Source organism: Megascapheus bottae, chromosome 34 (genome assembly GCF_031878675.1).
Source record: "Megascapheus bottae isolate mThoBot1 chromosome 34, mThoBot2.hap1, whole genome shotgun sequence".
Taxonomy (NCBI): domain Eukaryota; kingdom Metazoa; phylum Chordata; class Mammalia; order Rodentia; family Geomyidae; genus Megascapheus; species Megascapheus bottae.
The window spans coordinates 1,985,541-2,129,719 of record NC_143542.1 but is presented as its reverse complement, the minus strand read 5'-3'; the positions used below and the strand labels follow the sequence as shown (position 1 = coordinate 2,129,719).

At 39.3% G+C, this 144,179-nt stretch overlaps 1 protein-coding gene across 1 annotated transcript; it reads left to right on the top strand.

Annotated features, from left to right (window-relative positions):
• The first annotated feature begins 28,966 nt into the window (after window positions 1-28,966).
• Window positions 28,967-134,719, top strand: Auh (AU RNA binding methylglutaconyl-CoA hydratase). Its single transcript, XM_090324030.1, has 10 exons — window positions 28,967-29,231; window positions 47,764-47,831; window positions 47,936-48,023; window positions 68,685-68,771; window positions 78,669-78,761; window positions 80,732-80,788; window positions 126,112-126,299; window positions 130,045-130,095; window positions 131,175-131,222; window positions 134,225-134,719. The coding sequence occupies exons 1-10, from the start codon at window positions 28,988-28,990 to the stop codon at window positions 134,300-134,302; spliced, it is 1,002 nt and encodes a 333-aa protein (XP_090180156.1). The 5' UTR covers window positions 28,967-28,987; the 3' UTR covers window positions 134,303-134,719.
• Window positions 134,720-144,179: the final 9,460 nt, after the last annotated feature.

Sequence of the window (144,179 nt, the reverse complement as noted above, 5' to 3'; positions counted from 1 at the left end):
CTAAATCATCGGGCATTTTGTTTGAAAATTGAAGCATAAAAATTCTAGCCAGGCATTAGTAGCCTAGCTACTTAGCCAGCAAAAAGCAGGGTCAGCAAGCAAGCCAAACAAGATCCTGAATTAAAACGCTAAAACCAGCAAAAATAAAGAAGTTCCAAAAGTATCATCACAGTTCGGTGGGGATTAAGACCACTCCTTAGCATGTGTGCCTGGAGCCACAAGCCTCATAAAGAGGGACTTTGTGTTAAAGAGTGCAAAACACATGCACACACATGCACCCCATCTTCTATATCTTCTGGCCTCTGTGACTACTGCTCTCCAAATCCTCCTGGCTCCTAGGGACATTTAGAGCTGTCTTCTAGTCCTTTATTAGCAGCAGGGACTATCCCAGACTTGTGACTTTCGTAAGGCAAAAAATATTGGTCAGATTCATGGAGTCCAGATCCAAAAGCTATTGACAACCTAGCCCTGCATTGAATCAATCAAACAGCATGAACTATCAAGGAAATACAATGTGTTGTTGGGTTCCTACATTTTTTAAAAAAAGACTGTATTGTACTCACACTCTGAATTGTTGAATTTAAACTACTTCGTACAGCTACTTAAAAATAATGAAAAATAGTAAAAAATAAAAAGACTGAAGACTAGTGGCTCATACCTATAATCCTAGCTTTATAGGGAGGTGAGATCTGAGGACCAAAGTTCAAAGCCAGCCTGGGAAGAAGAAAAGTCAGTGAGCCTCTTCCATTAACCAGCAAAAAGCTGGCCATACAGCTGCGATTCAAGTAGTAGAGTACCAGGCTAGAGTGGGAAAATGGAATAGTTCCCAGGCCATCAGTTCAAGCCCAGTACTGGTGGGAACAAGCTAGATCCTAACTAATGCCAGAGATTGACCAAAAAAAAAAATGAAAGTTCAAGTTTGCTCGGTGTGAAAGCAAACAAGAACCACAAAGACAGCTAGCCTCTGTTCTTGGGGAATGGGGGAGGCTGGATATGAAGAGAAGATACAATGGAAAACATTCCAAAGGAGATAAGTGATTTGGCAGGCAGAGTAGGTGAAAGTATGAAAACTGTTAGCAATGTGTCCAGAAGAGGAAAAACCTCATACTCTTAGTTACTGAAGGAAGACAAAGCATCAAGGTAAATGGCTGGAAATATAAAACAAAAACAAAATCCAGGTTAAAAGTGGGCCTTGTCCAGCAGAAGAGAGCACCTGTCTCACACCATACCCTGAGCCTTCCCATTCGAGAGAGGACATTCAAATCAGACTGGGTGGCCGCTGGCCAAACAATGTCCAGGGACAAAAGAGCTGCTGTTTGGCTGGGTGATGGGAGTGCTGCAGAGCCAGCCTCACGTCGAGACACGGGTCCCTGTTGCCTCGACACTTCAGTTTGGTTGCCATTACCCACTTTGCAGGAAGGAAGGGTAGAAGAAAGTCCAAGGTTAGTGCCCAGCATTCATGGCTCACACCTGTAGTCCTAGCTACTCAGGAGGCTGAGGTCCGAGGATCATGATGCAAAGCCATTGAAACAGATAAATCCAAGAGAGTCTTAACCTCCAATTAGCCAAGAAAAAGCCACAAGTGAAGGCTGGCTCGAGGGCTAGAGTGCCAATCCTGAGCAAGAAAGCCAAGTGGAGTGCGCTTGGCCCTGAGTTGAAGTCCCAGTATTGGAGCACTTGCACATGCGTGCACGCGCACATGCACACACACACACACACAAGCCCCAAGGTCTAAAGTTACTTTTGAAGTGAGGCTGAGGGAGAAAGTGGAAACAAGGCAAAACCAGTTCTATTTCCTCCTTAAATTTTCAGTAAGTCCTGCTAGACCCAGATGCTTTATCCAAGTAGATATCCACTTGTTAGCAGCATGCTGTATGTGTCTGGCTCTGTGTTTGTCCTGCGAAAAAAGGCAGTTTACCTGCATAGAAGTGCCAAAGACAGCTGGTACCCCAGAGGGACATGCAGAATCCAGAATCTGACAACCCATGCCACCAACACCACTCCTGGATCAACAACAAAGATGAATTTTCTCATGGACACCCAGTTTTGTGCCCGTTGCTATGGGAGAAAGGACAGTGAGGAGTTTCATATTCGCTTGTAGAAGAAAAACCGAAATACTAAAAGCAACAGCCAGCAGAGTACACATCCAAGAGCTAGGAGCTGTATAACAAGAGCATAGCCCCTGTGCAACCCAGAGGACAGAGCCAGAAAGTCAAAGCATGTCTGGTAACTGAAGAACCCAGATGATAGGAGAATATAACACTTTTCTGTCCAGCTAGAGGATACAGTCCTTCACAATGGATGGCTGCTCTATAAGACATAGCCTTTTTTTTTTTTTTTTTTTTTGGTCCATCATGGGGTTTGAACTCAGGGTTTGGGCACTGTCCCTGAGCTTTACTGCTCGAGACTAGTGCTCTACCATTTTGAGCCACAGCTCCACTTCTGGATTTTAGGTGGTTAATTGGCCTTGAGTCTCATGGCCTTTCCTGCCTGGACTGGCTTCAAACTGTGATTCTCAGATCTCAGGCTCCTAAATAGAGATTATAGGTGTGAGCCACCAGTGGCTAGCTGACATAGCCATCTTAATTTGTTATGTTGAGACAATGACCAAATCATCTGGCAATACATTTCTCAAACTGTGTCCTCATCAGTAAGAGATACATGCTATTCTGGAGAGAAGCAATTAAGGTATTTTATATCACTAGGGAAGTAAATATATGTGCAGAAATATTAAATAAGGTTTAGAGATAAACACAGAACCATTTGCCACTGTGCCTTGAATTCCATGCTTAAGAAGTTGGATTCCCTTAAGAGTGTCCATGGGAGCATCTTACAACTGTCACAAAAGACTTGTAAAGCGCTAAGCAAGAAAACAAATTTGGGCAAATAAAAAGTGGATTCGGGCATAAAGGTTAGGAAATGAGACAAGAATAAAAGCCAACAATCTGAAGAAGGCTCGGGATAATTTGGAGAGTGATTTATCAACAATCTGTGTCTCTATTTATTTTCTGTTGCTAATAAACCATGCCACAGGTCAGGTTAAGTTATAAAGAAGAAAGGTTTACTGGTTCCCAGCTCTGAAGGTTGAGAGGGCCACATCTATTGTTTGACTCCAGCCAACGAAGTGCCAAAGTGGGCTGAGGGTCTGCATCCTAATGACTCCGTCTTATCCTAACCACCTCCCCAAATCTCCATTCTAAACACTAAAGTGAGGTGAACTCTCCATCCTCTTAATACTTCAAACTGGGGATTAAAGTCTAGAATGTGTTTGAGGGAGACAGAGAGCCATCCTGAGACCACTGCAGCCCTTGATGGCTAACAGGAGAGAGTGGCATACGTGAGGCTGAGCCATCCCGTGCTTTGGTCTCCAAGTTCTTCAGAGAGGGCACCAGTCCCAAGTCCAGACACCTTCAGGGATCATGTCACAAGATCAAAATGCCACCCCTCCTAAATGCACTGAAGGGCCACCAGACGTTGCCTCTAAAGCTTAGGACTGCCACTTCTTTCTCTTTTGCACATGACTGGTTTATCCAAGATAGAATCCACCCAGGAGATTGCAGGGGAAAAGATGAAGTTGTGAAGTTAGGAAGAGAGTAGGAGTAGAGGGGGAAAGGGTTGTAGGGGAGGGAGCAGATCCGGTTCCTGGGGTGGGAGGGGAGCTTTCAGCAGGTGGGAGTTGAATGAAAGAGGGCAACTGAGCTAGGCTGCTGGAAAAGGAGTTGATGGTGGGTTCAGGGTTGAGTTGTGTCTCCTAGCCCTAGAATTTCCCAGCAAACTCTTTCATATGTAGACCGCTTTAAGGGAACTATGGTATACCCAGGTGTTAGTGGCTCATGCCTATAATCCTAGCTATTCATGAGGCTGAGCTCTGATAATCAGGATTTAAAGCCAACCACAGCCAGAAAGTCTGAGACTTTGATTTTCAATCAACCAGCAAATGGTCAGAAGAGGAGCTCAAGTAGTAAAGTATCAGCCTTGAACAAAAAATGCTGAGGGACAGCGGCTGGGTTCTGAGTGCAAGCTCCAAAATCCACAACCCCTCACCTTCCATGCCCCCCACACAATGTTAAAAACTGCATCAGAAGCAAACATGCAAAGAATTTTTTGGGCCAGGAGTTTGGCCTAGTGGTTGTGTGCTTGTCTAGCATGCACGAAGCCTTGAATTCAATTCCTCAGTACCATATACATAGAAAAAAAAAAGCCAGAAGTGGTGCTGTGGCTCAAGTGGTAGAGCTCTAGCCCTGAGAAAGTCCAGACCCTGACTCCAAGATCCAGGACTGGCCAAAAAAAATCTTTTTCATTAGTCCCTACATATATAGAAATTATTTTTTATAGCATTTGTATTGTACTAAGGGTTGTAATCAATCTAGAGCTAGTTTAAATAAGGCATTTGATGTGAATTAGTCATAGGAACACACTGAGTCGTTTTACATAAGAGTCTTTGCTCTCCTTAAGGGTCCTGTGACAGAGCCCATCGGTCCCGGCCATGACTTTACATATCTTTAAAATTCATCTGAATATCTCTTACTTCTCCAGACTAGCCAATGTTTTCTGAATGCTTTGACAACTACGATTATACCAAGCTAGGGTTACTGAGGAAGCTATATTATACTGAATCTTTCCCTCATCTTCTACAAAGTACAATACATATCATGGATTGCTTTTTGTTTTTGCAATCAGTAGCTGCTTTTGTATTGTCTACCTTGAGTGGCACCTCAAATCATAGATATTGTTACAAAACATAAGGAAAAATCACCTGGAAATTTCAGGTGAAGGGATCCTGGGGTTTTTTTTTGATACTGTAGATGAATGTGGCTTTAGAACATCTTGGTCTTTGTTTTCACCTCATTTGCACACATGTGGATTAGGGCTAAGGCTTGCAAAAGATGTTTTCTGGAAGTAAAGCTGTGCCTCAAGTGGTAGAGCACCAGCTTTGAGCAAAAAAAGCTAAGGTTAGAATCCAGGACAAGTTCAAGTTCCAGGACTAGAGCTATTTCAAAGACATATTCTGGCTGGGTGCTAGGGTCTTATGCCTGTAACCCTAGTTACTCAGGAGGCTAAGATCTGAAAACTATGATTCAAAGCCAGCCCAGGCAGAAAAGTCTGTGAAACTCTTTCATTCCAATTAAACACCAAAAAGTAGGAAGTGGAGCTTCCGTGTCCAGGCCCTGAGATCTAGCCCCAGGACCAGCATGCACATACACACCCCCACCCCCCTCCCCCACACACACGCATTCCCATTTACAGGGAATTATCTTCCCTGGGGAGTGAATACACATGCTCAAGGAAGTACAGGCAATGCCCCTTCAGACACAGAGGTTGTAAACGCAAACCCCACTGTATGCCTGAAACCAGCACACTATCTCTTCTGGATCTTCTTATCTGTAACATACAATCTGTGGTGCAGCAACAAAACTGGGGCTAGATCTCAGGACCTGGGCACTGTCCTTGGGCTTTTACCAAGGCTAGTACTCTACCACTTGAGCCACAGCACCATTTCTGGCTTTTTCTGTGTATGCTAGGCAAGCATTCTATCACTAGGCCACACTCCCAGCCCAGTACAAACATTTTTAAGGCAATCATTTTCTACATAATGCCAATTACTTTTTACTGATGCTACTAATGTTTCCATCTAAAAAGTAGTTCTCTCCAATTGTACTTCTTGAAGACAAATTAAGTATTGTGCCATGTTCTGGAAATGCAAAACAGAAATGTTTTGGCATTTTTATATCAGAGTTTTACCTTTTTTGCTGTTGATCTCTTACTGTTTCCTATCAAAAATTAAAATATATCTACATACCTAACTGTTCACTATTAATCTACTAATTTTAACTACCTTCCTATCTATAAATCTAACAATTGTCTATGCATCCATCTGAGAGAGAAATTATGGAATTCCACACCTATAATCCTAGATGCTCAGAAGGCTGGGACCAGAAATGTCTTGGTTCAAAACCAGCCCAAGCAGAAAATTTCTTTCTCGAGACTCTGTCTTTGAAATAATCAGCAGAACGTGAGAGTGGAATTGTGGCTCAAGTGATAGAGCATCAGCAGATAGCAAGCAAGGAAAACAAGTTTAAAGGCCTTGAATTCAAGCTCTAGTGGTGACAAAAAGAATTACAAGAGAGAAATTGTTTAAATAGTAAATGTTAAAAAAAAAAAAGCTTACTGTGCTGGGTTTTTTTTTGGGGGGGGGGGTGGTGAGGATGTACTGAACTTTGAACTTAGGGCCTCAGGCTCACAAGGCTGAAGCTGTTACCATTTAAGCCATACCACCAGTCCTAGCTTTTGCTAGTTCGTTTAAGGATGGAGTCTAATGAAATTTTGTGCCTGGGCTGGACTCCAGACCTCCGTCTTCTCAGTAGCTCGGTTTACAGCATGAGGCACTGGCCTCTGACAATTGTACTTTAGTTTTGGAGAGATAACCATCAAGTGAAATTCCAGTGTTCTTTCGGAGAACATCTCAGAGATCAGTCAGGGAAACACTGCAAGCATCAGTCTAGGAGGTGAGAGGTAAGAGGTAATGGATCACTTTGCTGGGAGAATTTTTCTTTCATTTTTTTTTTGGAGGTTTTACAGCATCTCATTCGAAGTGTGCAACTGTTTCCAGGTTTCAAATATTCATTTATCTCTATTTCTTCTACCCCTTTCCGGACTAGAACCTTAGAGAAAGCTAATAGCTCTGAAATCTTGGAAATCTGGACTATATTTTTAGAGTACTGCTATGTTGTTTCAGAAGGTGCCTAAGCCTGTTTGTTGCCTAAAAGTGCAGTATAATCTCAGTAAAATCTCCCTAGATTTTTCTCCCCTGACCAGTGAAACTAAAGGCATCGAGAAACTTCACAGAGTTAGTCACAGGCCCCACTAGGAATTGTGTTTATTCAAAATACTGGGTGTAGGGCCGGGAGTTTGGCCTAGTGGTTAAAGTGCTTGCCTAGCATGCATGAAGACCCGGGTTCGATTCCTCGGTACCACATACATAGAAAAAAGCCGGAAGTGGTGCTGAGACTCAAGTGGTAGAGCTCTAGCCTTGAGAAAGTCCAAGGACAGTGCTCAGGCCCTGAGCTCAAGCCCAGGACTGGCAAAAAAAAAAAAAATACTGGGTATAAGCCAAAGAATCAAATAGCCCCCTTTAGACACTGGTGTTGAAATATGCTTCAGGGAACACAATTATCAAGTAAATTTATTGTGATAAATCTCTGGATTGAATTGATAACTAATTTCACCTGCTCTTGATCAGTTTGGGCTTTTTTTCTTGTTTTAATTTTTACATCGTATTAATTAATAAATTAGGCTGGTACTGGGGCTTATGCTCATGAGCTGGGTGCTATATTTTAACTTTCTTTCCCTCAAGGCTTAGTGCTCCACCATTTGAGCCACACTTCTGGCTTTTTGGTAGTTAGTTGGAAGTAAAAGTCTCACAGAGTTTCCTGCCTGGGTTGTCTTTGAACTTCCATCCTTAGATGTCAGCTTCCCTGGAAGCTAGGATTACAGATGGGCACCACTGACACACAGCGTAGGGCTTTTTCTCGTTCCTGCAACTGAACCCAAATCATTCTGTTTTGCAATTTTCTTCTTCATTCCAGCAGCCTTTACAATATTTGTAAGATACTAAATTTGCCATCTGCCATTGCTCTCCATGGCTGAGTTGTCTGATGCAATGAAAGTATTATTTTAAGTAGAATATTTTTAAACTTTCCATTCCCATCCATGGATGTTCAAAAATGAATCCTCATTATGACAATGAAGGTAAGTATAATAATTTATTATTACATTTTTTTCTATTGAATGAGGACATTTGTCTGGATTTGGACCTATACTGGCAACAGAAGCTTCGAGAACATCTGCTTTGCTGTTAATTTCTAATGGGCCTTGCATGGAGCAATCTGTTCTCCCCGGATGGAACCCAGGCCCTCTTTGACTCCCTGAGAGAAGATGGCACCAAATCAACAATGGTTGGTTTTATTTACATTATTTTTTTTTCTTTTCTTTTTTTTTTTTTTTTTGCCAGTACTGGGCTTAAGCTCAGGGCCAGAGGACTGTCCTTGGATTTTTCTCAAGGCTAGAACTCTACCACTTGAGCCTCAGCACCACTTCTGGCTTTTTCTAAGTATGTGGTACCAAGGAATCGAACCCGTGTCTATGTGCATGCTAGGCAAGCACTCTACCACTAGGCTAAACTCCAGGCCCTATTTACATTATTTTTAACTCATTTTTGTTTTTTGCTGTAGGTATTGTTATTAAAATAAATTACTTGACATAAAAAGGGCTTTACTTAAAATCCCATTTCTACATTAAGACTCAGATATGAAATCAGGAAGACACATGCCTTGTAAATTCAAGCAATGTGTATTTTGGGAAGCTTTGGGGGTATTCTTGCCAGCTGAAGAATTCCTAAAATAAGCAAGCTAAGTTCAGACCATCTTTTGTCATGCCCACAGGACTTTTGTTGTGACATTGAGTCCAGTTGCAAGTCATTTTACATTTTACACACAGCTGTCTGATTTGACTTTGCTGCCTCTGCCCTTTCCTCTGCATCCTCATCTTCTCCCTCCTCATGTTCGACTTGTTCCCTCCTCCTCCCTCTCAGCTTTGCCCCTCTCCCTTCTCCTTCCCTTCTTTCTCCCATTCCTCCCCTACTTCCCTCTTTCCCTCTTCTCCCCTCCTCTACCCTTCCTCTCCCCCTCTTTTCCCCATTCCTCTATTAATTATGATTATTAAAGTAGTTGTACAGAAAAGTCACAATTCTGTAGTTCATGCTTCTTGATAAATGTCACCCTTTTCTTAATTCTCCCCCACCTTTCCCTCGCCCATTCCCACCCCCAAGTTCTATAGCTCATTTTTTACAGAATGTACATGGACTCTAATAACTGTATTTACTCACCCTTCCTCATTTCATTCCTGTACCCTTCCAGGGCCTCCCCACAACATGTTTCTACTTTCTGGTATTCATTTTGATAAACAGCTCATTTGTTGTGTCTTTGTGTGTAAACACATAGGGCTCTGTATATGTTATCATAAACAAAGTACTTGCATTTTTGTTTGTGTTTGAAGTACATAAAATTGAACTCAAGGGCTTGGGCTTGCTAGGCTGTCTACCACTTAATCCATGTCTTCAGGTATGTGTTGCATTGGGTTTTTTCAAGGTAGAGTCTCCATATATGCCGAAACTATGATCCTCCTACTTGCACTGCAAATCACTAGGGGTCACAGGCACATGCCATTGTGCCCAATCATTGGGTTTCCCTAGTAGCTGGAACAGCAGGTATGTACAACTGCATCCAGCCATTAGTTGAGATGGAATATCCCTAACTTATAGGTCAGCTGACCTTGAACTGTGATCCCCGATGTGGGCCATCCAGGAAAGTAGGAGTACAGGAGTGAGTTGCTATGCCTGGCTTCTGGTTTATCTTCTTAAAATACATATATGATCAAGCCAGTCTACTGGTTTCTTGCTGTACATTCTTGCTATAGAGATAAAACTTTACTCCTCAAAGCATGGTCTTGGCTCCAGTAGACAGAAGCTGGTGTGGAAACTGCTAGAAATGCAGAATCTCAGACCCCACCCAGTATGAGAATTTGCCTTCTCCAAGATCCCCAGGAGTGAATCATACATGTTCATTCAAGTTCAAAAAGGATAATCTACTGGAATGGCCCCAAAAATTTGTCTTGGTAAAATGAATGGAAATAGAGAACATCATGTTTCATGGAAGTTAAGAGACAATTGGAAGACAAAGCCCTAACAATTTGGCATTGTTTCTTGTATCAAATGATCTGAATTGTTAATACCAGTTTAGGATTATTTTGAACACACTTGGGCACTGTCCTTGAGTTTTCTCAAGGTTAATGCTCTATTTCTTGAACCCCAGCATCACTTTTGGCTTTTTCTGTGTATGTGGTACTGAGGAATCAAACCCAGGGCTTAGTGCATGCTAGACAAACACTCTACCACTAGGCCACACTCCCCACCTAAAAAGTCAATCTTATGTGAGCTTTATACTAAGATGTGTTCATTACTGATTTAAAAAGAGAGAGGGAGATGGAAGATTTGGGACCCACTGATATATGGGACAAAGGCCAGCCTCTCCATTGGAAAAGTCTCTGCAGCTGGGTGGAGGCATACAGTCTGTTCTCTGGCTATTGTGTCCTGGTCTCCATACACAACCCCTGGCGTTCACACACGAAGGCCTCTCTGCTGTATCCTTATGTTCTGACACCTCCTCCACATTCTATAAGGCTAAGCTTTAGTTCTATCACATATGAAGACATCATCAGAGTGTTATTGCAGCATTCTTCAGCTGTATTAAATACTGTTTGTTGATGTGTGCCAACTCACGTAAACTGTGTGCTCTTCAGAAGGGGGAGGCAGGTAAGTGGAGGAAGGAAGGGTGAGCAAATGAGAGGCAATATATGCATTGTAAATTGCGTAATAGTTGAATTGTGTTTGGTTTCTTATCTAGTAAAAATTCATTGGAAATGGAAAGGTGACAATATAACTTATGGAATGGAAATTCCTGTGTACAACTACTTAAAATCAATATAAATTGAGAAAAATATCTCCCTTTAAAAAATGTAGAGCACGCTGTCAATGACTCGTTCCTTTAATGCTAGCTACTTAAGAGGAAGAGGCTAACATCTGAGGACTACAGTTCAAAGCCAGCCCAGGCAGGAGAGTTCTGAGACTCTGACCTACAGTTTAAAAACCAGAAATGGAGGTGTGGTTCAAGTGGTAGATCATAGCCTTGAACAAAAAAGCTCAAGGACAGAGCCCAGACCCAGTTCAAACTCCAGGACTGGCATCTTTTAACATTGTCTCCACAGCTCCGGAGAGCTCTCAGTACATAATAGTTGCTTAGTATGTACTAGAGTTGATGAGTGAAGGTGCCATATCTGGAAAGAAGCACCATCAGCCTTTGTTACTACAAAGTGCTCCATCTGAGAGATTGAAAATGGTAAATGGAAGGGCTGAGGGTTCTGGGGATAACTCTCAATGAGACTCTGGAGGACCATTTAATCCATCTGTCCCTAAGTTTCCTTACTTGTGAAACAAGAGTATCTGATGTATATCATTGCACTGGATTGCACTGAGGGTAAAGTGAAGGATCAGTGAGCAATTTTTAAAAGCCAAAAACATTAAACAGTTAACTGTGGAGCAATAACTTGTGTTTTTTAAACATCCTACTAGAACCAATGCTTATTATGCTTGGGGTGCCTGTATTAGTTTTCTAGGGTAACTGTGACAGAAGTTCTACTGACAGTGACGGGGTGACTCAAGCTGCAGAAATTCATGTTCTCACAGTTTGAGAGGCAGAAGTCCAGTTTTGTTGAGAGGATTGGTTCCCCTGACGCCTCTCTCCAAGCTTAAAAGGGTGTCTTTTCCTAGGGTCTTCTTCTTCCATGTCTCCCTCTCTGTGTGTCTGTCCTTAAACCCCATTTCAGTAAGGACATTAGTCATGTTGGATTAGACCCCATCCTAACGACCTCATTTTTAACAGAATTACCTCTTGAGAGACTAATATTTTTCCAAATATGGTCACATTTTAAAGTGCTGGAGGGATTAGGAATTCAACTTAAGAATTTAGAGGAGACATGTAATTCAATTCCAAACAGTGACCAATTCGATGTTACATAGCAAGGATCTTGGTGGAACAATGTTTAAAAAACCCATTGATAAAAATCAAGGGTCATGCAATGCTTTCAAAACCACAAAAAAGAGAAGAAATATAATGTGGAAATATAGAAAAAATTAAGCCATTTCCTTCCCCTTCTGGTCCTCTTCAGATAACCAGTGTTAGTAGTGCATAGTTTTCCATATGAAAAATTGCTTATATCAGTAGATATATACTGAAACATATGTCCCTGCAGTGACTCCATGTGGTGGTGTTTTCACAGCTACTTTACTTTTCTCAGTGAAATGAGCTGTATTAGCTCATTTTCATAATATAACGTCTGTGCAATTGCATTTAACAGCACAAAATTATATACAATCAACACATTTCATGGGATGTGGAAGGGGACAAGAGAGGGACATGCGTTCTGTTTACTGGTAACAGTGGGAGGCCCTCATGCTGAAATCCTTGCATTATTCAGACTGTGTCCATCACCCTCTGTGATGGATAGTTTCCCAGGTCAATTTCACCAACCTAAGGAATGCCCAGATAGCCAGTTCAACATTATATCTGAGAGAATGTTCTGAATGCACAGATTCAACCCAATGTAGAATCAAAACTATTTGAAAAAATATCTAACAAGGTCTTATATTATATATTTATATTGTGTTAGACATTATAGTACTCTCGAGGAGATTTAAAGTGCACTGGAGGATATCCAGAGGTTATATGCAATTCTACGTTTGCACATCTGTGGATATGAGAATTTCCCAGGGGATCCTGAAACAAATCCTACCTGGATCACAAGGAAAAGATGGGGGAGGGAGAAGGGAGAAGGGAAAAAGGGGAGAGAGAGCCAAAGGAGCAAGAGAAATAGAATATAGAGAGCTACAGGTAATGTCTGTTGGTTTGGTTTCTCCAGAGAAGATAGCCATTTACCAACTATTTCTAATTTCTATCTCTCTTTCCACCCCTTAAAATACATTTGCTGGAACACACGGCCTTCTAATTCTATATCATCTCCACTTATTCTTATCCAGATTTCTCATATCTTTCCTATTTCCAACCTTTTCTTCTAAGTTGTATCCTACTTTAGATGAAATGGCGGAATCCCACAATCATATATCCAACTGTAACTGCTCCATTGCCTGATATCTTTTTTGTTTGTTTGCTTGTTTTCCAGCATTAAGGCTTGAACTCAAGCTTTTTCACTTAAGGCTGGCACCATATCACTTAAGCCACATCTCTTTCTTTGGCTTTTTGGTACTTGACTGGAGATAAGAGTCTCACAGATTTTATTGCCTAAGCTGTCAACAAATGGTGATCCTCAGATCTTGGTCTCCTGAGTTGCTAGAATTACAGGCATACGTCACTGATGCCTGGCCCCAATACCTTCTTTGTTTCCAAGAAGTCACTAATGAGGTTAACAAGTGTACCTTGGTGCATCCATGAGTGGAGTCTAGAAGGTTTATAGAAAAGAACATCACTATAGACAACAGCAGAGACCAGGGACTGGATCTCTCTTCCTTTAAGGGATACCACCCTGGGAGAGAAAAGGAGAGATTGTAACCCACGAGGCAGAATCTGTTCTTAGGAAGATGAACATTTAACTGATGATTCTCTTAGATATTGCATCTGGCTAAATTTAGTGAGGATTAAGTATTTCATTTGTTTTCTTTTTTGTTGGTTCTGCTTTGTTTTTGTGAAAGCAGAAGGCAGCTCGAGGGAAAGACCCTATCAATCATTAAAACACATAGGAGCTACACTTGGATAAATCTGTGTTGTAGAGTGAGTTCAGTTTTGCCATAGTACTAAATCAATGAATGAGGAAGAAGGCATCAGATTAGCCCAATGGTCAGGTAATTCATTTTCTGACTCAATTTTACTGAGTCGTGGATTCCCAAGCATTTGGTTACATGTTTCCTCTTGGTGCATTTGTGAGGATATTTCCTGATGAGATTTGTGTTCTAATTTGTGGTAAATCAGATCACTTCACTGATACCTGATCTAAGTGGGCATCAACCAAGCCACTGGTGACATAGTACCTTCTCATCCACTCAGGACATACCCCCAAGACCCTAGGAGATACCAGACCCTCAGGCACAAGCTAAATGCTATACACAAACTCTAGGATAACTAGATAGTCTCTCAGATATCTAAGAGGGCTACTGAGTGACTAACTGATGGATAGCATATACAGTGTGCATATATTGGACCCAGAAATGATTTATGTCCCCCGTGGGATGAGGATGGCAGAAGCTTTCCTCATGTCACTTGGAATAGCTTGCAAGTAAAAGCGTATGAATTCTTTATTTCTAGAATGATCTATGTCATACTTTACGGATTGCCATTAACTATGTAGATAAGGGGACACATTAAGAGATAGATGATGCAGAAAGGATCTGTTCATTTTTATTTTCTTTTCTGAGTAAGCCTGTCTTGGGGCTTGAACTAAGGGCCTACGCTCTGCCCTGACTTTTAGCTCAAGGCTAACACTCTACCATCTGAGCCACAGCTCCTCTTCTGGCTTTTTGGTAGTTTGGTAGATAAGCATCTCACAGACTTTCCTGATGGTCTTAACGTTGAACCAGTCCTCAGATGTCAGTCTCCTAAGTAGCTAAGATTACAAGCATGAACCACTGGTACCCAGCTCTGTCTGAATGGTTAATGTTTGAGCTTAGGTCTTCCTTTTGTGTTCTGGGTCAGGTCCTAAAAGCATCAGTTCTGGATTTCTCAAACTTTTGGATTTAAACCAGTCACATCTCCAACCATCCTCTTGAATATCCGGATTGTAGAGGGCAGATTGTGGGACTTCTCAGATTCTACAATCATGTAAGCCAATTCCCTGGAAACTTTCTGTGTGTCTCTTTCCCTCCTCCCATTTCCCTGTTTCTTTCTCTCTCCTCTCCTTGTGTATGTATATATATATATGTATATGTATATTTTAATGTATTATGTGTATATGCATGTGTATATATATATGTATGTAAATATTTATTTATATACAAGTGAGGATGAGGAAGCTAGCACAAGTGGCAAGGATACTTAGTGAAGTCATTAATACTATATTTCATCTTGGTTACCTAGATATTTAGATAAATGTTATTTTTGGATATATGTATGGAGAGTATGAATGTATAAACATATGTATGTATGCATGTATGTGCTATACATACATATAATCTATTAATTATAACCTCTTAATTATTGCTCTAGGAACTCTGGCAAATACACCCTGATTTGTGACACACCTGTTCATATGCTATGATGGAAGCCAGAGATGTGGATAAGGTAGAAAATGAAGAGGATAGTGCCTGGAAAAGGGTCCTGAAGAAGTCCATGTTCTGGATCAGGAAGAAACCTATAAACAATAGCCTGAAGGAGAAGGAAGAGAGGCTGGGAAACAATACCAAGAAGCTTGAGCATCACAAAAGCTCAAGGCCTAACCACAGGAGAAAAATGGAATGAGACAGGTCAGAAATAGGAATCCATGAAACATTCCTCAATATAATCTAGGATGTGTATGACAAACCTACAGCTAGCATTATACTTAATGGCAAAAAGTTAAAGCTGTTTCCTCTAAAATTAGGGGTGGGGGTAGGTATCATATATATAGATATAGATATAGATAGATAGATAGATAGATAGATGTAGGATTATTTTGAACACATTTACACACCATACACATATTGTATACAAATGTTTTAAAGTATCCGTCTATATTTTCTGGAATTCCAGTGGCAAGAGATATTTTTGCCCATAGGAATGTAAAGCCATGTGGTCAGTGTTAGAAAAAAAAAAGCTTAAAAATACTTTTTCCAACAAACAAGCACAATCTAAATGTTTAGGCAAACTTTGTTAGTAAGGCACATTAGCATACAAACTTAGAGCACTTTACATACTAATTTATACAGAGGCCAAATTATATTACACAGATTAGCTTGTCTCCCTTAGGGTTCCCTCAAAACCCCAATAAAAGTTCTTAGGCATACACTTGAGGACAGTGGACTTACTATAGGAAGAACCCTATTTCTGGAGACAGACTCAAGCTCAGTTAGTACAAGTACTATAAGAACAGAGTGAGACAAATAAAAGCTAGTGCTGCCAGAGAGCGAGAGAGAGCGAGAGAGAGAGAAAGAGAGAGACCACGCCAGAGAGAAGGCAAGGAATAATCCCAGTAGACTAGAATTAAATCTGAGTCCAGTCAAAACCAAATTCAGGAAGACGAACAACAGAGTACTACCAAGCCAAAAATCCCTCTGCATTATCACAGCCAGAGGTTCTTTGGGGGTTTGTGATTGTATCCAGTCACCAATTACAATATTTCAAGTAGGTGGATTCCAGAAAGTAGAAAGTCGCTTATCTCCAGAAGCCTCTTGAGTGACTTCAAAAAGATTTAGTGGCATGTCAATCCACAGTCTGGCTGTGGGAGTGGCAGAAAGTCTGTAGGGCCCTGGAACCTCCCCAATGGAGTTCCCATCCTTCAACTGTCAAGACCATCTGCTGATGACTTCAAGGCACCACAGTCCCCCTGGCACTGATATCTCGCTGGGGCCTCCAAAATGTTATATGGGAATTCAACCAGCGAGATACAGAGAAACCACAATTTGAGAAGTCGAATCAGGAATCTTTATTAGAAAACCAGGGACTGCAAGTGGACTAATGTCTCAAAGAATCTACATCCCCGATTGCAGTTATTACAAAGCTTATAAAGGCAACACACACACACACACACACACACACACACACACACACACACACACACAACTCAAGGCAGAAGTCACATGGTATGGAGGCTAACATAGCATATTCTAATGAAGTAAACTATCTAGAGGGAAAAAAATCAAAGATAACTAAGGGCAATTATTCTGAGGAACAAAACAACTCATGACATACTTGCAAATCAAAGAATAGAATCTCTATATTGTTTAACAACACACAGCACAGCTACAGATCAAAGGAAGTCCTATACCACCTCGAGAGTTCTTGGAACTGGGTGAAAATTCCCCATCATCTATTAAGATGACAAAATGGCAATGAGGACAAGATGACATTACTAGATTCAGTATCCATATTTCAGGTTCCTTTTTCCTGATATTTTTAGTCTATGTATTGAATTTTTTGTTAACAGAGCAGATTCTGTATATAATGCATCTTTATCTGTGTCATCCCTTCAACATTTTCAGACTCCTTTGACCCACCCCTTGTAGTACAGGGGTGTGAGGAACAAGACTTTGCTAGTTTAGCTGGTGTTCTACCACTTGAGCCATACCTCCAGTCCAGCTTTTTTCTAGTTAATTGTAGCCTGAATGGCTGCAAACTGAGATCCTCTAGATCTTAGCCTCTTGAGTAGCTAGGATTATATGGCACTTTGCTAAGTACTCTACTTCTGAGCTACATCTCTAGCCCAAGGAAAATTTAAGATTCAATAAGTAATATTCAGAAAGGACACACCTGATAGAAAAAGACTAGTAAATCTGACATCATTAATATAAAGCACCTATTCAATCAAAGGTAAAATAAAATGAAAGTAGAAGTCAAAAAACAAGAAAAGATCTCCAATCAGAGTTGATAGACAAATTAAAAGAACTATAAATCAATGAATGTAGGATATGGCACGTAGAAAAAAAACTTGGCAGAAGATAGGGGTAAAGAAAGAACCTATAGATGAAATAAAAACTCTGCATAATTACTTATAAAAATAGTCTCACGAGCAATCTGAAAAATGCAAATAAAACCACAGAAAGCAACTACCTTATAGCCAACAGTGGGGAAGAAAAGTACTTGTTTCCATTTCTTTGGAGAAATGGAAACTCATGCCTTGAGGTGTTAACTCATACCATTGCTTCAGAGGGTCATTCTAAAATTTCTTATGAAACCAAAACTACATAGCATTTGGAAAATATCATGTTTTAGCAATATTAGACATTTTTGGCAAGTAGTTGCAAGAAGACAGATAATGAACATCGTTCATTCTAATATTGTTAGTAATAGTGGAAAAAAACTCTTAAAATAACCCAAATGTTTGCCAATGGAGAATGAATGACAAGTGATACATTCATCATTCATCTAGTTAAATGCAAATAAACAGGAGTGAGCCAGAGTTTCATGTGCCAGAAAAAGAGAAGCATTTAAAATCCAACTGAGTTGGAAAGCATGGAGGAGAATGATGGCATCTTGACATTGGTAAAGATGCATTGTATTATCTTCATTAACTGTCATGGTGAATGAGAACCCCTTTGTACAACTACTTTTTTTTTGCCAGTCCAGGGCTTGAATTCAAGGCTGAGAACTGTTCTTGGGTTTTCTCAAAGCTAGAGCTCTACTACTTGAGCCACAGCAGCATTTCGAGCTTTTTCTATGTATGTGGTACCAAGGAATGGAACCCAGGTCTTGGTGCATGCTAGGCAAGCACACTACCACTAGGCCAAAATCAGCCCTGTACAACTACTTAAAGATCATTTTTCGAGCTAGGAACCAGTGGCTCACACTCATAATCTTAGCCACTGAGGAGGGTAAGATCTGCAAATCCAGGCTGGAAGTCAATATGGGAAGGAAAGTCTGTGAAACTACCTCCAATTAGTCAGCCAAAAATCACAAGTGAAGATGTAGGTCAAGTGGTAGAGCAGCAATCTTGAGTGAAAAAGCTAAGAGACAGCATCCAGACCCTTAGTTCAAGCCACCCGTTCTGGAACAAAAAAATAGTTACATAACTAATTAATTTAAAAAAATAAACCCAACTGAGTTGGGAAGAAAACATACCTATACCGAATTTGTAAAACTTGCAAGAAACAGAGCACACAAATTTCAAAAGTGATTATTTCAGAAATGGGTACAAGAGGGAAAGGAGAGATTTGTAGGAAATGGTAATTTCACTTCTGTATCATACCTTTACATTTTAACTAAGGGACGAAATCAGGCTTTGCAAGGACTGAGTTGTAGGTCCAGGAATGCCATGATGTCGTTCTGTGAAATTTTCTGTATTTCATCATGAATAAGTAATGAAGGATTTTAGCTGTCATGAGAATTTCAGTTGATTGGTATAGTTATTACTTCCTCAGGTTTTTTTTACTTTGACTGCATTGACAGGCTTCAGTCAATTGTGCCTGGCTTTGGAAAATGACTTCTTAATATTAGTGACATATTTTGGAAAACTATAAGAATAAAGATGCTATCACTAGTATTAACTTCTGAGAAAATGGAGTGAGAAGAAGATTCGACAAAAACCATAGGCCTCAAACAAAGGCCACCACAAACACACAAAAAAAATAACTTCCGCAAGGAGGTCATCTGTCCATGCTTGAACTGGCAAACACCATGTTATTCAACCCCAGATGCTCAGATCATTGATTAACGTGGCCAAAGACCATTCAACAAAATCCTGGCTACTCAGGAGGTTGAGATTTGAGGATCGCAGTTCAAAGCCAGGCAGGAGGATCCATGAGACTCTTATCCCCATTTAGCCACCAGAAAATTGGAAATGGAGCTATAGCTCAAATTAGTATAGTGCTAGCCTTGAGTAGAAGATCTCAGGGACAGTGTCTGGGCCTATAGCCGACAAAAAGCCACACACACACACACACACACACACACACACACACACACACACACACAAGCCAAAAGGGTGGGAGTGAGTACTTAGTATATAGAGCAGCTTTTTTCTTTTCTTTTTTTTTTCTATTCTGCAACTAACTCTTCATTGAAATAATTAGGATTTTTAAAATTTAACCACCTACTCAATGGCAAAAGTTTAACTGCTTTTTTTACATGCAATTAATGTAAATTGTTTTCTCCATAAGGAAATCCTGATCATAAAAAGATGACAGATCACATGAATTAAGTGCTTTTAATTGAAAAGCTAACCAGCTGTCTAAGTTACATTTCTCCAAAACAACAACAGAAAAAACAAAAACCCCCCCCAAAAAAACCCACACAAACTTGATAGTAACTGAATCTCCAGGCAACATAGTCAAAGTTGAGATTAAAAATTGGGGGGAGGGGGCGAAAAAAGAGTCTCAGATGCAATTAAGAACCATGCTTCATATGTATCAGTGGTCTTGGCTAGACTCTAGACAACATCCTAAAAACCCCATTAAGGACATTAATTTCAAGTAGCCTTTTTCAGGTTTCCAATTTGTGAATAAAGATGTATTTTGTCAATTCTGTCAGAAGTCTTGTTGCAACTTATTTACAAGGCCAGGTTCTAAAAGCTTAACTAAAGTGAACTAGATAATAAAGTAGGCAGAAACTGCCTTACAGAAAGGGAAATCCTAAAATGCCACTTTCCAGAGAACCCACAATTGTTTTATTCAGAGTAAAGAAAAGAGAAGCGTTTGCTGGGACTAGAAGAAACTCAGCCATAAGTTTGGGATGTGTATTCAAACTACACATGCAATGAGGACAATATTATGCTAATACAATTGATGTGCTGTTGCATTTGTCTACTGTTTGGCTCATATTAACAGTTATATAAACAGAGCAGTGCAGCTAGTATTTGGAAACAATCCTTATAGTGTTACAGTATCAGGCACATTTCACTTCTCTTCACACCACTGGTTTTCTTTGCCTACCTGGGCTTCCTCCTTTTCAGTAAAGTCATTCTTAATGTTGAAAGTTTTGTGAATCTCCTCAGGAGTTCCCAAATCTTCCAACACGGTCTTGATGGTCACAGATTGTTTGGCAATTTCTACATCAACTTCAAATATTTCTCCATCAGAACTCTGTTACTTAATTGAAGGCATGGTGTTTGGTCTTGAAAAGACGGTGGACAGGAGTCTGCCGGGAGGGGGACACTGTCTGTGCAAGGAGAAGAGAAAAACAAAGACAAGGGCACTCCAGAGCAGCTTTTAAATAGAGGTTTAAAACTAGATATCAGGTCTATATTCAGCTTGGCCACACAAACATTAGAATTTCTTGGTTTGGGGTCTTTCTTTCTTTTTTGGTTGTTGTTATTGTTTGCATTCGTGTGTGCCTGTGTCAGTACTGAGACTTGAACTCCAGGACTTTGTATTTGGGTTTTTTGCTCACTGGTGCTCTATCACTTGAGCCATGCCTCCAGTTCCAGCTTTGTGCTGGCTAATTAGTGAAAATGCGTCTTTATAGATTTGTCTACCGGGAACATTTGATCGTTGCTAGACATTGTAGTAGACACTGGGACACAATGGCCAATTCAAGGTCTATGAGTAAATTATTGCTAATCTGATGATCTGGCAGTAACACCAGGTTAACCCTGACAGTACACATGGAAACCAAATATTCTTCAACAGAATAGAGAAAGAAGTCAATGTTGGCCTGTAGACTCGACAAAGAAGAATCATCAAACCCAAATTCCAGAGCTGTACATGTGGCTCCAGATTGCAACTATATATCCTTCCTAAAAACTGATATGATTGACAGTTATTAAAAGCAACAGGCATTTTTCTAACCAAGATTGAAATCACACTGAACGTTCCACTTAGGCATAGTGTTCTCTACCAGTAGCGCCTCACTGATGGGCACGTTAGGGATACTGGTTCATGCTTTCAATGAAGTCTACTCTATTTTGAGGGCAGAAAGCATTCATGGGATAATATTAGTTGGCCATGGATGTTGACATGACTGTGTCCCCTGGTTGGTGGGCTCTACATCTCTATTATTTAAAGTAATTCACTTGGGAGTAGCGTGGCTGTGCTTGGATGTGTTTTGAGTGCCCACACTCCATGGTATGTGTTGAAATTTGTTCCCCATGGTTAAGAACTAAGATGATGCCAGAAAGACCAAAAAATTAAAATGATCGAAGGATGTTCTTGGCAAAATCATGTTCTTTAGATTTATATGAAGATCCAGCTGAAAGGCATTTGATTTTTATTTAATTGTCTGTGTATCTGACTGGCTAGGCAATTTTGTATAAAAGAAGGGCTGGGGTCATGTCTAAAATTTTTCTCCTCACCCACCCCCGCCAACAAAACAAAAAGAAAAGAAAAAGAGGGGGCCAGGCTGGTGGCTACTCAGGAGGCTGAGATCTGAGGATCTCGATTTGAAACTAGTTCAGAAAGAAGGAAAACACTATTAACTAGGAAAATACTAGAAATAGAGGGATGGAGCAAGTGGTAGAGTACGAGCATTGAGCAAAACAAGCTGAGTAAGAGAAGCCCTAAATTAGATCCCTAGTACTGGTACTGAAAAAAAATGATAAAGAGAGAAAAATCTTATTTAACCAGGGTGTTTAGAGGTGGGGGCCTTTGTGGGTGATTAGGGGTAACCTCATCAGACTGGAGTAAATCATGGTGGCGTTATAAGAGGGAGAGGTCAGAAGATACACAGATCTCCTATCTTTAACTAACAGATAAGAACCATGGATTCGAACTCTAGCACTTTTCTTTCTTTCTTTGTTTTTGTCAGTTGTGGGGCTTGAACTCTGGACCTGAGTGCTGGCCCTAAGCTCTTCAGCTCAAGTTACCACCCTACCCCTGGAGTCAATATGCCACTTCCTAGCCCTTTTCTTTATAAGAGCCATTTTAGCATAGAAAATGGATGGATGCAAGTATAGTCTTGAGATTGCTCTCTTTCTTTGAAAACAACTTATTTATTATTTCAAACAAAATGTTCACGTTCTTTATGTTCCAGTACTGGAGATAGCACTAGGGATGTTGTCCCTTAACTTTTTTGCTCAAGACGAGTGCTTTACCACTTGAGCCACAGCTCCACTTCTAGCGTTTGGCAGGTTAATTGGAGATCAGACTCATGGATTTGCCTTCCCAGGCTGACTTCAACTTGCATTCCAGAGTCTCTGCTTCCTGAGTAGCTACGATTATAGGTGTGTGCCACCAGAGCCTTTCTTGGCTTAAAATTTTGTCACTGTATCTTTTATTCCAAACTTCAACCATGCACTATCTTTGGCTCTTTTTCAAGTAAATGTGGACGCTCCCACATCATGCTTACTCTACATCAGTCTCTTGGGTGGTGGCCAATCGATCAGGTGGTGAGAAACTAACGGAGGAGGGAGCAGGCCCACTGCTATAGTTGAAGGAAAATTGCTATCAAGAGTTCTTCTTTTTATGTCTTTCCGGTCCCAGACTAACTGAATGAGGATTTCTAATTTGGAGATAGATCATCACCAACTGACTTCAGAGGAGGTAACATATCATGCAGGGTGTCTACTGGACCCATCTATGGAAATGTCGCTGATTAAAATAAAGTCTGACTCATTTCCTGGATTATTTATATATTTGGTTGCTTGACATAAACCAAGTATTCTAGACAAAACCCCGCTCTCAATCTGGTGATTCCATAAAGGAACTTTGAGTAAGTGCTGGTATTTGGGGTCTAAATGTGTCATATGAGCTTTTTGGTCTTTTTTTTTCTTTGTTTTTGGTCCTTACTCCAAATGGGAAATTTCACATGCTACATCACAATGGCTAACTCTGTGTGTGTGTGTGTGTGTGTGTGTGTGTGTGTGTGTGTGTGTGTGTGTGTGTGTCCATATCATGGCTTGAACTCAGGGGCTTATTCTCTTGTCTGGCTGCTTTTACATCTGGTTGGCACCCTAGCACTTGGGGCATGCCTTTGGCCTGGCATTTCTGCAGATTAACTGGAGACCAGAAGATCTTTCTGTGTAGAGCTGGTTTGGAGCTGTGATCCCGCAGGTCTCACCCTCTTGAGTAGCAAGGATTACAGACATGAGCCATTTACACCCAGATGAGTCAATGGCTTTTAAACATACGCTTGTATTCAGGCCTTACTAGTGAGATGAAAATAATAAGAACAAATGTGGTTATTAAGAATAGACAAAGGAGCTTCTAACAGATTGAAGAGTTGACCTTGAAAGCTGGTCACCAGCCTTCTCCCCCACAAACACATAGACAACCCCGGAAAGCAATGTACCTACCATGCCCCCAACCTTTCCCATCTCTCTGCTTCTCAGCAAGGTTCTCCATTGATGCTCCAGGGGGTTTCTTCTCCATGGTATAAATGGAAAACTACTTTCCTCAAAGGTATAATTATGACCCGGATACACGGGTACTAAGAAAACAACAGTCTTCCACTTGGCATGGTAGAGCATCCCTGTGATCCCAGCTTCATGGGAGGATTGTGGTGCAAGCCAGCTTAGACAAAACTCCAAGACCATATCTAAAAAATAACTAAAAAGCAAAAAGGGTTGAAGGTGTAGTTCAAATGGTAGAGCACCGGCTTAGCAACTACAAAGACCTGAATTCAAATCTTAGTGCTTTTCTTTTCTTTTTAAAGAACAACAATCTCTTAAAGTGGATTCTATTTCACTATTTTTTTTCAGGGGAAGTATATTTTTGTTGCTAGTCCCAGGGCTTGACCTCAGGGCCTGAACACTGTCCTTGGGCTTTCCTCCAGGCTAGCACTCTACCAGCTGAACCACAACACCACTTCAGGTTTTTTCTGTGTATGTGGTATGGAATAATTGAACCCTTGTCTTTGTGAAAGTTAGGCAAACACTCTACCACTAGGCCAAACTCCTGGCCCTGGGGGAAGTGTATTTTTGACTTCTAGATAGACACTACTGAAGAGATAGGCCAACTATACTATCATCTGTCATTTGTGTGCAAAGGACTGAAATTGCTGATATCAGTAGTGTCACCCAGGACTGTTCTTTAAAAGAAAGGAAGAATAACATTACCAACATTACACTTAAGTAGGACAAAGACCTTGACAAAAATAACTGAGATTTCCTGGGGGGAAAAGGAAACAGGAATAGTAGGGAATGATGACTAAATATCTTGCACAGATTTGCATAAGATTCTGCAGCTTATTGGCTTATTAGCATCTTGTTTGCCAAGATGCTTGATGCGTTGAAACAGGATACCTTTAAACCCAAGAATGGTTAGGGTTAAGGTTAGCACTCATCCACCCAGACACTGGTACAGGGATGGGGCTGGTTTAGGGGAGGGGATAGACATCAGCTGAGCTGGTTACTGGAAATCAAAGAATTCCTTTGTCGTGTCAGGTGTGGTGGCACATACCTGCAATCTCGGCACTTGGGGAATCAAGTCTGTAGGATTGTGACTTTGAGTCTAACCTATACTACAGTCTCAAAAAAAAAAAAAAAAACCAAAAACAGGAGCAAAACCAGGTGCTGGTGGCTCGCACTTGTAATCCAGCTGATATGTAAGGATCAAAATTTGGAGTCAGATTTGGCAGGGATCTGCGCACGCGTGTGTGTGTGTGTGTGTGTGTGTGTGTGTGTGTGTGTGTGTGTGTGAGGGGGGGGAGTTGGAAATGGGGCAGTGGCTCAAGTGACAGAGTATTAATCCTATAAAAAGATGGTAAAAATTTGAATTTGTGATAGGCAATTACTGGTTCTAATGTTCCACATGCCTTCACTTTTCCACTTGTGCCATTTTAATGCTGAGATGCACTGTAAAGTAGGAAAAGGAGCAGTTGAATGGAAATGCCTTGTACAACTACATAAAGATAATTGAAAAAAATAAGTAAATAAAAATAAAGCAAGGAAAGTAAGAAAACAACCAGAGAGAATTAAATTTCATCAAATGCCTTACTATTTATCAAAAGTCTATGAAAAACAATGATCACAGTATTAAAAACAACATTTAATAATTTGGACAGCTATGGGATCAGATATATTGGGATTTGAATCATAGCTCCCTGGCTTTCTAGCAGTAGGATTTGGCATGTAACATAACGTCAGTTTCCTTTTCTTAAAATTCAGGAAAATATTGCCAACTTCATAGCCATTAAATAAAAGAAGATGTCTTATTAGCTGGAAAAGAGTGAAAAGGGATTTAATATGTGGCAGAGAATACTATTCATTGTGTCCTCTTTTTCTGGTGCTGCATATGTCACATATTAATCTAGTCCACTCCATAAAGTGTCCAGAAGACACTTAAATGAAGAAATCAAACATAAAGAGTTCATGGGACAAATAGATCTTAGATACTCTATAACTGAAGCAATGGAAGCAGATAGCATTTAAATGTCTCACTGGTATGTCAATCTAAAACAATATTGGAGCTGAGATCCAAAGCCATGTCTGTTTGATTTGGAATGAATAAGTCTCTGATATTTGATAATTCTCTATGATTTGTCATTTTTTGACAGGCAGTAATGGTTATGTTACTATTCATACTTTAGCTTGTAAGAATTAACATCTGGGACCCAGATATAGCTCAGTGCTAAAGTCTGTGCTTTATATGAAAGGCTTGGGCTTCTACTGTCAGCCAAAACCTAAGAATCAAGTTTGTCCCAGACTTGACATACTAGCATGCCTGTTCTAAATAAGAACAAAGGCACTTTTTCCAACTGCCTTATGGACATTGGAAGAATGGAATTTCCTTCTTTTTGTGTATAACCCTAGCAATTTACGATTATTTTTGTTCAAAGCAATCACAAGTGTTGTCTGAAGGTTCATTATTCACTGACAAGTGCTCTGAATAATACCATGTTTTAAATGAGCCAATAGGAAAGTATAGAACAATTAAACAGCAACACAAGTGAACGGTACTGTAATGACATACTAGTGATAACTGCAATGGTAAAGCTGTATCTACATTTTTCAAGTTTCTGGTGGAGAAAGCCTATATCCGAGATACTTGGCAGAATGAGGCAGAAGACCTTTGGTGGCCAGCCATGGCAAAGAAGTAGGACACAGCTTTAAAAAATCAAAAAGTTTGGGTTTCTTTGTGGAAATGAATTCTTGCATCAGTGTCCATACTAAAGAAAATTCTCTCACTCAAGAAAGAGATTCAGTCAGGCCCATTTTCCAGCTCGTCCTAGCTCCTCGGGGTGCTTTATCCAGACACCTGCCTGCCTTACAGAACTGCCTCTTCGTGGTCACACTCCCGTGGACAGTGAATCTCTACACCTCAAATAGACTGCCAAGACAAGCCATAGTGACCCCTTCTTACTCACAGAAACCTCTGTGGGAAACCCTGGAACTCAATAAAAGCTATGTCTCTGTCTGTCTGTCTGTCTGTCTGTCTGTCTGTCTGTCTGTCTGTCTGTCATCTTTCTACTTTGTTCATTGGATAACCTCCAGTCATCTCTACACTGTCTACTATTCACCAATCGAGACCACAAAACCAGATAAGAGAAAAACATCTCAACACTGAGGTTGAGCACAAATGGCTCATGCCTGTAATCCTACCTATTCAGGAGGCTGAGATCTATGGATGACGCTTGGAAGTCAGGTTAGGCAGACTTATTGCCAATTAACAACAACAACAACAACAACAACAACAACAACAACAAAGCCAGGGGTGGTAGAGAGCCAGTCCTGAGTAAAAAAAGCTAAGCCTCGAGCTGAAGGCCCAGCTTCACACACAAAAAAGAAAAATATCTCAATGCCTAGCAGCTCAAGTGAACATCATTATTAGAAAAGAAGAAAGATAGACAAATGGATGCAAAGTTTTTCCCTTTACCCAATCTTCCAGATAAATTTCTCATGAAGCACTTTGCAAATGACACAAAGCCATTCCTACCACAGGACTTGTGGCAGAACTTCACTGGACTTTTTCCTTCTACTTTAGATAAGTGCTAAGCACCTATGTATAAAAGACTCAAAACATAATGTATAATAGAATTCCTGTAGCAATAGAATTATGCTCAAGTAGCATACGTGTGTGTGTGTGTGTGTGTGTGTGTGTGTGTGTATGTGTGTGTATTTCTGTTTTACTTGTTGTTTTACTTGTTGTTCTGTTTTACTTCAGAAACACTGTGGAACCAACATTGGTTAGGTTTATCAAGCATTTTTAACAATCAGTGCTTGTGACACAGTGCCCCACTGAGCTGCCAGTTTTCAGCCAAAGTTAAGGACACAGAATGTTTTGGTGTACTTTCTGTAGCTTATGTTCATTTATTTATTTTCTTTTTTTCAGAGAAATTTTTAATTATAATTAATAGAAGGGTTACATTATGTATGTCAGATAGAAGGCACATTACTTAATAATCATTGCTACTCCTTCTCATGTTTTTGTCCCCATTTCCCTCCCCCATCTTTATTCCCCCCCATCCCTATTCTATTTCAAATAAACAAATAAACATATATACAATATATCAGATAACAAGGTAAGATACTGTAACAACATGAGATAACCAGGGGACAACAAAAGAGATGAGAATAACATAGTACAATAAGAACAACAGTCACATCTTATATGGCTTTTGTTTCTATATCTTGGAGGTCCTTTCATTTAGCCTCATCCTATATGGCCTTATGTATCTAGGTTTTGCTCTATTGTAAATCTCTGCTAGGAGAGTACTAATTACGAGGGAAACCATGGAGCCTATGTTCCTTTGAGTCTGGCTTACTTCACTTACTATGATTTTTTTCTAAGTCTTTCCATTTCTTTACAAATGGCACGATGTCCTTCTTTCTGATGGCAGCATAGAATTCCATTGTGTATAAATACCACATCTTCGTGATTCAATCATCTACTGAGGGGTTCTTTGTTATGGTAAATAGCGCTGCAATGAACATTGTTGTACTAGTGGATTTAGTAAATCCTTGTTTCTGGATGATTGGGTAAATGCCAAGTAGTGGAATTGCTGGGTCATAGGGGAGCTCTATGTTTAGTCTTTTGAGGAATTGCCATACTGTTTTCCATAGTGGTTGAATGAGTTTACACTCCCACCAACAGTGTAGTAGTGATCCCTCCTGGCCACATCCGTTGTTATTAGATTTCTTGATTATGGATAGTCTAACTGGAGTGAGGTAGACTCTCAGAGTTGTTTTGATTTCCATTTTTTTTTTTTAATGACCAGAGATGTCGAGCATTTCTTCATGTGTCTATAGGTCATTCTTATTTCTTCTTCAGAGAAGACTCTCTTTAAGTCTTTGGCCCATCTTTTCATGGGATGGTTGTTTCTTTGGAGATTAGTTTTGAAGTGATTCAATTTTTTTTGAGCTGTTGATCTATTTTAGATATGAGGCCTATTATTTATTTTTAATTTATTTTCCTTGGTCATGGGGCTTAAACTCAGGGTCAGGACACTGTCTTCCAGCTTTTTACTCAAGGCTGGCACTGTACTACTTTGAGCCCCTGCTCCCCTTCCAGTGTTTGAGTGGATAATTGGAGATAAGAGTCTCACAGGGAGTTTTCTGCCCAGGCTGGCTTTGAACCGTGATCTCCAGGATCTCAGCCTGCTGAGTACTTAATAATATAAGCGAGAGCCAAGGATGCCTGGGCCCCATCTTGTCTGACCCTCTCACAGCAGTCAGGGTGGACTGAAATCCACTCTGCCCAGTGCAGGGGCCTGGGCGGGGCTAAGCCGCGACGGGGCGTGGCCAAGACGTGGGGGGGCGTGGCCACGGGCCGGGGAGGGCGTGGCCACGGGGCCGTGCGCAGGCGCGTCGGAGCGGGCGGCGCGGTGGGCGGAGCCGCCGTGGTGGACTCACGCTGTAAACAGACAATATGGCGGTCGCGGCAGCACCGGGGGCTTTCGGTGCCTTCCAGGCCAGCCGGGTTCGCTTCGTGGCCGCCGGCTGCATGCGGCTGTGTGCAGGGTGGAGGCTGTCAGGTTCGTGGACGGCTGGGCGCAAGGGCCCAGTGTGCTGGACCCACGCGGCCGGGGGTCCCGCCCCGAGGAGGGGCTACAGCTCTGAGGGGAAGATGGAGGACGAGCTGCGGGTGCGGCACCTGGAGGACGAGAACCGAGGTGAGCCGGGCGGGCCCTGCAGGCCCCGAGGGGTGTGTGTGTGTGTGGGGGGAGGGCTCTCCGGCCCGGGCCCCTCCCTCCCCTGCCCCCCCTCCGCCCTCCCCTCTCCCTCCTGCACCGGTCAGGGTGGCCCGGCCTGAGGATGCCAACACACTGGGTATTTAATTTCTCTCTCCCTCCTTCCCCCCCTCATCCCCCGCCCCATGGTTGATTCTCGCTATGGAATGGCCTTCTTTCAGCTCCAGGTATCACTGATGATGCTGCTTCAGGAAGAACCCCTCCCCCCCCTTGCCTCCCCCTCCCCCCTCCACTATCTTAATTCAATATAAAGCATTTTTCTCTCCCCCTCCCCCCCCCCCCCACCACCCCCTCCCACGTCTACTTTACCTTAGAAAGTTAGTTTTTGAGCGACTCCACTTCAGCCTTGCTTGTGTGGCACATGATGAGGAATGGGTCTTTGCCCTTGAGTTCCAGCAGGGAGGACACAACTGTATTCTCTGTGTGTGTGTGTGTGTCACTTAGGGTGGAAGCTTCAGGAAACAGGGCTGGATGCTCAGAGGCAGAGGGACTGCTGTGTGTGTGTGTACTGTCTCTGAGCTTGTTTGCTTGAGACTGGTACTCTACCACTTGAACCACAGCTCCACTTGAGGCATTTTGGTGGTTAACTGGAGAGAAGAGTCTCACAGAGTTTCTTGCCCTTGAACTGGGGTCCTAGATCTCAGCCTCCTGAGTAGCTAGGATTACAGGTGTGAGCTTCAGTGCCCAGCTTAGAATCACTTATTAGGCACTCAGCCTTGTGCTGGAATAGATATTTCATTTATTGAGTATCTGTAATCCGGTAAGCACAAATGCAAAAACGAGTCGGCCTCTGTAAGAAGCTCTTCCTTAGTAGTTGAAGTATGTCGGAGATTGATGATGTTTCCTTTCAAAACGTGTTAGAACAGTGTTTTTATTTAATTTTTGAAGGCTTTCTGCTGAATTTGTTTTTTTTTTTTTTTGCTGTTGGGTCCCCCTTCCCCCATTTTGGTAAGAACTCAGGGCCTGGCCACTGTCCTTTAGCTTTGTCACACAGAGCTGGGACTTCACCACTTGAGTCACAGCTCTGCTGTTTTCGAATCATGATCTTTAGAACTCAGCCTCCTGAGTAGGTAGGATTACAGGTGTGAGCTGCTTGCACCCTCCAGGCCCACGTTTCTCAAGCTGACCTGAAGATCCGGAACTTACAGCCCTCCCTCCTCAGCCTTGAGTGTTGGGATTACAGGCATGAAGTGCCACACCTTGCTTCACTAGATAGGCAATAGGGTTCTTGGAGAAAGTTCTTTGTGCATCAACCACTTCATGTACAAAGCAGGAATATCAACTTGATGAGCTTGCTTTGAAGACTAGATGGGTTGTTAATGTACGTTGCTCACTAAGTATCTAGCTCATGCTGAGTTCTTCTATTTCATATGTGTTTATTCTGAGACACAGGGGGAGAATATGGAGATATGAAGTTGTGTGGTATATTTGGGAAATAACATAAGGCATGACAGGACTGTAAGAGATTCTCCTGGAAGCTTAGCCTGGCTCCCAAGTCGTTAAGGCCATCTTTTAGGTAAGCATAGCTGTACTTGGATTTCAGGTGTGTTAGGTGTATCCAACACAAAGGTATAGTAAATACAAAGGGGTTACAACTATAGCTGGTAATTTGTACTGTCTTTTTTGTCTTAATGTGAGTTGAAAGCGAATTTGTACAAAATGTCTGGAAAGTCTCAAGTTTGAGTCTGAGTGGACTACAGAGGACAGTTAAAAAATTCTGAAATATGCTTGCTCTTTGTACATTCTGATTTCTTATAAACAGCAGTCAAGCCTCCTTTGAGGATTGGCAAAAAAAAAATGACAATGCAAGTTTGGCTAGCCATCAACTAGTAATGTAAAGAAAAATGTGATGCCAAGGATTTTGTAGAGGAAAGAGTCTCTTTGGTGCAATTTCCATAGAGCTCAAAGTTTGGTGCTCTCAATGACAAGAGGGAAGAAAAGGACTCTTCTGGGGTAGGGAGCCCCAAACTGTGCTTTCAGACCTTTAGGTAGGTGAGGGTGGGCATGAGCAGAAGACTTGAAGCTTCCTTTGCCATTAGGCTGCTTCTTTGCTATGTGTTGCAGAGTCAGTTACACAGCTGAATTTCTCTACTGCCTGCCTGCCTGCCTCCCTCTCTCCCTCCCTCCCTCCCTCCCTCCTGTCTCTCCCTTCCCCTCCTTTTGGTGTGAGAAGGGCTTGAAGTTAGGGTTTCTTTTCTTTTGCTCAGAATTCTTATTCAATGTTGGCACTCATCACATGAGCCATGCCTCTGGCCTAGCTGTTTGCTGGTTATATTGCTGGTTAGTTTCTGCTGGGGCGGTTTTGGAAGTGTGGTCTTCTAGTTCTCAGTATCTTGAGCAGCAAGGATTATTCGTGAACCACTGGTGCCCTGCTTTGGTGGTCATTTGTTGCACTGTTGTCTGTCCTGCACAGGGTTTTAGGTTGCAGGTTTTGTCATGGTTTGTAGACTTCTCTCCTGGTTGTTGTTGTGGTCTTTTTCACAGATCCTCTTACCCTCGTCCCTCCCCCTTCCTAATTTATTTTATATATTTTTTCCAAGGCTAAGACTGATTTCTGTACTCAGTAGAACAGCTTCTAATGCTTCCTTTGCCTGCAGTGTTATGTCATCATCAAGCCTGCACAGTTGGTCTCCCTGGTGCTGTCTCTAAGCTTTGCTTTTTCCTGCTCTTTTCTCTCTCTTGTACACCTCCAGGAGTGACACCTCTTTTTCTCCTACCCACCTTCCTTCCTCCAATGTGGTAAGCTTCTATTATATTTTTGCTCCATTTCAAAGATCGTCTTTGTGAGCCTGTTTCAACAGCTTTTGACAGAAATAGAGGCAATGAATAAATGAATACTGCAGAGTCATCCTTGATGCTTGATACTTCTTGGTACTCCATACCCAAGGATTGAAGATTTCTCTTCTTCCTTTTCTTTTACTTCTTTTTCCTGGTATAGGGTTTGAAGTCAGGGCCTGATATTTTGCTAAGTAGATGCACCTCATTACCTTTTGAGCCATGCCTACCAACCCTTTTTGGTTTGATCATTTTTGACAGTAGGGTTTGGTTTTTACCTACACTGGCCTGGACCACAATTCTCCTATTTAGTCTTTCTGTTTTAGCTGGGATTACACATGGTATAGCCTTCTATATTCACACTAGCCTTATCCATGTTAGTATACTGGATTGCTGCAGAAGTCTGCTAGTATATCTTTCATATTGTAAAAGTAATTATTTTTTGTATATTTGATAGTTACACTGGTTTTACCTTTTTTTTTTTTCCTTTTGGTGTGATGCTTGAACTCAGGGCCTGAGTGCTGTCTCTGAGCTTTATCACTCAAGGCTAAGTGATCTACTACTTTGAACCACAGCGCCACTTCTGGTTTTCTTGGAGTTAATTGGAGATAGACTTTCTTTCCCAGGTTGGATTTGAACTGTGATCCTCAGATCTTAGCCTCCTGAGTATCTAGGGTTAAGGTGTGAGCCACTGGCACCTGGTGAGATAGTAATTCGTATACCATAATGTAAATTGTTCAAAGTATAGAATTCGCTTTAACTTTTTTTTTTTTTTGAGTGATGGGGCTTGAACTCTGCCTGGGTGCTGTCCCTGAGCTTTTCAGCTCAAGGCTACTGCCCTATCTTTGAGCCAGGCCCCACTTCCCATTTTCTTGAGGTCAATTGGAGATAAGAGTCTCAGGTCCTTTTGCGTTTGAGCTGGCTTTGAACCTTGATTCTCAGATCTCCACCTCCTGAGTAGCCAGGATGCCTGGCTTGCTTTAATATTTTTAGTACTTTCAGTAGTAGCTATCAATATAATCCTATTTTAACACTTTTTTTTTTTTTTACCAACTTTGAAGTAAACCATATAGCCTTTGCCAGTGACTCCTCATCTACTTCCCCTTCAACTCTTTAAGAAATGGTATTTGTTTACTTTCTGTCTTAATAAGGGGATTTTTACTGCATAGATCTATTCTTGAATGTTTTATTCTTTTTGATGACATTCTAAATGAACTTTCCTACCATATTCATTTCCCTCTTTTCCTCTCCTCTCCTCTCTTCTCCCAGTAGCTAGGATTACAGGGATGAGCCACTGAGGCCGATTTAGCATAGTTTTTTCTTAATTTTAGATTGCTCATTGCTGATATAAAGAAATAGTTGATTTGTTAAAACATTTTTGTGCTGGTATTGGGGCTTAAATTCAAGGTCTTGTATTCTTCACTAGGCTTTCTTGTTTAATAAATGTACCTAATGCTTTAGTTTTTCTTCTAAGCACTGCTATACTATCCAAGTTTTCTATTTCTTTTATCTTTTTTCCTTAAGTGCTGATGCTTAAGCTTAGGACCTCATGCACATTAGGCAAGCACTCTGTCATTTGGCTGCACACCTATCATCATCCCACATTTTGATGTCCTCCCCCCCAAGGAAGTTGAGTTTTCAGTTGAATGCTTCATGTTTTTTTTTTACTTATTTGTTACTGTAAAGATTTATGTTACGTAAGTTAAAGAGTACATTTATTTTCTAACAACATCACCCCTTTTCTCTCTCCTGGTTTTCCCCACCCATTTCTACCCATGATTTGTATAGTTCATTTTCAGCATAATGTCTAGTGTATATTACTGCTGCATTTGTTTAACCTTTTTCTTTCCATTTCTGCGGTTCTACTTACCCTCCCAAAGACAGATGAATGAAGGAGCAAAACAAAAGGAAATGAAAACAAAAATATCAACAAATTAAAAACCTCTAAAACTAAACATAGAACTTCCCTGTGACCCAGCAATTCTACATCTGGGCATTTATTTATCCAATAGAACATGAGGCCCCACTAAAGCTACCAGCACAACTGTGTTCATTGCAGCTTTGTTTACCATAGCCAAGATACAGAATCAATTCAGATGCCACTCGGAATGAATGTGAGATACACACACACACACACACACACACACACACACATGCATACACACACATACAATGGAATTATACACACCCACCAGAGAAAGAATATACTATTTGTAAGTAAATGGAAAGACTTGGAAAAAAGGTATTCAGTGAAGTAAGCCAGACACAAAGAAACATAGGTTGCATGATTTCCCTCATTTGTTGTAACTAGAATGTGCCTATAAATCTACAAGTAAACACACTGAATGGTAAAGATAAAACAGTACACTGAGGCACGATACATTATATAGATCGCTAGGCATTGACACAGTGTGACTCCAAAAGAGGGTATTCTTAGGAAAGGATCACATAGGCTCAATAGCATCTATCTATATAAAATAGTATTTATTGAGTTCTTTATGTTTTAAAAATTTGCTCTGCCAGTTCACTCATGATTAAGTATTGTTGAGAAACATTTTAATCTACAAATATTTGGGGATTTTCCGGTTATATTTCTATTCTTTCTATTATCGTTTTCTAGTTTATTTCCATTATGGACTTAAGACTGTACTTTGTATGGTTCGTTTTTGTTCAAGTTGCTTAAGGTTTGTTTTTAGGCCATAATGTGGTCAGTCTCTGTGAATGTTTCCTGTGAGTTTGAGGTTGCATATTCTGCTGTTGTTGATTAAAGTATTCTATATTAAGTTAGCTCTTTTTTTCAGTTACATCTAGTTGATTGATGGTGGTAGAGTTCAGTTCTCCCTTTACTGTTATTCTGCCATTGATGGATGAAATGTTCTGTATTTATGTAGCTCTGCTATTCCATTAGGTTTAGTTGATTGATTAGTGTTCAGCTCTACTATCATGGTACTGATTTTCATCCTGTTCTGAATCTGTCAATTAGAATTGGAGGGAGTGGAATCTGTACCAGTAATAATGGATTTGTCTATTTCTCCGTGCAGTTCTATTGGTTTTAGCGCACATAATTTAATGCTCTGGTGTTAGGTGAAAACACATGGAGGATTATTATGTTTTAGGCATATTATATAATATGTCTCACTATCTTTGAAACTACTCCCTGTTCTGAGATCTACTTTTGATTTTAGTAGAGCAATTCCAGATTTTATTTATTAGGGTCAGCATGACTTATCTTTTAAAATCAGTCTGTGTTTTCTTTTTTTAAAGGAGGTTTCTCTTAGAAGTTTTTATCCATTCTGATCTTTGTAAATTATTGTATTCAGACTACTCACACTTGAAATGATTAATTGAATAGCTGAATTATTATAAGTATTTTCTGTTGTCCTTGTTCACTGGGTCATTTTTTTTAAATTTCCTTTTCTTGGTATTTGTTTCTTTTTCTGGTTTTAATCAAACATTTTCTATGATTCTATTTTCTCTTTTTCCTTAGCTTATTACTCATATTGTTTTGAACAAGTTTGAATAATTGTCTGAGTTTGCAGTATGCATTTATAACTAACTTATGTCTACTTTTAAATAGCACTACACTATTTCCTGGCAATAAAAATGTAAGAGTCATCTCAATTTCCCTTTCTATCTTTAGTGACATTTCTCTTATTAATTTTTCTTCTGTAAGCCTTCATCACTTAATACAATACTACTATTATTACTTTGAAGACATCATTATCCTTTAGGCAATTAAGAATGATAAATTGAAACAGAAGTTTAGTAATTTGTTAGTAGTAGTTGTATAGATATAATTCTTAGTATATGTTGCTTTTATTGTGGGACAGCAAATTAAAAAATCTATTGCTGGGGCTGGGAGTTTGGCCGAGTGGTAGAGTGCTTGCCTAGCATGCATGAAGACCCGGGTTCGATTCCTTGGTACCACATACATAGAAAAAGGCGGAAGTGGTGCTGTGGCTCAAGTGGTAGAGCTCTAGCCTTGAGAAAGCCCAAGGGCAGTCAGTGCTCAGGCCCTGAGTTCAAGCCCCAGGACTAGCAAAATCATAATATATTGCCATATATTCTACATATCTACATATTCATACGCTGAGGCCAGAGGAGGATATGCATAAGGAGTGTTTGACAAGGGTTCAATAGCTATGTGCATATGCTCATGTAAGATAGCATTTTATGAGATGAACACCAAGAAAAGGAAATGAGACCCATTTTTGTAGTTGCCATTGTTGCTGCTTTTGTTTTCTTTTCCTTTTGTCTTGTTAGTGTTTTTGTATTTGAGAGGGTAAGGGGAGCACAGAAAGATGGAACAAGGGTAAACAAAGACAGCAGTGATATTCACTAGGCACTGTAAAAGATGAGGTGTACATCCTGTGGGCAGAGACAGGAGGGAAAAACTGGGAGAGGAACGTAAGGGAGCCATGGTTCAAAAAGAACTAAGAACTGTATTCATTACTGTAACCTGTCTATCAGCTCTACAATAAGGTATAAGTAAAAAAAATTAGAAAACTAGTCCAAACCAACAAATATATATGTATATATACATATCTATATCTATATATAATATGTATACATATATTTCTTGGGAAACCAGAATTTTCATTATGATGGAAGGGGAAAGTACAGCTTTGGAGTAGGGAAAATGAGAAAGAATCCTGTTACGGTGTATTTTAATTGGAGCTCTGAGGATAATTTTATGTTTTCTAGTAAATCTTGGAACCATGTGCATACGTTTTTTTAGTTAAAAACAGTGATGCTGCATAGCAGTGAATGTACTAATGCCTCGTTTCTAAATTCTGCTCGGTGATTAAAGAAGCTATATATCCAGACACTTTATGTTGTTCTACTATCACTATCTGTTGTACTTGTAGTGTTATTTGAGTTATTAAACATTCCAGTCTAGGGGTGGGCTTGGTGGCTCACGCCTGTAATTCTAGCTGCTGAGATCTAAGGATCAAGGTTCAAAGCCAGCTTGGGCACAAAAGGACCTGAGACTCATCTCCAATTAACCTCTAGAAAACAAGAAGTGGGGCTTGGCGTGGCTCAAGGGTAGGGTGGTAGCCTTGAACTGAAGAGCTTAAGGACAGTTCCCAGGCCAGTGCCCAGGCTGAATGCAAGCCCTGTGACCCTTAAAAAAAAAAATTCAGTCTAGGATAGGTCTGATTCATTTTTCCTTCACTGTTTTTTTTTTTCCCCAGCACTTATTCTTCTTTATGAAAATAGCATTGTTATGTGAAGTTTCAGAATTGGGATTATGTTGAGTTATAAGTCTCTAGTAGCATTTGTACAGCTTTTGCAAAGTATATTCCTTAGTCATCTTTTTTTTTTTTTTGCCAGTCCTGGGCTTGGGCTCAGGGCCTGAGCATTGTCCTTGGACTTTCTCAAGGCTAGCGCTCTACCACTTGAGCCTCAGCACCACTTCCGGCTTTTTGCTATGTATGTGGTACTGAGGAATTGAACCTGGGTCTTCGTGCATGCTAGGCAAGCACTTTAACCACTAGGCCAAACTCCCAGCCCTCCTTAGTCACCTTTATGACCTCTTACCTGGTTAATAAAAATGGGGTGTTCGTGCTCTTTGGGGACTCTCTCTGTGTGGAGAATCCCCCTGATTTCTTTTCACTTTCAAGTAAAAAGAGATGTTACCTCTTAGGCCTTTTAAGTTTTTTTTTTTTTTTTAATATTGGGGATGTTACCACTGAGCTGCGTTGCAGCTTTCCCTGTGCTGTTAGGCATTTCTTTGGTAAGTATGTGAATTTCATATCTTCTAAAGTATGTTTTTTGTTTGTGGTATTTTTTTATTGGCTCTTCTAGATTCATAGGCATTATGGGCTAATGGATTTTTTTACATTGTTTCTAAGAGTTGATTACAAAGGGACAGCAGATCTTTTGTGTATTTGATTGCATTTATTTCAAGGAGTTCTGGACCTTGTCAGTGAGCTTTATTGTGGAGTATCATTACTTTGTTGTTGTTGTTATGGGGGGCTTTGAACTCTGGGTTGGGATGTTTTCCCTGAGCTCTTCAGCTACCACTTGAGCAACAGTACCACTTCCTGCAGTATCCTTACTTTTGTACTATTTCCAGAATATGGATTTTATATATGGCTATTACAAGTATTCTTTCTGTCAGTACTTTTCAGTGTTTTATTAAATATCATTTGCACTGGCTGCTGGTGTCTCATGCCTGTAATCCTACTAGCTATTCAGGAGGCTGAGATCTGAGGATCGTGGTTCAAAGCCAGCCTAGGCAGGAAAGTCTGTGAGACTCTTGACTCCAATTAGCCACTAGAAAACCAAAAGTGGTGATGTGGCTCAAAGTGGTAAGAGTATTAGCCTTAGCCAGAGAGCTCAGTGACAGTAACCTGGAGTTCAAGCACTGTGACTGATCAAAAATGAAAATTCTTTCTTGCTTGCTTGCTTGCTTGCTTTTTATACACATATATGCTTTGTTAGTAATACCTATTGAAGTTGGAAAAAACATATAAGAAAAAATGTATGTGATCCATTTTGAGTTAATTTCTACAGAAGGTTTGAGGAAAGGGCCAGTCTTTCACATAAATCTCTAGTTTTTTCATTACTGTTGAAAGAACTGTTCTTATGCCGTTCATTAAATGTGAAAAAGAATTGATTATAAATATATGGTGTAGTTTTGGACTGTGAATTTGATTCACTTGACCTGTATGTGTATCCTTATGCCAGTATTATAGTTTTATTACAGATTGTAATAAAATTTGATATAAGGAAATATTTCAACTTACTTTTAATTTTTCTTTTGATTGTTCTGGATTGCTTATAACTTGTCTATTTCTATAAAAAGGCAACTGAAGTTTTGATAGTACTTTGTCAACCAGTTTGAAGTTTCTTCTCATCCTAACAATATTAACTTTTCCATGAACATCTGATATCGTATAATGATAGTTTGTTGTTTTCAAGATAGTCTTTTTTTTTTCCTTTTGATGTCAGTGCTGGAACTTAAACTCAAGTCTTTGAGCCCTTACTTGGTTGTTCTACCACTTCAGTTATGCCTTTAGCCTGCAGTCTTCAATTTTCTTGATTAAATTTATATCTGAATATGTTTATTCTCAGGAAATTTATCTATTTTAATCATATAATGTTTCTCTTTATCTCGGGTAACTTTCTTTGGTTTTAGGTCTACTCTGTCTGAAGTTAATGTTGCAACTCTTATCTCCTTTGTTCTGTGTTGATGCATTTTTTTTTTTTTTTTTGCCAGTTCTGGAGCTTCAACTCAGGGCCTGAACATTGTCCTTGGACTTTCTCAAGGCTAGCGCTCTACCACTTGAGCCATAGCACTACTTCCAGCTTTTTTTTTTTCTATGTATGTGGTACTGAGGAATTGAATGCTAGGCAATCTCTCTACCACTAGACCAAACTCCCGGCCCGTTGATGCATTTTTATCTATCCATTTCCTTTTTTTTTTTTGCCAGTCCTGAGGCTTGCACTTAAGTCCTGAACCCTGTCCTTGGACTTTCTCAAGACTAGAGCTCTACCACTTGAGCCACAGCACCACTTCTGAGGAATTGAACTCGGGTCTTCATGCATGCTAAGCAAGCACTCTACCACCAGGCCAAACATCAGGCCCCTGTCCATTTACTTTTTAATCTATGTGCACTTAAATATTTAAAAGTATATTTCTTACAGACAACAAGAACGGTCTCGATTCTTAGTTCATGTTGCACCTCTGACACTTGACAGTTAGAGTGATACCGGTTCAGATTGATATGGTTGACTATTTAATAAGTAGTATGATTTATTTATTGTCCTTATGTTTATTTATTTATTTATTTATTTATTTTTTGGTACTTGTCCTAGGTATTGAACTCAGGGCCTAAGTGCTGTCCCTAAGTTTCTTTGGTTCAAGGCTAGTGCTATACTGCTTGAACCACAACATCTCTCTGGTCTTTTCTGAATAGTTTATTGGAGATAAGAGTCTTATGGACTTTCCTGCCCAGTTGGCTTTGATGACTCAGACCCGAGCCTCCTGAGTAAAGTAGGATTACATGTGTGAGCCACCAGTGCTTTTTTGTTTTTGTTTTTGTTTTTGTAGTATCATTTCTTTTTTCTTTTGTTTCATTTCTGGCAGTACTGGGGTTTAAATTCAGGGCCTTGAGCTTGCTAGGCAGGCACCTGTTAGCCATATTCCCCAGTCCTTTATGCTTTATTTTTCCAGTAGGAAGATTGCTTTGTAGGCCTTGCAATCTTATGTATATTTTAGTCTCTTTGAGTAGCTCGGATGATGGATTTGAGCCATAACACTCAGATTTTTTTTGCTGGCTCAGATGGAATCTTGGGGACTCTGCCTGGACTAGCATCAAACCTTGATCTTGATCTGTACTTCCTGTATAGTTAGATTACAGGCTAAACAACCATGCCTGCATTTTTTTTTTTCTTTCAATGTTGAGGTGGAACCTTGGGCCTCAAGCATACTGGTACTAGGTAGGTAAGTGCTCTACCACTAAGTTGTGGCCCAATTCTACCTTTTGTGTGTGTGTGTGTGGTGTGTGTGTGTGTGTGTGTGTGTGTGTGTAGCCTGGGCGCTGTTCCTGAGCTTTTTTTGCTTAAGGCTAGTGGTCTATAACTTGAGCCACAGCTTGCCTTCTAGCTTTCGGTGATTGGAAATAGGACTGCTGTATAATTTCCTGCCTAGGCTGGCTTTGAACCAAGCCCTCAAATCTCAGGGTTCTGGGTAGCTAGGGTTATAGGTGTGGGCCACCAGCACTCAGATCCATTCTGCCTTTTGTGGTTTTAGTTTATCAGTTTATATGATTTTTCTTTTCTCTCTATTTTTTATTTTTTTTAATTTTTGCCAGTCCCAGGGCTTGAACTCAGGGCCTAGGCACTGTCCTTGGGCTTTTTTTCTCAAAGCTAGAGCTTTACCACATGAGCCACAGTACCATTTCTGGCTTTTTTTTTTTTCCTTCTATGTATATGGTACCAAGTAATCGAACCTAGGTCTTCATGCATGTGAGGCAAGCACTCTTACCACTAGGTCAAACTCCCGACCCCTCTTTTTCTCTTTTTTTCTTTTGGTATGCCACCTACATGTTTACTCATTCCATTGGTTACTTCTGTTGGTCAGCTTGGTTTTTAGAATAACTAAATACCTTAAGCAATTTATAAAGAGCAAAGATTTGCTTTGGCTCAGAATTTTGAGGGTCTGTTGCTGAATAAATGATCAGTGGTCTTATTTCTTTGGGCTACTGGCAAGGCAACACATCATGGCATGTATGTGTGGTGGAGAAAACAGATTACCTCATATACCAGTAAGAAAAGAAGAGGGAAAGATTAGGGTTGTGCAGTCCCCCTTGAGGGCATTTATCCAGTAATAAAGTAACCACCCATAGGCCTCACATCTTAAAGCTTCATAGCATTTTTCAGAAGTATTTTGGGGTCTGGCCTTTAACACATGTGCCCTTGGGTCACTCGGTATCCAAACTATAGTATTGCTGTGTGGTTTACAGTGTGCATTTACAGTGGATCCAGATGAATGTCCAAATAGCAATCTTCCATTTGGCTGGTACTTTGAATACTCATAATAGTCTTTCTTCTGACTTCTATATAGGCACACTTAATTTTCTACAGGGCACTTATTACCTTTTTATACAAATTATCTTAGGCCAATTAAGAGTAATAAAAATGAGTTTTTACTTTTCACTTATCCCTACTGTAGCACTTCACTTTTTTTTATGTAAACCTGGATTACTGACCTATATTATTTTTCTCCTGAGGGCTATTTTTCTAAATCTGTAAAGACTTTCTTCAGCTTTCACTTCTGAGCAATAATTTTACAGTTTTTGGAATTGTAGGTTAGTGAGGTTTTTTTTCTTCTCAGTACTTCAAATACATTCATGTATTGCTTAAATTGATGTCCTGAGAACTAGGTCATTAGCTTATTTTGTCATTGTCTGATTGCAAAATACGTAAAATTGGATAGTATAGTCTACTCATCTTGGCAGTCTGATGTGTGTGTGTGTGTGTGTGTGTGTGTGTGTGTGTAGTGTGCTAAAGGGTTTATTCATCCCAAGGCTATGATGAACAAAGCAACACACAATCATACATAGGAGAAAAATTACGCAATCAAGAGAAGGTGAACGGGAGATAAATGAGGCTGCTGCAGCTGCAGGTGTAACAGCGTACTGTTTACAGTAAGTCTTTGTTAATAGGATAGTATAGTAATATATAAACAAGCAGCAGTCATTTATTATAGTTACTAAGAATTATGTGCAGTATCCAGTTATAGTACTGTGCTTTTACGTGACTGTCAGCACAGTAGTTTTGTTTCAGTATCATCACACATTCTCTTACATTAGTGAGTGAAAGAAAATTTTCATTCCATTGTAGTCTTACAGCCTTCTGCCTGCTGTCCTGACTCCTCTTATTCCCCTCTCCCCCCCCAGGAGAACTTGAATATAACTCTTTTCCTTTACTCTTTTTTAGGCTAAATATTTTTATGTCTTTGTTTTTCTTAAGGATTTTTTTTCTTTGTCTTTGGTCTTTTGCAATTTAAAAGTGATATGCTGCCAGGCACCAGTGGCTCACACCTTTAATCCTAGCTACTCAGGAGGCTGAGATATGAGGCTTGTGGTTCAAAGCCAGCCATGGCATGAAAGTCAGTGAGACTCTTATCTTCAATTAACCACCAGAAAACCGGAAGTGGTGCTGTGGCTCAAGTGGTAGAGCAATAGCCTTGAGCTGAAGAGCTCAGGGACAGCACCCAGGCCCAGAGTTCCAGCCCCATAGTCATAGGTGTAGTGTCCTCACCGTCATTTTTCTTGACCTCTGCCCTCTGTAGCTTTTTAGGTTAGTGTCTGACATTGATGTGAGGAAATTGTGATAATTAATTTTTTTCTTCTCAATTCTCATTATATATAGTACAGTTTTTGTAATTGTTCCACAGTTCTTGAGAGATTTCCCTCCCCCCAATCATTTTCTTAAGTTTTTTATTTTGTCTCTCTCTTCCAGTTTGGGAGATTTCTTTTCCTGAACTTAAGTGATTCTTTCCTTAGCCAGTGAGAACTCCCTCTAGAGTTTTTGTCTTTCTTACCTGTCCAAATGAACTCTCAGTCAGTTTCAATTAAGTTTTCTTTGTGCTGGTTGATTTCTGCTGGGACCAGCCGTGATTCTCTGTGTGTTCTTTTGTCAGTTTCTCTGGTTTTAGGGGCAGCCATTGTAACTGTTAGTCCTCATTTTTTTCTGATAAAGCCAAGAAGGGACTTTGAAATTTAGTGATTTCTAGCTTCTTACATTGGAATTTCCATTCTTTTTTTTTTAACATGCTATTGCAAATTGAATTCGTTTCTAATTTCATTTTAGAATATTCATTGTAGCTAAGTATCATCTACTTTGCTGAATTCATTTATTAGTTATGTAGCTCTTCTCCCATCCCCGTGAGATTTTTCTCTATATAGGTTTATGACATTTGTAAGTGGAAATAGTTTACTTCTTCCTTTCTCGTCAAAATGTCACTTGTTTCTTTTTCTTGCTCATGTTAACATGTTAAATAGCAGTGCTGAAACTAGGCTTTCTTTTTCTTCCTTATCTTTGGCTGAAGACTTTTAAGCCTTTTGTTAGTAATATGATGTAAATACAGTTTTTGCATGAGTAGTTTTTATCAGATTGCATTAAAGGTCTCATTTATTACTACTTTGTTATATATGTTATTTATAAAATAAGGCTGTTCCATATTGTCAAACTCTTTTCTTTATGAGTTGATGATCATATGATTTCAAGTCTTATTCCTTGATTCTCCCATGTGGTATATTACTTGATTTTTGTATGTTGAATTTCCCTTGCATTTCTGGTATAAACCATACCCAGTCCTGGTTGGATTTGTGCACTAGTGCAGGTTAAGCAGAACGGTTCTGAAAATGTAAAAACTGAAGTGCTTCAGAATCTGAAACTCCATGAGTGTGAACTTGAAGGAAGAAATAGAAAATTTCATGCCTTGTCTGACAAATGGCAGTCAATATATAGTGGCACTGAAAAATTTATAAAATTGCTGTAGCTTATGTATGTATGGTATATTTGAAACATAAGTGAATTTGTATTAAGCCTTGGGTCTCATTCTCAAGATATCTCCTTTGTATGTAAATATTCAAAAATATGAAAAAAGGTAAAATCTCTTCTGGTCTCAAGCTTTTCAGATAGGTATCCTCAATTCTCAATCATCACTGAGGAAGTTTACATCCATATCCTTAAGGAATAAATGTTGGTCTGTGTTTACTTAGAATATTGCATAGATAATGTGAGCTGCTCACATATAATTTAAACAAAAACCTGAATACAGTAAGAGGAATAATAGGGAGGTAATTTATAGTAAAATAGTCAATTTCAATATGTAAATTCCCAAATTGATGGAATTTACTATGGTAGAGGCCATTTTGATGTCATTTAATGGTTTAACAATGATGCTATTTAGCCTACATTATGATAGAACATTACTACTTATTTTATCAAAAATGTTTGTGCTAGAAAGAATGATAATAATTCAGTTCTTGTAAAATTTATATGTATCATACCATTTGGCCCTCAAACAGTCCTATATTGTTTGGAACTTGTAGCGTCTTAACAGAGGAAGAGACTAAGATGGAAGACGTAACTTGCCCACAGTCAAATAGTAAGTGGCAGTTTGGGATTTCATCATTCAGCAGTCAGACCTCAGTGTGCAACCCAAAGAGTTGATCTGAACCTGGATGCTTCAGAGCCTCTTCAGATTAACTTTCACCCCAAACCTTACTCTTTTGTGATCTTTGTTCCCTCCAGCCTTGCTCCCCTTGAAACATTGTTAATGGCTGGTGTGGTCTCATTAATAATCATCTTGGACCCAATTGCTGAAGACAGATACCACCTTCCAACTCTATCTTTAGTTGAGTCTCCACTAGCACATTTAAAATGTTTATCTCTTGAATCCTTTCACTTACCTTTCTTCCAATCACTACCAGTCTCAGCCAAGCTTTTTTTCTCCTGACTAGACTATACATGTCTTGAGTGCCTAACCTGTCTAGCTCAGTGTAGTTTTCTGATTTAGAAATGTTACCCCTTTGGCTTTACATGGGTGTTCATGCCAAAACTCCTTTCTCCTTTAGTGGTTGGTTACCCCATGTTCTTTTTTTTTTTTTTTTTTTTGGTTACCTCATGTTCTTAGGATGAAGACCAGACTTTTTGCAGGCAGTTTTCTGGTCTGTGCTGACTTTTCCACTCTTGTTGACTAGTCTTCTCATTCTGGATCATCCTTCTTTCTGCGGAATAAATGGGACCTTGTTGGTTTATGTTTTCTTCTGTGTTTCTTCTGCCTCCACTCCGTCTCCTTTCACCTCAGAAACCTGGTTGAGGAAGCTTTCCCTGACCTTCTTCCTTTACCCTAGGCCACATCAATTCTAGGCATAAGTTACTAGCGCGTTATTCGTTTTAGTCATTAATAATAGTTGTCTTTCTAAATGTTGTTTCCTTAAGTCATGAGCATTATTTGCATACTCAGTATGTTTGAATGACAAACATACTGCACTCTTCTGTTCATGAGGAACTAAAGCTTGAATAGTATATTGTAGTCATTCATGCTAGATCGCCACTTCTTAGTTGAAGGTACTTATTTCACCTGTGAATCTCAGTTCCTTATCTGTTGACTGAGTATAGAAATAGTGGCTATCTCTTGGGTTGTTGTGCGGATTATATAAGTTAATAATCTAAGGCACAGGATCACTGCTGGACTGAATTCAGTACTCAGCTTGTGGAAACTGTTGTTAGTTCCCAAGGCCATGAATGATGTTATCACAGATCTGTCATAGATACTTTTCTCATGCTTTTCCCCTACACTGAGTTTATCTAAAATTCTTACATATGCATCCTGCTGTGAGCCGGACATCATTGTACTTCCTTTTAAAAAAAAGTTCATATCAAGTACTGGTGGTGCAAGCTACTCAGGAGGCTGAGATCTGAAGATTGTGGTGTGAAGTTAGCCCAGGAAGGAAAATGAGACTATCTCCAGTTAACCATGTATGCACGTGCACATCAACACACGCAGACACACACACATACACACAGCGACAGAATGGAGCTGTGGCCTTACGCAAAAGCTCAGGGATAGCATACAAGCCCAGAGTTCAAGCCCTAAGACACACACACACACACACAAGTGGTGGGCACATTTTTTTGCACAGAGAATGATGTACACATTTTGTTTTCAGTTTGAGCCAGGTACTTTGGATATCCAGTTAAGAACTTTGAATTCAGACAGTTAAGAATAAATAGTTAAAGGGTTTTATGAAAGATATGAATTTAATTCTATACATAATTTTTTAAAAAGAAAATTGATATGAAGCTGGCGTGGTGGCTCACGCCTGTAATCCTGGCTATTCAGGAGGCTGAGATCTGAGGATCAGGGTTCAAAGCCAGCCTGGGCACAAAAGGACCTGAGACTCTTATCTCCAGTTAACTTCTAGAAGATGGGAAGTGGGGTTTGGCTTAAGGGTAAGGCAGTAGTCTTGAGCTGAAGAGCTCAGGGACAGTGCGCAGGCCCAGGGGTAGGGCAGTAGCATTGAGCTGAAGAGCTCAGAGACGGAGCCCAGGCTGAGTTCAAGCCCCATGACCCACAAAAAAAAAAAAGGAAATTGATACGACTGCTTCAATCAGAATGAAAGGCTAAAATGGTGTATCTAGTAAAGTAGAGGAGTTAGCACCTAGACAGGGTGGTAAGTGCCTGTCATCTCAGCACCCAGAATGTTGAGAAAGGAGCAACTTGAGTTTGAGGCCAGTCTGGGCTACATAGTGATATGTCAAAAAGAAAACAGAACACAAACAAAAATCAACTCAATAACAAACATTAGAGCAAAATTAGGAAGAACTGGATTTTGTGAAAGAGAAATGAGCTTTTTTGGGGGGGTGGGGGGTGTCATGGGGTTTGAACTCTGGGCCTGGGAGTTGTCCCTGAGCTCTTCAACTGTCCTACCCCTAGAGCCACTGACCCACTTCCCATTTCCTAGTAATTAATTGGAGATAAAGTCTCAAAGTGTTTTGTGCCTGGGCTGGCTTTGAACCTTGGTCCTCAGATCTCAGCCTCCTGAGTAGCTAGGATTTCAGGTGTGAGCCAGAGACTCCGGCTGAACTTTGTATTATGTAGATTGAGTTAGAATTGCTTGTAGGTCTTCTAAATTGAAGTGTCCTCAGGTCAGAAGTCAGGAGAGAATCTTAGATGTACTGAGAACTATATATCCTGTAACAATAAGAGAAAATGAGCGGTTCACAAGTGGTGTGTGACTTTAAAGTTATCCTCTATAGTATACTCTTGAAGTGAAAAAAAAATCCACACTTTTGAGTAGTATCCTTTAATTACGAGTTTTCACTAATAAGCATTTCCTTCTCTCAGGTTTGTCTGATTTAGTGATGTAAATGTCAGTAAAATGTTACAGTTACCTTGGTAGTGCTTAGGAAGAGCTAACGTGAATGGAAAGGCATCCAGTTCTTCACTTCATGTGAAATGAAAGTGATGAGCATGAAATACTAGTTTAATCTTAGGAATTTTAAAACCTATCATACTGGACAAGAAATATACATCTTGAAAACAATGCCACATAAGCAAGAAGTTGTTACTCATTAGGTAATATGGGCTGGAGTCTGTGTTCTCTGTTTAGTTCACTAATGTGTATGCTTTCTCCTCCTTTCTTTTAACTAGGAATTGTGGTTCTTGGAATAAACAGAGCTTATGGCAAAAATTCACTCAGTAAAAATCTTATAAAAATGGTAAGTATAAAGTTTTAGTGTTTGCTTCTAATATTAAGATATAATGTTAGTATCAATCTGAAAATGATTACTTTTTCTTCTCTCTTCTCCCTATTTTGGTTTAGTTATCAAAAGCTGTGGATGCTTTGAAGTCTGATAAGAAAGTTCGGACTATTATAATCAGAAGTGAAGTCCCAGGAATATTCTGTGCTGGTATGTGAATGAATTTTGTTATAAAGTTATCATTACCTATTGTTTCCTCAATAACTACCCCACTCTGTTAAAATGTTCTGTGGTTTGAACTCTTGTTACCATCAACTCTCCTTTGTCTATATTTTATTGTTTCATAAGGAAAACAATATGCATAGTCGGTAAACATGTGAAACTTCTGTAACATGTAGATTGTTTTGCAAGTTGAAAAATACTTTGCGCTATTAACATGTTTGTGGTAAATGAGTAATACTTATGAAACATTGTTTGGGAAGGAAAAATTAGGTCATCTACCACAGCATTCTGCTATCTATTTTTTGTTGCTTAAAAATAACATAATCTAGTGGCATTATCTATCCTACCACCATATTACATATAGGCATTTGCTTTGAAGATTGATGTTTACAGTAATACCCAATTGAGGTGGGTATGTGTCCATGGGGGTTTTCATAGTGGCCTTAGAATATGTAAGTGATAGCTAAGACATATGTTTTTGTTTGTGATGTCTTAGCCAGAGTTTATGATTAAGTTAATTTTCATTATTTCTTGGTATTTCTAAGTCGCAATGTTGACTGGAATTGTTACACATAGTTTTAAAAAAAAGATAGGTGATGAAAAAAAAGTGACATTGGTTCATAGGAGCTAAGATCTAGAAGATCAAGGTTCAGAGCCAGCCTGGATAGAAAAGTCCATGAGACAGTCTTCAGAAAACAACTTAGCCAAACATAGGACTGGAGGCATGGCTCAAAGCATGGCAGAGTGTTAGCTTAGCAAGTGTGAGACCCTGACTTCGAACCTCAGTATTGCCATAAAAAAGGTTGATAACATGTAGTGATTTTTCCAATAAGCAAATAAAGATAAATTTTGACTGGAGCATAAAAATACCTTTTCTAGTAAAATTATAAATGTGGTCAGCCAAGGGTACCACCTACAGTAAATACTGAACAAGTATTTACTAAATGCTTAGACAGTTAGGCCCGGAACAACTCTGAGAACATAAGGGAACATTTGTGGCCAAAGTACTTTTTTTTTTTTTTAAAGAGATATCTTCATTGTGGCTGTATTCTTTAGTGGATGAAACCTAAAACTTCAATTTCTGAGGCTTCAACTTTGAAACATTGTAGAATTTGTGATACTTAGGGGCATTCAGCGCAAATGAGTTTTAATTGCTTTCTTTAAATGTGATGTAACATTTGTAAAAGAATTAGCTTTTTACTCCAGTTATATAACCCAAGAATGGAGAATTACTCAAATTCTTGGCTTACGGTGTTAATTTTGTCAAAGGCAGTACTATCTGCTTAGGAAGGTTGTTGCCGACTTTGGTGTAGAGTTAGTATGGTACGCTATAGTTGACATTTGGTATTCCTGGGGGATTGGTTCTGGGTTTCTTCCGCTCCGTACCTTTCCCATGGATACTAAAATCCTTGGGTCCTTAGTCTCCTTACATAACATGATGTAGTGTTTGTGTGTAATCTACTCACATCTTCATATATGCTTTAAATCATCTTTAGATTATTTGTAATAACCAGTACAGTATAAATGCAGTTAAATTATGCTGTCTTGGGAACCCTGGCAAGAAAAAAGGTCTGCATGTATCTGGTACAAATGAAATTTCATTTTCCTCCAGGATTTTCTGCCTGTAGTTGGTTGATTCTGAGGATGTAGAATTCATGGCTGTAGAGGGATAACTGTCCAATAAATGATAGCTTTGCTTCCTTTATAAGGGTTTTGCATGTATTTCTGAATTCTTTTAGGCAGAATATATATCAACAGAATTAGGATTCTTATGACTGCTGTTTCAGTTTAACATGTCCATCAATGAGTACAGTGCATCTTTTTTTTTTTTTGGTGCCAGTCCTGGGCTTGGGCTCAGGGCATGAACACTGTCCTTGGGTTTTCTCAAGGCTGGAGCTCTACCACTTTGAGCCACAGCACTACTTCTGGCTTTTTTCTATGTATGTGGTACTGAGGAATTGAACCTGGGTCATTATGCATGCTAGGCAAGCACTCTACCACTGGGCCAAACTCCCAGCCCAGACAGTGCATCTTGATCAGAGTCATCTCCATCATTCTAGGATTCTTTAATTTTTTTTTTTTTTTGTAGGTCATGGGGCTTGAACTCTGGGCCTGGATGCTGTCCCTGAGTTGTTCAGCTCAAGGCTATCACCCTACCCTTTGAGCCACAGTCTCACTTCCCCTTTTCTAGTGATTAATTGGAGATAGGAGTCTCATGGTCTTTAATGCCCTAGCTGGGTTTGAACCACAATCCTCAGATCTCAGCCTCCTGACTAGCTAGGATTACAGGCGTGAGCCACTGTGCCTGACTCCAGTGTTTGATTTATAGAAAAACTAGAGCAAATCATAATAATTCAGTGTGTAACTTCTTCCAGATTTCTCTGAAGGGCTGTCTTTTCCTTACATGTATTTGAAGTAGAAAGTCTGGAAGACATCTTTTGTATTTGTAAAAGTGAAGTATAATTCCAGGTTAAAAAAATCTCTTCATCCAGTTCAAAGAATGTCTTATCATGAGGTAAGAAAAACGTATCATAGCCTGTACCAATATAAACATCTGATTTTTAATCAGTCCACACTTCTCAGCTATTAAAGAGTTCAGTATTTCATATAATAGAGTCTTTGATTTCTACTCTGAAGTAGGCTAGTCAAAAATAAAACCCTGAAAACCACTACAGCTATTTGATTGGTTATCCTTCTATACCTTACCCTCCAATGTCACAATTTTTTTCTCTTTCCTCTGTTTCCTCTATCTCTTTTTGTCTCATGTACACACATACATGGAAGGTAAAATAATTTTGCTATTTCAAAATATTTAAGATAGAATTTTAATAAGTATCTCTAATATTCTGGAAAAGCCTTTTGGTTAGGCTACACATTAATAGAAACGTGTAATCACTATTACCTTTTGGTTGTTATCCAATTATTCCCAGTAGCAGAATGCTTACTTTGCATTGTTTTTTATGATAATATTTTAAAGGAAATCTTAGGAGAAATTACAGAGATTATGTTTTTTTTTGAAATTCCTAAAATAGGCAATAAGCAGTTCTTGGTAATTGATTCATCTGTGTTGAACTCCAAATTGAGTGTTTAGTTGAATTATATCAGTGTGGGTTTTTTTTCCCCCCAAAAAGTAAAGGTCATCTTGCTTCTGCTTTTGAATTCTAGTAAATTGTGTTATGACTAAAGACTTCTCACTAAGATTGTCAACATCTGTTATTGAATATTTTGTGTATCATTCAGATGAATACAGATGTCATGACAGGAATAGATTTGTGGCAGTCTCTGACTAATCAAGTGATCTATTTAAGTTTGTTTCAGAATCTAGATTATTACATTTCCATATATGTTACTTCTGTGGAGAGAGAAATAAAAGGGGATTTTTTTTTGTTTTGTTATTTGTCTTTTTATTTTTATTTTTAAATTTTATTGTCAGGGGATGTATATAAGGTTCCAGTTACATTGGTCAGATAGTGAGTGTATTACTTCCTGAACATTGTTACCCCTTCCCATGTTATTCTCCCACTTTCACTTCCCCCACCCTCTCCCAAGTTGTAAAGTTCATTTCCAACATATCGTCTTGTGAATATTGCTGTTAATTTGGTTTACCCTTTGTCCTTTATCTCGTCATCTTACCCAATTTTACTTTATTTTTTCTTAGCATTTCAGCATGGATTCCTTTTGTTGTATATCATTTTAAATTTTTATTGTTATTATAAAGGTGAGGTACTAAGAGGGTACAGTTACATAAGTAAGGTAGAGTACATTTCTTTTTTGGACATTGTCACCCCTTCCCTTGCTTTCTCCAAGTTTTTCCCTTCCCTTACACATTATATAGTTCATTTTCAAGATAGTGTCTAGTGAATGCTACATTTGTTTACTTTTTGTCCCTCTACTTCTGTGCCTCCCAAAGACATATAACTGAACAAATGACAAAAAAGAAAAATGGAAACAACAGAGGAAAAAAAAAAAGCTCTTTTTTCCATTCCCGAAAGTTCATTTCAATAAATATTACTTTGTATGATCAAGGCAAATAGGCATTGGTATATAATTTTTAAGATTAAAATGTTTTGAGATATTAACTATAATGTAATTTACCAGCTTTAAGCATGTAATTAATGAGTTTTGGCAAATGTTTAAACTATGTTAGCAGTCATGATATGGAATATGTTCACTTAAACTATTTTTCTTGTGTTTATTCTTCATTAATCTCCTTCCCTTACTCTGTGACCCTCTTTTGCCTCTTGTAAATTTCTTCCCTCCTTCCTTTCTTTTAATTTTTTTATTTTGTCTCATTTTATTTCATTTTCAGTTTTCTTGAGAGATTAAGAAAGTGAGGAATTCTTTTCATAATTTCTGCTATCCATTTTTTAAAAAAAATTTCCTTAAAATACTGGTACAACCCTGTAAACATTCTTTGATCTCTTTTATGAGCTGGATTTGGTGTTATTACTGATAATTTTTTTCTTTTCCTTTTTGATTTTCTATTAGCTTGCTTTTTTTCCCTCTGTGTTTAATGTTTTCTTTAAAACTTCATATGTTAGAAACATAGGTGATTGATATGAAACCTTATTATTTTTTTTGACCTTTTATTACCATAATTAATTTAAGGTTAAGCTCTTCATTTGGGCATGCCATTAGCAGTGTCTTAGTGCTCAGCCCTGTCTCGGGACGAACTACTTGATTGGCTCTTTTTAACTTATTTCAGACTCCATTTCCATTTTCATAAAACCTATATAAATATTACATGAGGTTCTGTTGATACTATTTCCTTTCAACAAGTAGGAAAAATACTTTCATATAAAGCCCTGCTGACTCACCCTTTCTTCCATTCTTGTCTATGTATAGTTCTTTTCCTACAAGCAGCTCAAGTGATCTTAAAGAGCAAATGGCTCACTTCACTCTTCCATCTCAGATAGGTCTCTGAAGTGAAGTGTTTTAAAGTCAGAGTTGTGACCTCCAGAGTTGTTCATTTCTAAACCCTGGGTCCTGTGAGTCTAGGACTTTGCCTAACTTAGGGAACTGGCAGATGTAAGTTCCAGACTTTGAAGTGGGAGATTTTCCTTCGTTATCTAGGGGCCCAGTGAAAAATCATAGATCGGTGTAAGTTGGAGGCAGGAAGACTCTAAGAAGTCAAGATGAGAAGTTGAAGTGATGTGAGGAAGGGCCAGGAGCTAAGAAATGAGCATCCACCTTAACAAGCTGGAAGTAGCAAGGACATTCTTTTCACCCTGGTTCCTGCGTAGGATTGAGGGGCTGCTTGCCACTTTTAGACTTTTTTTTAGATTTCCAACCAGAACTAATAGGTACGACAGGCTGTACCTACTCTTCCAGCAGTGACTGGAAACTGACAGCTCCCAAGTATGTAAAGTATGTTCTGACCACACCACCTTGTGCCTGCTTTTCTGCTGTACTCCCTCTTGTTCACTGCAATCGGTCCATCAGACCCGCTTGCTTTCTCTAAGACAACACTTATTTTCCTGGAAGATTCTTTGCACTCTGTTTCTCTTGCTCAGAAAGACCTCACTCAAATGTCACTTCCATGGAGAACATGTCTTGGTCACTGAAGCCAAAGTGGTCCTCCCTTCCTTCCCCAGTTCTACCACATTTTCCTGCTTTGGCGCTTCATCTTAGAATTTTCCAATTTCTGAATTACTTTCTACTATATATTATCAACCTACTTACCCCCAGTTAAGCCTCCTTACTGGAATTAGGACAAGGGCCCGTTACCAGAACAGTGCTTGGCCCAAAGGGGTTACTTAGCAAATAGTTCATGAGAAGACTGTGAACAATTTTGAATGTTGAGGAAATAACCCTGGCATGATTAAACAAAGTAAGCTTTGCCTCAGGGCCTGTGTAGGTCATTTGTATGACTAAGAAATGACTTATTCTTAAGATACTGTCAGAGTTACATAGCAATTGTACATCGTATACCAGTAAATCCAACGACTTTCTTCCCCTCATGAGTTTGAAGCAAGGACCAATGTAGATGAAAACTTACTGTTAAAGTTGTTTGAAAATCCTCAGTCTCCTCTCTTCAGGTTGACCAGCTAGGTAGAGAGGAGGAAGGTTCAGATGCAGCAAGGGCCTTGAGGATTTTCCTTGTAGCAGTTCCCTCTTACTTGAGAAAGGCCAGTCAGTGGTGTGTGCATGCACGCACATATGTGATATGATTTGTCTCACTGACTGGATCAGGTTGGGTAGAACTCTGTCTGGAAAAGTAGTTAAACAGATTAGAAAAAGATAATCCACTTCTGGAAGTTGATCTTTAGCAGCAGAGTTTACTTTAATCTGTACTGGCATTTGTTAGCTTAGATTGGGTAAAGTTTTTCAGTTATGGGCCATGTATTTTAATCTTTTATATATTTCATAAATTTCTATAATATATATTCTTTTTTTGTTTGTTTGTTTCTGTTTTTGTTTGGTTTAAACTTAAGGCTTGGGCATTATCCCTTACCTCTTTTGCTCAAGGCTTAGTGTTCTACCACTTTGAGTTGTAGTGCCACTTATGCTTTTCTGGTGATTAATTGGAGATAGAGTCTCATGGAATTTCTGGTCAATGTTGGCTTTAAACCATGATCCTAACATCTTGTTTTTTTTCTTGTACAAGTGGTATTCTGTAACACTCTTTTTACTCTACTTTTTTGTGTGTGTGTGTGGGTTCTAGTCCTTAAACTCAGGTCCTGAGCACTGTCCTTGGGTTTTTCTCAAAGTTAGAGCTCTACCACTTGAGCCATGGCACCACTTCCAGCTTTTTTCTATGTGTATAGTACCAAGGAATCGAACCAAGGTCTTTGTGCATGCTAGGCAAGCTCTCTACCTCTAGACCAAACTCCTGGTCCTACTTTACTTTTACACTTTACCCTAGAAGTCATGTCATATTATTTCATAGAAATGTGATGATACCTGTGAATGTACAACAGTAGGGAGACTCATGATGACATATCACTAAGTTTGTGTAGATGAAATTGATCTGCTTATGGTAGAGAGGGGGAGATGATACCACTTTTAGTAGAGCTACCTTGAGGGAGCTGGAGGTGCCAGGGTACTGGACCGAGTGGAAGGTTTTGGTGTGGTTGGTAAAAGAATTTTTTTTTTTTTTAGTTCTCTTTGCTAGAGGCTTGACTAGAATCTTGTGCTAGAAAAGTCCTTTTCACCAAGTGGTGCATTGCTATAAAAATGTACTAGGTAACTTTATATTTTTAAATTTTTTTAACTTATTTGTAGGTCATGGGGCTTGAACTTGGCCTCTACTATCCTTGAACTCTTCAGTTCAAGGCTACTGCCCTTCCTTTGAGCCAAGCCCCGCTTCCCATTTTCTGGAGGTTAAATGGAGATAAGAGTCTCAGGTTCTTTTGTGCTCTGGCTAGCTTTGAACCTTGATCCTTAGATCTGTCTCCTGAGTGGCTAGGATGACAGGAGTGAGCCACCCTCCAGGCTCTCAGTAATTTTTTTTTAAGGATAAAACCTTTGTATTTAATTGGTGTCAGAGATGGTACATGTCCTGAGTAAGGTGAAAAGTACTTTAAGGACTGATTTGTTACCAGGATCTGATGCTCTAGAAATTATGAGGGTAGGGTAGTCATGTCAAGTGAGATTCAACTTCATTTGCTCATCTCCTCCAGACTTTGTATAGAATTTTCTTGTAACAATGAGGCAAATACTTAGGCTTCTCGTAATCAGGATCACATCTGTGGAGAACTGGTGTAGATTGTAGCAGAACCAATTTATCATTGTAAACCATCATGTAATAGATGATGGGCTCAATGTCATGTCATAGAAAGAAAATCATAAATTGATAAATTGCATGTCTCTTAAGAGATCTGATGGAGTTGTTCTGAGTTTTTTTGTATGCCAGCTCCCACCTCACCTCAGCAGTTCCTGGCCTCACCCCCTTGCAGGACTATTGACTGGAAGACAGAACTTCTTTTCCAATCCAGACTGGAGGTTGCGAGTTGACTTTAATTTGACCATCCTTTAACTTGATCATACTGGCTTATTTTTATGCATCCAAAAGTGAATTTTTTGTAATGCTAGGGGGAACAGTGAATATGGCTGCCTTCTCAACAGAGTCAAACTATATATATATTTTAAAAATTGCATTTCTATAATGCAGGTATAAGAAGAACCAGAAGTCATCTATGAGAAATGTAGTTGGAATCTTGAGTAAGATTTTATAAACCTGTGTGTTCCAAGTTCATGCGTGCCAGGTTCAGCAGTTCAAGTAATGTTTATGTGTATGTGTGCATATATATACACACAAATATGTATGCATATGTGTATTTTTAAGGTATCTGTGTGGGTTTGTACACATACATGCATATGACAGGAAATTATTATGTAACAAAAATATGGACTTGCTATTTTAAATTTGTGAAAATTATTAATCAGGTTATTTTTTCACTCCTTTTATTTTTCTTTAAATTATTTGTAAAATAATGTAAATATTGCATCACATATAGAGCTCTTTGGCTCTAGCTGAGCTTTTGCCTGCTGAGGTTTATGTGTGCCCCTGTGTGAACCATTACTTGCAGTGGTTGGTGGTGATAGTCCTTCTTTTCAAGTACATATGGAATATTTATGAAAATTAACCATCTGCTAGGTCATAAAACCTCTACTGATTTCAGAGGGCTGCTATTATTAGAGTACATTCTGTCTCTACATGCAAGTGAGGTAGAAGTCATTTAATAAAGGTAATTAGGAAAAGCCCCCTACATAGGGAAATTTAAGATTACTTGTAAATAATTTACAGCTCAGCAAAAGAAGCTTAATGGAAATTTGAAAATATTTCAAACCAGATGCTAACAGAAATGCTTTAAAAATTGTATATTTGCGTTTAAAAGCTGTCTAAAGTGTATATTTTAGGGAGGAAGAAAGTCTCACAGGGATAAACTAAGCATCAAGCTTCAGTGACAGAAATAGCTACAGGATAAACCCAAACAGAAGGAAGGAAATGAAGTGAGCATAAATTAATGGGAAATATATGTAGAATAGTTTGGAAAATAAAGCTTAGAGCTAATGTTCTGGAAAGTCAAATAGTCAAAACTTTTGGCAAGCTTCGTCAATGATGAGGGAACAAATACACAATAATCAGATTGAAAAGGGGAGTTGTTTTTGTCATGGTGGCTCGACCCTAGAATCCCAGCTGTTCAGGAGGTAGAGATAGGGAGGATCACCGTTCAAGGTTAGTTCACGAGAGCTCATTTCAGTCAATAAGATGGACATATTGTGTAGTTCCTGTTATCTCACATCCTTGGAAGGCACAAATAGGAAGGAAGGTTCAGGCAAGCCTGGGCTAAAATATGACCCTCCCTATCTGAAAAAACAGCAAAATCTGAAAGGGCTGAGGGCATAGATCAAGTAGAGTACCTGCCTAACATTTGCATAATTGCTCATTTAAAAGCTTACCACAACCCAAAAAGAAGGAGTGGTTGATGGCTTCAGATTTCACAAAGGCGGCAAGAGCAACTTAATTCCATTAAATTTAGGAACTTAAGAAGAATGAATACATTGCTGAGAAATAAAATAAGAAGTAGAAAATCTTAGTAATATTGGAACAGTATTCTATAGCTAAATCTCTTTTCATACAGAGAGCACCTGGTTATGATGCCTTTAAAGGAACATTTTACCTAGATACTCATGTAGCAGAAAAGTCTTGTCTTTTATACATTCTTTGAGAAAGTGGATAATGACCCTTTCCGGTTCAGCTGATGAGACTAGTGGTACAGCTACCCATGTGTAGTATAGGAAAAGACAACAGTGAGCTCGTTTGCTGACCTTTGATGGTGATGTCCCCGAACACAAAGGGAATCCATTTAGTGCTGTGGATAGCTGAAGATACAGATTCCTTTGTGTAGAAACACTGACCAAAGTGTTTGATTGGGTTGGGGCATGGTTCAGTTTGTGGAGTACTTTCTTAGCAAGGACAAGGCCCTGAGTTCAAGTCCCAGTACCAGAATAAAAATCCGAAACCCAAAAGACAAAGGTGCTTGAATTGATACCATGTGTATGAAAACAAATGATTTAGAAGCCATAGGTTTACTTGGCTGTACAAACTTTGGTTCATTTCATTTTTTTATTACTAGGGAAAACACAACTTTTCATCTACTAGATTGATCTAGTTCGTTAAGTACATTAGGGTTGAAGAGAAATAGAGCCAGTAGGATATATAAAAAGTTAAAAAAAATTTTAATGAGGAACTGGCTTATTATAATTGTTGAGAAATTCCACAGGGTACATCTGCATGCTGGAAACCCAGGAAGGCAGTGGTCCAAGTCAAAAGACTCAAGAGCCAGGGAGGCCATTGATGTAATCCCAGTGTGAGGCTAGGAAAGGATGAAATGAGGTGTTCCAGTTGGAACAGTGAGACAAAAACGGTGAATTGAGGCCCTCAGTGGATTGGATGGTGCTAGTCCAGAGTGAGAAGGCAGTCTGTTCAGTGCAGGGAGGAGATGCCACTCTAATCTAGGCCCCCTGTGGCTTAATCTAGTTAACACATAAATTACTATCAATCACAGTTCAGTATGCAAGTGCCACTTGCTGCACATAAGGTCATGGGAAACACACATGATCTGTGGATCATCACTTACATTTCACCTGTCTTGGCAAGTAGTCTTTGAAGGAAATGCCTTAAAACAATGATTTCCCCCAGATGGGATGGATGTGTTCAGTGACTCAGGAGAGATGAAGATAATTTTAAAGGAATTTATATGGCATACTGTTGAGGTTTATCGGTAGACTATAGTGTTTCAGCACGTTCATTTTATAGTTGCTCGTTTTCCAGCCTAGAGAGCCAATCCCGATCTTTGCTTCATTGATCCAAGGAGAAGGGCAGGTGTTTTAGTTGCCAGTGGAGACTTTGAAAGACATGAATGTTGAACATGTAAACAGGGAATCCTTATTCTGGTAGTTTCCAATTCTTTGCTTTCAACATAGAGTGTTAAGTAGAGTTGTTAGGGTTAATTGCTAAGTGTCTCTCCATCACTATGTGATTTGAGCAGTTAGTTGAAAAAGAGTGACAGTGTTGTAGGAAAATGAGTCTATGAAAAATTTCTCAGCATTAAGTCAGATGTACAATAAATCCTGTCTTGTTTTGGAAATAAATACCTTTCATTCATGGATATATGAAGTAATGGAAAAATAGGAGATGGTCTTGAATTGAGACACATTTTTTAATAAAAGTTTACTTTTAGTATTAAATAGGTAACAGATTTGCAATCTGTTTCTGCTTTCGTCTGCTCTGTGCTGACTTGAAATGAAAATTCAATCTGGAAAAAAGCTACTACTTCTTAGTTACAGGGATTTTTATTTTATTTTATTTTACCAGTACTTGGACTTAAACTCAGGACTTGAGCACTGTCCTTGGGCTTTCTCAAGGCTAGCACTCTACTACTTGAGCCACAGCACCAACTTTGGCTTTTTCTATGTGTGTGGTACTGAGGAATCGAATTCAGGGTTTGGTGCATTCAAGGCGAGCACTCTATCACTAGGCCACACTCCTAGCCCCATTTACAGGGAATTTAATAAGATGAATCAATTTACATATAAACTTGTTTACAAAGAAATGTAACAAGATTATCAGTAAAAGGCTTTAAAGCATAATCACCAATGATATCAGTGAATAAAAGTTATAGGAAAGTTACAGTTTGAATATAGTTTTCCAGAAATCACCTTGAAATGTGATTGTGATTGGACTGAAGTTGGAAAGTTAGGCCCTCAGGGGATCCATTGTGAGAGATTAATGTCTTTCTTAGTGTCCTGGGTTCATTCTCAAAGGCCTGCAGGAGCGGATTGAAGACTACTTCTTGCTGTTAAGCAGTGCTCTGCTCTTGGTGAAATAAGGGTACTGGATCTAACTGGCTCCATCTTGGTGGATGAAGATGAAGTCCTACCCCCAAGTGATAGGCATGGCACAATTCCTAGAGGCAGGGCCAGGGATTTGGACAATAGGTTACTGGACCTTCTAGACCTAGACCAGGAACTCAAGAGACTCTCTGAACTATTGAGCTTCCTGTGACCCTGCCTCCTGACCATGACCTACTTAGGCATCAACCAGCTCAGCTGCCGTTTTGTGCCATGCCTCCTATATCCTGAGTCTCCTTAGGTTACCATGCTTCCCTGTTCAGTTCTTCATTAGCATTGCTCTGGTTTGTTGAGATTGTTTTTCTCCTTTCTTTGCTTTACTACCTTCATGGCTCAATTTTCTAACAGTATTTAGTGTATTTGAGGCTGCAAGTTTTGGGGGGACATATGTCTGCCTGCATTTGTTGGCCTTGGACCTCTAAAAATATAGCTTCTCTATATATCTTGCAGTTGAAGTCCTGATTTCTCAGTTTTACTCTTGCCTTTCCACTTCTGTAACCCTGTTATTCCCTAGATAGAGATAATTGATATTTGCCTACTTGTATTGGGTATCAAGAGAGATCCACTGTAATTCTTATTTTTTTCCCGTATGATTCTGTCAGGTTTTGCTTTCTGTGTTCTAGGGCTGTCTTGCTGAAGGTATCGTCAATTTCGTATGACTTTTTAAGTAGATCATCTTATTACCCTCTAGTGACTCCGTAGCGTGAGTTATGTTTCTCATTTTTGATCTCTTGTTTGTCAAACATCTAAGTTCTCAAGTTTCCTTTCGATTTTGCTGTCTTTTCACATGGCCCTTTCACAATAGCCATTTAGTTCCCATTTTATTTGTTACAACTCTTTTTTTTTTTTTTTGTCAATCATCGGGCTTAAACTCTGGGCTTAAACTATTGACAGTTGATCTGATGAGAGGACTACTAACTGATTAGCAAGGGGAGAGCATAAACAGTATGCAGATAGGAGAGATAAAGGGTTTACAGGCTTGGCAAACGGAGTGGGTTGCTGTGGTATTTTGTCATGATGTTTAAAAGGATTGAAGTTTAAAATATTTTTTCCTGAAATTTCCTATTTAATATTTTTAGGTTGATGTTTCAGATAACAAACTGGAAAGTGAGACTGTAGATTAAGAAGTACTACTATTTCTCCCCCCCCCCTAAGAATTAAAGATGTCTTCTGTTTTCTGTTTAGATGCCACCTGTCAGACTTACAACTTGTTTTAGATATCTGTGCATCTCTTTGCCACTTTGAGTGTGTGTGTTCGATTTCAATATGGTACTTACCCTGTTTTTATTTAACCTTCAGATGTCCCGTGTTTATAGGTCTCCTTGGCAAGCTCTAAATTATTAAATTTTTCTTCCATTTTTATGAACCTGTTTAGAAACTGAGATTTGCCAGACATACTTGCATTATTGTTCAGTGGGCTGTCTTATCATGTGTGGGGAGTGGGTATTAAGTGCTTTTATTGTCACCTTGCTATGTAATAAATCTTTTGAACTTATTTCTGCGGTCCAGTAGTGTTCATCAACCCTAGTCTTGTAACCACGGTTCTGCTCTCTGTTTCTATGAGATCAGCTTTTCCAACTTTCAGATGAGTGAGATTATATTGCATTTTCCCTTCTGTGTATGCCTTTTTACTCAGTATAATGTGGTGTTCAGTGTTCATACATGTCATGAGTGACAGGATATCCTTTTTAAAGTTGAATGGAGTGTGTGTGTGTGTGTGTGTGTGTGTGTGTGTGTGTGTGTACAGTTTCTTTATCCATTTATCAGTTCATACTCACTTAGGTTGGTTCTGTATCTTGACTATTATGAATAATGCTATAATGCATGTGGGAGGCAAATTTCTTTTTGATGTATTGATTTTTTTTCTTTTTGAATAGTAGTCTTCCTTTATTATGCAGAGTATATTTCATAACCTTCTGTAGATATTTGAACTTTATGTAGGTACTCTAGTTGCGATCTCATATGTCCCCCAAGATCCATGTGTTAAAGGCTTGATTCCTAAAATATTGCTGTTTGGAGTTACTGGGTCTTTTAAAGGTCGGTAAAGTCCTTGGGGCATGTTCCTCAAGGGAATTGTAAGACCACTTCCTTCTTTTCCTTGACTTTCAGCTTATGAGATGAGTTGATTTTGCTCTGCTGCATGCTTCTGCTACCTCCTCCTAGGCCCAGTGAAAGTTCTAAAACAGTGACTCAGAATAAATTATTTCTTTTGATAAACTGATTATTTGTTATATAGACAAACAGTTCTGAGGCAGCCTGCATAGCTTCATGTGGGTTCCTTTTTACACTACTACTGTGAATTGAACATTGCAGTGAAATTGTCACATAAAGCAAGTGATTTGGGGTTTCTACTGCATATAAAAATGTTATACTGAAGCATAAGTTAGTAAATGTGTGGACTTTTCTGTTTAATATTTTAGATTGAGGATTCAGATAACAGAGTGGAAAATGAGACTATAGATGAACAAGTGCTACTGTATTGCCCCTTCCCCCTCTCAAGGATTAAAGGCGGAGAAGTCACCTGTCATACTTATAACTTGTTTTAGCTATCTGTGCATCTTTTTTCTTTGGCAATACTTTAGCGTTTAAAAAAAATGCTAGTGGCCGCCTGAGCTTTTAGCAAGTTGTAGGTTGTAATTTGTTTGCCAGTGGAGAGTCTTGTCTGAATATTGCTGGCTGCTGACTTATCAAGGTGGTGGCTGCTGAAGGGTGTGTTTCTTGCAGGAAGACATCCCTGAAGTATGCCATGTTGATTAGCTTTCCTTTCATAAAGATTTCTCTGTAGCATTTTTCTCTGCCTTGTTGTTTGAGTGTATTTTGCCCATAGTAGAATTTCTTTCCAAATTGGGTTTATCCTCAAACCCTACTTCTGCTTTATCCAGTAAGTTTATGTCATGCTGAATTTTTTTGTTGTCATTTCAACCATGTCACAATATCTTTGCCAAGAGTAGATTCCATCTCAAAGAACCATTCTCTTTTCTCATCCATAGGAATCAACTCCTCTGTTATCATGTGATTACAATTCAGTCACATTTTCTGGCTCTGTTTTGAATTCTACCTCTCATTCTCCCATATATACATTACTTTCTTCCCTAAAATTTTACCTCCCTAAAGTCTTTAACCCCTCAGAATCATCCATAAAGGTTGCAATGAACTTCTTCCAGACTCCTGATCATGTTGGTTTTTCAGCCTTTTCTTGTGAGTCACAAATGTACTTAGTAGCATTTAGAATGGAGGATGCTTTCCAGAAAGTGTTTAATTATCATTTTCCAGATTCATAAGAGGAGTTACTAATCAATGGCACCTGTGGTCTTACAACATGCATTCATTTATTTAATTTGTTTGTTGATAATATTTTTGTTATCTTTAGTTGTACAAAGGAGCTACCACTCGGCAAAGCAGTTTATGAATACAACTCATCTTGATCATGTTGTCCTTTTCAGCATTCTCACCCACCCTCCCCATTCTACCCCCTCCCCTTAGTTTTCTTAAATTTTTAGGGTATGTATTCAATTTTTTTTTTGCTATTTTACAAAGCAGTTGATGTATGCAATGAATCTTAATCTGTGTCATTCCTTCAACATTTTCACTTCCTTTGCCCACTCCTTCCCTTACTTTTCTTAGTTTTATGGTATATAAAATGAATTTGGCTACATTCTCTTTTTCCCCTTTGTTTTTCTACTCATTTCTCCTTGACCCCCTGACATGTATTACTTAAATGAGATACCTCAGAAGTTAAAAGTCTCTTTCATCCTTAGACTACAGAATAGACAGGTTGTATGTATTCTTCATCAGAACTCTTAGAAGACCAGTACCCTGTTGATAGGCAGTGATACTTTGACAGGAATTGTTTTCTGACAAGTAGTTCTCAACAGTGGATTTGAAAAAGTACACCATGTTACAAACAGTTGTGCTATCATCAGTTTTGTGCAGTTGTGTACAGGCTTTATTTCATTTACAGCATGTACAGAGCAGATTTGGTATAATTCTTGAGAGCTCCATGATTTTCTAGAATAGATCATTAGTAGTTGGGTTTTTGTTGTTGTTGTTGGTTCTGGGGCTTAGACTTGGGGCCTGGGCTCTGTCTTTGAGCTCTTTTAATCAAGATTAGAACTCTACCACTTTGAGCTACAGCACCACTTCCAGTTCCTTGGAGGTTAATTGGAGATGAGAGTCTTACAGATTTTTCTGCCTGGGCTGGCTGTGAACCATGATTCTAAGATCTCAGCATCCTGAGATATACACCTGTAGTTGGGACTACGGGTGTGAGCCACCAGCACCTGGCTAGGATCATTGGTTTTACTTAAAAGTCACCTCTGTACTAGCTTCCTACTGAGTCAAGCTTGTCCTTGGAAGCTTTGAAGCCAGGCATTTTCTTTTTTTTCTAGCTTTGAAAAAAAAACAAACCCTGACAGTTTCTTGTTCCATCTAAATTTGAATATCAATAGACACCTTCCTTGATGCTCCTAGCTAGATTTCCTGGGTAACTTGCTGCAGCTTTTGTATTAATTCTTACTGCTTTCCCTGCACTTTGATGTGACATCTTCTTTCCTATTCTCATCATGAATTTTTTTTTTTTTTTTGTCTAGTAGTGTTTGAACTCAGAACCTTATGCTTGCTCAACCTTCTTGCTTGGCTAGTGTTCTACCTACCACTCGAGTCACATTTCTACTCTGCTTTTTGCGGTTATTTTGAACTTAAGAGTATTAGACTTTCCTGACCCAGCTGGCTTTCACTGCAATCCTTTGGGTCTCAGCTTCCTGTATAAACTAGGATTATAGGTGTGAGTCACAGGCTCCTGGCAAAAATAACTTTTTGTCCCCTTCATTTAGTACTAGGAGTTGAATATCAGACTTTAAGCTGGCTAGGCAGGCAAGGCATGCCTTCAGCTGCTCTCTTTTTAAATGTGTTTTTAAAAAGTTTTTTTCATTAGTACATATTAGTGGTACAAGGGCTCTCATTGTGACATTTTCGTATATGCTTACAAAGTTGCTTGACCAAACTTACTACCAGCTGTCACTCTCATCATTCCTCCCTGCTTCTTAACCATTTCAGCAGGTTTCATTGTTCTATTTTCATACATAAATTTAAAGTCCTTGGGTCACATTCACACTCATTTATCTTCTCTGTTCACCCTTTTCCTTCCCTCTGGTACGCACACCCAAACAGGACCTGTCTTTACATTCCTGTCATTCTTTTGTTTTAATGTATGTAATTTATTACCTTTTTCACAGTACAGATATTTCACAAACTTTGCAGCTACTCTATTCTGTAAACACTCCATATCTCAGTTTAAGATTGTGCATGTTTTAAGTCCTTCAATCAAGATTTAAGTCTTCCACTTGCATATGGAATCAAGAACCTTTTTTTTAAAATTGTATTTTATTGTTGGGATAATATATAGAGGGGTTACAGTTACATTTGTCAGGTAGTAAGTAGATTACTTCTCTAACCTTGATACCCCTTCTTGTGTTTTTGTCCCCCTTTTCTCTTAAAGTTGTTTATATTTTATCATTCAGCCCGAAATGCAGTTAATCACAGGGGAAGCTCTAAGAAAACAAAACAAAACACGTACAGCAGACTTGAAACTTCATAATATTAAGTGCATTTGAAGAAGGCCATTTGATCTAAAAGTAAAACAACCTCCCATCTGTAGTCCTTTGATAAACTGTTATCAGTTTTACTTTCAGAGATTTATTTTTCCAACATGGAAAAATACCATTTTACATCTCTTAAAGTTACTTTGTGTTTGTTTGTTGTGTGGAAGTATGAAAAAATGCTTTTATAAACAAGACTTTTTTTTTGATAAGCTCATACTGGCTTACTAGTCCATTATAGCTTGTAAGTCCATAGTGGCCCTAACAAAATATTATATTTGCATCACTTTCAACAGTGCAGAAATCAGTTGGTAGAAATGACTGCTAACGGTCCCATCTTTGAATTATTTTTCACTAATGCTTGGCTTGATGAATTGATTATATAATCACTTAAATAAGTAGCATGCCATTCATTTCTTAGGTGTGTATTGTTTAAAGCACTGTCCCCATGGTAATTCACACATGCCTACATTGTATTTAAAATCAGATTAAACCTGTTTCCCTCTTTCTTCATCCCTCCTGTCACCCTATTATTAAACAACTTTCTCTGAGTTTTCTTATGCTGTTTATACATAGATGCGGTATAGTTCAATATTATTTACATTCCAACATTCTCTTTTCCTTCCCGATCCCTTCAAATAGTCATACAGTTACAGTTTTGTTCTTTGTGTTATGTTACATAGTCATGCAGGTGTGCAACAGTCTTTTAGGTGTAGTTTCTACATAGGGAAATCATAAATCATTGGACCTTGCTCTTCTGAATCAGGCTTTGTTTAGCTTGATGACCTCCATTCCTGCTGATAAGACTTTTTGATATGGGTTTCCATAAGCACTCAGTTGTAAAAAAGCAATATCTGTGAAGTATGAGAGTGAACTCAGTAAAATGACCTTTTTCTATTTGTTTTTGCTATAGATTGTAGTTTTCACTGTAGATCGCAGGATATGAATCTTATTATATCAAAATTATTTCTAAATTGTATCTAAATAATGATTCTTATTATATCTAGAACTTTTGTATTTTTTTTTCTTAAAGAGAAGAACTTCATGACTTTTTTTTTTTTTCCTGTAGCGTATCTGATTTGCCAGCATCATTACTCTTGGGCTGTCTGGTCATTATAAGGTAAAATAAGGGCTAAGCACTGCAGCACCATGGAAGGCTGATAACTGCTCACTAGCAGGGTGGGGAGCTTCTGGCCCTGCCAAGGCAACTGCACGTGGGACTCAAAATTCAATAAACCTAAGCCCTTGAATGGTTTTGTAAAGAGCTGATTGGCATTTGGCCAAAAGGAAAGGTTCCCTGTCCCTGGTTGTGAACACAGCATGGATAATCTAGGCAAACGGACAATGTATTACTTGGAATGAGAGGGATAGGGCAGCATGAAGTTTCATTGCACAGGTCAGAATAGCATATAATTAAAAATCAGTTTATTTATAGTTTCCATTTGGATTACAGGTGTGAGCTAGTGGTGCCCAGCTCATTTACTTTGTTTTTTTTTTTTACCTCAGTGGTACTTGGGTTTAAACTTGGTGCCTCCCATTTTGGAGGTGGGTGCCTTCAATCCTCATTCATCTTTCGAATTGTCACCCTTCTTAACTGGTGTGAGATGTCTTGTTCTAGTTTACTGATGGTTAATGATATTGAACACTGTTTCTTAGATACTTGTTGGCCATGTATTCTTTTGAGAAACTGCTATTCAAGTGATCATTTGCCTATTTTTTTTTTTTTTTTTTTTTTGCCAGTCCTGGGCTTGAGCTCAGGGCCTGAGCACTGTCCTTGGACTTTCTCAAGGCTAGAGCTCTACCACTTGAGCCTCAGCACCACTTCCAGATTTTTTCTGAGTATGTGGTACCGAGGAATGAAACCTGGGTCTTCATGCAAGGCAAACGCTCTACCACTAGGCCAAATTCCTGGCCCCATTTGCCTATTTTTTAATCAGACTATTTTCTTTCTAATGAATTGCGTAAAGTCTTTTTGTATTGTGGATATAAATGCCTGTCAGAGGAATAGCTGACAAATAATTTTCTTCCATTCTACAGGCTGTCCCTTTGCTGTGCAGAAGCCCATTAATTTGATGCAATCCGTTTTATATATTTTTGAATAAAGTGTTTTAAAATTTTATGTAAGTCGTTGTTATTCGGTTTGAATTTCTGTAATTATACTGCTTCCTCCGTTGACTTAATCTGTATTTATATTGTTAATTCTTTTGTTTGTGTGTTGTGCAGGTGGTACTGTCATATAAATTGGTCATAAATTTGTTAATTTTCTTGATGAATATTTAGGTTATTTTCAATGATTATTTTATATATGTAGCACAGAATGTGATTGTACATATTTTTGGTTACTTGAAATTTTCTATGATATGTACTCATAAGAACTGGTGAATTATACTATATAAACTTTGTCAGGTCTGTTTGACATTCCCCCCCTCACCCCCTAGAAAATACATGAGCTGGAAATACATCTCCCAGCCTTAGCCATGCTTGATATTATGCACAGTTACTATTCATTTATAATGAACTACTTAGAGTGTAAATAGCTATGCATATGCCTTGTCAACTATAATTTTGCTTTGTTGTTTGTTTAAATGGGGACTAGTTTTCAAATCTTTAGTTTTATTGAAATAGTGTCTTTGTTGAGCTTAGAGTTAATGATTGCTTAGGGAAGCCTGTAAAAGTTCTCTGTTCAAAAGTTAGGATTATTTCATAAAGCCATAAATATGAAGTTGTCCCTTGGTTCATAATTTAAAGCCAGTGCTTGTGAAATACTATTTGTAGTCACCAAGGTGGGCATCACCAAGTCAGAGCGGCTCCATACCCCTGATGCGTGACTTGCACTTTCTTTCACAGGCTTGGCCTTAGTGCTGATGAGGCCATTGTATGCGATGGGGATAGAACTGTCTGTAAATGTTAGAAACAGTTTCATAGTTTCAGCTTCTAGTAGTAAGCATTGTCTCTCCCGTGAGTGTGAAGGGTTCCTGAGACCAGAAAGCTTGAGAAGCAGTGAGGTAAAGACATTGTGGATGAATGAATTAGCTAATATTCTTGCTGATGGTCAACTTGAATAATACATTTTCCTTTATAGGGGAATTGTATTGACTCTCAGGCTACATATTATCCTTAAGTAAATGTTTTGTTCTTTGCCTTATGATTTTGTTTGTAACTAAATTGTATTTGTAAATGAAATATTTTGCAGGTGCTGACCTTAAAGAACGTGCCAAAATGCATTCCAGTGAGGTTGGTCCTTTTGTCTCCAAAATTAGAGCAGTGATTAATGATATTGGTAAGCATAATGATGTTATCCTTTCAACATGTTGAGATGCTCTTTAATGTTTGATTTTAAAAGTTCAATATTCTTTATATACTGTAAGTTTTAGTCAGATACCTTCATAATCAAAAAATAGTGATCTGAAAGAGCTGATTGCCATAGCATAGCACTTAATATATTTAATTTGAAAAATCACATGAAATACTTTCACTACAGATGCCTCCCAATATGATGGGATGGCATATAAAAAATACTGCAAGTGGCACAAACTTTTGTTCTAAACTGTATCTCTAAAGTAACTGCATATACACATTTATGGATTTTGTGATCTTTTGGTTTCTTACATAAATATCAGTTTGTTTTATTGTATCAGAAAAATCCAAGAGATTCTTATCTCTACTTAAAACTTACAAACAAAAACTCTTAACTGGAGAGCAAGAGATATGCCATATATGTGAAGGGGTAACCATGTTCAAGAAGTAATGTACTCACCACCTTAAAACCAAGAACCTACCAGCCTAATAGTGAATGTCAAAAGGGCTGAAAATGTCTTATTAAAAGAATCTGCCTAGCAAGTACTCAACCCTGAGAGAAAAAATTCTGTATGAAAAAATTGATGCAAATTTTATGAGCTAAACCTCTTTTCAGGAAGCACTTATTTTGTTAACATGTTTTATAATTGGGATACATTTGAAGTTTAGATATGCACACATCAGACTTTTTTTTTCTTTGTCACTCCTGGGCCTTGAACTCTGGGCCTGGACACAGTCCCTTAGCTCTTCAGCTTAAGGTTACTGCCCTACCCCTTGAGCCACAACACCACTTCTGGTTTTCTGGTGTTAATTGGAGATAAGAGTCTCTCAGTACCCCCTTGCTCCTAGACTGTACGTGGTAGTAAATCACTGCCCTTAGCTAGATTTGGGGTTAGATGTGCTCTCCTACCCAAGTGTGGAGATGTCAGGTAGGCTACTAGGTTAAACAGCTCAGACCTGGGAGAGGTCAATTTGAAAGTCATCAGAACACTGACTTCCATGTGAAATCATAACACTGGGAGAGACACATAGGGAGAATGAGGAAGACTAATCTACCTAGGAGTTAGGAAGAACACTATTGTAAAAGCTCAGTGGAGAAAGTGTTTCAAGGAACATTTGAGCAGATGCTGCTGACAGGCCAAATAAGCATTAAGACTTGACTGCTGGATTTGGTACTGTTTGGCCTCAGGGACTTTTAACCTCCTCATTTTCCTGTGCTTTCTCCTTCTCTTTTCTTCCTTTATCCCTCCTTCCTCTTCACATCTCCTCCTCTCTCCTCATCCTTCTTCTCCTTTCACTTTTCTTCCTCTTCTTTCCTTTTCCATCTTTAAATAGAGGAATGTTGCCCTGTCTGGCATGTGCTTTTTAAAAATGAATTTCTTGGACAGTTTTGGGAGTACCTTCTCCACGCCTTCCAAGTCCTACTTTGATTTTTTTGATATAGGTCCCATTTAAAAAAATCATGCTTGCTGAGGATAAATATTTTCTGTGACTTAGCCCCAGATAAACAATAACTGAGATTATTTGGAGAGTCTTCTCTAAAAGGTATATGCATACACTTACATAGAGAATAACAGTCTGAGTTATCATGGTGTAGTCATAGTCTCTGATATAAGTTCTAGGGTCACTAATTAGGAATAAGGCATAGATTTTTTAATGGTTTAAAATATTGAACTTGTCATTTAACACACTTAGTCATTACATTCATTTTAATTGCATAAATTGTTGAAGTTAGAAATATACTTACAAATATACATACTTACAAATATACATAAAACCCTCTCTTCTACATTAGCAGTTGGACATGTGTGAGTACTGAATGCTAAAGACATATATTCCTGGCATAGCTCTTTTAAGCTTTCTATTTTGTTTAAAGATAACTTGTCTTTATGCATAAAAACACAGAGGTGATTGATTTTTCACCCTTTAATGATTTGTTACCATTTCATTCTAGTCGTAGCCCTTTTAAGTGATGTTTGTTTTACTTTATCTGAAATAAAACGTAATTTCCTATGGAAACACTGAGTTAGTACTTAGTAACTAGCCCTACATGTTGAGATGTTATGCATTTGTATTTTCCTTTCTCTTATCCAAATGTTTTTTTTTCAGTTTAGATATATTGTGTGAAGAATGAATTAATGAAGTTTCAAACTTTGCTGATTTTTCACTCTGCATTGCAGATCTGAAATGTTTATGTTCCCCAGGTGTCTCTTGTGTGTTGAAGATCAAAGAAAATCTTAAAATATATAATTGATATAGTTAAATCAGCTGTAGTCTGTTAATGTATTTTATGTTTTATGGACAGTCCTGGATTTGAGAAACTGGTTGATAGAACACTAGTTAATTATTTTTCTCATAGTGACTTACAGAGCTTAGTTTTAGTTTGCTTCATCTTTTGCAAGAATAATGGGGATTTAAAGCGGGTGTCTAGGAGGTCATCCTCATCCTCATCTCCCTCCAGAGTTAATGTCCCTGTCCTCATAAATCATAGTTGTAGGGGCCAGGAGTGTGATCTAGTGGTAGAGTGCTTGAAGCTCTGGGTTCAATTCCTTAATACCACATGCACAGAAAGAGCCAGAAGTGGGGCTATGACTCATGTGGTAGAGTGCTAGACTTAGAAAGCTCAAGGACAGTGCCCAGGCCCTGAGTTCAAGCCCCAGGATTTGCTAAAAAATAAAAATAAATGAATAAATCATAGTTCTGTGTCTAGTTTGGGATGTATGACTTTCCTAAAATTGTTACTACTGCATTTGCTGTTCATAGGATATGAATCACATTGTGATTTTGGCATTGTAGGGCAAAATTGTGTTTGTTAAGCAGGAGCAATGGGTTTAACAAACAGGTATTGCCATAGTAAATTATTACTTTAAATTTGACAAAAAGCTTTTTATTCCTTTTCTCCTGCTCCATTTTCTCTGACATTCTGCTTGTAGTTGACTGTTGCTTTATGATGCTGGGAAAGTCTGTCTTACTGGACAATTACAACCCTCATAAATGTTGCTGTGTAGTGTTAGTCCTGTTGTGATTTTTCTTTTTTTCCTCATATATTTTTTATTGTAATAGGAGGGTTACAAGGGTTACATTATATTCACCAACTAGAAGGTGCATTACTTCACAAACATTGCTACCCTTTCTCATGTCTTGTTCCGCATTCCCCTTCTTTCACCCCCACCCCTCATCTTGTTTTTCCCCCTTCCCTATCCTATTTCAAATAACCAAATACACATATATACAATATATCAGATAACAAAGTGAAATACTGTTAACAAAATGAGATAACCAAGGGACAACAAAAGAGATGAAAGATAACATAGTACATTAAGGACAACCATCACTCATTATATGGCTTTTGTTTCTATATCCTGGAGGTCCTTTCATTTAGTGTCATACTATATGGCCTTATGTATCTAGGTTTTGTTCTATTGTAAATCTCTGCTAGGCGAGCCCAAGGTTTCTACTGATTATAACAAATGAGGGAAACCGTTGAGCCTATCTTCCTTTGAGTCTGGCTTACTTCACTTAAAATGTTTTTTTCTAAGTCTTTCCATTTCCTATCAGATGGGGCGATGTTGTTCTTTCTGACAGCAGCATAGAATTTCATTGTGTATAAATCTGTTGCGATTTTTCTGTACCTTTTGATTTTGGTGATTTTGCTTTGTAACTCATCTTTACTGGGTGCTTTTGTGGTTTATTCCATCTGTAGGCTTTGTTCCAATAGTGTGAAAGGGCTCTGTTCTTTTCTCTGTCTGTCTGTCTGTCTGTCTGTCTGTCTGTCTCTTCCTCTCTCTCTTCCTTCCTCTCTCTCTCTCTCTCTCTCTCTTTTTCTCTTTCTTTCTTTCTTTCTTTCTTTCTTTCTTTCTTTCTTTCTTTCTTTCTTTCTTTCTTTCTTTCTTTCTGCCTGTTCTTATTATATTTTAGATAATGTACCTGAGCAATATTTTCTTAGGAAAGTTTTATTTCCTTTTTACGATGAATGATGACAAAATTAATATATTTCCATTTTTAAATTCTTCTACTTTTTTTTACTTCCAACATTTTTCCTATACTTCTAAATTTACTCATGCCTCTAATTCCTTGCTTGATGAATTCTGTCAACCTGGTTAGTTGTTCATAAAAGATTAAATCAATTTTATATTGTTTTATTGGCATTATTTTCATATCAGTTACTTCATGTAATTAAAAAGCTTTATTGAAATTGAATCTATTATAAATTTACATATTGATTTGTGAAAACATAACCACCATCATTATGAGTGATTTGTGTTTACTCCTCCTAGAAATTCCCTCACTGCCTGTTATAATTCCTTTCTCTTACCCTCTGATCCCTACCTGTCCTTAGGCAGTTACTAAGTTTGTTTTCATTATAAATTAATTTTCATAGTTTAGAATTCTATAAAAATTAATAATATACCCAGGTGTCCTACAGTAGATGAGTAGATTTTTTTTTTGCCATTCCTGGGGCTTGAACTCCGGGCCTGAGCACTATCCTTTGGCTTTTTCCTCAAGGCTAGCACTCTGCCATTTGAGTCATAGCACCATTTCTGGCTTTTTCTATGTACGTGGTACCTAGGAATCGAACCCGGGTCTTTGTGCATAGTAGGCAAGCACTCTACCTCTAGGCCAAACTCTTGGCCTTGATGAGTAGATTTTTAAAATGTGGTACTTACACAATGGAATTTTATGCAGCCTTTAGAATAAATAATGTAATTTGTAGGGTAATGGTTGGATTTAGAACAAGTCATGTTAAGTGAGATAGGCCAAGCTCAAATAGACAAACAGGTGTTCATTTTCTCCACCGAAGCAAGACCTAAAACACATAGGGACATGATAAATTATACAGGACTCTTAAGTATTCACACCTATTGAGAACAGAGGAGGATGCTCTTAGGAGCACAAAGGTCCAATGCCTATGTGCATTTGATAATGTAACATAATATTTATCAAAATAAAAAAATACATAGCTGGGCACTGGTATCTCACAACTATAATCATAGTTATTCAGGTGACTGAGGCAGAAGAATCACAAGACTCTTATTTCCAGTCAGCTATCTAAACAGCCAGAAATGAATGTGGCTAGAGCACTAGCCTTGGGGGCGGGGGCGGGGGGAGAAGGTCAGGGACAGCACCCTGAGTTCAAGCTCCAGGCGTGGCACACCCACCTAGAAGTTAATAATACATGTTATTAATCTCTGTATATTTTCTTTATCTAGCATCATTTTCTTTCAGTCATTGGTTTTGCAATGTATATCAGAAGATAAGTGCTGCATTGTAGGTGTTGGACTGTGTCCAGTTTGGGGCTTTTATGTGTGTACAGCTACTACAGACATTCCAGTGCCATTACCATCTTTACATTTTTGCCTCTTACCCTGAGTTAGGTGTTTTCTTGCTTCTTCCCATCAGTAGTATTATCTGTCAAAATATGGTTCAGCTTCCTGAAAGTCACTTTGTTAAACTGTCTTCTAATTGTTCAGTGGGTTACACTGGGGAATCTCACTCATTCATATAACCAGACTTTAGTCAATTGGCTTGTTTATATATGACCATATCTATTTACATATAGATAGGTTCATATACGTACATTGTTTAGGTCTGAGCTCCACAAACCAGAGAAAATATGTATCCTTTGTCTTTCGGAGCCTGGTTTATTTCAATCAATACGTTTAAGGCCTGGGATATTTAAGGCTTCGCTCTGGAAGTGGACACCCCCCTCCATCTATAGGCTCCCAGTATTCCTGTGCTGGGCAGTGATCCTGGAGTGAGCCTTTAGGAGACCCAGGATGCAGCCAGCTGGCAGGCTTTGCCCAGGCTTGGTTGGTTTGTTTTTTTGTGTGATTGCTTTAACGCTTGGTGGGAATGGGGGAGAGTACATTAAACCAAACGCGCTTTTACAAATTTAGGAATAATCAGGAATTTATTGTAATATTGAGCGAATGTTGATTTACTTTTGGTTCTGAAGATTTCAGCATTCAAGCTTTGATCATACTATAGGTGGTTTCTTTCTGTTAAAATACATTTCTCTGTTTTGTATGGGAACACTTAGTCTTTGAGCGAAAGTTAAAAAATTACACGACTATAACATTTTTCTTTAATAATGAGATTGTGTATGTGTTTGAGGGGGGTTATAGATGTCCTACAGGATGTGGAAAGTAGACTAGGCATTGTAGCTCCTAGCTCAACAATGTCTGTAGTCACGTTCTGCTGTAGTGTCCTGCACACTGCTTCAGGGAACCCAAGCCTGGGCTACTGCTTTCCCCTTTTAAAATAGCAAAAGTGTTTGTTTGCTTTAATTATATTTTTAGGAGCATTCAAAGGATTATTGTCTTATTTGTCATACCTGGCTCATTTCCTGGAATGAAACTCAAAATAGATACTTATCCTGCTGATTGTGTAATGTATTGAGTCATAATTTCTCCTACTGCTGCTGGGACTTGCTGTTGCCTATTGGATCTCCAGTTCCTGCCTCAGTCATTAGTTCTTATGTACCACTGACATTTTCTTCCTTCCCTTCCCTTCCCTTCCCTTCCCGTTCCTTCCTTCCTTCCTTCCTTCCTTCCTTCCTTCCTTCCTTCCTCCCTCCCTCCCTCCCTCCCTCCCTCCCTCTCTCTTTCTTTCTTTCTCTCCTTCCTCCCTTCCCCCTTCCTCCCTTCCCCCCTTCCCCCCTTCCTCCCTTCCCCCTTCCGTCCTTCCCCCCTTCCCCCCTTCCCCCTTCCCCCTTCCTCCCTTCCCCCCTTCCGTCCTTCCCCCCTTCCCCCCTTCCGTCCTTCCCCCTTCCCCCTTCCCCCCTTCCTCCCTTCCTCCCTTCCCTCCTTCTCCCCTCCCTCCATCCCTCCCTTCCCCTCCCCTCCCTTCCTTCCTTCCTTCCTCCCTCCCTTCCTTTCTTTTCTTTTCCTTCCTTCCTCCCTCCTTTCCTTTTCTTTTCCTTCCTTCCTTCCTCCCTCCCTCCCTCCCTCCCTCCTTCCCTCCCTCCCTTCCTTCCTTCCTCGGGCTTGAACTCCGGGCCTGAACACTGCCCTTGGGCTTTCTGAAGGCTAGAGCTCTACCACATGAGTCCCAGCACCACTTCTGGCTTTTTCTATGTATGTGGTACCAAGGAATCAAACCTGGGTCTTTGTACATGCTAGACAAGCACCCTACCACTAGGCCAAACTCCTGGTTCCTTCACTTTTGACTCTTTGAGACTAGACCACCTGCTGTCGCCTCTGCCCCTGCTGCCACCTCCTTCTCTTCCTTTACTTCCTCCTTCTCCTCATTTTTTTTTTCCTGTGCTGGTCCTGGGTCTTGAACTCATGGCCAGGGTGCTGTTCCTCAGATTCTTTGCTCAAGGCTAGTGTTCGACCACTTGATCCACACCTCCACTTCCATTTTTCTTGGTGCCCAATTGGAGACAAGAATCTCAAAGACTTTCTTGCCAAGGCTGTCTTTGAACCTTTACTCTCAGATTTCTGCCTTCTGTGTAGTTAGGATTGTATGCTTGAGCCGCCAGTGTCAGGCACATCTGCCTTTTTAAATGTGTACTTAATGGAGCTTCCCCACAATTGCCAAATTCTCCTATATAGAAGGAGAACTGAACAGATAGTCATGAAACTAGAATATTTTCCAGAAAAGAGTTGCTATGACAGATATCTTTTGGGGAAAAAGAATTCAATATCATAAAATAACTGACATTCTAGTAAATATTAGGATATTCTACCTAAATAATTCCCTAGTACAAGAAATTGTATAGCTTTCTGCAGTGCTTGTCTATATGAATTAATATTTGAAAGTACCAATAAATTAATCTGGCTAATGACATGATAATGCTGTTTTTTTTTCTGTTTTTCTTATTCTTTGGTATAAGGACTTCACTTTGTCATTTTGTGTTACATGTTTCTTACAAGTTATAAGTAGGGTAATCACATGACTTTGATTACATTTAGAAAGATTGCCTTAAAGAAATGTGGAAACTGCAGTGGAGAGTAGTAGCACATTGCAGGTAAAGGAGGTGAATTTGGAACTTGGGCCGATAAGAAATGATGGGACCAGAACCCTGTTCACAGACTAGGGCGTAGAGTTTTGCAACCTGTGCAGATTCTCCAGACCACTGACTATGGGGTGTTGGAAAGCAGGATATGCTGGGATGACTTCTTGGCAGATTTAGTGAGCTGAGCGGTTTGGGGTGTTACTGGCTTGGAGATTTCCACCTGACAGGAGTCTTTGTATGGGTTAGTAGGGCTTGTATCAAAAGGGAAAGAGGCTGAGAAATAGCCACAGGGAGCTGGAAGGACAGGGAGGAGGATGTGGATGACAAGGATTTAGCTATTGTCTTTAGGGTGAGGTCAGCTTAAGGCTCATCACTGGGCTTGGGGAAAGGTTTTGATGGGCAAGATTTAAGATTGAAGAGGTAGGAGATTGAGCAAACTAGAACGGTCATCCCTTTAGGAAGGAAAAAGAACTTGAAGCTGGTAACAAAGTTGTTCCATCTCATGTAGCAGCTTGAGAACCTCAGATTAACTTGCTGTTATAACATTTTGTAGATGGTTCTTTTCTTATTTTCAGGTAAAATTCACTGGATAAGATTTGTTCCATTAAACAAAATTTCCTGACTCTACACACTGATATATCTACATATCTATATGGATTTTGTTTTGTTTGTTATCCTCCCACAAAGTATGTTGGAAAGCATTTGAATTGGTCCTGTCCTTTCAAGTGCTTGACTCCCCCAACTTTCACACAGGTCCACCATGGTGACTTATGGCTTGTATGAAAGCTCACTTCTTGCTCTTCTGGGATGGTTTTGCTTGTGCCACTTGCCAGCCTTGCCAGTCTTTTCTCTGATATGTCTGGTAGATTCCTTTATGTGCAAATGAGTAGGACTCAAGTGTACTTTAGTAGATGTGTAGCTCTTAAGTCTGGGAAATTTTAGAATTCCCTAAATAAATTAGAAGACCTATAGAATAGAAAAGAAGATATTTGGGTGGTTGATACTTTATAAAAGGCCATGTTTTATTTACCTATTAAGATTACCTTCACATTCTATAGTCAAAATTAATAAAAAGCATTCCATTTCATGGAATACCTAATATAACCAGTCATTTTTGAATGCGTTATAAAAATGAAATCTGTACATTGCAAAGTTCAAAAGTCTTGATAAAATAATCTGGACTCAGTCTGGCAAATCTAGTTTGGAGTTCTGTGATTGGGTGCTTTCACCTATTGTGCTTTTAGGTAGGTGCTCAGAGGCTGTGTCCTGGAAAGAGTGGTATGGGTGTTGTCCATCCATTCGTAGTGTTCCTTCTTGGTCCTCATTAAGTGGTGGAGCTAATGCCACTGGGCCTTAGTGACCAGTTGAGCTACTTCCCTCTTGTTTAAGCAGATGCAACATATCTTACTATTGCCCATTTAACACCGAAGTGGCCCATAAGAATGTAGGAGGGGGTAACAATGTTCGACATGAGATGTCCTCATTATCTTATGTGTGAAACTGTAACCCATTACTCTGTAAATCACCTTGACAATAAAATTTTTAAAAAAAGCATTCAGGAGCTTTACACTTATGCAAAGATAATTTGAACTTGAGATTTATATGAACCTAGCATCACATAAAAGACTTTAAAATGTAGGACTGTGAAGTAAGAAGTATGATCCCTTTAATCCAGTAAAATTTTTTCATGAAAGAAATTCAGCAATATGGGAAGTTTAAAAACACTGGTTGCACATTTATGTGATGGACTACCTTATAATCACTAAAGTTTTTTCATACTGCCTATTTTTTGTTAAAGGTCAAAGGTATATGAACATCTATGTATAATATTTTAAAATATGCTCATATTAAATGGTCTAAAGTGAACTCCATAATGAGATAATGCTCTCAGTAAAGGTCCCTAACATTTTTCTATTTCAGCTAATCTACCAGTACCAACGATTGCAGCAATAGATGGACTTGCTTTAGGTGGTGGTCTTGAACTGGCTCTAGCATGTGATATACGAGTAGCAGGTGAGAATCCTATTCAGAACATAAATTTTAAAAATGGGGGCTGGGAACATAGCTAACTCTTAAGCCTAACATGTAAGACCCTAAGTTTGATCTCCAGTACTAAATAGGGGGAGGGGACTTTTCACATAGTTCCAAGTGTTTTGTTTTGCTAAGTATTGTTGTACATATTGTTTTAAAAAACCTTCATCTATTGGGTTTAATGGTGCATTTGAAATTCCTACTTAAAGAGAAGTTTTGTTTTTGTTTTTTTTTTTTTTTCCACCTTGGGAGGCTGAGACAGAAGATTCACAAGATTGAGGCTAACATGGGTTAGTGAAACCATGTCTGAAAAAGACAAGCAAGAGAAAAGAGAAAAAGGAAGAGGAGGGGAGGAAAAGAAAGAGGAAGGTTTTCATTATTCAGTTTTAGCAGTGGGAACAGGCAAGATTTGAGCCAAATGAGTTGGAACTGCAGGTCCTGTCCATTGCACACATCTCCTTCTCTCTAAAATGGGGATAATGACTATTGCTGTAAGCATTTAACCTGTGGAGTTAGTCTATGCACTTTTACTGACTTCTAGCTCCATGAGTAATGACTTGATGGTTCCTATGAAGTTCATGTACTCCCTGAATGTTTTTCTGAGTACGTGGTTATGAAAATAATGAAAACAATTGGTGCACACCACTCTCTGAGTTTGACTAGGTACCTCATGCACACATCCTTTAATCTGCCTCACTACCCCAGAAACATGGTGTGCCATGGGATACAGGAAGAAGTTAATACAGATATAGAAGAAGCCAGAACAAATGATTGAGCTGAGATTTGAACCCAGGTGTGCTCTCTTCAAAACCCATATTTCTGTTACCCCATTAGAGCATATACCCAGTGAAGAAGACAGCACATCATTTTCACTGTTCTTTCCTGGTTTTGTTACTTCCAAAATCAATGCAGTGCAGCCTTTAATAATTGGAAGTTAACTGTGTCTTGGTTCTTGTTCATGGTTCTTTTATACTCCTTTCTACCCTGTTTTTTGTCCTTGTTTGCTTGTGATAAAAATCACTAGATTTTTGTTGTAGTTTACTTGAGTTTCTTTCTGTTGCTAGCGTCAAATAGATTTTAAATTTAAAAGCTGAGGTGCTGGGTGCTGGTGGCTCATACCTGTAATCCTAGCTATTCAGGAGGCTGAGATCTGAAGATGACAGTTCCAAGCCAGCGCAGGCAGGAAAGTCTGTGAGACTCTGAGCTCCATTTAACCACCAGAAAACCAGAAGTGGTGCTGTGGCTCAAAGTGGTGAAATTCTAGCCTTGAGCTGAAGAGCTCAGGAACAGCGTCTAGGCTCAAAGTTTAAGACTGACCAAACAACAACAACAACATCCAAAACTGAAGTACATGCAGTTCATTTTGAAAGAAAATTCAGGGAATGAGGAGGATATGAGAAGTAGTGTACATACAGTTAGGTATGGAAGTTAAGGTGTCCATATAAGCAGACATGGAAAGAAAAAGACTATAGCTGTGAGGGCAGTAAAGACATTTATCTCAAATAACAGAGACTTGTCCTGAGAAGTTGCCATAGCTGATGTCTTATATTAAGTTGTTTGATCTGGGGACTACTTAGGCAGCCAAAGAATTCATGCTTGTCAGGCAATCTCTCTCCTAGTCCTGAGTAATTAATAGAATCTAAGCTGTTGAACATGAGTATGCAATATCAGGTCTAATATTGCAGTTATAACTCTGTTCTTTCACCATCAAAAAGTGAAGTCACTGCCAAAGATTTTTTTTTAATGAAAAATGTTATGTTCTTTCCTTGTGAGTGCCATTTAGAATGTTTACATGTTTCCTTAACTCTATCTTTTGAAATGATTTAAAGTTGTGACACCAGTTTGAGTAGTAAACAATATTTTGTGGCATACTATGTTTTACTGATCTTTTCAAGTTGTCATATTTGAACGTGTTTATATGTTGTTACTTAGTTTTCTTTATTTCTTTTTAGCTTCTTCTGCAAAAATGGGCCTGGTTGAAACCAAGCTGGCGATTATTCCTGGTGGAGGTAGGAATAATTCACATCCATCGCAATACTCTCGATTTGTTCCCTGATACAAAGAGTGTGAAATGGGAAAGGCAACATACTGGGGAGAGGGACTAATGTTTTGTTTATTCTTTCAATGAAGTCCCTACTCAAAATTTACCTTTTTTTGTTGTTGTTGTTAAGATTATAGATAATGAAGATGGTGGTTTCGCTGACTGATGCTTTCTTTTTGTCTCATCTTCTGTGCTTTTCTGTATTATTTCTTAAATTTTCAATTACTGATAGATCACATTCTTTGTATCTGTTTTCTGAAAGAATTATACGGCTCTCCTTTAACTTTCTTGTTTGTGCATTTAAATGTACATGCCTGCAACTGAGAGTTTCATGTACACAGTCAGACTCTTGAGTAGAGGAGTAGCCAGGGCTTCTGTTAAGTAGCTTTATGTTAATGTGACAAGTATTTTAAACAGCTGAAAAGAAGGAAAGGTTTATTTTGGCTCACAGTTTCAGAGGTTTCAGTCCATGATTCATCGACATCATTGCTTTTAGGCCTGTGGTGAGGCAGAACTACATGGCAGGAAAAGGTGTAGAGAGGGAAGAAGAGGCCTTTGTTTACCTGTGGCCTGACTTTCTCTACTAGGCCCTAATTCCTGAAGGTCCTACCACTTTCCAGTGCTGACAGAGCCCAGGGACTAAACCTCAGTACTTGGGCGTTTGGGAGACATTCTAGCTCCAAACTCTAGCAGCACTCCCGGCTTCTGGCTGCCTTTCTTGTTCCTACAGAACAACCTACAGGGTGGAGGTTGGGGTTAGTGGGTGGCTTGAATTTAAAGTTTACGAGGGGTTCTTTATTTTGTTCCTAGAAAAGAGAGGTAAGTAAAACAGCTTCTTCTGTGAAGAACCAGTAAGAAAGTTCCTTTGCAACACTGACTCTGGAATATTATTACATCCCCCCAAAAGTCTACATTTTTGGTGGCAATTTTGATTCAGGTCATTTGGAGGTAATTGCCATTTTGTGAGGTTATTCTTTTAAAAAATGAACTTAAGGATTAACCTTTTTTAGTAACCTTCTTAGGTAATTTGTACATACATATGACAATTTACTAGTGTATAAATGAGGTAATTAACAATGAAAAGATTAAAGATAATGGTTAATAGGACAGACATGTTGACATATGAATAGGTTAAAACCACATGTTTAACTATATTATAAGAGTGTGTATACTGGTTAGAGTATGTGGGTAGAAATTAAACATGTTGCAGTGAAATTGAATGCTGCTCAGGTCAACTAAGGTTATTCTATTTTGGTAATCCATGAAAATAGGGTTCTTATAGGCTAAAGCTTATAATACCTGCCTGTTTTACCATACATACCTATTTCAAAATGACTAATAAAAGGAGGTTTCATAAGAATGTACTTACTTGAATAGAATTATTAGACAATTAATGCATAAAATAAAAGCAAGTTGGGAAAAGTATGATATGTTTTTGAATATGTTTTTGGTATAGTGCTAGAGATTAAGTCCAGAGCCTTCTGAATCCTCCACATGTGTTCTACTACTGAGCTCTGTCTCAGTATGGAAATTCTTTCCAGAAGTAAGCTTTTACTGATGATTAGGATATAAAATTAAGCCTAGAAAGATAGTGGCTGTAGGATGTTGAAGGCTTGCATCCTCCCTTCCCTTAAGATACATCAACCTGGAGCCTGTCCTGTTGACTGTTTAGAAAGAGTCAGCAGATAATTAAAATTTCTAGAGATGAAATCATCTTGGGTTATCTAAGTGAGCCTTAAATCTAAAAGACAACGTGTCCTTGGAGGGTGGGGGTGATAGTGAGGGGAGGACAGACACCAACAGAAGAGACAACCCTGGAATGCAGAGGGGAGTAATCCATGTATAGTCCAGTTGGTGCCAAGGCTGGCTTGCAGCTGCCAGAAGCTGGGAGAGAGACATGGGATCCATGCTTCTTCAGGGCCTCCAGTGACAGTCAGCCCTGCAGACCTTGATCCGAGGCTTCTGCCTTCCCAAACGGTGAGGGAAATACATTCCTGTTGGTTAAGACTATTTTGTAGTAATTTGTTATGGCACCTTAGGAACAGATGCGGTGACTTCTTGATGTATTTTATGCAATGTTTTCATCTGGAGCCAGATGACAGATGAGCATAGAAAGAAGATGAACTTTGTCAGTTAGATTATACGTTGTGAATATGAGGTGCTTTATGTTTTTTAAAAAAAAAAACCTGAATAATGATAGAAGGTTGTCCGAGTGAATGCTTGATTTAATTGAAGGTGAGGAATATCCTTTAACCACCATTTCACCACCTCCACCCAAATGCTAATTTACTCATCCTTCCCTTCTTCCTTCCCTCCCTCTCTTCCTTTTTCCCTCCATTCTGTTTCCTTTCCTTTCCTCCTACTTTCCCCCCTTTTCTTTTCTTCCTTTTTTTCAACATGATCTTGCTATATAGACCAGACAAACTTCAGACTCTTGGTCTTTCTAAACAGCCTCCTAAATGCTAGGATTACAAGCATGTCCTACCATGCCCAGATCGAAGTACTAATTGGGGCTGGGATTTGGCCTAGTGGTAGAGTGCATGCCTAGCCTGCAGGAAGACCCAGGTTCGATTCCTCAGTACCACATACATAGAAAAAAAGCCAGAAGTTGTGCTGTGGCTCAAGTGGTGGAGCTCTAGCCTTGAGAAAGTCCAAGGATAGTGCTCATGCCCTACGCTCAAGCCTAGGAAAAAGAAATTAGCATTGTATTGAAATGTGTTGTATTAAAGTTTGCACATTCTGGATTCTGAATTGTGTTCTCTCTTAGTTTAGGTTTAGGTTTAAGTTAAACGATTTTGCTCAAAGTGCTAAGTGAGTGATGCTGTACATTGCATTCGGCAGTTCTTTGTGTGACACTTCATTATGTGACACTTAATGTTTGGTTGTCCCATTTTTGGTGATGATAATTTGAATCCCTTGTTTAAAGTAGTGACTCACTGCAGCTCTATTTTTAGTGTTCTGTTACAACCCTGATAGAGATGTGAGTGGGAAGAAGGAGAGCGAATGAGAATATATTGGAGTACCCAGATTCTGGAGAACCAGAAAAAAGAGCCACCTCCAGTGTTGTCTGTTTTTCATCTCTCCAAAGTGATGGCTAAGAACGTCACTGAACACCCTTGTAAGCTATGTTTAGCAATCAGGCGGTTTCTTGGCATTTTTTTCCAGGAACTCTGAAGCAATGATGAATTTTAAATCCCTGTGAATGCACATTGGTAGTCTTGAACACCGTCTTGAGTTTGGAAAGCTTGTTTATAACCTTTACTGAAATTATCCTGGAATTTACATCAGAATCTGAGCTTATCTTTTGAATATCCTTAGCGGTGACTCATCTTTATTCTGTGAGGGTGAATTTGACTTTCATAAATAGCAAAAGATCGTTCTGTGCCAAATCTGATGAATAAGGTCATCCTGCTTTAAGAGGGAGGAAAGTATCACAAAAATATGACTGATTTCTTAAGAGGCTTATGTAATGTGAAAACTTGTTACCAGTGCCTCCTGAGGTGACTTCCAGAAATTGTTGGGTTGGGCACCTTTCTGTAGACTAGCAGGTGTAAAAATCTCATTTCTTTACACATTGAAATATGGCTCACTGACCACTGGCTTGCACTTAATTAAGTGTTCTGGGAGCTGCTTGTTGACTTCCCATGGCGTGTGGACCATTCTGGTAGTTGCTGTGGAGGAGATAGGTGGTTGTGGGACTCAGCATTGCTCCCTGAGAATTGCTATGTGGTGGAAAGATTAAATGTGCCCATATTGTAACTCCTCTATTACGATAAAGTTTGTAGTCAAACAGAAATAAGGCAATTTAAGACTAGGATTCTTGAGTGTAGAGAAAATAGTATGGATTCTGTCAGTCACCATGAGGGAAGAATTGATATATCTTAGCTGGCCAGGAAGACCCTAGGTCAGTCACTAGTAATCAGGGTTGCCAAACACAACCTTTTCTAGTTGATAATGTGAATTGTTTTCTTCTTAACCCTCCTGCAACTAAGGGCTTGAACTCAGGGCCTGGGTGTGAGCCATCAGTGCCTACTCTGCAGCTGGTTTAAAGACTTTGTTTTGATTCTGAGCAGTTGGAGTTCAGTGTGCTTTGGTGTGATTTTCTTCATCTTCCTTTTGCTTACATATATTGAGATCTCTTCAGGTGGGTCTTACCTGTCGGGGTTTTTAGTCCTTCGTCCCTCCTGACCTGCAAGAGGGATAGAGAGAACACGCCCCGACCAGGATGAGCCGAGAAAGGAAAGGGTCGACTGACGGCCCCCAGCCCTCCCTCATCGGAGGACAGTCAGATGCGTCAGGGAGACCCGTCAAGGCAGGAACTTGTATTGAGGAAGTACATTTAGCTAATATAGGATGCAGGAGCCAATCAACACAAGGTGGGCAGGGCAGGGGGAGGTAGGTAAAGAAGGGGAATCAGGTGCTGTCCGAGAGGGCGGAAGTGTTCCGGGCCAATCCCAGAGGTAGCCTTACTTTAACTTCACAAATCACAGCCATGCCTTCCAACCAGGTGACAGGCAGGTTGGGTCCCCAAACCAGGAAATGAGCACTGGGCCACGAGTTAGGCCTTCTTTTCTACTGCATAGGTTTCCATTTCCCTGATGTGATGTGCCCCACACTTACCCTGGTCTCTACACAGCATTGATCAGTAAATGTTCTGAGGAATATGTGTGCAAGGTCTCCGGAGCTTTTCTCTCTGTTGTCCACATTCAGGTGACTGGAACCTTGGTTGAGCTCCTTCTCTTGAAGTCAAACTCTAGTGGCTTCAGCTTCATTTTTCACCTCAGTTCTATAAGGTCAGGCAATTGGAAGGCTTACCACTCATTTCCTATCTTTCAGCCACCGTAAACCTTTCCTTGTTGCAGGGTATATGACATTCAGCCAGTCGATTCCTCAGGAAGGGAAATAAATCTAGGTTGTTTTTTTTTCTTTCTCCTCTCCAAGTGTTCATTGACAAGGTACAGTTTTGTTTTGGCCAGTCCTGGGCTTGAGCTAGAAGCTCTACCACTTGAGCCTTAGCACCATTTCTGGCTTTTTTCTATGTATGTGGTACCAAGGAATCAAACCCGGGTCTTCATGTATGCTAGGCAAGCACTCTACCACTAGGCAAAACTACCAGCCTAGGTTGTTTTTTGTTTTTTTGTTTTTTTGGTTTTTTTTGTTTGTTTGTTTTTAATTCCTATTATCTTCTTCCAGTCCTGGGGTTAAAATTCAGAGCTTTGCACTTACAGGGCAGGTACCCTACCACTTGAACCATGCCCCAACCCTTGTTTGCTTTAGGTAATTTTTGGATAGGGTCTTCCATTTTTGCCTGAAGTTGGCTTTAGACCACCATCCTTCTGTCTCACGCATAGCTGGGATTACAGACGTGAACAACTATGCCTGGTTTGTTGGTTGGAATTGAATCTTCCTAGCTTTTTGTCTGGGGTGGCCTTGAACTGTGAACCTCCTGGCTCCATATCCTAGTGCTCTATCAGCTGTGTGAGTGGTTAATTGGAGATAAGAGTCTCATGGGGACTTTTCTTCCCAGGCTGGCTTCAAACCATGATCATCAGATCTCAGTCTCCCGAGTAACTAGGATTATAGGTGTGAGCCACTGGTACCCAGGTAGAAGTGCTATGATTTTTTTTTTTTTTTGTGGGTCATGGGACTGGAACTATGAACCTGGGCGCTGTCCCTGAGCTCTGCAGCTCAAGGCTACCACCCTACCCCTTGGCCTGGGTATTGTCCCCAAGCTCTTCAGCTCAAGGCTACCACCCTGCCCCTTGAGTCACAGAGCCACTTCTGTTTTCTGGTGATTAATTGGAAATAAGAGTGTCACAGTCTTTTAGTGCCTGGGCTGGCTTTACGCTGCTATCCTCAGATCTCAGCCTCCTGAGTAGCTAGAGTTACAGTTATGAGCCACCACATACGGCTGTTATTTCTTAAATGAATAAACATATTGTCTTTCAGTTGTAATATTTTTGTCAAATGCTTGCTTAATCAGACTGTCCACTTAATTTTCACCCAGACTGATTGATGTTGATTTTCTACTCATTGAGATCTGACCAAATTGTGTTCAAAATTTATTACCTATAAAGGTGAATTTAAACTTAAGAGCAATGGTCTTAAAAGGCATCTGGAATTAGTAAAAGACCATCTTTCTTCTGACATAGATTTGCCAGTTTTTATAGCTGTCACTAGAAGTGAGAACCATCTGTCAGAGTTGTGGTAGAGATGAAAAAAAAAATCAACGTTCAGATTTCTTATCTGTAGTAGATAAGTAAATTGTGGATTTTACAAAATAAGCTTTTATTGCCTATAAGATTATTTTTCCATGGGAAAGTGGGACCTGGTGACTATATTCTTGAACCCTGTGTTCTTTAGTCCTGGTGACTGTACAGCAGCTCTATTGTTATAGTTCTGTGGCCTGCAGCCTGTGCCAGCAGTTGGTTGTCTTCTCCTACCCTTCTTTTCCCTTGTCTTCTGCCTTTCTATCTCTTTCCTGGCATTCACCATTAGAAAAGCACCTGCCTGCTATGTCCTGCTTCCTCCAGTGGAGAACACTGGAGCCCTGGTGTGTTTGGGGGAGCCTTCCACCCAGAGCTGTGTAACTTCAGTTAATAAGAAGGTAATAACTCTGCTGAAAATGTAACTCCCAGGGCATTTGAAGATACAAGAAACAGGGCTGTCTTCCAGAAGGAAAAACAGTATAGAAACGAATCATACATGATCATAAACATAAAGTAATAGTAAGAGAACATTGGGAAAATTTTCAAAATTGAATGAATCAGTTGAAAGTTTTCCTAAAGGCAATGTCTGTACTGCCTCATGTCATTTGATTTTGATTCAAATAATAGGGGACTTATATAGTCCTAGTAAGTAATAAGCATTAATGGTTTGCTACTTGTATTTTACATTTTTAAGAGATGCACTAACATATTAACAATACATATGTAGATTCCTATCCTAAACTATTGTCATCTTGTATATTTTCTTCTGCAACTTGCTGTTTTTAATTTAATAGTATATTTTAGACATCTTTCCTTTTTACTTACAGCTCTATTGGTAAAACTTGCACAGTTTCACCGTAACATCTTTTCCTGGTTTTCATTTTGGGATATATTTTAGTAATTATGTTAGGAAATATCAATAACGTTAATGATGAGGGTTTTCTGTTGTTCATGTTCTTCATTGTTTGTTTGTTTTGGGTTCTTTATTTTTTTGCCATTCCTAGAGCTTGAACTCTCAGGATCTGCTGCTTGCTGGATTGTCTCCCCTTATTAATTCCTTAATTTACACTTTTGTTTCTTCCTTTTACTCCCGATTTGCTTTTTTGCAGAATTACTTCTTAGGCTTATGTTTTTGTTAATATGCTCTCATCTCTAATTTATAATTTCATACTTGTGAACAAATACAGATATTTTTATTACATTCAATTTAATTCAAATTTTAAGTTTATATCTTAAAGCTAACCTGTGGGTTTTTTTTTTTTTTTTTTTTTTTTTTTGCCAGTCCTGGGCTTGAGTTCAGGGCCTGAGCACTGTCTTTGGATTTTCTCAAGGGTAGACCTCTACTACTTGAGCCTCAGCACCACTTCTGGCTTTTTTTTTTTTTTTCTATGTATGTGGTACTGAGAAATCGAGCCCTGGTCTTCGTGCAGGCTAGGCAAGCACTCTACCACTAGGCCAAATTCCTGGCCCCACCTGCATTCATTTTTATATAATTTTTATTCTTATTTCCTTAGGCTCTATATTTTATTAGTTACATTCTTTTTGTTTTTGTCTTTGTGATCTTTCAAGTTAGAAAAGTATGTTGTATTTCTGTCAATTTTTTATTTGGTTTTCAAATTATTATTATTATTATTATTTTCCCAGTCCTGGGGCTTGACCTCAGGGCCTTAGTGCTGTCCCTGAGCTTCTTTTACTCAAGTCTAGTACTCTACTACGTGAGCCACAGTGCCACTTGCAGCCATTTCTGAGTAGTTTATTGGTGATAAGAGTCTCATGGACTTTCCTACCTGAGATAGCTTTGAAATAAGATCCTCTGATCTCAGCCTCCTGCGTAGCTAGGATTACAGGCATGAGCCACCAGTGCCAAGCTCTATCAAATTATATACATATATATGTAATTTGTATATATGTGTATATGTATGTATAAATTTGTGCATGCTGGTTCTAGGGCTTGAATTCAGGGCCTACATACTCTCCTTTAACTTTTTTGCTCAAGGTTGGTGCTCAATCACTTGAGCCACAGCTCTACTTCTACCTTTTGGAGATTTAAGGAGATAAGAGTCTTAGGGACTTTCCTGCCTTAGCCGGCTTTGACCCATGATGCTTAGATCTCAGCCTCCTGAGTAGCTAGTACACCATAAGCCATCAGTACCTTACACATATTGTTACCCTCCCTCCCTCCTTCCCTTCTTCCTTTCCTTTCTTCCTTTTGTGCCCAAAGAATTCATGTCTTCGTGAGGATTTATATTCTCATTATTATGAAGAATTGATTGGTTCCCCACTAAATCTTTTACCTTTAATTCTGTCTTTTGTTGCTTATTTGATGATTCTAGATCCATTTGACCATAATTTTCCACATATCTTTTCCCAGCCTTTGTTTGTTTCCTTTCATTTTGTCTGAGACAAGTATCTCACCATGTAACTCACTCAGGCTGGGCCTTCAGTTGCAGATCCCTCTACTTTAGGTCCCAGAGTGCTGGGATTACAGGCATGTACTGCCCAGTTTGACTCTCAGCCTTTTAGAACTCAAGGACTGGGTACTGTCCCTAAGTTTTTTCACTCAGGGCTAGTGCTGTATCTCTTGAACCACAGCTCTGGCTTTTTGGTGATTAACTGGAGGGGAACATCTAAGGGACATTCCTGCCCAGGATAGCTTAAACTTGATCCTCAGATCCCAACCTCCTGGAGTAGCTAGAATTACAGGAGTAAGCCACTAGTACCTGGCTTAGTTTTACTTTGGAGTTGCAAAGATATGTACCTCACAGCTGTTATACAGAGTATTGCAATATTCCTTGTGCATTTCTTCTAGGCAAATTGTTTTCATCATTTTCTTCATGAGGGAACCCACAGCTTATAGATCAATGTCTCCCGTGTTTGTTTCTGCCCTGTGCCTTCTTACTGTTTTGGTGTCTTACCAGTGTGTATTGGGCTCGATTTTGCTTACATGTTGCTACATACAAGATTAGTATTTCTTTATAACATTATGCAACATAAAGATACTTTTTTCCTTTATGTTTTGAATTTTATTGTTTGTATTTTTTCTTAGCTGTGAAGCTGAAAGCATAGCTTTAGACTGTAGAGTTCCATGTGTCACATCTGGGTACTCACCCCTGTGTGCCAATAAAAGAGATGTGCTGAAGAGCAGGAAAAGGAGATTTATTCCATAGTACACATGCTCTGGGAAGGCAGCACTTGGGCCACAGACATGCACTGTACATTACATAGACCGAGAAGTAAGGAGAGAGGTTAAGATGTATGCAAAATGTGTACACAAATAAATTCCAGTCATAGGCCTATTTGGAAGTGGTCAGGGGTGTCTGGAAGTTGTCTGAAATCGATTGTCTAAGGTCTGGTTAGGCAGGCCTTGGCACGGTAAGAGTCATTGCAGCCTGGCACAGGGTGGTGGTTCTACTGTTGCCTCCTTTTAGTCTTCCGAGATGGCCACAAAATGACTTCAGGAGAGAATGTTTTGGGGCAAAAAACTAGATACAAAATGGAAACCAGATTTGTGTAGCTTTCTGTCCTACTTTTAATTTATTTTGCCCCTTAGTAGAAGCAGCTTTTAAGAACCTGTTTTAGTTTTGCCACATCAGCTAATAATCTTTGTTCAGTTTCTACTTGAGGCAATAAGATATTAAAAATATTTAAATATGCAGATCTTCCTTATTTTTCAAAATTTGAAATGACAAGTGACTGTATGAGAGATGGCTTTAATAAATATAGAAGTTCATTTTTATATTGGTTTTCCATGCTCTTGTATGGAAAAATTATTTAAAACTTAGTGCATGAGACTGTGCTTTAGGAAGCTATTTTAGTGCTAGTCTCAAAGGACACAGTCCTATTCCTTTCCCACCCTAGTGAAATTAGGTCACTGGCTTTTGGCACACGTCCATGCTGTGAGATTTATTTGATGTTCAAGTGTGCTGTCTAGAAATAGTGATGCAGTGTCAGCAAGGCCACTTTCATTCTGTGAACATAATTTCCAGTGCTTTTGGAATTAGTGTATTCTTAACCTGTGAGTGATTTCTTGAGCTGGAGGAAACTTCTGGATATTGCTACAGTTACCCTGTTAGGTGATGTTAGATGTTTCAGGCAAGCACGTCTGTTGAAGTGGTTGGCATTTGGGGCCTCTTCTCCCCTCCATACACGCATGCAAAATAACTGTAAGTCTGTTGGAATATTACCTGTAGGTCCTATAATCAGTGCCTGTAGTTAACTACTTGTTATCATGTATCAGCTAAATGTTCAGAAAGAAATAGAGAAAATATGAATTAGTGCAAAAATTTGACTGTTTAAGGGCTGCATGGGTCTAACTCCTTGCCTTGGGAAGTGACTTGACTCTGTGTCTGTCTCCTAATCTGGGTGAGTATAGATGTGTATTTCATCAGAATATTGTGAGATTAATGGGAATAAATGCATGTTAAACACTTTTGAGAAGGTTCTAGTAGGTAATCGCCATGCATCGTTTAAGTAGTGTTAGAGTTGTTGCTTAGAGTGTTTTATAGAAGCCTTGTTTTCTCTTCGACCATCTTCCCCCTTCCCTGCCTAATGAGTTGTTTCTCCTGTGTAGTTAGGGATAATGGAAGGTAAGTTTTGGGAATAGCATAATTTTGAATATTTTAAGAGGTAAGATTTTTATATGATTGGGAAGTAGCTTACCACAGCACAGTTTGGAACTTTCGCCAACATTACAGAGTGAAGCTTAGTAATAAGGCAAGTTTATGTTTCACCTGATAAAGGACAAGGAGGTTCTTTTAAGCTTCCCAGTTTCCAGTAAAATACAGGAATTTTATATATCCACATGAAAAAAAATTTGCAAGGTATCTCACAAAAGGGAGAGCCTGACAAGGTGGAAGTGTTAGCAAGAATTTAGTATGGTAACACAGAATAAAAATAGGGATTGAACAAAAAAAAAAAGAGAGAGAGAGGAACTTCTTGTTAGAAGTTTAGGAGTAGCAGGCAAGGTAAAATAGGTGTCTCTTTTGTAGGTTTTTTTCTGCCCCTGGTCTGGGGAAAGAGGTCATCAGGTAATAGTCTGGCAACCCCTAATCAGTACAGATGATTTTGGGTGGGCAAGATGGGTGATATTTAATATAAACACTGAAATTGATCAAACCTACCCAAAACCTAGGCACACTTGGTAACTTTTAGGACTTCTTTTGCCAGACATGTCTTTTAATTCGATCTCTACTATTAGTAGGAGAGACTGCATGTCAAAGGGGAGGCCAATGGGAAAAGTCCCTTTGTGTCCTTATTCTTGTTACTTAATATTTTAAAAGGTGATTGGAAGGGACCTATTTCCTCTGGTTTTCAGCTTTTACTTCCTGGTTCTAATGTGTGAGTCTCGCACTTTTAACTGTTAATTTCAATTTCCCTGTTTCCTTATCTTGTTTGCCTCATACGAACTTGGGATTTTCTTTGTGATTTATTTTCTCTATAAACTGAAGAATTAAAAGACAGAAAAGTGTTTAAGGTGAACAGTAAGTTTATTTGAAAATGAAAGCTTGAACTCTGGGCCTGGGCACTGTCCCTTAGCTTTTCAGCTCAAGGCTACCTCTGTACCTCTTGAGCCACAATCCTACTTCCCATTTTCTAGTGATTGATTGGATCTCAGCCTCCTGAGTAGCTAGGAGCCACTGTGTACATCTTCAGCCATGTTTTATATCTGCCACTTTTTATTCCTATCTACATGTTTTCTTTTCTCTCATTTTCTTGCCATTCCCTTGTTTTTCTTCCTTGAGTTTTCTAAAGTTCACTTTTATATTATCAGTATTATTAACCTACATAATGGTTTTATTTATTTTGAATTAAGTCCTGGTCAGAAAATTAAGTTGAGGGCCAGTCTAGTTTTTATTTGATTTTTTTCCCCTTAATTTTCAGAAATTTGACTTTCTCAGTTACAGAATTTTTGGCCAATTGTAATTGATAAGCTTTACAACAAAGATTAGGACTTCAGTGGCAAATAAATATTGTAAAATATGGAAGGGTTGGAAATGTTTATTTAAGCATATAAAGAGCGTGTTATTTGGTATTGAAATAAGAACCTCAAAACATCCTGTCCTCCTGCAGTTTGCAATTACATCTCTTTGCAGGTCTGTGTTCTGGCAACGCAAGAGTTCCATGACAGAAGGGACTGGTCCTTGGTTTTGATTCCTGTATCAGCAATACCTTAGTTCATGTTCTTAAATGATAGGGTCATTGAAATAAATTAAATGGTTGTTTTCTGAAAGTTAAAAGTTAAGAGACATTACCAGAAATAATGTTTATATGTTTAGATTTTTTTTTTCTGGCTGATAGTGTGTTCTGCATGTCTGTATTTTGTTTTTGTTGTCTTTCCTGTAGTTGGCTTGTTTGTAAGTAGGCAATGGTTTCCCTGTCCTTCAGTGACAAAAAGATTCAGATTCTGAGGAACTTGCAGCAACTGTTCCCCTACTGTGAGTAACACAGACCTTGAGAAGCCCTTATTTGTGTGCCTTATTTGGTGCTGGCCAAAAAAGGAAAGAACAGATTGTTTTTAAGGAGCAGATTGTCTTTTTAAACTTCAAATATCCCTGGCCGTCACTTTTGTACTTCTGAGAAGAGAACTTTTGTACTTCTGAGAAGAGAAAAAAGAAGATAAATGAATAATCAGGAGTTATTTGTGTATTGTGGCTGCTGAAATTTAAAGGAGCAAATTAAAAAGGGGCACAAAGAATTCGTTTAAAGATTCAGAAACCTTTTATTATATGCAAACAACTGAATTTTCATGACTCAGAGCCACCCCCACTCTCAGTGCCCATTCCTTAAATATCTATAATTATTTTTTGCTGATTGGCCTCATAAATGTACACATATGCACATTAATTTTGATACCTTAGTAAACCTATTTCAGTTATGACCTTTATTTTATATGACCTTATGGAAGTGTAACATTTCTAATGCCAGTTGGTGTTGAAAAAATCTGTTTAAGTGAAATGTAACATACTAATTTTTCACCTATTCTCACCTATCATGCTCATTAATAGCCAGTCAACTAATACTTTCACAAGAGCCAGTTACAGAGCACAGTCCTTTCTCATGGAGTCTTTGATAGAGAGCTGTGTGACAACTACTAGGAAGTGGAGAAAGGAAGGGGTAACATTGTCCAAAAAGAAATGTAACTCATTTTTTTTTAACCTGACTTAAGGAATAGTAACCACTCTGTGTATCACCTTTATAATAATAATTTCAAGAATGCTGAAAGTGAAAAGAAACACTAAGAACTTTCCTATTGATGTTTGTGTCAAGTGAAGGGTGTAGTAAAGAAACACCAAAAACAAAGTTTGTGGCCATTGGCTCTGCCTCCTTTTTAAGGCTCTGGGCTCAGTATAGTGTTGGGTGGCTGCTGGCTGAGTTTCCATTGCTTTATCCCTGTTGAGGACAGCTGCTCTTAGGGCAGCACCTGTATTACACAGCAAGGTTCTTAGGAATCATTTGGGGCTCCAATCTTTGATCATAGGGTCTTGGTTGCTGCCTGTGTTTGTTTCTTTTTTTTTTTTAAATCATTCCTCTTAGTTTATAGCCCCCCTTCACCCCCCAAAGAAAACCTCTCAGAAATTTCCTTTTCTATATAAATCATGCAGAGTCTATTCCCATTGTGAGTATTACTAAGGGCTAGAGGCTTTTGACTGATGCAGCTATTGATTCTTCTGTCATCTTCAGGCCAAATCTGTGATTATATTGATGCCAGTGTCACCTACTCAGAATGTTTCTGACTTTTAAGTGTTTTGTGCTGATTTTCCAGTGCAGCAGTCTGTGAGGTGCATGTCTACTGAATATTTTGAGTACCAGTTTTGTACCAGACCCTCCTAGTAGTTAGAAATATAGCAGTAAACAAAGGAGACATAGGAAGGAAGGAACAAGTCTGTCCCAGAGGCTTTTGGACCCCCTTCCCCCCAGTGACTTCCTTTAGTGGTTTGTGCTAGACTCTTGACTGGGCAAGCAGAAGCATCATTTAAGACATCAGCTATCCTGAGGAACATGGGAGCTGCGTGGATTAATTCCAGCAAGTGTAGGTGTAATGAAATTAAATATGTAATTGCCTTAGAATGGAGCTTTAAAGGTCCATGTGGATATGAGAATTAACATTGTAAATACTTTACTATAAAAATTGAAGCACATGCTGTATTAAATTGGGACCATATGCTACTTAGCCTAATGTCTATTTTAGCTGTTGCACTACACAAAGAATGTGTAGGAGCACTAGGTTTTCAAATAGCATAATCTCCAGGGAGAGCTGCTGTTGTGCTTCCTTATTTAACACACGAAAGCACTGACATCTGATCCAGACTAATACTCATGTCATGTTTGTAGGCAAGTCTAGGACTTGTGGAAAGTTAGAGGCTTGAGGGAGATTCTGTGCTTTGCTATGGAGGAACCATTGGAATGTTGTATGCATGTATATGTTGGTCGTGCCTTCTTTCTTCACCCATACTAAATACCTTATAACTGAATATTTATTTTTGTCAATGTGATATTAAAGAAAAGCAGAAGCAATCTTAATATCTTGTTGATTACATTCCAGGAAAAAAATAAAAGAAATGACAGAACATTAAGCCTGAACACCATTTGCTATAATTACCCCGTGTATAACTGTTAGCTGTCAAGCTTTGATTGAAACTTACTGAAGGTTGACACCAGCTGCATGCATTAATTGTCTCTGTAAGCAAATGCACATACTGCATTCACCAGTTGGAAGCATATTCTTTTCCATATAATTTATTATAAAGACTTTCTGATTGAGCTAGAATGAATGCTGTGTAAGTTCAAATTTATCTTTTGCCCCAGTTTTAGCAAACAAGTTCCTTTAGCTAAGTTTTATGTTTCTCTGTAAAAGCAGTATTTCCAAATTTTGTAATAATTGATCACTTGGGGTAGGGGAGATTACAAGTATTATTTTTAAATTTTCTGTTTTTTTTTTTCTTTTTGGTGATAGAGGAGTTTGAACTCAGGACCTTCTATTTATTAGGCAGACTTTGTATCATGTAAGCCTACCCTCCCACCCTCTTTTTGTTTTTCTTTAGTTATTATTTTTTGAATAGGATCTCAGCTCCCAATCTTCCCATCTATTCCAAGAAAATTGGAGCCTCCTTTATGGAAAAATTAATATTTAACTCTTTCCAGATTCCAGATAATTCATTTGGATTTTTAGTAAGATTCTCTTTATTATATTTGAACTTTATTTTCATTTAGCTACCAGTTGGATTTCTCTGTAATTAATATTTAATCTTTACAAGGTAAGTCTTTTGAATGGCACCAAGGCATAGTTGTTATTGTCTGAATCAAAGTGGTGAAAACCAGTGTGGGGGTTTATTTGAATTGTGCAGTATATTTTGGTAGGTGAATCATTGCATTGTTTGACTTGATTGGTAGTGCGTGAGGCACAAAGCATTCTCTACCAGTCTTTAAAATAGAATCCTTATTTGTATTGATTACAATCTAAATTTGAGCAGCAAAGATTAGGAAAAATTAAGCATGGTCAACAGAAAACAGGAATTTAAAAACTCAGCTTGAAGCAAATACAGAAGATATCACCCATCAGTTTTTCTTAAGATTAAGGGACTCAGTGCCCATGGCTCACACCTGTAATCCTAGCTACTCAGGAGGCTGAGATCTGCGGATCACAGTTCAAAGCCAGCCTGGATACTAAAGGCTGTGACACTCTTATCTCCAGTTAATCACCAGAAAACCAGAAGTAGCACTATGGCTCAAGTGGTAGAATGGTAGCCTTGAGCTGAAGAGCTCAAGGAGAGTGCCCAGGCCCAAGTTCAAGCCCCATGAAGGACAAAAAAAAAAGAAAGAAAAAGAAAAGATTAAGGGACCAAAGTCATTTTAGGGGAAAATAAGGCAGGAGAGAATAGGAAAAATGTGGCCTGTGAAATGGCATCCAGGAAATCAGAAACAGATAAGGTATTGAGAAGCACTATCTTTTTTGGTCCAGAAATTCTTACTCTGCGATCGAAGTCAAGGACCCTGAATGGGGAGTCGCTACTTTTAAAGGGAAACTTCACAAAGTGAACAAAGGTTTTAGGTGGAGGCCAGTGGAAGATTCTTATTCCTGTTCCACACCACAGGGAACATCTACTTGGAGTTTAAATTTATCTAAATACTTATACCAAAAGCTAGTTCAGTATCTCTCAGGTCTGAGAATCTGTAGTAGACATTTACAACGTGATGACAGCCCAGCATTTCTCTCCTTTCCTAAAAACGCTTGTGGCCATGAGCAGAGCACACGACCTGTTCACACTGGGCAAGAGCATCCACAGCTGCTCTGCCTCCGCCATCTTGGTAATGGGACCTTGTGTTCCTCCTTGTGGCCCTTGCAGTGGTGGCTGGAGGAGGCATCAGCAACAACAGAGGCCTCCACACGCTTGCTCACTCCTTCCTCTAGACAGGGCCGCTTGATCCTCCTCTGGACTCCTGGTCTCCACCTGCTGTCCTTCAACACCTCTCCTTGGTGTTCTCTTTGAGAGCCTCCTAAAATTCCCAGCTCCTCGCATCTTCGCTTCTCCAAGTCCCCTTCGTCGTATAGTAACTAGAGCGGGTTTTAATTGGTGCAGCCTTCCCAAGAACTTGGTCTTAAGCTGTGATTGGCCACTACTTGCTTGTGTGCTTTATTAAGGAGTAAGTTAACTAAAGCAGTACTTAACCCTGACTTTTTTGTTGTTGTTGTTTTATAACAATAAGCAAAATAAGTGCTTTTCTCTTTTGTACTTTGACGGTGGTAGTGTTAGGGGTAGAGGTATGGGAAGACTAGGTGTTAAGAACTTGAAACTCATTCATTCAGAATAAAACGCTGTCTGATCACTGAAAGCATTTAGGGTTTTTTCCTCTTATTTTTTTTTCTTTTGGCAGTTTGTGTGATAATATTTAAGTATAAATAAAATGTGCACACGAGCTATTTGTTTTCTTAACTGTGAAGCCTGCCATGGGGATTCGAGAGTCTGAGGTCCAGCTAGGCTGCTCTTTGCATGAAGGCTGCCGTTCCTGTCAGCGCAGTAAGATTCTTCACACATCCGAAGCCCTTCCGCCTCCCCTCCCAGCCCTCCACCCTGGCCTTGTGTTCTACGAACTTCTGGAAGTCACTGGGCAGCATTTTCCTTTTGTTTTCTTGTTGCTCATCGCCACAGTTGAGTATTAAGATCTGGACCTTAACTTTTCTTCCTTTCCTGTTGTCCAGACCTCGGGGTTTCTGCTTGTTATACTTAATCTTCACATGTGGTTCTGATTGGTACTTGGGCTTCCTGGTCCTCTTTCTGGTCATCTTGGGCTTCACCAATGGCCTCTTCTGTAGGCAGCATCAAAAAAAGGTGGGGGATAAAGGCATTTGTTTCTTATTGAAACTAAGATATTCTGGGATAATTAGGTATTGAAAAGAAATTAAACATTTCTTTTTCAGTCTGAGTATGAACTAATGAAATGGAAACTGTGAGCATTTATATTTAGATCTGTCACTTCATAGTGTTTGTTTTAGATCGCTGTCTGTCTCTATCACTTCTTTTCACCTTGGGCATCTCAACAACCTCCAATCCATCTTTTATGAGAGCATTCATGAAGAATGCTTTCTTGAATATTTAGGAAATGTTAATTATTGAACCATTGCACTCTGGTAGGATAAACTGTGGCACAGGAGTAGTCACAGCAGCAGTTTTTTTTTTTAATGCTTGTCTGTTAAATATATTATGCATCATGTCCTTGAATATATTTAAATTTGTTGCAATTGAATATGTATGGATTTATTTCCAAAGAAAACATTGAAGTAGTTGTAACTGATACATTACCACTAAAACTAAAAGAATTTGAGTTTGAAGACACTGCTCTGCGGTATCATCTGTGTGTGTGTGTGTGTGTGTGTGTGTGTGTGTGTGTGTGTGTATGTGTGTGTGTGTGTGTGTTCTGTGCACACTCGCACCATTTGCAAATGCTTTAGATTCTGTGTCCTGAACTTTGGGATGAGTAATGTTGAGATAAAGTTATAATGAACACATGTAGAAACTGTTTCATTGGCTGAGGATGCCATGGGATAATACTAAAATTTGAGTCCAACACAGGAAGATGAATTAATTTTTTCAATTGTAAAATAAAATAGGCTCTCTAGGTGAAGAGATTTCAAAAATTATTTGTTTTTTGATGATACTGTATATTTAGGAACTTGTGTTTATGAGACACTATCACTTAAGCCCAAGCAATAAAGTGTGAAGAGACTTTTTATGGTAAGTAATACATTTCATTTAGAATGTGGTATGTTCTGGTTATTGACCCTTGAGAGGAGGTTGACAGCATGGATTTTCAGTTTAATTGTCATTTTACTTTCCTTGACGCATTCTTATAGTCACCTGGAGTTAATGTTTGAAGATCAGAACAGCACGTAGCTAAAGTTGGCATTTAATGGGGCAGGTGTGTGAGTTGCAGAGTAAGCCTCCGGAGTAGGTCTTCTGGGCAGGATGGAGGGGCTAGAACCAACAAATTCACATTGTCTTTCTTTCAAGAAGAGAAGGGAAGTGGACAGAGCAGGGAAAATAAGAGAACAGGAAGTGGAAGTGAACTCCCTTCATCCCTCTCTGTGCTTTCTGACAGAAAACCAGGACTAGAGCTGTGCTAGGTATGATACATATGTTCCTTTAAACCACTAAGAAAAAGAATGGGACATTGCATCGGATTATTCTTCCACTTACAGCCACTACCTAAAGAGAATGCCATGCATTCCCTGTGATAGCTGAGTCTACTTTCTAGTCGTGGGGCCAAAGGAGTCAGAAAATGCAGAAAACTGAAAACAGATCTGAAAAACTTCTTTAATCTACTCTAGTCATTAAACTGGAGTGTGATACTCTACTATGAAAATGGAACAAGTAAACAGTCCTACATGGATTAAGGATTTAGAGATAAGGAGATCTGAGTTTAAGCTATATATGAATGTGGCAAATTATCAATTTATAAATTATGGCAGGGTACTTAGTTCTCTTAGTGTTTTATCTGTAAAATGAAAACGATATTAGCTACTTTATGAAATTATCTTAAGGCTTATAATATTTGCTGCCCTTTGGGGTAGTTGGGAGCAGTAATAGGGATTGAACTCAGGGCCTTGGAAGGTGCTTTACCTGTCCTGCTTCTAGCCTCTTGGTTATTTTCAAGATAGTGTCTTGTGATATTGCTCCTGCCAGCCCTAATTTCTATCCTCTTTCTTGTGCTTTCCCCTGCCACTAGGGAAGCCAGGCTGACACCACTACCCCTAGCCATAGCCATTATGCTTCCTCCATAGCTGGGATAACAAGTGAGTCACTTCACCCAGCTTACATTCATTGAAGAGGAGTCCTGTAAGCTTTTTTACCCAGGATGCCCAAGAACCACTGTCTCCAAATCTCTGCCTCCTAAGTAGCTATGATTATAGTATAAACCACCCTGCCTGGCACATTTGCTACCTTTTAAAACCTCTTTCTACTCTGCAAAGGACTATGTGCATGTGCGTTGTGCTTTGGAGCTTTATATTTATGGCTGGCACCTTTCTAGTGCTCCCAGTTCTAGGTGTGAGTGATAGTTCTTTTACTGGCCTCAACAGGCACTCTCTTAGCTGCTAGCTGCACTGAAAGTTAAGAGACCTAGATTATGGTGTTGGAGATGGAGCTTTCCTCCTGGTTAGATTTGTACTTCTCACACTTTCTAGCCAAGTGCACCCAAAAGGAAACACACATAAAATACGCAAACCACCATGTTCATTGTCTCTAAAATCATGTCTTCTTTTATAATTTTATAAAATTTTACTTTACTAGGTTAAGGAGGGAGGGAAAGCACAGTGCCTGCTCTGTTAATTGTGGCACTTATATCCTGATCTTTAATATGAAGAGGTTTTCTATTTGAAATTAAATGCGATATTATGTGAATAGAACTTGAGGACAAGCAGTTGCTCATTAAATTTTAGCTATTATGAAAGAATGGGGTGGCTGTTAATTTGCTCTCATGCTATTTCAACCTAGCAAGAGAGTCCAGTGCCATGTTTGTGGAAGTAGTGCTGTCTGATGAATCTGTCTAAAGGGGAGAGAGGTCTGAATGATCTTGTAATCTTTAGGCAACCTCTTTGTGATGAGGAATTTAACACTATATTGAAACATTTCTATTAGAAAATAAATTTGACTCTGAGGTGGCTCTGAGCTTTACCGTGTAAACATATCTCATAAATTTAATGTTGGCAAATAATGAGTATATAAACCATATTTTAAAGATACTACATGTCTTCATGACATTTGCAGTCATCTTACCTAAGCACTTTGTTGAACAGTATGAACTGAGTAAACTGTTATTTCATCCAATTATTACATCACTTGAGCTTTTTGGCATTTCTTTTTCTCCTATCCTTGAGTTACCAAGTGATCCAGTAATTTTCCTAGTCACTTTTGGTTATTAGACAGAGAAAAGTACTCTCCCATTTTTCCCAGTTTAAAACTTGACTCATGTCTAATTCAAGAGTGTAATCTTACTTTATTTCTAGCCATGCTGTATTAACAAAGACCAGGTTTGCCTTCCAACCTAAAATAGCTGACAACACTGGCAAATATATGAGACAACTATTTTAAACATTGGATTCCAGGTCTCTACTCTTGAGAGAAAAGACTCAAGGGTAAAATCACTGTGTCTCTCTATGTGTAGCCATTTTCTAAATTAGAACACAGGAAAGAATCATCCCAGCAGTCTGTGAGCATCACTGAGGAGTTTGACTAAATAAGTGAGTTATAATGTAAGAGAAGAAGTAAATGCATAGAAGACCATTGCAGACTTTTTAATCGAAGTTATCTTTCACTTGTTTGAATCTTAAGACGTGAACATCAGAACCAGACAAAGAACAGTTAGGAAACTATACAAAGAGTTCTCAAAATTCACAGAAATTCAGAATAGCTGATTAAAGAAGACGTAGAACACTTTGAATTAAGTAGAAACCCAGAAGTATTATGTTTTAAGAGGGCTGGCTATATTATTCTTAAAACATTTTGCCTCTAGAGCTGTCCTAACAAAGCTTAAGAACAAACTTTAAGACTCTCTTTGCTCACTAAGAAATTTTAACTGCCTACCTGAATGGAATAAGCTAGCACATAGCAAAAATCACATAATGTCTAAAAAACTTAGACTTATGGTGACCCATGAGAAGAAATGGTCTATAGAAAGGGATGATGGAATTTGCAGAAAAGAGCCTCAAAACGGCTGTCATACTTGTACTCAAGCATTTAAAAAGATAAAGGCAAACCTAGTAAAAGAACTACTTGTTAAAAGAACTACTTGAAATATCCAGCACTAAGGTATTTAATCTCTGAAATGAAAATTTTCTGGATGGAAATAACAGCAATAGAAGCTACAGAAGAAAAGCCTAGTGAATTTAAAAGTACAGAAATAGAAACCTGCTAAATGAGAGCACATAAAGAAAAATTCCTTTAAAAAGCAATGAAAGTGACTTAAAGACCTACAAGGTACAGTGTCAAGTGATCTGACATACAAGTTAGAATTACAGTGCTAGCAGAGAAGGTGGGGGAGAAAAAAGCCATGTCCAGTGTTTTTCCATAATTGGTGAAAACTAAAGTCTTAGCTCCTTAAGACTGCTGTTCAGTGCATTGAGTGTACTGTCCTGGGAATTCTACTTTATATCATTTGCTGTCAGCTTTATTCTCTCACAAAACCCCAGTTGAGAAAGGCAATTGGAGATCAAGTACTAAAAGCTTAAAGGAACATCACTAAGAGGAAAGTAGTAAAGACAAAATGGAGTACTAGAAGTGTTCAGGCTGAGGAAGAAAAGAACAATTAACAAAGGATAAGATGATAAAAGTGGGGAAACGTCAAGATGGAAATCATATTAAATGTGAATTTTCTCAGTAGTGCAGTGAGAAGTAAAAGATGTTTGTAAGAGCTGTTTTAATGATAAAGACGTAATATAGGCTATTGCTGAACAGATGGAAGAAGATGGGCCATTGGTAATAAAACCAAAGAAAATTTGAATAGATATGTTAATCACAGACAAACTGGATTTCAGAACAAGGAGTATTACCAAAGATAAACAGAGACATTTTATAACAACAGTGTATTTGTCAGAGACCCAATAATCTAGTATGTGCATGCAACTTTGATAAAAGAACTTCAAAATATGTGAAATGAAAAAAATGTAGAATTTTTAAAAAGAGAAGAAACCTAGAGATTCCCTCCTTGAACACTTGTTTGTTAAACTTGTCATTTAAAATATGCTGTTAAAATCAACGTTAATAAATTCTCTAATAAAAAAAACTATTTGAAATTAAAAAAAAAGAGAAGAAACCTATTTTAGTTTGAAATTTTATAACTGAGAAAGAAAAATCAGTGAAAATATAGGGCTAGAGTTGCAGCTTAATTGTCGAGTTCTTGCCTAGAGAGCATAAAGTCCTGGGTTCCATGCCCAGCATTTCTAGAAAGGTTCATGCATAGAAAACTTGAACTGTATTACTTTGCTTGTTTGGCATTTTCATAGCATTCTATGTGACCACCAGAGTTTACATTCTTTTCAGATTGCATGGAATATTCATCAAAACAACATTTATCTCAGTGAGCCATCTCCAACTTAAATAATTAAAATAATACAGAATATATTCTTTAACTTCAGCCAAATTAAATTATAATTCAACAACAGGATTAAAAATATGACAAATCTTCAGATACTTGGAAATTCAAAGAAAATACCTTTTCTAAAGTATCTCAGAGTCAAAGAAACCAAATTTTAAGATAAATTGGAAAAAGCATTTAAATTTGATAAAAATTGAAACTTGTTTTGAATACAGCTAAAGCCACCTTGGAAGGGTGATTATGACTTTATAACTTTAAATACTTATGGTAGGAAAAATGAAAGGTATTGTTGGTACAAGTTCTAAATTATTTCCACCTTAAAAACACTAATTAGTAAACTATGTAAAAATGGTAAAAAGAAATCAGTAAAACTTTAGCTCATTTTTTATTGAAAATGGAAAAAAGAAAATACGAGCTAGCTGAGTTGTTGGAGGAATGAGACAGCGCAAGTAGCCAATGTTGAGACTGGAAGAAAGGCCATCACTACAGATCCTACAGGCACTGAGGGTAGTGCCAGGAGAAATTCCCCGGCTTTCTGGACACACAGTTACTGAAACTGACATGGGAAACAGAAAATCTGAACACCTGTGTATCCTGAATTGTAAGTTAAAATTTCTCACAAAACTAGGGGCTAGGTGGACATGGCTTAAGTGATAGAGAGGAGTACTTGCTGTTTACAATTGCAAGGCCATGAGTTCAAACTCCATTATTATCCTTGCACATCTCTGCCCCCATATAAAACAAAAACAACCCTTTGGGTCCAGAAGATTTGCTAGTGTATTCTATAAATTATATAAGGTAAAAATATCACCAATTTTACTCAGACTCTTAAAAAAAATAATGTATCGAATACTTTCCAGTTCATCATGAGGCTAGCATTGTCTTCTTAACAAAAGCAAAAAAAAAAAGATTTTAAGGAGAGAAATATGTTTACCACTTTTACAAAGATAGTTATAACAAAGTTTCACAAAGATAGAGTTCTTTAGCACATCAACTCTTAACACATAAAAAATACTTTAAAAGATATAATGGCATTTATCTCATTTATAAATCAATACAATGACCATATTTATAAAAAAAAGGAAACTTTTTGATAATCTCAATACTTGCAGGAAACGGATTTGACAGAATTCAATGTTGATTTGTGATTAAAAGAAAAACTTTCATGAATTGGAAACAAGGACACTTTTTCAACATTAACAAAGAGGCCCTGAATGAGGTACCTGTGGCTCACATATATTTATTTAATGATGAACAACTAAGGCTTCCCTTTTAAAAATGCTTCCCTTTTAAAAGCCAGAGATGCCCACTTTAATTTTCTGTGCATTGTGGTAGTGTAGTGTGGGTCTAGCTAATGCATACTGGAGCCCTGCGGGGAGAGGCCTTTGCTGGTAGCTGTCTTTAGAGTCCTCAGATTCTTCAGCCTCAGTTGGAATCAAGCTCTGTTCCTCTGGGAGGAAGGATTTCAGAATCATTTGGACCATGGTTTAAGCAATAAAGATCATTTTAGAACAAATTTCATAAAATATTACTTCATGCCACTAAATAAACAATAAGCTTAATTGATGCATTCTCAGTAGATATATATTTGTTTTACAGTTTAATTTAAGCTTTACTAACTGCTTTAATAGACTAGCCAAAAGCAATTTCAAATACTCTTCTATTTTTCAAATGATCAATCTTTGGTTTTTCTAAGATAAAATGACAATGAAATAGAATGTATAGCAGTATTTAAATTTGCTCGTATTTAATTTCTGCAAAATGAGAGATAAAATGGCAGAGCTTAGAACTCTTTAATTGTCCACTTGTAAAATAGACCTAAATAATTCACAGTGCATTTATTTATGATCGATTAGCTTGATTTTCAAAGTGAAAAAAAATGACACTGTTCAGGTTAATTCGCATTGTAACATTATACTTGGCTTTAAATGATAAAAGGCATTTCCAAATGATTACTGAACTTCAGCTTAGTGCTTGGTAGTTTAAAATAGGAATCTTACTTTATAGCTCCTAAGTTATAGAAGAACATTATAAATAATTTTTAAATGTTTATATGTTCATTCATAGGTGTATAATTATTCAAAATTGTTTCTTAAGACACTCATGGAAATATCCTCTGAAATGTTTTTTTCTCAGATCTATCTCAACTTGTACATGTGACTATGTTTATCTTCATCTTAACCTTTGCTGTAAGGTTTGGTGTTTTATTATAAGCAGTTATGCAAAGCTTTTTCTTTAAAACAAATGATGCTTTTTTATACTGTTATCATCACTCAGATTCCATGTGGTGGGCAGCAAACTAAAAGCTAGTAGAGCAAGAGGAATTACTCCGTATCATTCTGTTTTGTGATGATGTCACTCCATTTCGTGGTGACATCACTCCATTTTAGGGTAACATCAAAGAAAAGTGTAAACTTAAAACTTGTGGGTAATAGTTTGGTTTCTTGCTTTTCTTTCTTCTTTTTAAAGTGCTGGAGCTTGAACCCAGGGCTTTGGACATATAAGACAAGTGTTCTACTGAGCTGTACCCCCAGCTTGACATTATTTTCTATTCCAGTTGACTTTGGGTTTGGACTAGGTATTAGATCATAGGGTAAGAATTGCTCTGTTGTCTTTGACTTCCCCAGAGGCTTGAACGGTACATAGAACCTTTTCCAAGAGAACATATAAGGATATTTCACCCTAGATACACAGATTATACCATTCTACCATTTAGGAGTTTCATTACATTAGAGATACTCTGACAAATAGTTATCACAGAGTGAACATACTTCTTTTATGGTACATTAAATGGTTAGCCAATTAAATGGTTTTTGTATTACTTGAGGGGATATTGATCAGTTTATTTAAAACTTGTTTCTTTACGTTTAAAATTCATTTTTTAAAGTTTTTAAAATGGTATGAAGATGACATCAGAGGGGTTTCAGTTTTATGAGTCAACTAAGGAGTATATTTCATTTTATACAGTATTATCTCTTCCCCCCCCAGGTTTTTTGTTTCTACTATCTGAGCTTTTGTAGTATACATCTTGTAATTTGACTTTCAGCTTCCATCCTCTCCTCAGTACATTTATATTCATGTAACTGCCAGATTATTTTACTCCAAAACCTTCAGTGACTTGTATCACAATTTTTTTTTAACCCTAAATCTAGGAAACTAGGCAGTCAACACATATGGAGATTTGAGCACACATAGGAAACCTTTCTGATCTGATTTCTGGAATCGGCCTGTGCACTTAAGGAGTTACATTTACTTTGTTAACATTCATCTGTTAATTTCATTATGGATTAATCTTTATGCAGAAAGGACATTGGCTTTATTTCTATTTTAATTAGTCAGAAATGTAATTATTTGGGGCCAGGAGTTTGGCCTAGTGGTTAAAGTGCTTGCCTAGCATGCATGAAGACCTGGGTTCGATTCCTTGGTACCACATACATAGAAAAAAAGAAAGCCGGAAGTGGTGCTGAGGCTCAAGTGGTAGAGCTCTAACCTTGAGAAAGCCCAAGGACAGTGCTCAGGCCCTGAGCTCAAGCCCAGGACTGGCAAAAAAAAAAAAAAAAAAGAAATGTAATTATTTTCACCCTTTACTTAGCGTCCTTGCTTGACTTCTTACGTTAATTTCTGCCAACACATTGGTACTTTGTCTCTTTGAGCTATACCACATTTCATACCACTGAAATATGAGCTGTATGCAGATTAATTACTTTCCTTAATATTTTTCTTCAGAAGCAGAGATTATGCACTGTGTGATTATTGTTTACTCCAGCGGGGTGGAGGGGTTTAAGTACAGATTCCCAAGGAGCTGCTCAAGGGGAGCAGCAGCCAGCCTCCGGTTTCAGCTTGCAAACTTGTGCTGGCTGTGGGCTCCTCCAGTCTTGAGATCACACAAAGACCACATGTCCATGAAAGCCAGTTCCTTACTACACGAGAGCAGTCTGGTCCATGTAAGCAGGGATACTGGTTCGGAGTACGGAGGCTTACTATGATAAGCGTGGCCCTAAGAAATTTAAGTGCATCTCTTTTTGAGTTTTTTTTTTATTGTACTTCATCATTTATTTCTTTGTTTTAAGTAGAATTTTTTTGTTGTTGTTTTGTTTTTGTTTTTGCCAGTCCTGGTGCTTGAACTCAGGGCCTGGCCACTGTCCTTGAGCTTTCTCAAGACTACTGCTCTACAATTTAGCTGCACAACCTCTTCAAGCTTTTTCTGTATATGTACCAAGGAATCAAACCCAAGGCTTTGTGCACGTTGGGCAAGCACTCTACCACTAGGCCACACTTGTGGCCCCCAGTGGAGTTCTAAGAAACATGTTTCTATACTTTTCATGGTACAAAAACAATACTATTTACAGACATAGTTTTTATGGTACAGGTTAAGACTTACCAATAAATACAGGTAACTGAAATCAGAATATCTAATGTATTTGCAGAGCTCTAATTGCTTATTCCATATTATACCATGTAGAAAGCCCAAATCTGTGTACCTTATTAAACAGAGTGATAACTTACAAATTAACTTTGCCAAATTTTCCGTGTCTAAGAAGCAATTTATCATATATTAGTCTGCAGCATAACCATTTATTAAGTACTAGCTTGCTTTTCATTCTGAATTTCTGCAAGATTGTTGTAGAATCTTTCTATAATTTTAATCATTTTAAGTAACCAAATGGCTTTGTTTTAGGAATTCTATAATTAATTATTTTCCAAATAATAATGGGCTCCAGTATACATTTTTAAATTAGAAATCATATATTAACTTTTTTTTTTTGCCAGTCCTGGGGCTTGAACTCAGAGCCTGAACACTGTCCTTTGGGCTTTCTCAAGGCTAGCACTTTATCACTTGAGCTACAGCACCACTTTCAAGCTATGTATGTGGTACTAAGGAATTGAACCTGGGTCTTATTCTACCACTAGTCCAAACTCCCGGCCTCATATATTAACTTTTAAGGAAGAGATTAAATTCATAAAAAGCAAGAAACAATAGTAGTGACTGTTGCAGGAACAGCAAGTTTGCCTACTCTAATTAAATATGTCACTGTACCATTTTGTACAGAGTAAGAATTCCAGTAGTAATAATGTGGGAATTAAGATTGCCTTGACACCATCATATTAAAAGGCCAGTGTTGATAGCTTCATTTCTTTACCTTTTTTATGATACCTTTATTCTGATTTGGCCAACCATGTTATAGCCACAACCAGTGATATCTTACCTTGAGTAATGTTATTCTTCACAGGTTCATCTGCCTTTTCTCTCCATTGTCTGACTCTCTTGTTGTCCAAGTGCTCATGTCTCTCTAAAAACTGGCCTATTTGCATATAAGCTATACAAATCCTACCTCATACTCGATGACATCCAGGTTACTTATTAAGACAATGTAATTACAATAGTTGTTATCCTGTATTGTTAGGAAATACATCTATAGGTTCCATAGAGGCACAGCTGTTTTTCATTCTGTTTGATGGAATCCATCCTGCAGATGTGAAGGACCAACTGTATGTAATCTCAGCAGTGTGAGTCTTTCTTTGCTTGATCAGTATATGAAGTACCCAAAAAGTTGCTGAATGGGAGCTGTGAGGCCTGCAGTGTTATCAGAGAATCACAGAAGTAGATCGAAAGCTCCCTCTGTCCTAGCATGCACTCCACATTTGGCTCCCTTTTCCTTTTTTCTTTTACAGGCTCTTTGGGAGCTTATATCAGTGGAAACCACAGCTTCTGGCTTTTGTAATGAATACTTGATCAGCTCTGATTGACTTGTATTTACCATTCTCCAGTGGCTCCTCTCAGAAACCCAGCTCCTTTGTAAGTAGTACAGACCCCACCTGAATGCACCTCATGCTCACGTTGAGAAAACACACAGCAGGGGTGTCCATTTCATATGGGTGGCCTCTGCAGTGTAGAGGGACCTCTGAGAGGAAGCAAAGCTTCCTTATTGGAAGAATGGCTTTGATAGAAGAGACGAGATTTCATTTTCATGTTTTGGTGAGAGCCCAGCATTTGAACTATGGCACTGTACCCCACCATTGGGGAGCCCTTACTGTCATTCAGAGCACTGCTGACAGGCCAGGAGAAAGCATGGGTGATATGGAATAGTCACAGCACTGTCCTTTTGTCTTCTTACTCAGAGATGATGAAACTAAGGGGAATAAAATTGATGCCATCCCTGTGTTAACACTATAGCTCCAAGCCAAGACTCCCAGGACAGTGCCCTTTCTGATTGCCCAGTAGACTTGGTGGTGGTCCTCACCCTCATAAACAAAAATACAGAGGCTATTTGAGCTTTAGGTATTAATGTATCTCTGTATTGCCTATTTTATATTACTGTTAGGCAAAAATCTGAACATACAGATTTTGTGTAATCAACTGAAAAGACAACCACAAGAGTGAGGCTGCAGGAAGCAGGCCTTGATAGGATACTTCTTGACATACTGTCTTATAGTTCTGTCACAGGGCCACCAAGGCTTCTTCAGCCCTCCAGCTCATATTCAGAAGTAGTTCTCTCTTCTCCTCATCACTTGCATGGAGACTCCACTATAAACACAGAGACTTGCCACATTGTTGACCATGAGAAGAAAATGCTGTTACATGAACCTACTCACAAATCCATGTACATAAGTACATTTGAATATGTAGCAATGAGGGCAAAACCCAATGTTCTGTAAATCAGAAGCAAGCAAAGGACACAGCTTACCCATTTAGAGGTTCGGATCCCTACCCAGAGCCCACATGCCCCACGTTCCACAGGCTTTGTTCTTATGGTACCTACTAGGCTGTGTGCCTGCTGTTGGCTCAACATTGTTAGAAGTAGATTTTTCTTTTCCTTTTCTTTTATTTCTAATAAGTGTGGGCATTGTTAGAGAGAAATTCTCATGCTTTGAAACACGTTGTATTTTACAGACAAAAATAATAGCATTTAAAAATAAACCCCAGTACAAAAGCATATCATTGGGAGAAGAAATAGTCTTTACCATTGTCCATATGCAAAAGAATAAACTTCAATCCATATCTTTCATCGTATATAATAATGAACAAAGTGAAGAATTAAACCAGGAAGCCTAAGAATAGAAACTCTCATAACAGAGGTCAGGAGAAAAGTATCTTTCTGCTCTTGAGTTAGAAAGTGAGATGCCTTGAGGGCAGGGACCAGAAGGGGAAAGCAGGAGAGAACAAAGGAAGAGATGACAATGACCAAGCAGCATTGTACTCCTAACCTTATAGAATTAGCATTGCAGACTTACAGGACTACAACTCCTTTCTCTAAGTAGTAGCATCAGTAGTAATAAAGAAAAGAAAGTAAGATATATAATCTGTACCAAAAGCATGATCCATGTGGGAAAAAACTGGAAACATAGTTGGCACTTTGTATCCACATCCACACATTCAACCCGATTGCCACTCTCAGACAAACTATATGAAAAATAGTTACACTTGTCTGAATATCAATAGACATCCTTTTATTTTTAAACTTTTTTTTGCCAGTCCTGGGGCTTGAACTTGGGGCCTGGACACTGTTATTGAGCTTTCTCAAGGCTAGCGCTCTACTACTTGTGCCACAGCACCATTTCCGGCTTTCTCTCAGCCTACACATCTTTCTTACCATTGTTGTGTAAATGTTACAGTATAGCATCTGTTTATACAGCATTGATGTCACATTACTTATAAGCAATCTAAAGATGATTTGTACGTATTCACTAGGATGTGCATAGGCTTTATGCATAGCGTACCATTTTACTTTACATTAGGGGCTTGGGCATCTCTAGGTCCTAAAAATCATGATCGTAGAATCAGTCTATCTGTGAATCTGATGAATGGCTGTATTAAAAATGACTTGTCAAAAGACTCTTTTAAGAAAATGGAAAAACAGAGCCCAGGCTGGGGGGGGTGCGGGGGGGGGGGATGTATTCATTTTCTTGATAGAAGGCTGTATCTAGACTATGTGAAGAACTGTGACTATTCAACAGTAAGAAAACTAAACAACCTAAAGATGTGAGCAGATGTCCCTAAAGAAAATGTAAAGATGGGCAAAAAGCACACAAAGAAGTATTCAGCAACATTAGTCATTAGGGGAAATTACAATGAGACTCTACTCACCACCTAATAGAACGGCTTACATATGAAGGCTGTGCTCGTAACTGCTGGTGTTGACATGATACATCTGGAGCACTCACATGCTGTGCACAAATGTGAAATGGAATAAACAATTTAGGAAGCAGTTTGGCATTTTCTTAAAAAGTTAAACATACACCTATCGTATGAGCCATATGGCGAACATATGGTAAGTTCTAATAGCAGTTTATTTCTGACACCTTTATTTATACAGCTACATCAATATCCTCTCATTTTTTTTTCTTCTCCATTGTATAGGTGTCCCTGTTGGTAGACACTGGACTTGTTTTCTTTGTTATTAAAGCAGTGTCTACATGACAGACGTTTTCACATATTGCTTCACATTTTACCAATCTATCTTTTCCTCTAAGTGAACCTTCTGTTAGGTGCCAGGGGCTCCTGCCCATAACCCTAGCTGCTCAAGTGGCTGAGATCTTCTGACTTTGCTTAGGGTTTTTCTTTCCAAGAGTAAGCTTACTTTGATTTTGGCCGGCATGGCTGAGCAAGATAGACCCTGTGACAACCAGGGTTGGCTGGGATACCCTGCTCTCTTATTAGTTCTTTCAGCCAGTTTTTTCTGTTATGGGGAAATAATTTTCCTAATTGAGAACTACGTTTATCAGAAATAGAGAAAATAGCTTTCTTTAATCCATACTTTTCTTCCCTCAAAACAGGATATCTTTAACTTTATTTCTCAGGTGTCTTGTTTTCATGACAAATCATTTACCAAAGTCAAAATAGTGTGACCTGTAAAATTTCACCTCAAGTGAAAAACAGCTCACTTGAGTTGAAGATATTGTCAGGTGGACCAGCAGAAATCACTCTCAAAACGAAGATTCATAACATTCTTCGTTTGTTTGTCTGTTAGGTTTCCTGTGAAAATATTCTACTACTAAGCCTTATCTCTAACCTAGCTTTTTATTGTCTAATTGGAGATGGAATCTCAGATTTTCTGTTCAAGTTGGCTCCAAATGTCAGTCCTCCAGATTTTAGTCTCCTAAGTAGCTAGGATTATAGGTGTGAGCCACTGGCACCCAACTATAATGACTCTTTACCTATAGAAAAGAAAGCTTCATTTGACCCAGTGAAAAAAAGTAGCCAATAAACAGAAATACTGATCTGGTGACTTAATGGTTTAGGCTGTGGAGGACATACCTGGAATTGCTTTTAATGTGGAGAAGGACACATTCCCTTGGCAGGCTATATGGAAGCATGGGACTAAGGAGAGAGACCAAGGAAGCTGTGCAGTGCCATGGAATAGTCTCTGTGAGGGTGAGTTAGCCACCCTTGGCTGCTCTTGAACTCAGCATTGCTTTATTCAGTAGAGTTGCTGGGTGTTGTGCTGCCCACGTGGTGAATCAGAGAGTAAAAGGATGACCGGTGCATGGTCCAGTGTTTACTGGTGTATAGTGAAAGCTAAAGGGATTTGGGGGTAAGGCTTAGGATGTTGATGAGAATGTGGTTGCTGTGTCAGCAGTGGGAAGAATATACTAGATAGAAAGGAGTGAGTAGGTGAGACATTGGGGGAAGTACAGTGCCAGCATGGCTCGTCCCAAGCCTCATGTCACTCGCTTTTACTGTCTTCATCAGGCCACCATTCTACGTAGACTTTTTGTCTCCTGCTTCTAAGACTTGGGAAGTTGGTGCCTTAGGAACAGAGCAGCACTTCTCTTTATCTGTTTCTCTTTTCATATTTGTTCTTTCATACTCTTTAGCCTAGCTTCTGCCTTCTCCAGGCACACATCCTACCTTTGTTTTGCCTTTAGCATGATTTCTAATTCATTAGTTCTGTAATAGTGTTATTAAAGTCTTTCAGAGTTTCTCTCACTTTTCATCTCAGCACCTTAATTTATTGTCACCTTTGTGAGTTGAGTGTGCTGGATTCATGTCTTCTTTTAATTTGTCTCACATCAAGAGAACTTACGGAAACTTTCCTCCAGTGTGGTGCCAGATCTGCTCCCTTAACACAGGCTGGTGTCTTTGGCAGATACATGCACCTGCTTTGTTCAGCTTGTGGCTTAGTTTGCTTTGTGAAGTAGGCAAGCTGGCATATTTCTGTAAACTCACCATGCCATGGCCACTTTATCTCTCACCTTTTCTACCATGAGTCTCCATCAAGACCGTTCGTTGTTCTATCCTGATCAGTGAGCTTCAGGTTGAGTGCCCAGCGTTGCTTGATGTTGTGGGAGTTTATTTTTATCATCTGAAACACAGTAGTTGGTTGAGTGGAAGCTGGAGATAATCTTTTACACCCTTTTATAAAATTATTATTCAGGACATCTTCAATCTCTGAGATCTCAGACCATATCTGTTTCCCAGGAGACATGTGCTCTTTCCTCCACATTATGTTACAACTTAGGATAAGCTGTAGATTTTAGGACAGTTCCTGCCTTATTCATCCATCTCTATCTCCCAACTCTGGTGCAGCTTTTAGATTGAAAGTGGAGCCGTTTGGTGAATGGGCACATGTATATTTGAGGGTTCGGAGGCTCAGGGTGTACTCCTCTCCATGTCTTGTTCTGTGGGGCAGGAGAAAAGGAGTGAGAACAGCCTTCAAGGCTTGACCTTGCTGTGTGCAGAGAGGACAGTGACAGTCTCTACAACCTAGGGCATGTGGAAGACTGAATCATTTTCAAGAACTGATCTTTGGCAGACCTGTCGCTTAGGCCCTTTTCCTCTTCTCTTATCCTGGACTTGCTGGGCTTATACAGTTGTCTTCTATTTTACTAATTTTGCTCCATTTTTGCTAATGTACTCAGTTGTTGACAGAGACTACTTGCTTTTGTCAGCTAAAAACCAGAATATCTTAAGAATAATTATACACATTTTTTTTTGGCCAGTCCTGGAGTTTGAACTCAGGGCTGGAGCACTGTCCTTGAGCTTTCTCAAGGCTAGAGCTCTACCACTTGAGCCACATCACCATTTCTGGCCTTTTCTATGTATGTGGTACCAAGGAATTGAACCTGGGTCTTCATGCATGCTAGGCAGGCACTCTACCACTCTGCCAAACCCTTGGACTTTCTTTCTTTCTTTCTTTTTTTCCAGTCTTGGGCTTGAGCTCAGGACCTGAGCACTGTCCTTGAACTTTCTCAAGGCTAGAGCTCTACCACTTGAGCCTCAGCACCACTTCCGGCTTTTTTCTATGTATGTGGTACCGAGGAATCAAACCTTGGTCTTTGTGCATGCTAGGCAAGCACTCCACCACTAGGCCAAACTTGCCGCCCCCTTGGACTATTCTTTAGAAGGGTTTTTGATTTTTGAATCTCTCTTTGGCAAGTCTTTATGCTCCTTTTTGGTGGACACTTTTTGAGGATTTTGTCCATTTGTCATCTCTATCTACAAGGCTCCTGGGGCAGAATATGGTTCTGAGTCCTACTTCCTCTAGCTGTATTTAAAGTCTGTGGCACTTTTCCTGATCCTGCCTGCAGCAGCCAAGCTATAATGACCCACCCAATGCTTCCTCCGACCCAGCTTTCTGCATCTACCTCCTCTGTTGGTGTTTTTGTTTATTTGTTTGTTTTTGCCAGTCCTAGGGCTTGAACTTGGCTTGGGCACAGTCCCTGCGCCTCTTTTGTACTCAAGGCTAGTACTCTATCACTTAAGCCACAGCATGGTTTCTGGTGTTTTCTGACTGTATTGAAAAAAGAATTTAACTGACTTTCTTGCCTGGGCTGTCTTCTAACTTTGATCCTTAGATTTTAGGCTCTTGCGTAGCTAGGATTACAGGCATAAGCCACCAGAGCCTGGCTCCTCTATTGTTTTTCTTCTGTCTTTTGGTTGTGTTTTGTTTTGCCAATCCTGAGGCTTGAACTCAGGGCCTGGGCACTGTCCCTGGACACTTTTTACTCAAGACCCACAGTGCCCTGCCACTTGAGCCACAGCACCATTTCTGGCCTTTTCTGGGTATGTGGTCCTGAGAAATCAAACGCAGGGCTTCGTGCATGCTAGGCAAGGACGGTACCATTAGGCCATACTCCAGGCCCTTTTTTTTTCTTTTTTTTTGCATTTTTTTATTGTAATTAGTAAAAGGGTTACATGATATTTGCCAGATAGAAGGTGCATTAATTCACGTACATTGATACCCTTTCACATGTCTTGGTACCCATTTCCCTCCCCCCCCACACCCCCCACCCGTCTTGGTTTTCCCCCCTTCCCTATCAAATTTCAAATAACCAAATACAAATAAATTCAATATATCAGATAACAAAGTGAGATACTATAACAATATGAGATAACCAAGGGACAGCAAAGGAGATGAGTTTTTTAACCAATCTTTTACACAGATTTAAAAAGCAGAATTGACTGTGAACTGAGTATTTACACTAGAAGTCTACAGCATACATCTTAAATTTTTAGTGAATGCATATTACATTTATTTGGAAACACTAATAATTCCCTTCGTGTTTTCTTGGCACAGGGAAAAATGGTTTATACCTGGGAGCCTTCCATTAGTGTAGTGAGTACAGGTGGCTGACTGGCTGCTCTGGCCTATTTGTTACCACATATTTAACTGTGTGTTCATGGAGCTGAGATTGGGTGGGAAGGGAGACATGTCAACATTCCGACCGGTTAATTTCAAACATTTCCAGCTGTGCCTTCAAGTAATTTGAGATATCAATGTCTAAAAACATATTTATGAAACCTACAACTTAAATTTCTGTTTATTTTTTGAGCAATTTCAGTGACTAGGAATTAAGTCATTAGTGACCACCGTCTTTGGACTTCCCCCACTGTTCTTTAGGGCACTGTTATTTTAACATAGAATCTGTTACTAGTTATCCTCCTTATTGAAGGGAGTCTGAGGCCCAAGACTACCAGAGGGTGCCCAAAACTAACCCTTTATATACTGTTCATTTCCAGTGCCTATATACTTATGATAAAATTTAATTTATATAGGGAGGGCAGTAGGAGCTTAAAAGTCATATATAAATAACAAACTGGATCACTTACAATAGTGTACTGCAGTGGAAATTACATACATTCTCCTCTTTCCTGCTGTCCTTCCTCCAGCTGTGGGACAGACAGGTAGTACACAGAACTGTGTGCTGGATGGAAGTGCTTCAATCTCGAGCCACACAGAGCACAGCAGTGTCAACTCAGAGCAGCAATCCTAAATTCATAAAGTATTTATTTCTGGAAATCTCCACCAATATTTTCCAACTTCAGCTGACCGTAGGTGACTAAAATCTCAGAATGTCAAAATAAGGCTAACGGAGGACTGCTGCAGATCTTGAAAATTACTCTGGTATATTCCAGGAATTTCTGGTTTTTGTTTGGTTGTTTTTAAATTTTATTGATTTGTATTTTATTGTAAAGGTGATATGTGGGGAGGGGAAATAGTTACAGGAGTAAGGTAATGAGTAGGTTATCTTTTGAACAGTGTCACCCTCTCCCTCGTTTTCTCCTACTTTTCCTCTCCCTCCCTCCCCCAGGCAATTTCTTTGTTAGCCCACAGAGCTAGAAAAGGCAGTAGGTATGGGTACACACACACACACACACACACACACACACACACACACACACACACACACACACACAGAGTGTGATATGTTGTGGACAGATCTTTTTTTCTGGTTTAGATCAGAATTTTAGTTCTATGGTATATTTTGTTTTAATTTTTGGTTAGGAAGGAAAGTCATTGGTTTTGTTTTTGTTTTTCTGAAGATACGATTTTATTTTGGAAAAGTGACTAGCTGTTGGATATGTTTTACAAAAATAATTTCCAATAAATTGGAGTTGCTTCATCTCACTTGGCTATGCCCTGAAAGCTGGTCACCCACTTTTCCTAATATGAAACAGTTGTGGACTAGCTTCCTAAATAACTAAATTTTCTTGTACTGGCATTTTACAAAATGTTGGCAGTTTTCCCAGTGAGGAGTCATTCTAACCTGTCACTGTGGAATCTCATAGTTGTTTTAATGTGCTTGTTTTGTTTTCTGTTCTAGAAGTTCACAGGCTGGTCCTAGGCAGGTGTCCTCCGAAAGTGCATAGTGAAAAGGAGGCATGGTGTATAGGCTGTACAGGTTTCCTTCCTTGCGATCACTTCCACAGCTTTTCCTACAAGGCCAACCCTTAAGAATACAGGAGGGGAGGAGGTCAGGTCAGCCCATACAGAGTGGGGACTTAGAGCAGGAGAGGAGCCGTCGCTGTCTCCATATCTCTCATGTGGTAGGCCTCATGGGGTCATTCCAGCAGCTCTTGCCCACTGGGAGCTGACTGCCATGCAGTTCCATTTTGAAGTGTTTGGCTGTATTTATTGCCTCTGAAATGTTATGAAAGGGATAATGATTCACTTTTCCCTTTCTTCTCTCTGCCCAGTTACAGTCTGTCTCTGAGGTTTTGTCCCATCAAAGGAGAATCATAAAGTTTGAAGGCATGGCTCAGTTAGTAAAGCACTAGCCAGTGAATAAAACCACCAGGTATTAAGTTTGAGTTCTGGTCTCAGACCAAAACAAAAGAGAGAGGGAGAGAGGGAGGGAGGGAGGGAGGGAGGGAGGGGGGAGAGGGAGACGGGGAGAGGAAGAGTATGGAGGAAGCCCCATTGCCTGGTGACTGGTGTTCCTGGTACCCGTAAGTCACGATACCATTCTGAGCCCCGTTTTCTGTTTTGTCACGGAAGGACAATAATTGTAGTGACCTCGTAGAATTTTCAAATATAATGAATGATGCATTAAATTATATAGTATATAATCAGTTCTCAGTAGATGGTGGTTATCTATAATTAATGATGCTGCTAGGTCAAAATCTTCAAATCTTCACCACGATCAGTTTTTGATAAGGAAAAATAAAAAGTTTCCATCTCCATCCCTGCCATTGTTGGGTCATTTTTTTTTTGTAACATCAAGTGTTTCCCATGTCTTTTATCACTAATGTTTTACTGTCTATGGTAACATCTTACTAATAGAAAAGACATCTAGATACAAAAACTTTTTTCACTTCTTTCTGTTGTTATTAGTCCCTTACTTAAGGAAAGCCTTAAGGTCCAATTTTAATGAAATGCTATGTTCTTTTTATTGTTGCAAATGATACATTTTATTAAGACACAAAACTGCTTGAGGTTTGCATCCCTTGTCTACTTTCCATTGTGGTTGGCAAGTGAAAAGCTCTCCAAAGGGAACGTCTTCCATGACATTCCCTGGCCACCTCTCTTCCGGTGTTATTTTTAAAGCTAAGTGGTTGCTTCACACATTCTGGTCACCTCTTCTTAAATTTGAAAGAATGGAGATAAGTTTGAATCGTCATGAGATTTTCTGGGAGAAGCAATGCTGTTTCGTAGCTGAGGTGGTAGAAGAAGACGTGCCTATTGCATGAAGACTGATGGTGATTCATCTTCACGGGCCTGGTGTTCACTGCCCCAGAATCAATGCACCTCTGCAGGTGCAGACTCAGAAGCACTTGGGTTACTTCCTCCTAGATAGACTGCTGGAAGATGCAGCCTGGCCTTCTGTGTCTTGTTTCTCTTGAGTCACTTGTCCTCATCATCAGGAGACAGCTCTGTGGTCTTCTCTCTTGTTCAGGGAACCAGAAGACCAGTGGCAGGGAGAGAGCTGGAGGAGGAGGCTGCGGCCCCAGGAGACTCAGAAGAGGACTAGATTTTGAACTACAGAATCCATGAAAGAACAAATGCTCAGTGCTTTAAGCCACTGTATTTTGTGGAAGTTTGCAGTTCACAAGTAATGACTACTATGGTCCCGATCATTTGATCTTACAGATGATGAAACTATTTCTTGGTAAAGAACTTTGTAGGTTTATGCTTTAGCATTCTCACTGTTGAGTTAGGTTAGAAAATACCATTGTGTAATTGGTTTTCAACAGTTACGATACTTTCTTTTTTAAAGTACAGAGTGGTAAATATAATTCATAAGAGTGGCTTTGTAACTATAAGTGTATTAAGTTTGACAATTCATTTCAGTAGTTGGCTGATTTATCATGGCATGAGGTTCTGTGCTCCTTAGCAAAGACACTGTCTCAGGACCTCCCCTTCCCTCCCTTTTTTTTAAGACTTGCTTGTGTATTTAAGTTCATTTAGTACCACAATGATGTACATAGTAGGTATCCAGAATACCTACTATGTGCATATGACAGAATACAGTAATTGCAAAAAGAAGTATCCAGCCTAGGTAGAATCTTTATGATACAGTTCAGGTGCTGGCAGGACTTTATATCAACCATATATTTATTGACACTATGCAACATATTCTCTGTTTACATAGTGAGGGATTCAAATGGGAAAATTGCAGCCCTTTCAAAATAGACATGGTCACAGGGCCTATAATGTGCAGTGTGTTTTCTTGGCGAGATCTCTGGGTGTAGCACCAGCAAGCTGACCCCTGCATGCTCCTGCAGGTGAGCCCGTTGACTCACTTCTTTCTTTTAGTCACTTTTGTCTGAACTGCGTCTAACTTAAAACCAGTTTAGGATAGGTTTATGTGGAATATCTTTAGAAAGCTCAGTTTATTTAGATCAGGCTTCCTGATTTCAACTTTTTCTTTTGCGTAGAGAGCAGCTACATTGTAGCTAGCACCTGCTGATTCTTGTTCCTCTGTGCAGAACACCATCCTCCAACCCAGATAGGAGTGTGCCGGGAGTGCTAGGCAGACCTCTCTGGGTGGGGATGGGATACAAAGGCTTCAGTTCACCTGTCCAAGTGAACTATAGATACTGTGAAAACTCTTGTTTCTTTGTTGCAACCAAAGGTAAGGTTATGGTAGCTGGGAGAGGCCACAGGAGGCTTGAGACCTCTCTCATCTAGTAGCTGCTAGCACCCAAGGGTCATTGCAATTTATAATTGATTGAAATGAACTAAAATGAAAACTTGAGTCAAAGCAGTATTAGCACAGACCATTACCACCACCACAGAAAGTTCTCTCTCTAGTGTCTTTCCCTCCCTTGAGTTTCCAAACCTATCAGTTCTTTCTGTTGCTCCATTCGAGGACTGAGAGACCCACTGGGCCAAGCACGAGCCTGCCCAGCCTTCCAGACTGTACACAGTGGCAGAGGGCCAGGGCTAATGGCAGATACTGGGGATGGACAGTATTCATATGTACGTCATAACTGTCTGTGAAATTATTTTAAAAGTAAGACTTTATAGTCACCTGATTTACAATAATACATATTTCAAAAGTTAAGGAAGTTAAGGCTTATAGCTGGGGATTTATGTCCAGTAGTAAACCAGTTGCCTAGCGGACATCAGGCTCTCATACCGCAAATAAAGTTTAAAAAGTTGTAATTATGCTTTTTGGCAAATGTTTCTTGTAAACAAATATATGTAAACATTTCAGAAGAAAGTATACTTTTATTTGCAATGAATAAAAGTCAGGTGTGTCTCTAATAGTGTAAAGGACAATAGTTGAAAGGGGGTTTGATAATTGATAATAAATTTCAAAACTAAAACTTACCTGTATCACAAAGGTTTTAATTTGCTGCCAGGCTGCTTAATTTACTCTATACAAATAATTTTCATATCTAACCCATGTTCCCCTGCCCCAGTCTTTGAAATGGTTACATTTTTTTCTAAGTATTGCTTTAGCATAAGCCATGAAGGGCTTACAATTCTGGGGTTTAGCTGATTGAGCTTTCCTCCTATATTCCAATTTTGACTCACATTGTCTTTGTGTGTATGTGTGTTTGTGTGTGTGTGTGTGTGTGTGTGTGTTTGCTTAACAACATGTTAAAAGAATAGAAAACATAATACCACTTTAAACAAAGGTCACAAATTGCAGGATAGATATTTTTATGGTTTTTGTTTGATTGTGACATAGTCTGTTACAAGACCAGTAAACAAGCCCTGCTTGTGCACGTAGTCACACATTTCTGACCCTGGGTCTTTCATTGTACTAGCAAGAGGAAGTCAGTTTTGTAAGCACTGAGCTTGGATCTACCCAGAAGGCTTTGCCTGAAGCCCTCTGGAACAGAGTTCTGTGGAGGCCACTACAAAGAGCCTGGTGATTTTACCACAATGTTCCCTCCACAGCTCAAGGAGAAAATAATCTTAGTGGGGCTTTCTGTTTAAGAAAGGGAACTTACAAGTAATTCACAAGTAATACTTTTAGCATTAGCTGATCCTATCAACAAACATCCTGAATGTGGTCTGTGTCACTTTCAACTTAAAGTAGTTGTTGTCACTGTCCCCTTGCTAGTAAGGCTTTACTTCCCATGAAGTCATGAGGGAGGGAAAACGATGAAGGCTAAACAAAACAAAATGACATTTCCCACCTTGTAATATGAAATTCTAAGTTACATTCAGTTATGTAGCATTCTGTATTTGATTTTGAAATGTCAAAGCCTGCTTAAACTATTTTAGTATATCTATCTGTCTTGGGTATTCCTTTTTGTTTTATTATGTCTGGTGCTGGTACTAGGACTTGAACTCAGCCCCTCATTCAGCTTTTTCCACTCATGGATGACACTGCCACTTAAGCAAGGCCTCCAGTCCAGCATTTTGCCGATTAATGGGGAGATAGAGACTCATGGACTTTTCTGCCTAGCTGGCTTCAAATACTTGACCCTCAGATCTTACCCTTCTAAGTAGCTAAGATTCTAAGTAGCACGAGCCACGGGTGCCTGACTTTCATGTTTCCTACTTTGTGTTGATGGCTTTAGTCTAGAAGACCTGGAAGTTAGAGATTGCTGCCAGCACTTTTCTATTACATTGCATACCCAAGAGGTAAGAGAGCAAGCCTTCTTGGGCAAAAGATTGCTGTATTTAAGCCTTTGCCAATAGAGGTTGTGTCACTTTAAAAAGTTTATTTTACATGTAATCTCAGATTAATATCTAGGGAATTTTTGATGCCTTCCCGAAATACTAGGTTATATATGATGGGGAAAATTATGAATGAATGTATGACATTTCAAGTATTTAATATGTAAATATAGAAACACTGGTTGCCTGGTTACACTAGTTTTGCCCATTTCATTTTCCCTTAGTAATAAGACTCCCCAAATTGAGAGTCTTATTATTTTGGAGCCATGGCTCAGTTAATAGAATACTAGCTGAGGAGTGAAAGCAATTCGAGTCCCAGTCTCAAACGTAAAAGAAAAGACAAAAGGGTCCCAATTTATTTCCTGTGCCAGGAACTTAACAAGGACACTGCATAACCTAGCCTCCTGACGTGCATGTGTCCTAACCAGTGGGATGCAAGAAGTTGTTGGCCAGCACTTACTATCTCCCAAAATAGAACATTCTCTTGTCTTTCCCATGAGCTGACCTTGACGATAGAAGACGCAACATGAGGATAGCAAAAGGGAAACACTGAGGGAACACTGAGTCTCTGACTTCGTGAAGTGGCCACTTTTGGTCTATGTGCAGCTTTAAGAAGAAGGCTCAGAATTTTGCCTTTGATCACCTAGATTTCAAGCAGGTGGTTTCGGCAAGGTAGTAAAATTATAGACCTTGTTACTTACGCTGAATTAGTGATGTGGACAGTGAGAAATTTGAGATCTGATAAGATCCCATGAAGTTCTGACTACAAATAAACTTCCCGTGCTCATTCGTTAATGTTCATCACTCATCACTTGTTGGAAAAGCCTTGAAATGCAATGCAAAAAATCTTTAAAAGAGTCTTTAGAACAAGCCTCTGAAATGTGGCTGTTCAAAGTACCATATGAGTAGGAATGTTGCATTTTTAAAATGCGACTCCACTGAAATGAGCCAGAATCTGAGGAAGAAATAGGCAAGGTGAATTTGGAGCATTTTGTGGTGCCAGATGATAAGAAGGTATGAGACTATTAGAGCCTTTATAAACTTCTGTTGTCAAGGTGACGTAAAGAAGGGTTACAGTTACACAAGTAACCGATTTAATCAGTCTTGGGCTATGAGTCTACCTCAGCAGTGGGCAACCTGGAACAGTACAAGACTTGGTCCCACCCAGGGATGACCAACCTTGGAGTGTTTATGGTGGGCTGATGGTGAAATGTAGTTTTGTTCTCATGGCCACAGGGGAAGCATAAAAGCCTGAGTTCTACATGGTGATTCTTTCTGCAACCAATTAGCTTTTGGTTTCTGATCACAGTTGAGTTCAGAGACCACGGACTGACATCTTGGGCCTACTCTGGCACTAGAGAGAGACTGTATTAGGTACTCACCCAGTTTGTGCTGAACAACTGTCAGCTACATATTTGGGATAAATCTGGGCTCAAATCGCCCTCTAGGGCTGAAAGAGTGATAGCACCACCAACTGCACTATCAAAGTGAAGCTAGACTTAAGGCGACCTGTAGCGCAGAAATAGCAAAAGGGACAACAGGCTTGGAAGAGATAACTGATCTACCTAAGTTACAAAAATTGCAACAAATACCTAAACCTTCAATGTTCAAGTGATGTCACATATCAGCAAGCACGGAAGATTTTCAGGGGACTGTGTCTTCATACGTATGAACAATTCCAATGAGCTGAGTAATATGGTTGAATTCTCTGATGGCAAATTGCATACACTTGCTTACAGAAACTCAGTGAGCTTCAAGAGACCACAGGAAAACAACTCAATATTTATCAGAGAAATTTAATGGAGGTGAAAGCATTTCAAATAATAATAATTCTTTGGGCTGAAAATATACTAAGGAAACTGAGGAACGCAGTAGAAAGATAGCGGACTAGATGAAATACAAGAGAGAATTAGTAAGCTAGCTTACTAATTAGAACTCTAGCTTATCTCAACGTGATGATAACTGAAAACCTAGAGAAGAGTACAGATACCCAAATACTGAGGATTCAGAGTCACTCAACCAAGTATACTCCACGATACATTAATCAGACTCTCAAAAGAGAAGGATTATCCGGGCAGCAAGAGAGGAGAAATAAAGATGTCTCCCAGTTTGCCTTGACAACAAGATAAACCAGGTAGTTATAAATAAAGACTAAGAGAAGGATAAAGTCTAAAAACAGCTACAGTAAATTAAAAAAACAAGAATGAAATGGTTACATTAGAATGAATTCTATAACTTGTGGGTGGGGCAGGAGGGAAAAACTGAGAGAGAACAAGAGACAGATGACATTGTCCAAAAACATATGTACTCATTACCTGACTTATGTAACTATAACAGTAAAAATAAAAATCTTGAAACCTCAAAGAAAATGTATCTCCTTGAAAGTTCCAGTCTTTATTTTTTCCCACTCCTTCTTCGTGGATATGTGAATAAAAAGTGATTTCCCTTTCCTTTTAAAAGTAGTAAGTTCCCAGTCTGAAGTGTGGCATGATGAAGTGAAAGAGACTGGCAGAAAATTGCAATAAAAGGCACAAACGGCTTCATGTAGACTTTGATTTTCAGTTAAAATTACCAAGCTAGCTTCAAAATTGGGTATCTAATGTAGATTGGAAAACAAAACCAAACACACTAAATTTGGGGGCAAATGAAGCCCTACATTTGTATAGATAGACGAGAGCTGTCTGTCTGTCTATTTCCTTTTTCTCATGGGATTTGGCTCTTGGCCACACGTGTCGTGGCTGCCCAGCAGCTCCTTGAAGGGGGTGAGAAATGGGTGAAGCCTGATACTATGGCCATGGCCTATTCCAGTGGGTGGAAGTAGCGATAAACCTGTACTGCCTGCTTTTGTCCCGGCTTCTGTGCGGTGAATCTTCACTGGAAGATAGTATACTGAGTTGAGCTGAGTCAGTTATTCAGTCCTTCACAAAACAGAACTCCTCTGACCTGAGTTTAGCCTAAATCCTGCTGCTCGGCCCCTGTATGCCCTTGGAGTTGAAGAGTGAATCGACTCCCTAAATTCCTGTTAGTAAAGAGCAAAGCCAAAATCAAGCATGTGGTTCTGACTCCACCGAGTGGATTTTTCTAGCAACTGAGAGGAAGCACTATCCCTGTGACATAGCATCGTCAAAGGACAAGCCAGCAGGAGCTGTGAGACGTGCACTGAAAAAACAAGGCACGCAGGACAAAACCAGTTTTCAAGATAATTGCTTTTATTTTTTACAAAATGAATGTATTAGTTACATTTCATTCACCATTAAAGACTCTAAAAGTTTGGGAATCGCATTTGTGAGAATCTGCTAAACTATAGCTAAACTGGAAAAAAAAACAAACAAACAGAAAAACTAGGCTAAGCTTGATGGCGTTCTGTACTTCCAGCCTCTTCCTGAGCAGCACTGCTGGTCCTGGACTGTCAGCTTGTGCTCACTGCCCTGGTTATGGCTGTGGCCTGGATTCAGGAAGGTACCAGCTTTGTTGAAGGTGCCAGAGTCTCTTAATAGTGCCACAAATTCCACGTGCTGTTTTTCAGTTTTGTCTATTGTATAAAGTAACTGGCAGGTTATTTCTTGGAGTGGTGTTCCAGTAAATTGTGTTGATGTATAAATGCATGCATTTTTATAAACATATCAAGGAAGCACTGGCACAGTAAAGCTGCAAGGGTTTCAAATCCTTTCCTCTCTCTCCCTTGTGTCTAGGAGGCACACAGAGATTACCACGCGCCATTGGAATGGCCTTGGCCAAGGAGCTCATCTTCTCAGCACGGGTGCTGGATGGCCAGGAAGCCAAAGCAGTGGGCTTGATCAGCCACGTTCTAGAGCAGAACCAGGAGGGAGACGCTGCCTATCGAAAGGCCCTGGACCTAGCAAGAGAGTTTCTACCTCAGGTACTTCTGACAAGAGTTCCTTCTAACTAGAGACCCTCCTGACGCATTGATGACAGTACACTCTGGAATACCTGAGGTGATATACCTGCTTTCCAACAAAGGTATGCTTGGTAGCCAAATGGGGGAAGTCATGCTTCTAATCCTGGCTATTCTGGAGGCTGAGATCTGAGGATCTTGGTTCAAAACCAATCTGGCAGAGTCTGTGAGACTCTTATCTTCAGTTAACTACCAAAAAAGCAAAAAGTGGAGATGTGGCTCCAGCAGTAGAATGCTAGCCTTGAATCAAAGAAGCTCAGGGACAGTGCCTAGGCCCTAAATTCAAGTACAGTGCCCCAGTAGAAGCACAAAAAAAAAACAAACCAACAACAACAAAACCTAGAAATGTTACATTAGATCACCCTTAAGATTCTTCAGAATTAAAGTTGATTAGAAGATAATCTGAGGAAAGTTATATGATAGCCATATACTGATAACATTTCACATAACAATGTTTGACATACATGGTACAACTCCCTAGCAAACTGGTTTAGTTTGTTTAACAGCTGAGTGTTCCCACTGAAGTCATCCATGAGGAAACACAGCAGTGGGTGGAGTAAACCACCCTTACACCACAGCCCATTGAAATACTGTTTCCTCGTTAAGTAAGGGGACCTAACAGTCTGTTACACTTAGTGGGCTTTCATGTGATGTCTGCATTTGAGATGATCAGCTGGAGAAACTGAGTTATGTATTGTATTGTGATGTATGTTTGTTTGCTGGTGAGTTTAGCATTCAAGTACAGTATATACTTCCACCCAAAGATGCTCAAAAGATCCAGAACACCTCACTTTTCTGCAAGTATGATGGTTTGTAATGTTAATAGCTATGCATCTGTGGTCCTGCTTTTAAGGGATTCTTTTTCTTTTCAAGTAAATTCTTTTTAAACTTGTACTTTTATTGTTAAGGCGATGTATAGAGCGGTTACAGTTACGTAATAAGTAATGGGTTTATTTCTTGTCAAACACTGAATTCTTTTTTTGTTGTTTGGGGGTTTTGTTTTTTTCTTTTTATCTGTTATAGGGCTTTACTCAGGACCTGGGTGTTATCTCTGTGCTTTTTCACTGAAGGCTAGTGCTCTTTCACTTGGAATCACAGCACCACTTCTAGTTTTCTGGTGGTTAATTGAAGATAAGAGTTTCATGGTCTTGGGCCGGGAGTTTGGCCTAGTGGTTAAAGTGCTTGCCTAGCATGCATGAAGACCCGGGTTCGATTCCTCGGTACCACATACATAGAAAAAAGCCGGAAGTGGTGCTGAGGCTCAAGTGGTAGAGCTCTAGCCTTGAGAAAGTCCAAGGACAGTGTTGAGGCCCTGAGCTCAAGCCCAGGACTGGCAAAAAAAAAAAAAAAAAGAGTTTCATGGTCTTTCCTGCCCGGGCTAGTTTGGACTGCAATCCTCAGATCTCAGCCTCTTGAGTAGCTAGGATTTTAGGTGTGAGCTACCAATGCCTGGCTTAAGGAATTGTTTTGTGTCTCAGATTCATTTTTCAAATACCTTTTCTCTAAAATCACAGATTAAAGGATTTAAACTTAACACGAAGAGTCTCCTTTTGCTGTGTAAGTGATGAATGATCATCTTCTTATCCTAATGGAGCTGGAAGTTTTTATAGTGCCCCTAACCATTTCTGGAGCCAAGATGAATTTCACTCTAGCTTCAGGTCACTTACCACAACAAGATTTATAACCTTGTTGGAATGTCATGAGGTCTCTTTTCAAAAAAGACAGCACATTGCCCCCATATTTTTCTAGTTTGTTTCCAGTGTCAGAAAGTATTCTTGGCCTTTAGCCTGAGAACCTTTGCTGCTGCTGCATTGCAGAGTTGCCTTCAAAAACCACAGTGCCGAGTATGATGCTGCTCTAGTCCTTCTTAAATAACTTACGGCTGTTGGCTCTCTCAGGACAGAGCCCTTTTAAGTTGTTCTCCATATGAGTTAGCTGGCATCCAGCCTTCTGCTGAGCAGAGTCCAAGGAACTGTTGTTGAATTGGTGGAGAGAAAGTAAGGAATTTTTTTTTTTTTTTGCCAGTCCTGGGCTTGAGCTCAGGGCCTGAGCACTGTCCTTGGACTTTCTCAAGGCTAGAGCTCTACCACTTGAGCCTAAGCACCACTTCCGGCTTTTTTCTATGTATGTGGTACCAAGGAATCGAACCCGGGTCTTCATGCATGCTAGGCAAGCACTTTAACCACTAGGCCAAACTCCCGGCCCAAGTAAGGAATTTTTTTAACTTCTTTATAATGACTTTGATTATAACTTTGGTTTCCCTCCCTCCCTGCCCCCCAGATACTAAGGAAGTGTATTCCCCTACAGAGAAATTGAAATGCAGGCAACAGAGGAAGAAAGTAGCACCTGAACATTGGTGTAGTGACCTCCTTTAGCTTAAAACTTTGATGAAAGCATCTCTTAGTTGAAATCAAGGGCAGTGTGTAAGAAAAGTCCTGGCATCATGTTGATGCCAGACACTCCTGGCTGTAATTGGCCTGAGCCCACTCAGTGCACCAGAGCTTCATGCAGAAGACTCATGGGCTCGTATTTCTCCCTGAGCCTCCATGTGGCTTGTACCATCACTGTTCGTGCTACCCTCCTGAGGCCAGCCAGACCAGCTCCCTCCTCCTGCCTCCATCTCTCCCACTGCCAGTGTGCCTTTGAGCTGCACAGCCCTTGGGAGTAAGCCAAGCATCCTTCACTGTCCTGGGCAGGTTCCCTTACCTCTCATCCAGAGGATCCTCCTCTGAGAACATCTGTGGTTAACATTAACTGCTCTCTGGTCAGATGATGATATAGGAAGAGTTCAGTGACTTCAGACAAGGTTTGACTTGTAAAAAGTATATGCACGAGTTATCCAGACATTTGAGTGGAGTAATCTTAATTTTACATGTTACTTTGTTACTAACTTATTGTACCTTTACATAACTAAAAAGCCTCTGTAAAATGATTGTGTCTAGAGAATATAGACAGATCAGATTGGATCATAGAGACCCCTACCTGTATATGAAACAAAAGACATTTTTCATGACATCATCCAGTCCTCCATTCTCTTACTAGAACCCTGTTCTTGTGCCTGGTTTTAGAAGCTATTTGAATTTGACTTTCCAGTTCAGACTATGCCATTGAATTCACATTTAGCATGTGTAAACAATATTTTAGACATGTAAAATGAGATCAAAGAACTAAGCTCCGTCTTGTCCTCGTTAGGATAGCTTAGGAAGAGATTGTCTTCTGTAGGATATGGGTTATGTTGACCTTCTCACAGAGAGGGTCTTTTTCCTCCCTCCAAGACCCTGGATGCAGTTGCACTAACCACTCCCACCATCACTTCGCTACTGTGATAAGGGCAAGTGGTCCAGACCACCTGAAATGGCTGGGACCAACTCCATCCTGATCATCACTGTGTTGCTGAGGCAAGGATTTCCTTTGCTTTGCCCTGCTTAACCTCTAGGTTAATGCTAGGCCATCGACTGGACTGCCTGTTACCTTGGAAGATTACAGGGTAACAGAATACTGTGGAATCTAAGTAACGTGCCCATGCAACGCGATTGTTACAAGTGCTCTGTAATTAATACCTTGCAGAACTCAGTAAAGAAAGTGTTCATCTGATAACTCAGTCATTGAGATATCAGACTTGTGGTGCTGCTACAGAGCCAACCCTGGGGTATATTGCATAATTCACATAAATAGTAACTAAAATTTGCTTATTTAATTTGAATTTTAGGGACCTGTTGCAATGAGAGTGGCGAAATTAGCAATTAATCAAGGGATGGAGGTAAGTTCCTCAACCCTGTTACTGGAATGAATAGAGATTTAATCCAAAAGAACCATCTTTGGGTTTCTACATGTTTTTTTAGATTTCTACATCGAAATGTAATTGTTTGAATATTCCTGTTATTAAAAGCTGCTAGGCTTCTTTTAGCAAGCATTATAACCACAGAATTCAGAATTTTACTGATGCCCTGCAGCTATGACATTCTTGTTATTCTTGCCATTGAGTTAATAGACTTGCAGGCTACTCATTCATAGAAAGCCAAGACCGAGCGGCATTCTGCGTATTCTCGGCATTGCATTATAACAGAATCCCCAGGAGGACTTCCCAGCTCTAAACTGTGTCCACCTCTTTCCATCTTCAATCTTTGCAGTGTGTCTTCTTCTGACTGAGGGACACACAAACACGTAAACCAGGGCCCTGGGCAGGGGTTTGGGCAAGGGGCGGAACAGCTCCTGAGAGGCTTCTGAGAGGTTTCTGCGGAGAGCTGATCTTTTTTGGTGAAAGGATTTTTGGATACAAGAATTTTGAAGAAAAAATACTTCCCTACAAACGCAGGAGTCATCAGTATGTCCTCAGTTTTATGCCAGTATAAAGAGATTCGGGCTTTTTTTGCAATAAATGCAGCTTTGTAAATCTAGAAGTATTAGATTTTTTATTACAACATGCTTCATAATAGTAACTTCTAATAGCAAACATCTTAGATAACCCTTCCACGTACCAGGTTTTATCTGTAGCTGTGATCTGTGCTCTAAACAGACTTTACTTCATTTAATCGTGATAGTTCCCTCCTCCCTCAAGTTCGTGATTTCCACTGTCATTCAAGCTCCTTGTTCAGGCATGCCTAGGAAGCACAGCTAGGCTCCCTAGCTTTTCCACATTACACAGCCACCAGGTAGTAGAGTCAAAATGTGAACCCAGGAAGCTTGGTCTGAGGTCTCCTCACTCTACTGATCAATTATACTGCATTAAAATTCACTTCTCTTGGAATAGACTTGTTCAATTTGAATTTATATTGGATGCAGCATTGTCTAAAAAGTTATTTCTGCTTAAATGAATTATTTGTTTTTTTGAATCCCCAGGTCGACTTAGTCACAGGATTAGCTATAGAAGAAGCTTGTTATGCTCAGGTATGTAGTACAGTCACCTGTTTGGTGGCATTGTCTTTACCTTCTTGGGCAGTACAAGTAAATGACATGTTTCTGAGCAAGATGGCTTCATTCACCACCACTCCAAAGTGGTACAAATAAGTTGAATGAGATTATTTCTTCCTTTTGCCTGTTACCAGCTCTTAGGACTGATGGTTTTCCACAGACAAATTCGTCTACATAATTTAGAGATGGTAACTTGGTGCCATTTGGCTGTAGCACTTCGTCTCGGCTCATGTCTTCTTGGTGAGAATGGACTTGGCATCTTACCCTGCATATGTAGAGAGATGGCAGAGGGTGAATGTGTGCCCACTACACCATGATGCTATTTGATATGCTGACATTTTCTGAGGTTCCATATTGGAAGTTCACTAATGTAAGGGTAACTATATTTATAATGATTATGATTAGTGTTATATTGATTAAATTCAGGTTAGTAGGTTTGTTTTGTGAGGAGAGTCTCACACATGATGGACAGGCTACCTAAATGCCAGCTCCAGTTCTGTTTATAACAAGTATATACAGTCTGGGCCAGGAGTTTGGCCTAGTGATAGAGTGTTGCCTAGCATGCACGAAGCCCTGGGTTCAATTCCTCGGTACCACATACATAGAAAAAGCCGGAAGTGATTTTGTGGCTCAAATGAGAAAAGCCTAAGGACAGTGCCCATGCCCTGAGTTCAAGCCATAAGACTGGCAAAAAAAAAGTGTGTGTGTGTGTCTTTTTTTTTTCTCTATTTTTCCCAAAAGATAATGACTTTGTTTCAGGATATCTGAACCAAAAGAACTTCATTCTGGTCTTTCACAGAGGTTTTAGAAATTATATGACGGAATCATGAGTTGGTTACTCTTTGGCTGCATATATCCATCACTCACCAATGACTTATATGCTATGAGTGGAGGAAATTTTAACTGTCTTTGACTTCAAAAAGTTTGCCAAGCATTTATAAAGAAATTCCACTTTTCTACGCTGCTGTCCAGAAAAATGTATGCTGATGTCACATTTCTAACTTGTTATATGAGGCCAACATGATCCTAATACCTAAAAGAAATGCCGCAGAAAGGTATTACAAGAAAGGAAGAGTATCAAACATCTCTCATGAGTATGCACAAAAAAAATCCTTTGAGATAATTAAAAAAAGTTATATGCCTAACCAAGTGAGATTTATTCACACATCAAGGCTTGTTAATTAAACATTAGAAAAATCAGTCAGTGTAATCTATCATATAAACAAGTTAAAGAAGAAGGATTATAGTCATGTCAGTAAATGCAAATAAAAAGCATAGACTGGAGGTATGGCTCAAGTTGTAAAACACCAGCCAAGCAATTAAGCTGCATAAATGTGAGACTCTGAGTTCAAACTCTGCTGCTGCTGCAATAAAAAAACAAAACAAAAAAAAATAATAAACCATTTTGAGCCAGGTGCAGTGGCTCACGTCTGTAATCCTAACTACTCAGGAAGCTGAGATCTGAGGAGCAAGGTTCAAAGCCAGCCCAGGCACTAAAGACCTTGTGACTCTTATCTTCAATTAATCACTAAAAAGAGGGAAGTAGAGCTGTGGCTCCAGGGATAGGGCGGTAGCCTTGGGCTGAAGAGCTCAGGGATAACGTCAAGGCCCAGGGATAGGGCAGTAGCCTTGAGCTGAAGAGCTCAAGAATAGTGCTCAGATCTAGAGTTCAAGCCCCATGACCCATAAAAAAAAAAAGGTTTTGATAAAATATAATATTACCTATTATAAAAATTCTCAGCAAACCCTAAATGAAGTAGAACTTCTTCAACTTGATAAGAATGTGCTTATCAATTGCACATAAAGATCAGATGAAATATGGTTGTCCTCTCACTGTAATGTTTTAACAGCATACTTGGAGTCCTGGATATGCAGTAGGAAAAAGATTTAGCAGTAGTTCCTGTTAAGAAGGAAGAAATTAATGTGTTCACAGACCAGGTTAACTGTATATGTAGGAAATCTCAAAGAATAACAGGCACAACAACAAACCTTATCATGAATGACAGCAAGATTACAATCCATGCTAATGTACAGAAGTCAATGGTCTCTGTCTGCCAGCAGTGGAAAATTGGAGCTCAAAATTAATAGTACATTAGTAGAAAGAACATGAAAGACTTAGATATAAGTCCAGATAAATATGTCCACAAGCGATAGGAAAAGAAACTACAAAACTCTGGTGAGAGAAATCAAGATCTAAATAAACAGGAAAATGATCTGTGTTCATGGATCTGAAAACGTAATCTTTGTGAAGTGATGAGTTTTCAGCAAAAATCTCAACCAGTCACTTTATGGATGTTGATTCTGACCTAGGTAATGCAAAGTCCAAAGACAGAATGACCAGTACACTGTTCCAGAGAATAGTGCCGAAGACTGACATTACCTTACCAAAAGCTTCTGTAATCAAGACATTGTGATACTGGTGAAAGAATACACATCTAGATTAAGAACCATCAGGAACCCTGAAGTAGACTCACACCATATAGTCAGCTGATAATTTTGAGAATCAAAAATAGATCTCTGCAGAAAGGGTAGTGTAATCTTTTGCTCCTGTCCCAGGATAGGAGCTATGAAATTGCAAAAGGCCATGAAGGAACCTTTAATGCATGTCACTAAGAAAAGTTTCAGTCTAAAAAGTCAATGTACAATATAATTCCAGAAAAATGAAATTCTGGAAAAGGTTTTGAGTGATAGAGGTCACTCAAATAAATAAATGGAACAAAAGGCTGTTTAGGGCAAAAATCTGTGCTGCTCTTAAAAATTAAAATCTTAAAAAAAAAAGAAAAGAAAATTTAAACTTGAAATGGGAAAAGGCTATTTGGAGTAAAAAATAATTCAGCCACATAATTACACAAATTGGTCCATTGACTTGCAGATTTCAAAGGTTCAGGATGAGCTTCTAATACATTTTCTTAGGTAATATTTGCTAAACTGGGACTATTCTGGTTTTAATTTCTTTGGTAATGTTTTACTTTTCTTAGACCATTTCTACAAAAGATAGACTCGAAGGTCTTCTTGCTTTTAAAGAGAAAAGGCCCCCTCGCTTTAAAGGCGAATAGGAGGAGCAGAAGCTCATACAGTGCCGCCGTAATGAAGGTACTTCTGGAAGTACCTTTCCAGCCCGCCCTAGGCCTCAGCCCACGGACCCTCCATGACCAAAGTGAGGAGCTGCTCATGTCCCGAGTTCGCATCTGGAAGGACCATCCTGTACTTCTGCCATGTGTATCATGTAGTCATTCATATTTGTAAGGCTACTAGTGTACTGTCAGAAACATTACAATTAGGTATATGTTTTTAAATACTTCCCGCATATGATGCTTTCCGTTCTTACTTTTTTTTAATGTGAATAATTTATATATTGCACACTCTAGGGAATCATATTGACTGTATGTCTACTGTGCTGCATTAAGAAAAATAAAATCATTTCTGTATACCAAAAATGTGAAGTTATACCAAATAAAGTTTCTGAGTGATTAGATACCTATGGGCAAGTGCACATATGTACATCTCAACTGGAAAAATGAAGTGATAGACCTTCTGAGTGAAAACTACCTAATAAAAATAAAATACGTGAAAACAACCTCTTACCCCATCCTTTTCGAATTGAATCCATCATTGCATGTTGGGCTGGAGAGAAACCGTTTCATGCTGATTCTATCAGGCAGCTTCTTTCTCTAGTCTTGGCCTACAGAACCAACTTACTCCAAGCAGACTCTAATCAGAGAGTGGTGCCTGGCCTCTACTGTGCAGGAAAAAGAAAATGGTACCCCGAGGTTGGGTTGGGTGTCATGACTTAAGAGTGTCCATACACCGATGGCTCACGCCTGTAACCCTTGCCCACTCAGGTCATCTGGAGATTCAGAATGTCTATAAGAGATGCCGTTTCCAAAATAACCTGCAAAAAGCCAGGTTGGCAGGGCCAGCCAGCCAGAGTCTCTGAGTCCAAACCCTAGTACCACCAAAAAATAAATGAATAAGTAAAAGTGGAGACTGTCCTATGCTTCGTGGCCCCCTCAATTTACACTGGATTTTTGTAAGGGAAAAAAACAAAAATGGTGACCATCACAGTGCTTTCTTGTAATAGACATGAAGAGAGGCCTTCAGGAGCGGGTATGGACCAGCGGGGGGAGTCTGCCTGTGAGATGTGGGAATTGTGGACTGTGCTCCCAAGTACCTGAAAAGAGCTTTGTTGGTGTTCCTTTTGTCCCAGCAGAATGCCTGCTGAAGTGGTTCCCGGGCATGGCCTCGTCATGCCGAAGACATCAGCTGAGATGGCCCTGCCACACTGAATTCTCAACAGGTTTAACCTTTGCTTTGGGAGTCTAACTCTCACCATAATTCTAAAATTCCAACCAGATACAAAGGTGGAGCAGTTTGCAAATGGCTGTCAGTTGCTGTCTCCACTGAGGCCTGTGTACCAGGCTGCTTTTGCATCACCTGAGCTGCTACAGATTACAGATCGCGCCTGTAATCCTAGCTATTCAGGAGGCTGAGATGTGAGGATCACAAAGGCAGCTGAGGCAGGAAAGGCAAAAAATGAAGTAGAGCTGTGCTTCAAGTGGTAGAGTGCTAACCCATTAGCAAAAAGAAGAAATAGAAACAAACAATAACAACAAAAACACCGCAGGGACAGCACCCAGGCCCAAGACCAGCACTGGGGGAAAAAAAGGTGCCACGTGATTCCTGAGGCAGATCCCTAGACCAGCTGATAGCTGCTTATTAGTTAATCTTTTTAATTTCCTAGTAAGCCAGACTTGTATGGCTCACATCTGTAACCCGAGCCACCCAAGAGATTGAGATCTGAGGATGCTAGTTCAAAGCCAGCAAGGGCAGGAAAATCCATGAGACTTAATCTTCAATTAACCTCCCAAAAAGAAGTGGAACCGTGACTCCAGTGCTACAGAACCAGCCTTGAGCCTAAGATCTAAACACTTGCCCAGGCCCTAAGTTCAAGCCCCAGTACTGGTTAAAAATAAATAAATAAAGCTCTGACTTAAGTCACGTAATTTCTCTTTTGCTGCCTTCCCTTCCCCTTGGTTTTCATTCTCTGAACAGTCTGGCTATTCCTGGAGGGGGCCTTGCTGCCTTGAGGATGGAACGCCTGCAGGGGCCTGACTGAAGTGACATCAATAGCTCTTCTTTTCCAGCCTGGGGAGTAAATGTGATCTCTCATCCTGTTGCTTTTGAAACAAGCTGGAAATAGGATGTTCAGGGGAAAGAAGGGTAAGTCCACCCCGAAAGGATGGATGATGGATGAAGCTCACTGAAAATCCAAGGAAAGAAAGCAAAGTGAAGAGGAAAAAAAAAGCATTTTGCTTTACTTCACAGCAAGAGACCTACCTACTCCTTTGGCAAGAATTCAACATTGGCTAATTTATAACTTACTTCCCAAACAGAGAGGTCTCTGAGTGACTTCAGTTTCTGAGTCAAGGGAAGAGTCTCAAACTATGAGTCCAATTTTCTGATTGCTTCATATATATATATATATATATAACTTTTTCCTGTAATAATAGATCATGGTTTCTCATCAATCAGGTCCCCTCGCTTGCTGTAACTATCAAAACCTTGTCATGAAGTAGAGGAGTTTTGTTGTTGTTTGGTTTGGTTTTGGTGCAGGTACTGGGGCTTGAACTTATTAGGGCCTTAGCCCTATTCATTTTGCTCAAGACTAGCACTCTACCACGTGAGACCACAGCTTGATTTTCAGCAGTTGGCAGGTTCGTTGGAGGTGATAGTTAGCTTTCCTATCTGGGCTGGCGTGGAACCTCAATCTCCAGAACTCTGCCTCCTGAGAAGCCAGGAACCACCTGTGCCCAACAATGAAATGTCATTTTAAGTAATACTTAGGGGTGTGCTTTGTTCATGAGCCAAAGTGGTAGAATAGCAATTCTTGGATACAGTTCTTACAGAAAATACATGTTTTCCTATGAGCCCATCACAGTCTGGCGGATGACTCCTCTTCACTTGACCTTAACTTTCACTTGTACTCCAACAGTGGCTCTTTTTTTTAGGTTCCAAAGATCACAGCAGGCTGACATTTTAAAATAATCAGATCATTATTTGCCTACCAACCTAGTTACATTTTAACTGATAAATATGTCCGTGTTTATTGGGCTTTATCGAAACAGCAATTGAGTTCATTTTTCTCATAGTATGTTAAAGAATAACAGTATACATAATAAACATGTGTCACCACAGACAAAAATAGCATTTGAACATCATTTCTTAGGTGCTGATATTTTGATAAATGAAGTGCCACAGTTGTGCAGATTGTGATTTGGGGCACTTTGGGAAGTAGGGGAGAGGAGGATTTTAAACCTCTGCTCAGAACATCTGTGCCTCTTACTCTCGGAAATGTCGGCCTTTCAAAGTTTATAATCCTTCTCTTCGGGAATCTAAAAATTCTACTACCCCTTAGAGCGAAGGATCCAATCCTCAATGTGTTGGGCAGTGTTGATTTTCTGAATGAATTCTCCGGGGCCGCCAAAGGGGTGTGTGATCAAGAAGATAAAAGAGTGCACAGACCCTGTGGATATGATGGAGGAAGACTAGCTATTGTCTGAAAGGACTGAATTATAAGCCCATCACACCTATCTGATACGTTTACAGCACTGCTCTGCTTCTCTCCATGTCCTCCCTGCACTCATTCTTGCTGTGGTTTTTGAGGGTGCCAGTTTCTCAGATCCATAGCAGTGTGTGGTGGAGTGCAGGACTGAACCTAGAGCTGCTGACTGTCTCATTGCTACTGAGCTGATAAAACCGGACAGCATAACCCAAAACTGCCAGTGCATAGGGACCAGTGTCTTTTACCCCCAATTGTTTGCCCGTTATCTGATGGCCCAGGCAGGCAGGGTGACAGAGCTCCTTGGAACTGCTACACCAGTCACTGCATGGTTCTACTCCTAGCCCTAGGAAATAGGTTTGTCCATTTCTAGTTTAAGAAACAACCCAGCTGAGCCAGCAAAGGGGCGCATACCTGTAATCCTAGCTTCTCAGGAGGCTGAGATTTGATGATCACAGTTCCAAGTCAGCTCAGGCAGAAAAGTCCATAAGACTTATCCCTAACTTATCTCCAATAAACTACTCAGAAAAGGCCAGAAGTGGAACGGTGGCTCAAATGGTAGAGCACTAGCCTTGAGTATAAAGAAGCTCAGGAGCAACACCCAGGCCCTGAGTTCAAACCCTAGGACCAGCAAAAACAATACTAGATACTCGGGAGGCTGAGATCTGAGGATTAATGTTTAAAGTCAGCCAGGGCAGAAAAGCTTGTGACACTTATCTTTAATCAACCACTGGCTCTAGTGCTAGCCTTGAGCAAGTAAGCTAAAGGTCAACACCTAGACCTTGAGTTCAAGACCCAGTACTCACAAAGGAAAAAAAAAAGGAAGAGAGAAAGGGAGAGGGAAAGGAAAGGAAAGAGGCTGAGTGCAAAGTTTATGCTGCTCATTCTTCACACAGAGTCCTAATATTTACTGACTCTCTTGTCCAGTACCTGCAACTGTCTTTGCAAAGCCTGACAGGTGTCAAGTCGTCTCTGATCTAGTATTGCAGTGTGTGTGCCAGAAACTGCAGAGAGGAGTGGAAACATTCCGATGGCATTGGGTTGCAGCTGGGGAATGCAGTTTCTGTGGTGACGCTCACAGAAGGTGGAGTTGGGAAATGCACTCTCTTGACCTCTGCCAAAATTGAGTTCCTTTCGCTTTCAGCCTCCAAAGAGTGTTGAATAAACCTTTTATGTGGCCAAAAGTGAAGTGTTTGGCTAGCAAGGTAAGTTCAAACTTCTCACTGCCTCTCCCATACTGAGTAGTAGTACTTCTGAATTGTCTCAGCAGTCCCAAAGCATGCTTTTCATGAAGTCTAAACTTGTCTGAGAGTGGGCATGATTTAAATACTGAAAAAAAATAGAACCACTAAGCCAGTGCCAGTGGCTCACATCTGTCCTTCTAACTACTCAGGGGGTGGGATCCAGAAAAGCGCTATTTGAAGCAAGCCTGAGAAAAAAAAATGGTGAGACTCCAACTTCCAAATAGTGTGCAAAAAGCCAGGCTGACGGGGTGGCTCAAGTAATAGGCAAAATAGGAAGTCCAAGACCCTGAGTTCCAACTCTTAATACAAAAAAGAAAAAGAAATGAAAGCAATATAAACAAAGATACGTATGGCATGCCATAGGAGATAGCGAATGACAATAATTCAACGTGACAGGAAGAATGTGTGATCGATTCTCTCTCTTCTAGGACCTCAGAGCACTGTCCTTTAGCTTTTTTCAATCAAGGCTAGTGCTCTAGCACTTGAGCCACAGCTGTACTCCTGGCTTTTTGTTGATTCACTGGATTAAAGAGTTTCCCAGACATTCTTGCCTGGGCTGGCTTTGAACTATGATCCTCAGATCTCAGCCTCCTGAGAAGCTAGGATTGCAGGCATAAGTTACCAGCTTTTTTTCTTCTTTTTTTCTTTCTGGCTCTTATTCTATTTATCAGTGGACTATTGGTAGCTTGCTCAGCCCTCTAAATAAGCATGTACAATACACTGGAAAATTACTTCCTTTTAGTTTGCTCTTTGTGGGAATGTGTTTGACTTGTGCTTGTTAATCCACTTTCCTAAAAAGACCTGGCAGATGGTATTTATCTTGGGCCACCCACAGCGCTGGTACTCCTGAGATGGGCTGTGGTGAGCCATCTCTCAGTGAACCTGCACATTAGTCTAGGCTCAGAAAAGACTGGTAACCTCAAACTTCAAATCCCTTCTGCTGTCTTAAATACCACCACTCGCAGTTTATATCTGCCCATATACACTTTATGCTTACAAGTGTAGATATGATGATATATGTTGGATTTCCTGGGGCGAAATGGGCAGATTTAAACATTTTAAATTATGTCCAATCCTTGACCCCTAAGCTCATATTGGAGGCCACAACATAAACATATCTTGTCTCTGTCTATTCATCAGATTCCAGAATAGCTTTCTACAGCTGCTGTTGTCTGGGTTAGGTCCTTTGACAAACATCCTTTGGGCATGTATCTGGAAACAATGTTGAGACAAAAACTATCTTAGTGATTCCTTCCTTCCTTCCTTCCCTCCCTCCCTCCCTCCCTCCTTCCTTCCTTCCCTCTCTCTATCCCTCCTTCCTTCCATTTTCTTGTTTTTTTCCCTACTCCATATAATTGTGCACAGTATTTCTTTATTCTCCTTTTTATTTTGATATCTTAACCCTGATCTGAACATTTTAATGTGCACACTCTCTCTCTTTCTCTCTGCCAATCTAGTTGGGTTCGTGAATTAAATAAAGTTGAATTTCACTGATTTTTCTTTGTACTTCTTCTTTCATTTGGTTCCATTCGAAGCCTTACATTCTTCTGTTTGCTCTCTTTGGTTAATTTGCTTGTTATTAACATAGAGAGTGCCAGTTACTGATTGATGATTTTTCTTCCTGTAAAGTAGCCGTTTGCAGCTACATACTTTCCTCTAGGCACTCTTGAATAGCACCGTGCACTTTGTGTTGTGTTTTTTGTAGGGAAGAGTTAACCTAGAGGCCCTGAATGGATACCTGTGTCTATCAGCCTTGCTGCAATTTGACCCTTGGCTAATATTGAGATCTTAGGTTTGGCGAAGTTCCCTTTATTAGTTCCCAGGAACTAATGAGAGTCATTCCTGATTTGTTGGTATACACAGTCTGATAGATGTGGAGCTCCTGCTTTCTTTTTAGGAATGCAGAATTTGGGGATTTGTCAGGGAGAACATACTTAGAATGCAAATGCAAATGCTGAACGTTCAGTATGTATTGAGATTTTGATAACACTTCCGCATTCTGCTTGACTTACCCAGGACCTTTGACAGTGACTGGTCTTTGGTGGTCACCATACACTTTTTCCCTTTGTTGTTCCTGCTTGGTATCCTTTGGCTGTCAGAAATCACCAATATTGGCCAGAAGCTGAGACCTGTGTGTTTTTCCAGTTAGGATTACCAGATATGAGGAGTGAGTTGGGGATCTCTATCATGTGGGTTTCATTTTCATTCATCTTAAAGTAATTTTAATTTTTCTTTTTAAAAATCTTTGGCCCTTTTCTTGTTTAGATTTTTTTTTTAATCCACATACTTGTAAATCCTGCAAATTTCTATTTTACTGATGAAGATCTCATTCGATTGCAGATGGCAAACAAAATGTGAAGACTTTCCGTCTACTCTGTTTTATTAAGACTTGTGTTATGGCCTGATATGTTGGCTGGCCTACTGAAGGTTGTGTGTGAAGTGGGAAGAACATGAATTCTGCTCTTGCTGGAGGAAGTATCTGATACATTTATTTCCTTGTTTCTGAGTACTTGTTTTAGTCACTTCTGAAAGTGAAGCATTGGCAGTTTGCAATTACTATTGTTTAATTGCTTATTGTTCAACCTGAATAGCTGTATGTTACAACACATAGTTGTTGATACATCTTGCTTTGGAGTTTGAGGGTTTAACCGTTTGTGTTTCATGCAATTATTTATTAGGAAGAGTTGATAGTCATCATTTTGCTATTTGCTTTTTCTACATTATGTTTTTTGATTCCTTATTCCTCGCCTTCTTCGTGTTTTAACATGTATTTTCTAGCATGCCTTTTGAATTCATTTGCCATGTGTTTTGCATGTGTAGCACATTATATATATATATACAGTATATAAATTATATAGATATATCTAATGTTATATATTTCATAATATTACATGTTACATTAATATTACTATTACATATATAATATATAGAATTACATATTATATATATTTTATTTTCTACTAAATTTCTTTATTTTTTGGTGGTACTAGAGTTGTATCTTATTGACTTCATCTCCTAATAGTTTTGCCATACAAATTAAATATCTGTGCCTTATAAGGTCATCATAACCACTGAGTAATCACTACTGAATGAAGTTATTTTTAAATTCTGATTGAGAAAGGAAATAGTTACAAACAGAAAATATGCTTGAACTCTCTTATAAAAGTATTTTTGGCCAGGCACTGGTGGCGTATGCATATAATCCTAGCTATTCAGAAGGCTGAGGCTGAAAATCGAAATTCAGAGCCAGCCAGGACAGGAAAGTCCATGAGATTCTTATCTCAAATTAACCACCAAAAATCTGGAACTGCAGATGTAGACTGGCACATAAGCACACACACACACACACACACACACACACACACACACACACCCCCCACATCTTTGAACCTTCAGTATTGTTACCTGTATCTATGTTCTTTATTTTTCTGATGTGAATTTGAATTACTTTCTAGTGCCTTTTCATGTCAACCTTAAGAACTCCTTTTGATTTTTCCTATACGGAGGATATACTAGAATTTTTAGTCTTTAAAATGTTTTAAATTTAGCTTCACATTTGAAGGATATTTTTGTTAGATATACAATTTTGATTGACAGACTTCTTTCATTTCCACTTTCAATGTGTCACCATGCAGTCTTTGACTTTCATGGTTTTGCATGAAAAATCAGCTGTCATTCTTTTGGATAATGCTTTGTACATAAGTTTACTGCTTTCAGAATCTATTCTTTGTCCTTTGACAAAATTAACTGTTTCCGTGTGGCTCTCTCTGATTCGATGCTGTTTCTTTGAGTTTCTTGGATGTGTCAAATTTTGACAAATTTGGACACTTTGGGGCTATTCTTTCACACACGTGTGCACGCGCGCGCGCACACACACACAATTGGTGGTCGTGAGGCTTGAACTTGGGGCCTGGGTAATGAGGGTTAACCTTGATCAAAAATGTTCACTGTTCACAGGTCCATGTCTCATGGACTTTCTTGCCTGGGTTAACTTTGAACTGTGATCTTTGGATCTCAGCTTCTTGAGTAGCCAGGATTACAGGCATAAATGAACGACTTTTACCCAGCCTGTAGTTGGCCTTCTTGAGTCCTAGGAATATATCAGAGCTTGTTTCAGCACATCTCATTGTCCAGTTTTTCCTTTTAAGTGTTTTGGTCAGCTCCTTATTTTCTTCAGTAGTTATTAATGCACCTTTGATGACGACTAATCGTCAGTGATTGTTTCCATAAACCCCCTGCAGGAAAGAGCAGTTTCCAATGAGTCAGGTCCCGAGTTTAATCAAAAGCTTTTACATGTGGTGAGGTGGAGTTTTCTTTATCACTAAATCTTCAACGAACCAACAGCCAGGTCAGATAGCAACAGGAGTAAAGTTTTAGGGAGGCTACAGACACATTCACAATGCCTTTTGGGATACTGTAAGTTTTAACATCCCATCCAAAACTCTTGTCGCAATTTAACAACTACCATTTTGATATTGAGAGGTGAGACCTTTAAGAAGCAATTGAGAACCAGGTCTGGCTGTTCACTGCTCAGAAGAGTGAGATCTGAGGTTTGGGGTTCAAAGCCAGCCCAGGCAGGACCACTCACCACCAAAATGCTAAAAGTGAAGCTATGGCTCAAATAGGAAAGTGCCAGCTTTGAGAAGCAAAACTAAGAAAGAATGCCCAGTCTCTGATATCAGATCTCAACACACACACACACACACATACACACACACACACACACACATACACACACACACATACACACACCATGATTTAGAAATGCTGGCTTAGCCCCCATGAATGAGTGAATGTTGTCACCATGGAAATGAGATGGTTATTCAGGGAGGGGGCTTTTATTTATTTGAGGGAGCCATTATTGTACCTCTTATCCCCTCCCATTGTGGGACATCATGTTATGGTGTAACCAGAGAGGCCTGGTTGATGTCAGGATCCTGTTGTTATACTTCTGGGTCTCCGTAACTATGAGATGTGGCTGTAGGATCTTGCTGGAACAGGGGGAATGGATTAGACACATGGACACACCGGTGTGGGGTATTGGTTTACAAGATGAAAGTGAGCAAAAGACATAGGCCAACGCATTATCTTAACACTCTCTGTTCTTATTGAGATCCAGCCATTTCCCTT

Bases quoted from the DNA above. Each gene is read 5' to 3' on its own strand.
- Auh (XM_090324030.1), top strand. From the start codon at position 28,988: ATGGCGGTCGCGGCAGCACCGGGGGCTTTCGGTGCCTTCCAGGCCAGC. The intron at 68,772-78,668 runs GTAAGCATAATG...TTTCTATTTCAG, and splicing joins AGCAGTGATTAATGATATTG to CTAATCTACCAGTACCAACG. The intron at 78,762-80,731 runs GTGAGAATCCTA...ATTTCTTTTTAG, and splicing joins ATGTGATATACGAGTAGCAG to CTTCTTCTGCAAAAATGGGC.